Source organism: Amblyraja radiata, chromosome 4 (assembly GCF_010909765.2).
Source record: "Amblyraja radiata isolate CabotCenter1 chromosome 4, sAmbRad1.1.pri, whole genome shotgun sequence".
Lineage (NCBI taxonomy): Eukaryota > Metazoa > Chordata > Chondrichthyes > Rajiformes > Rajidae > Amblyraja > Amblyraja radiata.
The window spans coordinates 12,508,817-12,652,995 of record NC_045959.1 but is presented as its reverse complement, the minus strand read 5'-3'; the positions used below and the strand labels follow the sequence as shown (position 1 = coordinate 12,652,995).

Here is a 144,179-nt window from a genome sequence, read left to right as displayed (position 1 = left end):
GACTTTGACTCACCACCGCCTTCCTAAGGGCAATTCTAGACAGACGTTAAATGCTGTCCTTGCCAGAAACACCCACGTCTCCGAAGAGAATGAGAAAACAGTCTGCGTATCTGAAAGTAAGCTCTACTAGGCTGCCCCAGAGTTGGAAACCCTTTGGGAAGTGAATCTGACCTAAAAGGTGAGGAGAATGGCTGACGGAAGGGTGTTCTGGGCACCAAGGCTTTAAATACTTGTGTTTAAGAAGGAACTGCAGATGCTGGAAAATCGAAGGTACACAAAAATGCTGGAGAAACTCAGCGGGTGCAGCAGCATCTATGGAGCGAAGGAAATAGGCAAAGTTTCGGGACGAAACGTTGCCTATTTCCTTCGCTCCATAGATGCTCCTGCACCCACTGAGTTTCTCAAGGCTTTAAATACCAAGGTTTTAAATCATCAGTCATTGAAAATAGGAATGCAGGTGCAGCAAGCAGTGAAGAAAGCGAATGGTATGTTAGCATTCATAGCAAAAGGATTTGAGTATAGGAGCAGGGAGGCTCTACTGCAGTTGTACAGGGTCTTGGTGAGACCACACCTGGAGTATTGCGTGCAGTTTTGGTCTCCTAATCTGAGGAAAGACATTCTTGCCATAGAGGGAGTACAGAGAAGGTTCACCAGACTGATTCCTGGGATGTCAGGACTTTCATATGAAGAAAGACTGGATAGACTCGGCTTGTACTCGCTAGAATTTAGAAGATTGAGGGGGGATCTTATAGAAACTTACAAAATTCTTAAGGGGTTGGACAGGCTAGATGCAGGAAGATTGTTCCCGATGTTGGGGAAGTCCAGAACAAGGAGTCACAGTTTAAGGATAAGGGGGAAATCTTTTAGGACCGAGATGAGGAAAACATTTTTCACACAGAGAGTGGTGAATCTCTGGAATTCTCTGCCACAGAAGGTAGTTGAGGCCAGTTCATTGGCTATATTTAAGAGGGAGTTAGATGTGGCCCTTGTGGCTAAAGGGATCAGGGGGTGTGGAGAGAAGGCAGGTACGGGATACTGAGTTGGATGATCAGCTATGATCATATTGAATGGCGGTGCAGGCTCGAAGGGCCGAATGGCCTACTCCTGCACCTATTTTCTATGTTTCTATGTTTCTCTGAAAGATGAGACAGATTAGAGGTGAATCCTATATGCCCAAAAGATGAGGCCTGTCACATGCTTGGTGAAAGGGCAATGGGAGTGGGCACAAACAGAGATGTATTGCATTAGGAGGGCACCTCCAGAGACCTGAAGGCAGAGCAGTGTGAGTGGTCAGTGAATGTATCTTTGCAACTATATTTGGAACCAGCCTCAACCGCTACTAACCTTCTGCTTCAACCAGGACTTGCAAATAGCATGCAGATGTTTCACATCGCTCTCATACTTTTTACATGATTGCAAATCTTACAACCACAGCTCGCAGCTTGGACACACTGTTATATATTCAGCCAGGATTACCACATTGGCCAGTTAAACACATTTCCTTCCTGCCCTCTCTCTTGCAGCTGACAGTGTCACATCCCAAGGCAGCAGAAGCCACACAAAATTGGAGAATGAATGGTTTAACTGGGCCGGAGGAGATGGTGTTGGTTGTTAGCAGGAAGGCTGAAGAAGATGATGCTATCATCATATCCAACCCTCCTCCACACACCCTCTTCCACTCAATCTACAATTTACGGTGGCACAATGGTGCCTTGGTAGAGTTGCTGCCTTACAGCGCCAGAGACCCGAGTTCGATCCTGACTACGGGTGCTGTCTGTATGGAGTTTGTACGTTCTCTCTGTGACTGCATGGGTTTTCTCTGGGTGCTCTGATTTCCTCCCACATTCCAAGGACATGCAGGTTGTAGGCTAATTGGCTTCTGTAAATTGTCCCCAGATGAAGGATAACGATATAATATAACCATATAACAATTACAGCACGGAAACAGGCCATCTCGACCCTTCTAGTCCGTGCCGAACACATATTCTCCCTAGTCCCATATACCTGCGCTCAGACCATAACCCTCCATTCCTTTCCCGTCCATATAACTATCCAATTTATTTTTAAATGATAAAAACGAACCTGCCTCCACCACCTTCACTGGAAGCTCATTCCACACAGCCACCACTCTCTGAGTAAAGAAGTTCCCCCTCATGTTACCCCTAAACTTCTGTCCCTTAATTCTCAAGTCATGTCCCCTTGTTTGAATCTTCCCTACTCTGTGGGAAAAGCTTATCCACGTCAACTCTGTCTATCCCTCTCATCATTTTAAAGACCTCTATCAAGTCCCCCCTTAACCTTCTGCGCTTCAAAGAATAAAGCCTAACTTGTTCAACCTTTCTCTGTAACTTAGTTGCTGAAACCCAGGCAACATTCTAGTAAATCTCCTCTGTACTCTCTCTATTTTGTTGACATCCTTCCTATAATTAGGCGACCAAAATTGTACCCCATACTCCAGAATTGGCCTCACCAAATCCTCACCAAGGATAGAACGTAGATGGGTGTAGATGGGCAGCATGGTGGTGCAGAGGTAGAGTTGCTTCCTTACAGAGCCAGAGCCCCAAGTTTGACCCTGACCACGGGTGCTGTCTGTATGGAGTTTGTACACTCACCGCGTGACCTGTGTGCGTTTTCTCTGGGTTCTCTGGTTTCCTCCCACACTCCAAAGATGTATAGGTTTGTAGGCTAATTGGCTTTGGTAAAATTGTAAATTGTCCTTGGTGTGTGTGTAGGATAGTGTGAGTGTGCAAGGATCGCTGGTCGGCATTAACACTGTGGGCCAAAGGCCCTGTTTCTGCATTATATATATCTAAACTAAACTAAACTAATCTAGTGAACGGGTGGTCTCTGGTCAGCGTGGAATTGGTGGGACAAAGAGCCTCTTTCCACACTGTACCTCTAAACTGAACTAAAGTTATCTCTTCTAACTTCTAAACTGCAGATGATATTTGCATACACCTTTTACATTCCCAGTCCCACTCACCAAGAACATAGATGAGGCTTGAACCTGAACTATGTGCCCTCCAGTTGAGGCAATAAATGGCTTGACAACTTCGCACTGGGTTTTCACAAGGCATGCAAAGTGTTTTCACAAAACAGAAGAAGATTTTTGTGGAAGAGTCAAGTCAAGTCAAGTCACAATTATTTATATAGCACATTTAAAAAACAACTCTCGTTGGCCAAAGTGCTTTACATTTGTTATAAGAATAGTCTAAACAAACAAACTACATACATATATACATATTGCCCTCGCTCAGTGGACGTCAGGAAAGGCTTGGGAATATAGATACGTTTTTAGTCTTGACTTAAAGGAGTCGATGGAGGGGGCAGTTCTGATGGGAAGGGGGATGCTGTTCCACATTCTAGGAGCTGCAACCGCAAAGGCGCGGTCGCCCCTGAGCTTATGCCTAGACCGTGGGATATTCAGCCCCAAGTCGGCCGATCTGAGGGACCTGGAGGTGGAGTGGTGGGTGAGAAGACTTTTAATGTAGGAGGGGGCAAGCCCATTGAGGGCCTTGTAGACATGGAGGAGGGACTTGAAATGTATACGGAACCAGTGGAGAGGGGCCAGGATCGGGGTGATGTGGTCCCTTTTTCGGGAGCCTCGCTGCCCTGTGGCGTTCTGGACCAGGTGCAGGCGGGACAGGGAAGATTGGCCGATGCCAGTGTAGCTTGAGTTGCAGTAATCTAGGCGGGAGGAGATGAATGTGTGGATGATCTTTTCCAGGTCATCAGAGTGGAGGAATTGTTTTATTTTAGCTATCGGCCGCAGCTAGCTTTCACCACGGCATTGACCTGTTTGTCAAATTTCAGCGCTGGGTCAAATATCACGCCGGGGTTTTTGACCTGGGGTTTGAATAGTGGGGTAAGGCTTCCAAGGCTGCCTGCTATCATTTTGATTGAGTCGGAGGGGCCGAGAAGGATGACCTCAGACTTGCTCTCGTTCAGTTGGAGGAAGTTCTGGGCCGTCCAACACTTTATATCCTCCAGGCAGTGGATAAGGTTTAACGGATTTGATTGGTTTTTGGGCTTCAGGGGGAGATAGAGTTGTGTATCGTCTGCGTAGCAATGGAAGGAAATGCCGTGCCTTTCAATGACTTGGCCTAAAGGGAGCATATACAGGGAGAAGAGAATGGGGCCAAGGATGGAACCTTGTGGAACCCCACAGCAGAGATTAGCTGGGGAGGAGAATGAGTTGCCTATGTTAGTCGAGAAACTCCTACCTTTGAGGTAGGAGATGAACCATCTCAGGGCAGTGCCATCAATACCAACCCCGTACTGGAGACGGTCAATTAGGATGGTGTGGTCGACAGTGTCAAATGCTGCGCTGAGGTCAAGAAGGAGCGGGATTGCACAGTCGCCGGAGTCAACGGTGAGCAGTAGGTCATTATGTGCAAGAGAGGAGCTGAGGGAGATCCAGGTGGCAGATTTCAAAACATTTTATTTTTAAAATATAACATCTTTCCAACAACTTATTAATTTGAAAAGATCTTTTAAACATTTTCCCTCAGCATGTTACATTAAAAACATTCTTCAAAATCTCTCCAATGACTTGTTGCTTTAGATTTTTTGAATGTTGTAAAAAGTTTATCGACATACATGATAGTTTCAATGTTTTGACATGTTTAAACAGCAATCTTGTCCTTGTTTTTCAGTCATCATCTTCAGTCAGGGAATTATCTTCACCAACCTGCAGGCAGGCAATTTAAAATTATGTGGAAAAGTCAGAGTATTTTGCTCACGTTCTCAATAGGAGGTTCATTAAGGGCGAGTTTGCATCTTTTATTGAGGTCACCATCGGCCAATATGAGCTTGCTACTGACTGCAAACTCCAGGCAGATATATTTGATTTCCATAAAGATAGACACATGGCCAGGGATGGAACTATATAGAGTCAAGAGAAGTAGAAAAATGAGGAAGAGAGGATTGTCAAGTGAGACTGCATGGGTGGAGATGAGAAATTAAAAGGGGGTGATCAATATTGGGATTGAACTCTAGGCCTCCAAATGGGAATTAGAGGGACAAATATGCCGGGGGACTGCAGACAGCTGCAAGACTAAGGATGTCAGGGGTTATGGGGAGAAGGCAGGATAATGGGGTTAGGAGGGAGAGCTAGATCAGCCATGATTGAATGGCAGAGTAGACTTGATGGGCCGAGTGGTCTAACTGTCCTATCACTTATATTCTTATGGCCTTACTGATAGGGTTGTCATATTGTGGGATTTAAACATTCCCAATACAGACTGGGACTGCCACAATAACAAGGGCTTAGATGGGGTAAATTTGTCATGTGTATTCACCAAGATGCCTCATCTAAGCTGGTCCCATTTACCTGCATTTGGCCCATAGCCCTCTAAACCTTTCCTATCCATGACCCTGTCCAAATGTATTTTAAATGTTGTTATTATATATGTCTCAACCACCCCTAGCAGCTCATGCCATATGCCCACTACCCTCTCTGTCCAAAATGTTTCCCCTCAGCCTCCTCTTAAATCTTTCCATCTCACCTTAAACCTGTCCTCTGGTTCTTGATTGCCCTGTCCTTGGTAAAAGACCGTGCATTAACCCTCTCAATTCCCCAAATGATTTTATGAGGTAAATCAAGTATGGTGACGGTAGATGAGGCATCTTGGTCGGCACAAAGGAGTTAACATAGAAAATAGGTGCAGGAGTAGGCCATTCGCCCCTTCGAGCCCACACCGCCATTCAATATGATCATGGCTGATCATCCAACTCAGTATCCTGTACCTGCCTTCTCTCTATACCCCCTGATCCCTTTAGCCACAAGGGCCACATCTAACTCCTTTTTAAATATAGCCAATGAACTGGCCTCAACTACCTTCTGTGGCAGAGAATTCCAGAGATTCCAAAATGTTTTTCTCATCTCAGTCCGAAAAGATTTCCCCCTTATCCTTAAACTGTGACCCCTTGTTCTGGACTTCCCCACCATCGGGAACAATCTTCCTGCATCTAGCCTGTCCAACCCCTTAAGATTTTGTAAGTTTCTATAAGATCCCCCCTCAATCTTCTAAATTCTAGCGAGTACAAACCGAGTTGGGGGTTTCGGCCCGAAACGTCACCTATTTAGGAGATTGAGAGGGGATCTTATAGAAACTTATAAAATTCTTAAGGGGTTGGACAGGCTAGATGCAGGAAGATTGCTCTCGATGTTGGGGAAGTCCAGGACAAGGGGTCACAGCTTAAGGATAAGGGGGAAATCCTTTAAAACCGAGATGAGAAGAACTTTTTTCACACAGAGAGTGGTGAATCTCTGGAACTCTCTGCCACAGAGGGTAGTCGAGGCCAGTTCATTGGCTATATTTAAGAGGGAGTTAGATGTGGCCCTTGTGGCTAAGGGGATCAGAGGGTATGGAGAGAAGGCAGGTACGGGATACTGAGTTGGATGATCAGCCATGATCATATTGAATGGCGGTGCAGGCTCGAAGGGCCGAATGGCCTACTCCTGCACCTATTTTCTAAGTTTCTATGTTTCTATTCCCTTCGCTCCATAGATGCTGCTGCACCCGCTGAGTTTCTCCAGCATTTTTGTATACCTTGGGTCGAAGGGCTTGTTTCCATGATGTATGACTCTCTGATTCTATAACAACAGTTAAAGATTGTTGCTCTGGGCATTGACGTGTAATATTATGTTTCACACTATCAACAAAGAGACCACTGGTATTGTCAGATTCAATCCTCCTTCAAACACCTCACATCCTTCATATAATCAATTTGGTCCTGGGAATGGGAAGGATAAATTGAAATTTTGAGCATGACATCAAATTGCATAAAGAAGTCAATTCAGACGAGATTATGATCGAAAGCAAAAGCGCATTAACCTTACGGAACTGGATTGTAATCAGGAAATGAACACCAACACAGATATATGAGAAGTGCTGTAGTTGGAACAATAGGGAGCCAAACACTGCTTAGAAAACAAGGATGTAAATGGGGTTGAGGAATGAAGGAATTTAGGAGCACAGAAACACACATCAATATTAGTTGCAATCTAGGTTAATGAGGCCATTGAGAGAGCAAATGAAACACTGGGATTCTGTTCAGAAACACAGAACTGAAAAGCAAAGAGCTTATTTTAAACCTGTGGAACACTGGTCAGCAAATGCACAAATGCTTCAGGAATGGTGCATAGTATTGATCACCATCAGGTGAAAGAGATATAAGCGCCTTTGTGAAAGATCAGATAAGGTTTATTAGACTGCAAATGCAGGCCAAACTTCTCATCCCAGGCAAGGGGAAGGAAGGGTGGAGCTTACAATTGGCCTCATTCTTGTAATTTGCTGAACTTCAGCCAATTTGAGGGCCTGAGGGCCACAGATAGCAACGTTTGTTCAAAAAATGATTTACAGAGACCAATTAACTTACAAATCCGTATGCCCTTTGGATATGGGAGGAAGCCGGTATACCTGGAGGAAACCCACATGGTCACAGAGAGAATGTACAAACTCCACACAAACAGCACCCGAGGTCAGGATTGAACCAGGATCTCCCCTGGCATAAGCCAATAGCTCTATCAACTGCACCAGTTGCTGCCCAATATTTTGGTAAATGTTTTGGCAAAAGTCAGCTATTTGTATTGAATGACTTTATCTTGCTTTATCCTGCAAAATATATCGTCATATGGATTCAATGTGAATTGTTTTATTTATGCCTACATTTTATCAAAGCAGTTGAATCTGATTTTACATTTCCAGTACAATTTATAAATTTAACACCATGAATATTCACCATCAGTAAAAAATATGAAGCTTCCTTCACCAAAACGTTAGTACCAAGGGTGTGACCGTCTTTGAGGCAGCAAAGGAAATTAGTTTTTCAGATGTGTAAAAACAAACTTGGGCGTTTCAAGATATCACATCCTTTTATATTTAAGTGCTTCTGCTCAAATATAGCTTGAGTCAGCTAAAGTTATAATTGCTTCCTAGCTGTCAAGATCATTATACTGAACTATGAAAGAACATTTAATGTTCAGTGATGGCAGCTAATTAACAATTCAGCATGAAACCAAGGTCAATCTGACCTGTGCAATGTTGTAAGCCAAATGAGTGCCAGAATGCCTTACAAAAAAAGGATTAACAGTACAGCGCAGGAACAGGCCTTCACCTCACCAAGGCAGTGCCAAACATAATGCCAAATTAATCTAATCTCTTCTGCCTGCTAGGAATCTATATCCATCCATTTGCTGCATATTCATGTGCCTATCTAAAGGTTTCTTAAAGACCACTATTGTATTGGCTTCCTACACCACTGCAAGACACGTGTTCCAGGCACCTACTGGTCTCTGTGTAAAAACCGTGCCCCGCAGACCTCCTTTAAACCTTCCTCTCTCACTTTAAAGCTATGCACCCTAGTATTTGAAATTTCCACATTGGGAAAAAGGTTCTGACTTTCTCCCGATGTATGCTTCTTGTCTATCTTCTATCTGTACGTAACTAAATCTCTCATCTTGTGCTCTTCCGGTTTGTGCGGTTTTTCTATTTGCTCAAAAGCGTTACGCGATAGATCTATGATGTTTCACCAGCTCACTCACTGTTCTCTTGTGATGCGAGTACAACAAGTTTTGTTCCAATCGGTGGAATATTGTAAAAGTTAGTGAGGTTTAAAAATCTTTTAAAACGCGCGGGCGCGGATCGATCTTCTCTTCTGCCAGTCAGCGTCGTGCGGATTGGTCTCTTCATGATCACAATGAATGGCGGTGCAGGCTCGAAGGGCCGAATGGCCTCCTCATGCACCTATTTTCTATGTTTCTATGTTTCTTCTCCAGTCCGCCCCTTCCTGCGTCATCGCATCTTTACTGGATCTGAGGGATGCTGTTGGTGGCCGGCGGACGTCTTCACCCGGACACAATTTTCGGAGTGACTGGAAGCGGCGCGTTCAGAGATGTCGCCAAAACGAAAAGTGGGCAATCTGATCCCGGCGGAGGAGAGCATCCAGCGCGCGCTGTGAGTCACAAACCCACCACCATCACAACGCCCCACAGCTCCAGCCTCTCGCTGGCTCCAGCCCCTCATTGGTTTCAGCCCCCTCCCCATGATACCCCCCCCCCCTCTGCCCCATGGCTCTTCCCCCATCTTTTCTTTGAGCTCAATCTCAACCCCCCCCCCCCCCCCCCCCACACACACACAGCCCGCCTGCCCACACACCGGCGCGGCCATAGCTGCTGGTGCTTCTGGTCCAATCCGAGGCCTGGCTCTGAGGGCACCGATGGCTGATGCTCCTCCGGGGCACGCTAGAAGGGGGAGGAGCGGCAACCTCAAGATCCTGGGGAGAGAGAGTGGGGGAGCACAGGGGATGGAGGAGGGGAGGGGAGTAGGGAGGGGAGAGGAGTTATGGAGGGAGGGAGGGAGGGAGGGAGTGACTGAGGGTAGGGGAAAGGAGAGGTGAGGGAGGGATCGGGGGAGGGTAGGAGGAGAGGGAAAAGAAGAGGGAGGTGAGGAGGGAGAGTGGGGGAGGAGGGGTAGTGGGGAATAATGGGAGAGGAGGGCAGTGGGGGAGGTGAGGAGACATAGGGGAGGTGAGGAGTGGGGGAGGTGCGGGATAGAGGGATAGGAGGGGGGTAGGGAGGGGAGAGGAGTTATGGAGGGAGTGACTGAGGGTATGGGAAAGGAGAGGGAGAGAGAGGTGAGGGAGGGATTGGGTGAGGGGCGGAGAGGAGAGGGGAAAGAAGAGGGAGGGTGAAGAGGAGGGGAGAGAGTGCTAGGGATCTGGGGAAATGAGCCGTGCCTGTGCAGTTGGGGGCTATGGGTGAGTGGTGGAATATTGTGTTCAGGGACCAAGCTTCCTGTGTGACAAGAACCCAAAGGGTCCCACTTAGTCTAGTAATTTTATAAACTTAATTCTAAAATTAATCATTTATAAAATTAATTCTAGTTGCAAACTGTTATTTTTCCAATTTTTCGAATGAGGCCTCTGGTGAGTCTCAATTCCCTTTGCCATATCATCAGTGGCATGCATCTAGCCGCTACTCTAGGCTCTTGAGGAACCTTTCCATCTTCAAATCCCTCGTTAACATTATTCTATATCTCATTTCATTTTTTAATCTGCGATTCAAATGGGAAAAGAACACAAATTGGTAGAGTAACTCAGCAGGTCATAGGCTTGTTTTGGGTCAGGACCCTTATTCAGACCAAAAAAGGGTCTTAACCTGAACTGTCACCTCTTCATGTCCTCTAGAGATGTTGCCCGACCTGTTGCGTTAAGGGCCTGTCCCACCAGCATGCGACTGCATGCGTCTAGCGCGACCTAACGTGGTCGCTTGAGCCATATGGCCTTGCGGGGCTGGTCCCACTTCGATCGCCGGAGGCGTATGGAGTTGTGCGGGGCTGGTCCCGACATTGCGCGGGGCTCCAAAAAACTGACACTGTCCAAAAATTCCGCGCGGCAACGGCCTGTCGGCCCGCAGCCGCATTGAGGCCGTACGCAGCGTCTCGACGGGCATACGCAGCGTCTCGACGCCGTACGCAGCGTCTTGATGCCGTACGCAGCGTCTTGATGGCGTATGCCTAGCGTGTGGCGTTGCGCGATGACGTCACCGCCCGGCGTGCCATTGCGTGATGACGTAACCGCCCGACGCCGTGCGACGTCCAAATTCAGTCGGCCGCTTCCTGCCAAGCTGAATGGTGAGTATGATGTTGGGACCAGCCCCGCACAACTCCTGACGGCTTCGCGGTTGGAAGTGGGGCCGGCCCCGTGCGGCCGTACGCCTCAAGCCACCACGTGACGCATGCAATCGCATGCTGGTGGGACAGGCCCTTTACTTCAACACTTGACTGGCCTGCTTTGTAAATCAATTCTTGAATTTTCCCTCCCAACTCAAGCAGATTCAGTGGGCTGAAGGGCCTGTTTCCATACAGCACCTCTCACTAAGCTGTGAGCTTGGTTTGTACCAAGGAGCTTGGCTTAAAACATTATTACATCGCCCTTCTGGCTGACTTGGGTTTTGTATACAAGAAGAATACTGCCGTGAATCTTTATGTATTGGCCTATTTTACTTCGGAGTCACATGAGTGACTACGTGAAGACCCCGCCAGCACGCATGCGCGACATAGCGTCTCACGCAGTGCAACAGCGACGGGCAGGGGAACGAGCTCTCCCGCAATAGAGTTTAAAACGGGACCTCCAGGTAAGTAAAACTTATTCTGAGGTCGTTATTATCAAAACCCTTGTTGTGCTCTGTATTCTAGAGAACAAATGGACAAGGGGAGAAAACCAAAGAAGGTCGCACCCCATCCGACTGTGATGGCCCAGGAGGGTTCCCGCAGTGGGGGGCGACCGGCGGCATCTGGACCGCACTCGCTGCGGTCCACAGTCACCGACGCATTTTCTGCTGAGCCAAGCCCAACGCCGCAAGCTGCTCAGCTTGAACCACCGCAGCGGGTTGGAGGCAAGGACTCGGATGAGTCCGGTCAGGAAGACGCGCTGCCCGAGAGCAGCAAAGGTGACCGTTTGTCCCACATGGAGCGGTTGATGGAGCAGATGCTCCAGCGGGACTTGCCCCGGGAGATGGGGCAAGCCCGCCATGGGAGTGCACGCACACCCACAACAGCGCCATACACGGCACTGTCCATCGCATCTCCCTCGACAGAGGGGAACGTTGGGGGCCAGGGCTGGGCTGGGCTGGCCTAGAAGAGGGGTTCATGGCCGAAGACAACAGCAGTGTGCTGGGGGAGCAGGACCAGGAAGAGCTGCTGTGAGTGGTCAACCGCTACGCGGTAACACCACGAGCGGGACAGCCGTTGCAATCAAAACTGACGGCCAGTATTGACTACCTGTCCTTCAACCCACTACAAGAACAGGTAGTAAATGAGGCGTTGGATAGATACACGCCTCCAGAGAACTGCATCTCACTCAATGTACCGGCTGTTAACAGCCAAATCTGGGGGTACATTGGGTTGGGCATAAGAACCCAGGAGGTGAAGCTCCAGAAAATCTTGAAGCTCCTGACGTCAGCTATCACGTCTTATGCTCGTTCAGTGGATGGGGTCGAAATGACCGACAACCAGCAGGACACTCTGGCTCTACTGTGCAACACACAGTACGAGATAAACAGTCTGCGGAAGGATGCCATCAGACCTGCCCTCAATCCCAAATTTGCAGGGTTGTGCAAATCTGCGACCTCACAACCGCAAATCTTGCTGTTTGGGAAGGACCTGTCGAAACAGGTTATAGATCTGGATGAGGAGTCGAAAGCACTTGGACTCATGAGGGCGAGCCTAGGAACGAGCAAAGCCACACAACCCAGGCGGCAGCACCCCTATGCATCCACCAGCAGGCGTCAACACCAGGGTGCTGGTGAAAGCATGGGGCCCACATATCATCCCGGGGGGTCTTTTTTAGGCCAGGGCCCAGAGCGGACCCCATGGAAGATGGGCCAACCCCACACAGCAACACCTCGACCGATGAAGAAACAGAAACCCAGGAAATGAACACTCTACCGGTAACTATGGTGGTAGGTGGGTCTGGTTCCTTCCAGAACATAAAAGGTGCAGGGCCTGTACTAACAGGGGGAAGGTTACACCTATTTTTGGAAGCATGGAGGACTATCACTCTTGATAAATATATACTACAAAGTATTCAGGGATACAAAATTGAATTCACCCAAAAAAGTATGCCACCAGTTCAACGTGTACCCCACAGGGAGTTTACAGTCTCACAAAAAGAAAAATACGAGGGACAGGCAGAATTGGTGAGGTTACATACAAATGGAGTCATAGAGAAAACGGAACATGACTCTTTGGAATTTGTATCAAATATTTTTACAAAAACCAAGAAAGATGGTGGATGTCGCATCATCATTGACTTGACAACACTGAATACTTTTGTCAGGTATATACGTTTCAAAATGGAAACATTTGTTACTGCCAAACAATTGATTTCCAGAGGATACTTCATGGCATGCATCGATTTAAAAGGTGCATACTATTCAATGCATACAATGAGGAGGAGCCATCTTGGGGAACGGCTGCTAACCAGCAGCCGTCCGTTTAATTCATTTTTTTGGGAAGTTTTTAGTAAGTCTTGTGCTTCGTCTGTTGGAGAAATTGACTTTTTAATGTGGGAGGAAGGAGGTAACTATACTTCTAGGTCCCTACCTGGTCGGTGAGGCAGCTTTTTCTCCGGGCTGCCCCGTCGACCCGTCCTCGTGGCCTACCAGCGGGCGTGGAGCGCCGTTTCCTGGCGGGGACCGCCCAGCACCTCGGCTTCGTTGGCTGCACATCGCTGGAGCGCTATCGCGGAGCGGAGCGGGCGATGCCTTGCCTGGGTCGCCGCGCTGGATCGACATGCTGGAGCTCCGGTGAGCTGTGACCGCCGAGATCAACACCTCCGGGCTGCGGGTCTGCGGAGCGGAGCGGGCGGCGCCGACTCTAACATCAGGAGCCTGGGAGCTCCAACCCGGCGCGGCCTTGTCGGCTTAGGAAGCCGCGGTCCCCAGCTAGGAGGCGGCCGTTCCAGGTGGCCCAGCCGCTGTGAGGACTCTCCCGACGCCGGGGCAACACCACCCGGCCAGAACGGCCAGGAACATCGGGCCTCCATAGAGGCAACTGTGGAGGCCTCAATAGGCCTGACGTTGGGTGAACTGGGGATGGGGACTGGACATTGTGCCTTCCCCCACAGTGGTAACCATTGTGGGGGGATGATTTTTTATGTGTGTAAGTTAATATGTTAGTCTGTGTCCAAGATGGTTGTTGGAAGGGAGAGTGGACGCTGGCACGCTTTAGCTGCCGCTGCTCTCTCTTCACATTGTGTTTTTTTGATTTTTGTCTTTGGAGCGATTTCTGTCTTTAATTTGTGTATTGGTGATGTCCTTATTATTTATTTTACTCCGACTATATGTTTTTTTCTCTTCTGTTAATTTCTGTAAGGTGTTCTTGAGACTCTGAAAGGCGCCCGAAAATAAAATGTATTATTATTATTATTCAGCACCCATTCATAAGGATCATCGTAGATACCTAAAGTTTAACTGGATTGGGCAACTATGGCAGTATAAAGCGTTGCCTAATGGTCTAACATCAGCCCAAAGACTGTTTACCAAGATATTAAAACCGGCCTTGGCTATACTAAGAAAACAAATACATATTGTCATGGTGTATCTTGATGATATTTTGATAGTGTGCAAAACCCTGGAATTAGCTAAATCAGCAGTATTAGCTACCAAACATTTGTTTGAAACTGGGGTTTTTCATACATCCAGATAAATCTAAGTTGACACCATCCACAACTATGGACTATCTGGGATTCACAATTAACTCTGTCCACATGTCTGTAACGTTGCCAAAAGAAAAAGCAGCAGAATTGGTGCAAGCCTGCAACAAATTGATAATTACCAATCAACCAACTATTCGACAGGTGGCAAGAGTAATTGGGAAATTAGTAGCAGCATTTCCAGCTACTCAATTTGGACCTTTGCATTACCAAAATTTACAAAGAGCAAAGGTGCCAGCGCTAAAACAACATGCAGGTCATTTTGATCGACCCATGAAATTACCAGCTAAAGCAATTTCAGAGTTACAATGGTGGAAAGTAAACATTTGGCATAGTTCCAGCCCCATCATTATCAGTAACCCAGCAATCACGATACAAACGGGTGCCAGTGCTCAAGGCTGGGGAGCAACTAACACTATATCTAGTACTGGTGGTAGATGGAACATACCAGAATCATTACTACTACAGACACTGGGCATAAATTATTTAGAAATGTTGGGTGCGTTTTATGGGTTAAAAGCTTACTGTTCAGCTATGCACCATTTGCTTGTCCGTCTACAAATTGACAATACCACAGTGGTGGCTTATATTAACTATATGGGCGGAATAAAATCGATATCGTGTGACAATCTGGTCAACACAATCTGGCAATGGTGTGTCGACAGACATATTTGGCTCTCAGCAACTTACCTACCAGGTAAGCTCAATACAGTGGCAGACACCAGGTCACGAAAATTCAATGACAACACCGAATGGATGTTGAACCCTAACGTATTTGCTGAAATTACAAAGCGATATGGAGCACCTGATATTGATCTCTTTGCATCCCGACTGAATCACCAGTTATCAACATATGTCGCTTGGGAACCAGACCCTGAGGCAGCAGCGATGCACGCGTTCTCGCTGAATTGGGGAAATTTGCTTTTCTATGCCTTTCTGCCTCATCAGCCGGGTCCTACGCAAAATACAAATGGACTCTGTTTCAGGTATTTTGGTAGTACCCGACTGGCCTACACAGCCATGGTTCCCTGTGGTCCTCGACATGTCACTGAACCACTCATGACCATTCCCAAAAGACCAGATCTGTTGGTCCACCCTGTTACGGGCAAAAGTCATCCGTGCCATGACAGGATAAATCTGTTGGGTTGCAGAATTTTAAAAAGGCCATTATTGGATCTGGGACTATCAATCAGGACCATGGACATGATCACGGCAGCCTACTGACAATCGACCAAGAAGCAGTACCTCTCCAGCATCTGGAAGTGGGAAGCGTACTGCTCGAGGACTGGGGTAGCATACAGAACAGCTACAATAACGAACGTCCTGGAGTTCCTATCCAGCCTTCACTTCGATGAAGGGCTGAGTTACAGCACAATTAACAGTGCTAGGAGTGCTCTGTCAGCCTATCTATGACAGGCACCAGGACAGCAGTCCATAGGATCACACCCACTGGTGGCCAAACTAATGAAAGGTATTTTTAATACCAACCCCCCTAGACCAAGGTACACCCAGATCTGGGACGTCAGTGTCGTCCTGTCATTACTAAGGGGTTGGTCACCAGATCCCTGTCTCTGGAACAGCTCACTCTGAAAACTGTAATGCTGATGGCTTTGATCTCAGCCCAAAGGATCCAGTCCCTACATTATCTAAGACTGGACAATATGGTCACATCAGCTGACCAAATTACATTCACAATCTGGGAGCTGGTCAAGCAGAGCAGACCGGGAACTTCAGGACTGACGATGGAATTCCGGGCGTACCCACCTGACCCCCGTTTATGTGTCATGTCACATCTACTGCTATACCTTAGCACAACGAAAGCATTAAGAGGGAGCGAAATCACTATGGGTGAGCTTCAAAAAGCCACATGGTCGGGTGTCGGTACAGACCATCTCAAGATGGCTCAGACAGGTATTGGGAGCTGCTGGGGTGGATACTGACATTTTTAAATCTCACTCCACCAGGGCAGCAGCAACATCGGCGGCCAGGAATATGGAGGTACCACTGGACCATATCCTGGCAACAGCAGGATGGACCACGGAAAGGACTTTCCAAATATTTTATAACAAGCCGATTGCCAAACCTGCATTGTTTGCAGAAAGAATTTTAAGTTCTGCAAATATATAATTTAAGCCCGGGGAGCGTTATTTTCTTTGTTTAAAAATAAATATTGTTATTGTTTTTAAAAAATGGATTCATGTTTAATTACGATAACATACTTCCTCCCTTGGATGCCTTCGGCAGTGAGTGAAGCATGGACTGTTACACGGCTTGAAATCACAGAGCTTTAAAATCTTCACATAGTCACTCACGTGACTCCGAAGTAAAATAGTAAGATTAAACGAGAACTTACCAGTTTGAAGTTTGATCTTTATTTTATGAGGAGTTACGATGAGGGATTACGTGCCCTCCGCTCCCACCCTCAATTATAAAGGTCAACTGGTATCCTAGCTCTTCTTATCTTTACTATGTTTATTTCAATTACTATTTCTGTGATTCCACACCGCTGCTTTGAAGAATGTCGCGCACGCGTGCTGGCGGGGTCTTCACGTAATCCCTCATCGTAACTCCTCATAAAATAAAGATCAAACTTCAAACTGGTAAGTTCTCATTTAATCTTACTATTATATGGCACAGCTTGTGGAGCTACTGCTGCAGAGCACACGTTTTAGGTTTAATCCTGATCGCAGGTACTGTCCGGAGTTTGTATATCTCCTTGTGACTGGAGTTTCCTCCCGGTGCTCCAGTTTCCTCATATCCCGAAGATATGCGGATTATAGGTTCTTGGCCACTGCACATTGTGTAGGTAAGTGATAGAATCTGGGGCAGTTGGTGATGAAGTGGGGAGAAGAAAATAAGGGGTGAATTTAGGATTAGTGTAAATGGGTTGTTGTTGGCCAGTGCAGATTTGGTCGATGAAAGGGCCTGTTTTCATGCTATATGTCTGTATAACTGCATGATACTAAAAACATTGAAACTTTGGATATATTATACATATAATCTAAGCCAAAATTAGAAATGTGAGGAGAAGACTACAAAACGTAGTGAACACTGCCCAGTCCATCATCGGCTCTGGCCTCCCTTCCATTAAGGGGATTATTCGCAGTCGCTGCCTCAAAAAGGACATCAAGGACCAACACCATCCTGGCCACACACTCATCTCCCTACTACCTTCAGGTAGAAGGTACAGGAGCCTAAAGACTGTAACGACCAGGTTCAGGAATAGCTACTTCCCCACAGCCATCAGGCTATTAAACTTGGCTCGGACAAAACTCTGAACATTAATAGCCCATTATCTGTTATTTGCACTTTATCAGTTTATTTATTCATGTGTGTATATATTTATATAATGGTATATGGACACACTGATCTGTTTTGTAGTCAATGCCTACTATGTTCTGTTGTGCTGAAGCAAAGCAAATTTTTCATTGTCCTATCAGGGACACATGACAATAAACTATCTTGAATCTTGAATCTTGAGATCCAAGGCTGTGTATTAAATGGATAATTTATTCACTGGGATGAAGACAATTGAAATCATTGCATTGTTTGAAGAGCCCCATTCCCACAGTTTTGCTGCCAGCGTTATTTTAATCCCTCATCTTAGCTTTATTGTGATAGGCATAGGTCTCCTGACATACACAATCAGAATCATATGGGTGCAATTATCACCCCCATCGTGTCTTCACTTGAAATCACTGAAGCTTCATCCAGCACAACACCCAGCAGCACTGGTCTCACAGCTACTGAAGTAGTGGATACTGGGCACTCAGCTCCAGGTAATTGGATCACGTCTTGCAACATTGAGCTCTTTGAAAATGTTCTAACTTCCAGATTGTTTCTTTTCACACATGTCTGTGCCTTGTCTTCCACTGGTAAGTTCTACTTGCTCATTTTAATTGCTGCTGGTACCAGTTTTGTTCGGACAGGGGAACAAAGGAAGGAATAGTAGCAACCTTTAAAATTGCATGGAGTATAGAATTGGTACAGGCCTCTCAGTCCGACCTGTTGATGCTGGTACCTACAGTATACAACTCCTGAGTCTCCTTTCTTTCATTACTATCATTCCCTCTATTCTCCTTCATTCAGTTAGCCTGCTTCCTCTTCAATGTATCTCTACCACTTGGCTCAATGGCTCCCTAAAAGAGTGAGTTTCACATTCTTACCACTCACTAGGTAGATGTTTTTTTTTTTAAAGTTCCTCAATTGATTTATTGGCAAAGATCACGATTAATGCACATTCAGTTTTCTCTTCCTCTCAAATGCAAGCACAAGTGTTTACTGAAACCATTAAATCAAATTTAAGTGACCTCTCTTAGGTTCTTCGCTAATCTTTCTTCAACAAAGGAGACCCCAGCCTGTTCATCCTGTTGATGAGGGAAAATCTCAGTTCTGATGTCATTATTTCATGTTGTTTCTGCACCCTCGTGGGAGATAGTATCTCACTTTAAAAATATGTTAACCAGAACTGTACATTGTAACCCAAGTGCAGTCTAACCAAGGTTTCATGCACGTTTAACATTATTACTTAATTCTGTCCTTTGGTAATAATCCATACGGTTTGGTTTGCTTTAGTGATTGTCTTCTGTGGCAACCTTTAAGTACTTGTATTCTCAGATGTACTTACTCCTTACCACATCCAGTAAAACGTAATGGCACATCAATGTTGCATTATTCAATTATAAGCTCATTTTGAAAGTCTATATTGATTTAAGAAATGTGTTGCAACCCTCTTATTATTTTTCTCTGCTCCCAATTTAGTTTTTGCTACTGGGTTAGAATTCGTGCTTTGTTTCCAAGTTTTAGATTTTCAATATAAATAAGAGTGATCCCAGAATGTGTTCCACTGAGGGGATATTCTTTATAATTAGTCTTTTCTTCTGTTCAGGTATTAAGATTACTAAATTCAACACAGATAATATTGGAAGAAAAATGCTCTCACCATTGACATTCTAATTCAGCATCATAGCTTTAATTTTTTGTAGTTTTGGTTAAATCAGTTCCGTGACTAGCTCCTGCCAGCACATCATTTGCTGACTGAAATTTTGCAGAGTTAGGTCATTTCAGTAATTAGCAGCACACAGACTTATTTCATCATACAAACCAGTCTAATCACCACGCAAATAAATCTGGCTAGCAGCTGAAATTCAGAGAGGGCACATTTGTTTAAAAACATTCCACTGAATATTGTAGCAAACCTTGTTTCAATTTTCACCTAGGTTTCATGTAGATTTTCATTATTTGTTACCGTAATATGAGTCTTTTTTTTTCATTTGCAAGTTCTTGGCGTTGCTGAAAGATCCAGCATTCACTGCCACCTTTGTAGACCTGCGAAAATAATTGTGAGTTTCCTGAACCACGTAGTCTATCTGTTCATACTTGTTCACCTGCTATTGCATTCAGAACAGAAGGATCTTGATGCGTACGTCTAATGCCCCTGTCCCACTTAGGAAACCTGAACGGAATCGTCTGGAGACTTTGCGCCCCACGCAAGGTTTCCGTGCGGTTCCCGTAGGTTGCAGGTGGTTGCCGGAGGTTGCAGGTAGTGGAAGCAGTTAGGGAGACTGACAAAAACCTCCGGGAACCTCACGGAAACCTTGGGTGGGGCGAAAAGTCTCCAGAGGTTTCCGTTCAGGTTTCCTAAGTGGGACAGGGGCGTAAGGATCCCTAAAGTTGGCAGCATAGGGAGATGAAGTGGTGAGGAAGATAAACAGAATTATTGACACAGAGTGCTAGAGTAACTCAGTGGGTCAGGCAGAATCTTTGGAGAACATGGTTAGGTGATGTTTTGGGTTAGGACTCCTTCTCAGAATTAATCTGAAGAGGGTACCATCTGGAAACATCACCTATCCATGTTCTCTGGAGATGTTGCCTGACCCACTGAGGTAGTCCAGCACTTATATAAACCAACAGTTTCTTCTTTCTAAATAGGATTATTGCTATCATTAACCAGGGCATAGAAAATAAGAGTAGAAAGGTTATTGTATTACATTAGTAATGACACACTAGTCAACCTGAGGAGCACCTTCAGCAACAGACTGGTTCCACCAAGATGCAGTACAGAACGCCACAGGAGATCCCTTTTCCCTGTGGCTATTAAACTGTACAACTCCTCCCCCTTCTGTTGTGGGGTAGACTGACCCCTTCCCCCCTCCCCCCCCCCCCCCCCCCCCAATTATTTGCATATCCCCAATCCTTACCACTCGCTATTTTCATATTTCATGTATCTTGTGTCTTATGACTGTTGACAGATCAATTTCCCTCCTGGGTTAAAGTTCTATCCAATTGTATCGTATCACATCGTAAAGTAAGAGCACAGTTGGACTAATGTTGCAGTTCTAGCTGGCACACTATGGGAAGGACTGGACTTCACTGGAGAGGGTGCAGAGAAGATTCACCAGGGCAGAGATTCTCTCAACATTTGAGAAGTATCAAGACAGGCACACTATGGGCCTAGTGTTGGAAAATGGGCCTAACAGCCAGTTGCTGTACTGTATGACTTTATGGTTATATAAACTGAGCAATAAACTGATAGAACAATATGGGGTTGGAAAGCCTAGTGATGGGTCATTGACCTAAAATGTTAACCTTGTTTCTTTCTCTAGTGATGTTCTCTGACCACCTGGGTATCCCTGGAAGTGTCTTTTTCTTGATCATCAGAATGGTAGCGCAATGTTGATAAAGTAGACTCCTACCACAACAAATCATTAATGGTGCAAGGCCAACAGTTGTTCCAAGACTCTAATTGCTCTTGCAAAGATGTAGGTGAACTGCAATCTTGAAGCGCTGCAGTCCAATTGGTGAAAGTACGGCCACAGTGGCAATAGGCAGGGAGGTTCTGGACTTCGACCCAGTGGTTGATGAAGGAATGGTGATATATTTCTCCATTGGAATTGGGTATGGTCAAGGGAGGGAAATAAAGAGGTGATGTTCCTATGATCATACTGCCTTATTCTTCTAAGTAAAATAACCTTTATGTTTGTGTGGTAGAAACATGGAAACATAGAAAATAGGTGCCGGAGGAGGCCATTCAGCCCTTCGAGCCTACTATTCATTGTGATCATGGCTGATCATCCCCAATCAATAACTCGTGCCTGCCTTCTCCCCATGTTCCTTGATTCCACTAGCCCCTAGAGCTCCATCTAACTCTCTCTTAAATCCATCCAGTGATTTGGCCTCCACTGCCCTCTGCAGCAGGGAATTCCATAAATTCATAACTCTCTGGGTGAAAAAGTATTTTCTCACCTCAGTCTTAAATGACCTCCCCTTTATTCTAAGACTGTGGCCCCTGGTTCTGGACTCGCCCAACATTGGGAACATTTTTCCTGCATCTAGCTTGTCCAGTCCTTTTATAATTTTATATGTTTCTATAAGATTCCCCTCATCCTTCTAAACTCCAGTGAATACAAGCCTAGTCTTTTCAATCTTTCCTCATATGACAGTCCCGCCATCCCAGGGATCAATCTCATGAACCTACACTGCACTGCCTCAATCATAAGGACTTCCCCAAATTAGGAGACTAAAACTGTACACAATACTCCCGATGTGGTCTTACCAGAGCCCTATACAACTGCAGAAGAACCTCTTTACTCCTATACTGAAATCCTCTTATGAAGGCCAACATCCCATTAGCTTTCTTCACTGCCTGCTGTACCTGCACGCCAACTTTCAGTGACCGGTGTACAAGGACACCCAGGTCTCGCTGCACCTCCCCCTTACCTAACCTAACCCCATTGAGATAATAATCTGCCCCCATGTTTTTGCCGCCAAAGTGGATAACCTCACATTTATCTATATTATACTGCATCTGCCACGCATCTGCCCACTCACTCAACCTGTCCAGGTCACGCTGCAACCTCATAACATCCTCTTCACAGTTCACACTGCCACCCAGCTTTGTGTCATCCGCAAACTTGCTGATGTTGCTCCTAATTCCCTCTTCCAAATCATTAATATATGTGGTAAACAGTTGTGGTCCAAACACCGATCCTTGCGGCACTCCACTCGCCACTGCCCGCCATTCTGAAAAGGGCCCGTTCATTCCTACTCTTTGCTCCCGGTCTGGCAACCAATTTTCTATCCATGTCAACACCCTACCCACCAAAACCATGTGCTCTAATTTTAGTCTCCATTCTCCCGTGCGGGACCTTATCAAAGGCTTTCTGAAACTCTAGATACACTACATCCACTGGTACCTCTTCATCCATTTTACTTGTCACATCCTCAAAAAAATCCAGAAGATTAGTCAAGCATGATTTCCCTTTCATAAATCCATGCTGACTTGGACTAATCCTTTTACTGCTATCATTGTCGTTGTTGTCGCTGAAGCCTTAGGAAGGTACTCCAGTGCATCTTATAGTTGGTATATTGTGTTAATAGTGGAGGAAGTGCGTACAGTTTTGGTCTCCTAATCTGAGGAAAGACATTCTTGCTGTAGAGGGAGTACAGAGAAGGTTCACCAGACTGATTCCTGGGATGTCAGGACTTTCATATGAAGAAAGACTGGATAGACTCGGTTTGTACTCGCTAGAATTTAGAAGATTGAGGGGGGATCTTTTAGAAACTTACAAAATTCTTAAGGGGTTGGACAGGCTAAATGCAGGAAGATTACGTGCTTAATTAGCCACTGTTAAATCTGATACAATGGAGGCCGCTGTGAGCTGCTGCTGCTGAACAATAGTCGCTAATCACGGACAGTGGGCTATCTGCAATGTCAAGTTTGGTGATATATCAGATCACCACTGCTAAATCACTGCAGCATCACTGTTTTATGGATCTCACTGATTTTAAACAAAAGCATAAGGTCCAATACTTTTTATGTGAACCAGAATGAGGACAAAGGATTCATGTTTCACTTCTAATTATTTCCAGATTTAACTGGCTGGTATTTTTTTTTTGCTCCTTTATTTTCTTCCCCCTTTGCTCTTGAAGGTTTGGATACCTCTGTGGGAAATTATCAATCTCTACTACCTTGTCTAAGTGTCCATTCCTACATGAGGTGAAGTAGGGTACAGAGAGGAATTGATGAACAGAGTTGGCCAGATTCCAATATCCAGATATACACACTGTCCAAGCGGGAATAAACAAGGAATCAATCAATATTATCCTGTTCTAGCCTGAGATGAAGGTTTCCCCTTCCATTTCAGTGCCCTTCAGCCTTCCGGTAATGTGTTGAACAGAACCATACATAATACTGTACTACAATACGTTGTACAGTTATAACATGACATAGTAACATAGAAACATAGAAAATAGGTGCAGGAGTAGGCCATTCGGCCCTTCGAGCCTGCACCGCCATTCAATATGATCATGGCTGATCTTCTAACTCAGTATCCTGTACCTGCCTTCTCTCCATACCCCCTGATACCCTTAGCCACAAGGGCCACATCTAACTCCCTCTTAAATATAGCCATTGAACTGGCCTCAACTACCTTCTGTGACAGAGAATTCCAGAGATTCACCACTCTCTGTGTGAAAAATGTTTTTCTCATCTCGGTCCTAAAAGATTCCCCCCTTATCCTTAAACTGTGACCCCTTGTTCTGGACTTCCCCAACATTGGGAACAATCTTCCTGCATCTAGCCTGTCCAACCCCTTAAGAATTTTGTAAGTTTCTATAAGATCCTCCCTCAATCTTCTAAATTCTAGCGAGTACAAGCCGAGTCTATCCAGTCTTTCTTCATATGAAAGTCCTGCCATCCCAGGAATCAGTCTGGTGAACCTTCTCTGTACTCCCTCTATGGCAAGAATGTCTTTCCTCAGATTAGGAGACCAAAACTGTACGCAATACTCCAGGTGTGGTCTCACCAAGATATCCCTACTCTTATATTCAGTGCCTCAGGCTGTGAATTTAAGCATGCCAAATAAGTTCTTCACTGCCTAACCATCAGTGTTGCCATATTCAGGGATGTATGAGCTTGAATGAAAGTGTTTAGCAACTGGAACATCAGGTAGGTCAAGGCGGATTAAGCGAAGGTGTTCAGCGAAACGATCGCCCAGTCTTCGTTTGGTCTCGCCGATGTATAAGAGTCCACATCTTGAACGACGGAGACAGTAGATAAGGTTGGGGGAGGTGCAAGTGAACCACTGCCTAACCTGAAAGAACTGTCGAGGTCCCTGGACAGAGTAAAGGGAGAGTCAAGGACATAGGGTCTCTGTACAGGGTCTCCTCCATTGTCAGAGTGAGGCTAAATGCAAATTTGAGGAACAGCTTCTCATATTCCGCTTGGGCAGCTTACAGCACAGTGGTATATTGATTTTTCTAACATCAAGTTACCCCAGCATTCCCTCTCACACCATCCCTCCCCTACCCAGCTTCTTGATTTCACCCAACAAACAGCTAATAACGGCTGTTTATCATTTATCATCGTTACTATTTTGCATATCTTTCATTCATTGTTCTATATCTCTCTACATCATCGTCTATATCTCTCGTTTTCCTTTCCCGTGTCTTTCAGTCTGAACAGGGGTCTCGACCCGAAACATCATCCATTCCTTCAATTTTCGTTGCCAACCAACATTCTCCAATTTTACCAATTTTATTTAATGGGAAATGTGTGTACCCCAGTATCCCTGTCTCTCCCTTCGGGGGAATGCATCTCTTTCTGTCGTATCCCCCCTTCTCTGCCTCCGTCTGCGCTGAGGCCTAATGGCGGAGCTGAAGGCCTCCAACTGCGACCGACCTCGAGGCTCCGGAGGCAGAGCCAGCCAGGACTTACAACGCGAGGCTGGCCGACTTCGGGGCTGTGGCGGCCTTCTGGCGTTCCGGTGGCAGCGGCCCGACTCGGGGCTGAGACGGTGCTCCGGTGGCTGAGACAGCATTCCGGCGGCGGCGACCTGATTCCGGGGCTCAGCCGCGGGCCAGTGGACGACATCGTCGGGAGCTCGCAGGTCACAGGTTGGTGCCTGTCTTGCCGGAGCTCCTGCGGCAACAGCTGCGTCCGCTGGACTGGAGGGCGGCAGCTTCGGTAGCTTCGACCACCCCGTGCTGCGGAGCTCAGTTGAGCCGCGGGACTGACTTACCATCGCCTGGTTGGGTAACAACATCAGTGGCCTGGATCGCCTCAGCGCAGAGGGAGAATAAGGAGGGAAGAGACAGAGACTTTAAGACTTTTGCCTCCATCACAGTGAGGAGGTGCCTGGTGAACTCACTGTGGTGGATGTTAATTTGTGTTTATTGTGTGTTTTGTTGTTTATTATTATATGTACGACTGCAGGCAACGAAATTTCGTTCGGACCGAAAGGTCTGAATGACAAATAAAGGAATCGAATCTAATCTAATCTAATCTAATCTATTTAATGTCAGATTTCAGAACTCCAGGACAAGCGTGACAGGAATTAAGATTTGAGTAATTGTCTGACACCAACACATCAAGGTGCTATGGCAGTAAACCCAGAAAAGCAGTATCGGTTTATCTCAGACTTCATGTCACGCACTACCCTGACTTACAAACTTATGGCATTTCCTTCATCATCACAATGCCGAAGTCCTGGAACTCCCCACCCAACAACAAAGTGAGAGTATGTTCATCATTCAGACCACTGACATAAACATGACTCCTGAATGGCAATGAAGAAAAATAGTCAGTCATCCTCATCATCATCATCATCCTCATCATCATCATCATCCTCATCATCATCATCATCATCCTCATCCTCATCATCCTCATCATCCTCATCCTCATCCTCATCCTCATCATCATCATCATCCTCATCCTCATCCTCATCCTCATCCTCATCCTCATCCTCATCCTCATCATCATCATCATCATCGAAAACATCAACGGGCACGGTGCCTTACAATGCTACGTATGTACGACAGTGATCACAACTTCTACTGAAGTCTGGATGGCCGTTGGCTTGCTAGGAGCTCATCCGCCATTTGACAGGTCTTGTTTATGGTCCTGCTGGGGGTCCACAGCCCCCTCCTCACCTGACAAACCAGATGGGGGAGACAGTTTAGTCGCCGACTATCCGACCATGGAGCAGGTAGCACAGGATTACATGGTACCCGTGGCGGTGGGTACTCCCCTCGACCTGATCTAGTCAGTTATGTGTGAATAAAAATAATAATTCCTGATTTTTTCAGCAATGTGCATGTCCGATTTTACCCTATTTATGTATTCCAAATTCCCCAATGATGAATATACTATGCCTACGAAAATGATCTTTAATCTGCTGTTTGGTTTAAAGTAAACTGAGAAATTGTAGCCAATAAAACAACAACTGAATGCCAGTGGTTGCAAGGAATTGAATTATAATATATTCACAAGAACATTTTATATTTCCCCCTGCTTGCCCCTGCTTGCTTGAATGATGCATCCTATGACATATGTTTTGATGCTCTGTACATTTGTCATTCTGTATAATACTTAACTTTGTTATTTTGTTAATATTCCTAGGGATTTGATTTTCCTACAGTCTTTTTAAAACACACTGCTCTCAGAAGTTGCTATGGAAAGTAAAACATCCTCATCCACAAAATAGATGTTTGAGTCTCTGAGAATAAACAACTGGTCTCACTGATTCCCTAGTCTGGAAAACCTATATAGAAATCGCACATCACGTAAATGAATGCTAAACAGCTGTGGAAGGATACAAGAAATGAGAAACAAAGGGCATGACTAAAAAGATAGGATTAAAGGGAGCCATTCAAAAATTAAGAAATAGCAAGGCAGACAAACATGGGAAGGAATTCTAGAGAGCAAATGTAAAACAACTGAAAGATGCCACAAATCTTGAAGTATGGAGTAGGACAAGAGAAGGAGGTGCATAAAAGGGGAGATTTCAAGGACTAATGGACACTCACACATATAGGCGTGGGATGGCATAACAGAACAATGGAGGAGGTGGAAGGATTTGTAAGCGAGGATTCAAAAACAGTATTTAAGCAAATACAAATTAGACAGATATTCTTCATAAATAAACATGTTGAATATAGTAAAATGAGCTATTTGTAAAATGAATGTATTATATGTAGCATTCTTGGCAATAAAAAAAATTAACTTTGGGAAATGGGCATTGATAATACGTTTGATAGGGAGAAGAACAAAGTCTGCTGGGGAACATATTTTCATTCTGAAGAAGGGTCCTGACCCCAAAATGTCATGTATCCATCTCCCTCCACAGATGCTGCTTGACCCTGTACGTTACTCCAGCAAAGTGCCTTTGTTTTTGCTCAAGATTCCAGATTCTGCAGTCTCTGATAGATTGCGGATGACACGAAGCGGGGGGGGGGGCAGTGTTAGCTGTGAGGAGGATGCTAGGAGGCTGCAAGGTGACTTGGATAGGTTGGGTGAGTGGGCAAATGCATGGCAGATGCAGTATAATGTGGATAAATGGTGGCAAAAACAGGAAAGTAGACTATTATCTGAATGGTGGCCGATTAGGAAAAAGGGAGATGCAACGAGACCTGGGTGTCATGGTACACCAGTCATTGAAAGTAGGAATGCAGGTGCAGCAGGCAGTGAAGAAAGCAAATGGTATGTTAGCATTCATAGCAAAAGGATTTGAGTATAAGAGCAGGGAGGTTCTACTGCAGTTGTACAGGGTCTTGGTGAGACCACACCTGGAGTATTGCGTACAGTTTTGGTCTCCTAATCTGAGGAAAGACATTCTTTCCATAGAGGGAGTACAGAGAAGGTTCACCAGACTGATTCCTGGGATGGCAGGACTTTCATATGAAGACTCGGCTTGTACACGCTTTCATATAGATAGACTCGGCTTTCATATAGATAGACTCGGCTTGTACACGCTAGAATTTAGAAGATTGAGGGGGATCTTATAGAAACTTACAAAATTCTTAAGGGGTTGGACAGGCTAGATGCAGGAAGATTATTCCCGATGTTGGGGAAGTCCAGAACTAGGGGTCACAATTTAAGGATAAGAGGGAAGTCTTTTAGGATCGAGATGAGAAAATCATTTTTTACACAGAGAGTGGTGAATCTGTGGAATTCTCTGCCACAGAAGGTAGTTGAGGCCACTTCATTGGCTATATTTAAGGGAGTTAGATGTGGCCCTTGTGGCTAAAGGGATCAGGGGGTATGGAGAGAAAGCAGGGATGGGATACTGAGTTGGATGATCAGCCATGATCATATTGAATGGCGGTGCAGGCTCGAAGGGCCGAATGGCCTACTCCTGCACCTATTTTCTATGTTTCTATGTTTCTATCTCTGATCTGCAATCTCTTGTGTTTCCAAGCGGCCTGGTAAAGCATGGAAGGTTTTGAAATAATTGGAAAGTGAGTCTCATATAAAAAAATATAAGTGAAAGCGCAGCTGTGGGTAAGACTTGATTTGATTTGATTTGTTTATTTGTTCCGAACAAGTAAAGACATAAATAGGAATAAATAACAACAACAAAATCGAAATAGTCAAACAATTGGACATTCCAGGCAATATTTGCAAAGCAATGAAAAGCATAAAGCAAAATTTAAATGTCCAACACTTTTTCTTTACAAGCTCGAAAAGGAGTGAGAAGAAGAATAACTTATTTAATCTCACCCCTTCTCCCTAAACCCTTCTTCCATATTTAATAATTAATTAATTAATAATAATAATACCCCAGACAATTTTTAGAGATGCATACAGACATATATATACATACAACTGATATACACATACAAGTAATATGTATGAAGTAACCAAAATACATAAATAAATAATAAATAAAATAATAAATAAACATTAACCCCTGTTTGTCAACCATCCCCTTCATCCCTGTACCTTGTGAAAAAACGTTTTTTGTATGTCATTTTGAACTGGTTCGTGTTTGGACATTGCTTTAACTCCACATTCAAACTGTTCCACAATCCTACTCCACAGACCGAAATACAAAACATTTTTCTGGTCGTGCGGACTCTTTGTACCTTAAAATTAAATATTCTTCTTAAATTACAACCCCCCGCTCGCTCATTGAATAATTTTTGTATATTTCCAGGTAAGTTTTTATTTTTGGCCCTGAACATTATCTGTGCTGTTTTAAATGCAACCAAACCTTCTAATTTTAATAATTTTGACTGTAAGAATAATGGATTAGTGTGACCCAGATACCTGACATTGTGAATAATACGTATTGCTCTTTTTTGCAGAATAGTTAATGAATGTAGCGAACTTTTATAGTTATTGCCCCAGACTTCTGCACAGTAATTTAAATAGGGTAAGATTAGTGAACAGTAGAGAATGCAGAGTGATTTGTGATCCAGAACCTGCTTAACTTTGTGTAATACAGAAATGCTTTTTGACAGTTTGGATTGTACATGTTTAATGTGTGATTTCCAGCTGATTCTATCATCCATTATAACCCCAAGAAATTTATTTTCATGAACTCATTCAATTTCAACCCCATTTATCTTTATATTTGCTTGTGTATTTGTTCTGCAATTACCAAATAACATTATTTTGGTTTTGCTCAAGTTTAATGATATTTTGTTCCTGTCAAACCATGTTTTCAGTTTGCCCATTTCTTTTGTTATTTTGTCCAGTAGTTGTTTTAAATTCTCCCCAGAACAAAAAATATTTGTGTCGTCTGCAAACAAGACCAGCCTCAAGGCATTGGACACATTACAAATGTTGTTTATATACATGATGAATAGTTTTGGACCCAACACTGACCCCTGGGGGACACCACAAGCAATGTCCAAACATGTAGAACTGTAGCTGCCCAGCTTCACAAACTGTTGCCTGTTACTTAAATAGCTTTTTATCCAATCCAGTACTAGACCTCTGATGCCATACCTTTCTAATTGTTTTAATAAAATATCATGATTGATCGTATCAAATGCTTTCTTTATATCAATAAATATCCCAGCTGCATATAGTTTATTGTCAATAGCGTTTGTGATATCTTCAATTGATTCTATTATTTCAAGTGATGTTGATCTGTTTGAACTGAATCCATATTGACTTTCAGTGATTAGTTTATGCTTTTCTACAAATATGTCTAGTCTATTGTTGAACATTTTTTCTAGTATTTTGGTGGAGAATTGAGGGACAGAGAGACGACAGAGAGATTCTGGATGGACAAGTGACTGGGTTGGATAAAAGGGAGAAAATTCAGTAGCGGCACCAAATGTGGTAAATAAACAGTTGCTTTATTCAGGTGTTACATGCAAGTTTGGTCCACTAACATAATTGTCATTGCTGCTGTAGCTGATACGAGGGTGTTGTCTTGAGTTCAGCTATCTGTCGACTGGGTTGATCTCAAGGTGAGATATGCTTATGTAGCTGGACACTCCCCTTAACCCCATGACGGCATGTGACAGCCCTCGTAACCACTGACGAGGCTTCGACCATATGTGGTCTGTCTATCAGCTGATGCCACAGTATACAAATTCAATTACTTTGGAGGTTAAATGTGATCTCAGAAAAAGAGTAAAATAGTCTGTATGAAGTGAGGGAAGAAATATTTCAATGACCTTTGGTCACTACCCAGTGACCTTTCAGATTTGATGTTGCATGTTGTGATATTATCCTTGCTGGGCAGAGGGTGAATAAAAGTTCACATTGAGGATTACCTGACTGTGTCTGTAGGGTAAAACATGCCTTGTCTTTTGGAAATGACCACTGTATATTAAATAATATCCATGAGGTTTAAGTGTTGTGTATGTCACCTTCAACAATGTTGGCATGGTCAATCATGTGAGTGGTAAAGACCAGGCTGAAGCATTTACATCTACGATGGGTCAGAAATGCCCAGTGGATGATCTTTCTGGGCTTCCTACTATCACAAAGGCAGCCTTCAGCCAATTCAATAACCACCACATGATATAAACATAGAAACATAGAAAATAGGTACAGGAGGAGGATATTCGGCCCTTCATTGTGATCATGGCTGATCGTCCCCTATCAATAACCCGTGCCTGCCTTCTCCCCTTATCCTTTGACTCCACTAGCCCCTAGAGCTCTATCTAACTCTCTCTTAAATCCATCCAGTGACTTGGCCTCCACTGCCCTCTGTGGCAGGGAATTCCATAAATTCACAACTCTCTGGGTGAAAAAGTTTTTTCTCACCTCAGTCTTAAATGACCTCCCCTTTATTCTAAGACTGTGGCCCCTGGTTCTGGACTCGCCCAACATTGGGAACATTTTTCCTGCATCTAGCTTGTCCAGTCCTTTTATAATTTTATATGTTTCTATAAGAACCCCCTCATCCTTCTAAACTCCAGCGAATACAAGCCTAGTCTTTTCAATCTTTCCTCATATGACAGTCCCGCCATCCCAGGGATCAATCTCGTGAACCTACGCTGCACTGCCTCAATCACAAGGATGTCCTTCCTCAAATTAGGAGACCAAAACTGTACATAATACTCCAGATGTGGTCTCACCAGAGCCCTATACAACCGCAGATGTCAAGAAACAGCTGGGAATACTGACGACAGAAAAAGCTATGTGACCAGGGCAGCACGGTGGCGGAGCGGTAGCGTTTCAGCCTTACAGCGCTTGCAGCACCGGAGACCCAGGTTCAATCCCGACTACGGATGCTGTCTGTACGGAGTTTGTACGTTCTCCCCATAACCAGGTGGGTTTACTCCGAGATCTTCGGTTTCCTCCCACACTCCAAAGATGTACAAGTACAGTAATTGGATAAATGGCTTGATACAAGTGTAAATAAGTGTGTGTAGGCCAGCGTTAATGTGCGGGGATCGCTGGTCGGTGTGAACCTGGTGGGCCGAAGGGCCTGTTTCCGTACTATATCTCTAAACTAAACTAAGTTAAACTAAACTAAAAAATGTAGTTTAGTTGATTGAATAAATGTTGAAGACCAGCATTCCAGAAGCAGTCATGCCTCCATGTATGTTACAACGAAGGCTTTTGCTTGACAATGTCTAAAATTGCCAAGGTATACACTGTTCACTAAAAGCTGGAAAAATCCAATCCAGCTGCCCAAGCAGTCGTTCCCCAATCATCTGCATAGGGATAGGATGTATCAGTAAGAGCTCTCCCAAGTAACACTCACTCTCTCCAATAGCAAGCTCCTCTGCTCCCAGTTTGGTTTTCACCAGGACTGCATTGCTTGTTGTCTTGGTTGAACCATGTACCAAAGAGCTGAATTCCAGAAGTAAGGTGAGAATGATTGCCCTTGAAATCTGCCAAACATTCCACATCATAGAAACATAGAAAATAGGTGCAGGAGTAGGCCATTCGGCCCTTCGATCATTCAATATGATCATGGCTGATCATCCAACTCAGTATCCTGTACCTGCTTTCTCTCCATACTCCCTGATCCCTTTAGCCACAAGGGCCACATCTAACTCCCTCTTAAATATAGCCAATGAACTGGCCTCAACTACATTCTGTGGCAGAAAATTCCAGAGATTCACCACTCTCTCTGTAAAAAATGTTTTTCTCATCTCACTCCTAAAAGATTTCCCCTTTATCCTTAAACTGTGACCCCTTGTTCTGGACTTCCCCAACATCGGCAACAATCTTCCTGCATTTAGCCTGTCCAACCCCTTAAGAATTTTGTACGTTTCTATAAGATCCCCACTCAATCTTCTAAATTCTAGCGAGTACAAGCCGAGTCTATCCAGTCTTTCTTCATATGAAAGGCCTGACATCCCAGGAATCAGTCTGGTGAACCTTCTCTGTACTCCCTCTATGGCAAGAATGTCCTTCCTCAGATTAGGAGACCAAAACTGTACACAATACTCCAGGTGTGGTCTCACCAAGACCCTGTACAACAGCAGTAGAACCTCCCTGCTCCTATACTCAAATCCTTTAGCTATGAAGCCTGTGCAGCTCACCATTAACCAGAAACTCAAATGGACAAGAGGTAAGTTATCTGATAGTGAATGACCCATTTCATGCCATTTCAGTCTTTCCACCATTGGCTAGTTATGAATGTGACAGAATACTTTTCTCTTGCCTAGATTAGCGCAGTCCCATCAGAACTCAGAAATCGTGACACCATGCAGAATAAAGCAGCCCACTTGATTGGCACTTCGTCCACAATTCCCTACAATATTCGATCTCCATTGTTTTTATTCATTCATTATCTGGGATGTGGGTACCACTGACAAAGACATCATTTATTGCTCTTGAGAGGGAGTTACTTGCTTGAATCGTAGTAGTCCTGATATAGGCACTCCCACAGTGCTTCCAGAATTTTGAATCTTTCCACCATCCTAAATATATATTCCCTGCGCCACTGGCCCCCTGTAGCTGTATGGTATACCATGTACAAAATGCAGTGCTGTTATCAACTTGTCTATTCATTTTATCCACTTTGGTAGCAAAAGCAGGAAGGAAGATTATTATCTAAATGGTGTCAAGTTGGGAAAAGGGGAAGTACAACGGGGTCTGGGGGTTCCTTGTTCATCAGTCAAAGCATGCAGGTACAGCAGGCAGTGAAGAAAGCAAATGGCATGTTGGCCTTCATAACAAGAGGAGTTGAGTATAGGAGCAAAGATGTCCTTCTGCAGTTGTACAGGGCCCTAGTGAGTCAACCACACCTGGAATATTGTGTGCCGTTTTGCTATTCTTGCTACTCAGGGAGTTCTTGCTACTCAGGGAGTGCAGCATAGGTTTACAAGGTTAATTCCCAGGATGGCGGGACAGTCATATGCTGAGAGAATGGAGAGGTTGGGCTTGTACACTCTGGAATTTAGAAGGATGAGAGGGGTTCTTATTGAAACATATAAGATTATTAAGAGTTTAGAAGGATGAGAGGGGTTCTTATTGAAACATATAAGATTATTAAAAGTTTAGAAGGATGAGAGGGTTTCTTATTGAAACATATAAGATTATTAAGAGTTTAGAAGGATGAGAGGGTATCTTATTGAAACATATAAGATTATTAAGGGTTTGGACACGCTCGAGGCAGGAAACATGTTCCCGATGTTGGGGTAGTCCAGAACCAGGGGCCACAGTTTAAGAATAAGGGGTAAGCCATTTAGAGCTAGATAGGGCTCTTAAAGACAGCGGAGTCTGGGGATATGGGGAGAAGGCAGGAACGGGGTACTGATTGTGGATGATCACATTGAATGACGGTGCTGGCTCGAAGGGCCGAATGACCTATTCCTGCACCTATTGTCTATAACACCTCAAACACCAGGATCTATTACACCACAAAGGAGAAGGACGGCTGGTACATGGGAGTAACGCTGATTGCAGATTCCCCTCCACGTTGAACACTATCCTGATTTGGAAATGCATTGCTGTGCAGTTCTCAACTTGTCTATTCAAAAACACCTCTCAAACATCAGGATCTATTACACCAAGGGGGACAAGGACTGCTGGTAAATGGGGGTACCGATGATTGCAGATTCGCTTTGAAGTTGCACACCATCCTGATTTGGAAATGCATTGCTGTTCTTTCATGGTCCCTGGAATTTCCTCCCCAAGAGCATAGCGGGAGTGCTGATATCAGAAGGACTACTGCAATTCAAGGGCAGCTCCCTCTCAAGCACGATAAATGCTGTCTTTGCACCCACATCCCAGATAATGATGAATAAAAGCAAAGTGTATAGAATATTGCTTGAATGGTTGGCATGGTGTTAATATTTCATCTACTGTGTGCGCACACAAAAAACATCTATTTCATTTGTTTGCAGATACCAAAATAGTGGAGGTAGGTACATAAAAGATAGCATTATCATGGTGAAGAATGCAGATGCAAAAAGCATTGCTCGGGTTAAGCATCAGGCAAACGCAAGGAAAACACTTGATCATTAACATCCAGGTTTTACCAGCATATGGTAGACAAAAGTGCTGGAGAAACTCAGCGGGTGCAGCAGCATCTATGGAGCGAAGGAAATAGACAACGTTTCGGGCCGAAACCCAGCATATGTTTGAATGTGCCCAGCAATGATTATTTTGTTAAGATAGGTCAGGTGTACAGCAAGTTCCTGGCTCTCTGTAGTACACTGTACCTCTGTACATGTGACAATACACTAAACTAAACTAACAAATTAAGTAAGTAAGTAAGTAAGTAAGTTTTATTTATATAGCACGTTTTAAGTCAACTCGCATTGACACCAAAGTGCTTTACATAAATTAAATAATAAGTTTCCGTACAAACCAGAGAAAAAGGTTTAAAAAAATGAATAAATGGACACAACACATTATAGAGATTCAACACAAACGTCCCCCCACAGCAGAATCAAAAATGTCCACTGTGGGGAAAGGCACCAGAAAGTTAAGTCCTCTTCCTCTGAAACACCTGAGGTCGGGGCCCATTTGTGGCCTTGCAGCCAGTCCGATGGTTTTCAGGGCCCTCTTGCCGTGAAGATGGAACTCCGGCGTCGGGTGAAACATTCCTCAGTGGCTTGGAAAGTCTGGAACGGCTGCCTCCTCCCCGGAGACCGGGGCATTCGTAGCCCTCAGGCCGCGCCGGTTGGAGCTCCGACCCCGGCAAACTCGATCCCTGGCTCCGCGGCGCTCCAAATCCAGCGCTGCCCGCGGCCGGACGCCCGCAACCCCAGCTCCGCGATGTTGGGAGTCGGCGGCCACAGCGCTCCGGAGCTTACCGCACAGCGACCCAGTAAGGCATCGCCCGCTCCGTGTTGGTGTCCCAGCGCTGCGCCACCGCCGCCGAAGCTGTAGTCCCGGCCAGTCCCGACAGGAAACGCCGCTCCATTCTCGATGGTGGGCCGCGAGGACGGGGCGAAGAAGCAGCTTGGAGGGATGCTGCCTCTCCGACCAGGTAGGGGACTAAGAATCCCCCTTCCCCACTCCCACCCACCACATAAATGACCTCCAACTAACTAACTAACATTTTTTAACAGGACTTAAAATTAGGAAAAAGGTGAAGAGATGGACTGCGGGCAGGCTGCCATACACAGACGGAGCCCACTCCTGCACATCCGCCATCTTGGACATAAATATTAACTATTGGACATAAATCTTTGGATGTATGCAGATAACAGGAGCAAGAAGCAAACACACCAACCAGATCACACCAATTTCTACTTTGAGGAATATGAAAGAAACTGCCAGCCTAATATGCCAGCACACAATCACCAGTTGCCCCAAACACCAGCCGCCGAATGGTGAACGAGGATTGATTGACTTGGGCAATGACACGTTGGCCTGACTCACCTCAACGGAGCTGCAGATCTAAAAGACATACGACAGAAGAAGAAGAAAAAGAAGCCTAATATTTTTGACCAGGCTCTGTGTAGGCAAACTTATGATAAATTGAGCAGCTCAAACTTCTGCAGCAAGCATGCATATAAATCACTGCAAAGCAAGGCAAGCCCACACAAATGCATTCTTTCAGCCTTACTGAGATGCTTTGCAATGGAATCCTAATGTCGGGAACATGGATTGTTTGTCTACTGACACTCAGCAGATTTCACAATATAACCACTTTGTTATTTGCTAGACAGCTGATGATCACATTTAACGATACAGCACTTGCCTCTGTCTGCCCTTTTGTTTTACCTATTTCATTCTGCAACCTTTCATCAATGTCAGCAGCAAAAACAGTCTGGAACCTTCTTTGAAAACATAAAGAGATCCTTCTTGAATTCGATTCTAATGGTAAGACATTTGTCTGAAGTAAAAGACCTGGCTGTAAACGGGGTGAATTCATCAGTCTGAAGAATGGCTGTAAATTCATCAGCCTGAAGAAGGGTCTCGACCCGAAACGTCACCCATTCCTTCGCTCCATAGATGCTGCCTTACCCGCTGAGTTTCTCCGGCATTTTTGTCTACCTTTGGTTGTAAATGGATGTGAGGGCATGACAACAAGTAATTAAAACAACCCCTATGTATCTTCAGCCTCAATAGCATAATCTCAACGATCAGCCAGCATTCACTGGTCTTATTGCATAAGCATGTGCAAAATCTATAGCGCGTCCCAATTAAAGGCAGCCGACACCTACTGAAGGGGAGGGAGGTGTGTAGCAGCTGCAACTGATGGTGGAAACCATTTCACAGGAGGCGGCAACTTGCTGGGACAGATTCCAACACAAATGAGAGTAATTATCCAGGTGCTGCAGGCTTTGATGGACAGTTCAGGTTATTTTACCCTCAGCCCTCTGGGCACTCAATGGACACTATGAAAAAGCATAGAATTATTTTTTAAAAGGAGCAGGAGCAGGCTACTTGGCCTTTTGAGCGTGCTCCATTACTCAACACGATTCTGTATCTCAATACCATATTCCCACCTTCTCCCCACTCCCCAAAGCTCCTTGTGTTGAGACATGTTTCTATCTCCTTGTTAAATATATTCAGTGACAGGATCTCCTCTGCCTTTTATGATCCAGAATTCCACACATTCTACCCTCTCTGAGTGAAGATATTTCCTGTCTAAATTCTAAATTCTTACTCTGTATTTTGAGATTGTTCTGGACAGGGCAAACATCCTCCCTACATTTAGCTTGTCAGATCTCACAGATTTTTGTATAATTCAATGATATATCATTCTTCTAAATTCTGATATATGCAGGTTTAATCAACCCAAGCTCTCCCGATACAACTATTCTGCCATCCCTGAAATCAGTTTCTAAACCTTCATGGCATTCTCCCCATGGCAAGTATACTGTTTCTTAGCTAAGGAGTCCAAAATGCACACAATACTTGGTGGGGCCATACCAAGCTTCTGTCTATGTGTGGTCAGATAGCTTTGTTCCTGGACTCAAAACCTCATGAAATTATGGGCAGAAGCCCAAGTAAGAAAGGTCACTATGGGAAGGGGAGTTAACATGGTTAGCAATCCAGTGGAAACATATAAGATTATTAAGGGTTTGGACACGTTGGAGGCAGGAAACATGTTCCCGATGTTGGGGGAGTCCAGAACCAGGGGCCACAATTTAAGAATAAGGGGTAAACCATTTAGAACGGAGACGAGGAAACACTTTTTCTCACAGTGAGTTGTGAGTCTGTGGAATTCTCTGCCTCAGAGGGAGGTGGAGGCCGGTTCTCTGGATATTTTCAAGAGAGACCTGGATAGGGCTTTTAAAGATAGCGGAGTCAGGGAATATGGGGAGAAGTCAAGAACAGGAGACTGATTGGGAATGATCACATTGAATGGCGGTGCTACCTTGAAGGGCTGAATGGCCTACTCCTGCACCTATTGTCTATTGTCTATCTGCTTTTGCCACTTAGTTCTTTATTTTTGCATTTTGTGTATTCTATTGCTCTAATAGAAGCTATAATCGTGGAATTATGTTTAGGGGTAATGGTGTACAGATGCTTCACATATTTGTCTGTAATTCCTTCATCTATCATTTTATTGGAGATGTTAACACGTGTATTTTAGATAGATTACTACCTTCCCTGAAACCACAGAGAAGAATTAAACACAAATGTGGAAAGCATTTGGATGCAAATATTCCACTGAATAATTCCAAGCATTGTACTGATAAATGTTTGACTGATAAAAAGATGGTGGTGGTGGTGACGGATATGATAGCGGCATTTAAGAGACTCATTGATATGTAGGGAATGGAGAGATATGAATGACACATTGGCAGAGGAGATTATGTTTGGCACATACAATGTCCTGTTCCTGCAATGTGCTATGTGCTATTGGGCCCAATTGTACATTGGATTGTAAGTCCATTGAAGATGAAATAATGTGAGCCAAAAATGTTCTCAGAGTTCTTCTTGTTTCACTGCTCTGACTTTGTCACTCAAACTGAAGCATTCTCATCTACTTGTGTGAATTACAATGGTTGAGCTGGAGAAAATTGGAGGAAGTACGGACTTCTAGATTTCCTTTTGACATTGGAGGAAGCCATTTGACACACTGAGTGTCTGACAGGTCACAGAGTGCCCCATTCCACCTCAGAAGATTGAGGAGACTTGACACTGTCACTGAATACTCTAACAAACTTCCACAGGTGTACAGTTGATGCAAACTGATGGTTTGCATCTCAGGCCCGTTCCCCTAACTTGAACGCCCAAGAATGGAAGCTTCAGAAAATGGTGGACATTGCCATATTGGTGGACACCTCCATCAAAGAGATCTGCATGAAGCATTACCTCAAAAACACCACCCTGGCCAGGCTCTACCTTGCTGCTACCATTCAGAGGAAACAGAAACATAGAAAATAGGGGCAGGAGAAGGCCATTCGGCCCATCATGCCAGCACTGCCATTCAAAATGATCATGGCTGATCATCCAGAATCAGTACCTTGTTCTTACATTCTCTCCATATCCCTTGATTCCATTAGTCCTAAGAGCTATATCTAACTCTCTCTTGAATATATCAAGATCGGGAAGGTACAGGAGCCTGAGAACCATGACCTCCAGGTTCAAGAACAGCTGCTTCCCATCAGCCACCAATCTCTGGAACCACACTGCACAACGCTCAAAGCTTTCCGCTGTACCTCGGTAAATGTGACAATAAACTAAGTTAAACTAAACCATAAACTAGACTAAACCTATCTCAACAATGATCTCCTCTAGACTTTGTTTAGGTTTCATTACCCACTTTGTTTGGCACTACTATGTTTTGGTTACCTCGTAAACAAATCATTTATTGTAAGATTGATTATTCTATATTTAATTTAGTTTAGTTAGAGATACATCGTGGAAATAGGCCCTTCGGCCCACCGAGTCTGCGCAGACCAGCGATTAACACAATTCTACACACACTAGGGACAATTTACATTTATACCAAGTGAATTAACCTAAAAAACCTGTACGTCTTTGGAGTGTGGGAGGAAACCGAAGATCTTGGAGAAAACCCACGCAGGTCATGGGAAGAACTTACAAACTCTGTATGGATAGCACCCGTAGTCAGGATCGAACCCAGGTCTCCGGCGCTGCAAGCGCTGTAAGGCAGCAACTCCAGCCCTGCGCCACTGTGCCACCCTACAAAAGGTGTGTTGTGTTGTTGCCTTAATGGAACTGTAAAGATTCAGCAAGCAAGAAATTAATAATTCCTTTCCCGGTGCATATGACAATTAAACACTTTTGACTTTTAAGTCAAGATTGAATCTGAATCGCTGTATCTGAGAGGCAGCAGAACTACTAGCTGAGTCTGTGCTGCTTGTGATTCCTTAATAATGATGCCACTTCATGAATGGCTAACAGCTGTTGGTTTGTAACTCTAAATCTCTGTACACCCCTACCTCATCAAACGCTACATATGGAGATCGCTAACGTAAGTATTTATAAGATCTGACCACATAAGTGTCTTGTGCATGAGAAGTGCCAGCCACAGTATTTTACTGCACAACAGAGCCAACTCCATGACTTTATTGTCCCTTAGGGGAGATATTGAAATACTTCTTGTGAATAAAGTAGAAGATAAAATATCTTAAGCAAACCTGTTAAATGCCTTATATTTTAAATATGTGTTTTTTTTTTTAACTGGACAGCTTTAATTAAAGCCAGGAGCAATTTGAAATTCACTTGTTCTTCATTTATTTTGTGGAAATTGAATATAAGATCCATTCTCGTGTACCTCCGAGAACTTGGGTATTCCACCTAAGTGTATATATACTGAAGCTCGACTACTAAGATTGATGTGGCCTTGGGCCTGGTGTGTGGATGTGGAGCAGTAAGTTGAATGGTGTCCAATTACTCCAGCAGGCTAGCTCCACTCCAATGGGAAACTTGTGGAGGCGAGGTGCCAGGAATATAGTGAAGCAGACTGAATCACATTGCAGCTATAAAGGCCATCTACCAGCCTGGCCCTGCTTCATAACATAACCATCTGACAATAAAGGTCCATGATGGCACGATGGCGCAGCGGTAGAGTTGCTGTCTTACAGTGCTTGCAGCGCCGGAGACCCGAGTTTGATCCCGACTATCTGTCGGAGTTTGTACGTTCTCCCCGTGACCGCATGAGTTTTCTCCGTGATCTTCGGTTTCCTCCTATACTCCAAAAACATATAGGTTTGTTGGTTGGTACACAAAATTGCTGGGGAAACTCAGCGGGTGCAGCAGCATCTATGGAGCTAAGGAAATAGGCGACGTTTCGGGCCGAAACCCTTCTTCAGACTGATGGGGGGTGGGGGGGGGGAGAAGGAAGGAAAAGGGGAGGAGGAGGAGGAGCCCGATGGCGGGCGGATGGGAGGGTGGGAGGAGACAGCTAGAGGGTTAAGGAAGGGGAGGAGACAGCAAGGGCTAGCAAAATTGGGAGAATTCAATGTTAATGCCATCCGGACGCAAGGTCCCCAGACGGAATATGAGGTGCTGTTCCTCCAATTTCCGCTGTTGCTCACTCTGGCAATGGAGGAGACCCAGGACAGAGTGGTCGGATTGGGAATGGGAGGGGGAGTTGAAGTGCTGAGCCACCGGGAGTTCAGGTAGGTTATTGCGGACTGAGCGGAGGTGTTCGGCGAAACGATCGCCTAACCTACGCTTAGTCTCCCCGTTTGTTGGTTAATTGGCTTGGAATAAATGTAAATTGTCCCTAGTGTGTGTAGATAAAATAGTGTTAATGTGTGGGGATCACTGGTCGATGCGGACTTAGTGTGCTGAAGGCCCTATTTCCGCTCTGTATCTTGTCTAAACTAAACTAAAAGACAAGCCTTTGAAAGACGAGACCCACTTCCCATACTTTGGGAGTCACCTCATAACAAAGGCAAACACCAATGAAGAAATGTTCCATTACATTCAGTACACTAGCCCAACATTTATTTATCTGAGGAAAAGAAAGTTTGAAGATAAAGACCTCAATATTGATCTCGTGGGAAGCAGGGATCCCTACATTTATTGGCTTCTGATACTTGGACAATCTTTCACAGCCATCCCAAGGCACTTGAATGATATCACCAATGCCTCTATGCAAAATTCTCCAACTCCACTAACAAGAAAAACAAACCAATGGCAGTGTCTTCTCCCGGACCAATGTACCAAATTATATAGATTTAGCTCTCTTGGGCAATCCACATCATTCATGTGGCTGGCAGGGAAGCCCTGAGAAAAGGACTATTCCAAACTCTGTCATGGGAAGAGATTACAAAGTGGATTTTATTTTTTAATTCAATTTATTGTCATTATCTCATATTAGAGACAACGAAATGAATTTTCCTTACAGTCAAGTATCATAAAAATAAAAAATAATAATAAATAAATAAAACATATTAAAATACAAAAAAAGCACAAACACAGAAGTCCACGACACAACATAATCACACACAACACAGTGGCACCACAGTTGAGGAAGGTACCATAGTCCAGCCAGCCTCCCCTCCGATCTTCCCAGATGTTCACCCATGGTCGGGGCCTCCCGAGCAACCGCAGTCGTTGCCACGGGCGGCTCGATGCTCAGGCCCTCACGCCGGGATGATGGAACACTGACGCCGAACCCTGACAGAGAACATCCTCAGCGGCCCGGACCTCCAGATCAGCCGCCTCCCACCGGAGTCCGCGGCTCCCGAAGTCCACAGGCCAAGCCGGGCGGAGTCGCAGGACTCCGCGATGTTGATCAGCGCCGCCCGCGTTGGGAGCTCCGCGAACCACAGCTCCAGGATGTCGGTGCAGCAGGCCCAGCACCCGGGGCTCCAAACGGCGATCCCTGGTAAGGCATCGCCAGCCCCGCGATGTATCAGCGCTGTCCCGCCGCTGCTGCTTGTGCTCTGGTCGGTCCAGGCAGGAAAGGCCGCGCCAATCCAGTAGGTAGGCCGCTGGGGGGTGAGGATGCGACTCGAATAATAGTCGCATCCTCTCCAGGAAGCGGCTGAAGGACGGTATCCCCCTTACCGTACCCTCTTCCCCCACATAAAGATATTAAAAAAAACACAAAAAACGCACTTCAACATAACAAAAAAACAAAAAGACTGAAGGTGAAGGCAGCTAGCACCACCCCCAAAATCTCCTAGAAATTTGCATGCAGCATTCTGGGTGGCCCTGAGGACCTTGGATCCATGTGTGGGAACGCATATAAGCCCAGTATAAATGGTTGAAGAACTGCACCACTTTCTATAGACAATAGACAATAGGTGTAGGAGTAGGCCATTCGGCACTTCGAGCCAGCACCACCATTCAATGTGATAACGGCTGATCATCCACAATCAGTACCCCGTTCCTGCCTTCTCCCCATATCCCCTGACTCCGCTATCTTTAAGAGTTCCGTCCAACTCTCTCGGTCATTTTGACACCCTCAGAACTGGAGTGGGAGAAAGTAATCCTTGATCAGCAGGGACTGTCTGAGAGAAGAGTGCCTCTCATGTAATGATCCATAAGATGTTTAGAGTATTTTACAATATAGACAATAGACAATAGACAATAGGTGCAGGAGTAGGCCATTTGGCCCTTCGAGCCAGCACCACCATTCACCGTGATCATGGCTGATCATCCACAATTAGTACCCTGTTCCTGCCTTCTCCCCATATCTCTTGACTCCGTTATCTTTAAGAACTCTATCTAATTCTCTGTTGAAAACATCCAGAGAATTGGCCTCCACTGCCTTTTGAGGCAGAGAATTCCACAGATTCACAACTCTCTGGATGAAAAAGTTTTTCCTCATCTCCATTCTAAATGGCCTACCCCTTATTTGTTAACATTGAAACATGTTCCCCCAACATTGGGAACATGTTTCCTGCCTCTAGGGTGTCCAATCACTTAATCTATATTACTAAAAGTCTGATCTTGACCACTTCCTGTTGTTCTGTATATTGATTTTAGAAAAAAAGCTGCCACTTAAGGCTGTAATTTTTGGCCATCTTACTCAGAGTCCCCTTCCGCTGCGCAGGCCAAGAGGATTTTTCCCATCGATGAAAAATAAAAGAGTTATTAGTGTTTAAAAAATGTTGAGATTCTCTCTCCTGAAGGCCACACCCCTTCCGGAGGGACTATAAAACCCGAAAGTGTTGAGTGCCTCAGTCAGTCTCTGCAAGATGGGGGAGCAAGAGGATCACGTCTCTCAGTCTGAGTGGTGAATAACACTGAACACATGTCTACTAAACTGTGAGTGGTTTTACTGACCGGTCAGTGCCCTTAATGTGGTTTGAAAATATAGTTTGGAAATGCTAAAGCTGTGTTGCCTTGGTTTGGAAATGCTAAAGCTGTGTTGCCTTTGGTTTGGAAATGCTAAAGCTGTGTTGCCTAATTAAAGTCGCCTTGCCTAATTAAAGTTGCCTTGCCTAATTAAAGTTGCCTTGCCTAATTAAAGTTGCCTTGCCTAATTAAAGTTGCCTTGCTTAATTAAAGTTGCCTTGCCTTCTATATAATTAAAAGTCTTAATCTTGACCACTTCCTGTTTGCGCTTCACATTGATTTTAGAAAAACTGCTGCCACGTACGGCTGTGATTTTTGGCCATCTTACTCAGAGTCCCCCTCCGCTCATCAGCTGCTGAGGATTTTTCCCATCGATTAAAAATAAAAGAGTTATTAATGTTTTTTAAATGTTGAGTTTCCCTCTCCTGTCAATCATGCCATGAAGGCCACGCCCCTTCTGGTGGGAGGGGGAGGGACTATAAAACCCAGACGTGTGGGCGTGGCTCAGTCTCTGCAAGATGGAGGAGGGAGAGGTCACGACTCGCTGTCTTTAGTGGCCTTGCACCCTGCTTGAAATGAAACATAAAAAATAGGTGGAGGAGGAAGCCATTCAGCCCTTCAAGCCAGTGGTAAGAAACTGATACTTGAATTTGGTGGCCTTGCACCCTGCTTGAAATGGAATTTCAAGGAATAGCCGTGAGCCAACTGCCAGCCCACCGGCCGTGAGTGAGTGAGCTGCCAGCACAACAGGCTTGAGTGACTGACCCGCCAGCCCAAGAATCCATTCGGCCCACAATGTCCATACTAGCCCTCTGGAAACCAGTCCCTTCAGCCCACAACACCCATACTGGCGCTCCAGAAAGCCCCCCCCCCCACTCACTCCCCCCACCCCCACTCCCCCCACTGGCCACCAATATTGGAATTGGTGGAGAGGTAGAATATTGCGTTGGGGGGCCAGCCCTCCCGTGTGATGCTGGGACCCAACGGGTCCCACTTAGTCTAGTGATCATTATGTTTCAATGAGATACCCTCTCATCCTTCTAAATTCCAGTGTATACAAGCCCAGCCACTCCATTCTATCAACATATGACAGTCCCGCCACCCCAGGGAATTAACCATGTGGACCTACGCTGCACTTCCAAAATAGCTCATATTCAGTTTGCATGCAATGGAGAAGGCTGCAGAAAGCCCAGCCTGTTTGGTGGTGCTGAATCACCTGCAGCAAATGGGATTTTCAAATTAGAGCAGGCACACAAACAAGTCTCAAAATTACAATCATGCTCACTGTACAATGATTGCAAATGCCAATAGTTTTGGTGTCACAACTATTGCAAAATCCCAGTCATTAAATAAAGCAACAGGAAACTGCCCTAAACAATTACTTTCCAAACCTTAATATACAAGTGTATCACTAATTGTCAGCAATCACAGCTACCACTCCTGTATTCTGTAACTTTAAATGTATATAACTTGCAGGAACATGTCCATTTTCACATTAAATGCCCTTGTGAATACAGACATACTCTATCTTGGGGAATTAGCTCAATACTAAAATTATCTATAAAACATTTCCCCTGCAACAAATGTACCAGCTTTGCACTGGAATTTACAGGTTAAACTTGGACATAACGTTTCATCTGTGGCAAAGAAACCAACCAGTAACTAATGGGAGAATTTGACCAAGAGAGATCTGCAAACTTCCAACCTTACCTGACATTACCATCAATCATTTTACTATTAATGAGCCACTTAACTTGAGTGGGTTGTTCAAGCCTTTTCATTACTCAGTACACTTCTCAATGCTCTTTGGCTCTTCAATACTGTGGGTATTATTAATAGTGTTCATAGTTTCTCACAAATTTGAGTCTCCTGATCTTTGACAGGAACGGACAGCAGAGGGGTTCAGCTGGTAGAATCGCTGCCTCACAGTGCAAGAGACCTGAGTTCAATCCTGACCTCAGGTGCTGTCTGTGTGGACCCTGCACATTTTTTCTGTAACAATATGGATGTTCCTGTGTTCTCCCAAATCTGAAGGACATGTGGGTTGGTAGATTAATTGTCCACTCTAAACTGCCCCTAATGTGTGGGTAAGGGGCAGAATCTGGAGGGAGTTGATGTAAATGTGGGGAGAATAAAAAATAGTTAATACAGGATTAGTGTCAATGGGTGGTTGATGGTTGGCATGGAATTGGTCGGCCAAAGGGCCCATTTCCATGTTGAACTCTGTGACAACATGAAAATGTAACTATTTCCACATTTACTTATTCAATCTTGTTTGCCCAGGTGTTCTGAATTATGCTAAAATCAAGTCCAGTAAATGTTTCCTTTTGTTCTTTCAAAAATCATGCATGATGAATGATCATTCATGGACCCCTGGATTGTCCTTCACTAACCCTTCAATATTGGCCAGTGTTGTCAGATCTGGGACACATTGGGTAATTGAAATCACCCGCTGCACATAGAAACATAGAAACTAGGTGCAGGAGTAGGCCATTCGGCCCTTCAAGCATGCGCCGCCATTCAATATGATCATGGCTGATCATCCAACTCAGTATCCTGTACATACCTTCTCTCCATACCCCCTGATACCTTTAGCCACAAGGGCCACATCTAACTCCCTCTTAAATATAGCCAATGAACTGGCCTCAACTACCTTCTGTGGCAGAGAATTCCAGAGAAAATGTGTGGAAAATGTTTTTTTCATCTCGGTCCTAAAAGATTTCCCCCTTATCCTTAAAGTGTGACTCCTTGTTCTGGACTTCCCCAACATCGGAAACAATCTTCCTGCATCTAGCCTGTCCAACCCCTTAAGAATTTTGTGAGAAACAAGTACCACTTAATTATTCCAGCTGCACCTATATTGGTTTAGTTTAGCTTATTGCCCTGTGTACCGAGACACAGTGAAAAGCTTCTTTCTTGCATGCTATCCAGCTAGTGGAAAGACTATACATGATTACAATCAAGCCGTCCAGAGTGGAGAGATACAGGATAACAAGCTAATATCATTTTCTAATTTAGACCGGCTAGTGTCAGTTGTGACAGAGAAAGGGGATTAATCTGTAGGAAGGGACTGCAGATGCTGGTTTACACCAAAGATAGACACAAAATGCTGGAGTAACTCAGTGGGTCAGGCAGCGTCTCTGATGAGAAGCAATGCTTTTGAGAAATACTCCCTGTCGAGATTCTCAGGAAGGGTCTCGAACGTCACACATTTCTTCACTCCAGAGATGCTGGTTTTCCCGCTGAGTTACTCCAGCATTTTGCCTCTATCAAGAGAATTAATGCGTAAGAAAGAACTGCAGATGCTGGTTTAAATCGAAGGTAGACACAAAATGCTGGAGTAACTCAGTGGGTGAGGCAGCATCTCTGGAGAAAAGGAATCGGTGATGTTTTGGGTTGAGACCCTTCTGCAGACTGATGTCAGGGGAGGGGGCGGGACTAAGGTAGAATGTAGGCGGAATTAATATATTAGTTTAGGGTTATGCTTATTATTGTTACGTGTGCAGAGGTACAGTGAAAAGCTTTGTTCTGCATGCTCTGCAACAGATATATATTGTACATAAATACACTCAGGCTAAACTCAAGAACAATAGTTAAAGTGGAAAATAAAGGGTGCAGAATCTAGTTCTCAGCATTAGAAATAGATAATAGACAATAGACAATAGGTGCAGGAGTAGGCCATTCGGCCCTTCGAGCCAGCACTGCCATTCAATATGATCATGGCTGATCATCCCCAATCAGTACCCCGTTCCTGCCTTCTCTCCATATCCCCTGACTCCGCTATCTTTAAGAGCCCTATCTAGCTCTCTATTGAAAGTATCCAGAGAACCGGCCTCCACCGCCCTCTGAGGCAGAGAATTCCGCAGACTCACAACTCTCTGTGAGAAAAAGTATTTCCTTGTTTCCGTTCTAAATGGCTTACCGCTTATTCTTAAACTGTGGCCCCTGGTTCTGGACTCCCCCAACATCGGGAACATGTTTCCTGCTTCTAGCGTGTCCAAACTCTTAATAATCTTATATGTTTCAATAAGATACCCTCTCATCCTTCTAAATTCCAGAGTGTACAAGCCCAGCCGCTCCATTCTCTCAGCATATGACAGTCCCACCATCCTGGGAATTAACCATGTAAACCTACGCTGCACTCCCTCAATAGCAAGAATGTCCTTCCTCAAATTAGGGGATCAAAACTGCACACAATACTCCAGTTGTGGTAGGGCCCTATACAACTGCAGAAGGACCTCTTTGCTCCTATACTCAACTCCTCTTGTTGCGAAGGCCAACATGTCATTCGCTTTCTTCACTGCCTGCTGTACCTGCATGCTTACTTTCATAGACTGATGACCAAGGACCCCCAGATCCCGTTGTACTTCCCCTTTTCCCCCTTGACACAATACAATACAATACTATTTTTTTGTGTCATTTGAACCTTATTGAGTTTCAAACGAAATTTGGTTCCTGCAGTCATACAAACAAGAAAAAGAACCAAGACACAACACAATTTACACAAACATCCATCACAGTGAATCTCATCCTCACTGTGATGGAAGGCAAAGTCTTATCTCTCCCCTGCTCTCCCCATTCCCCTCCCGATGTCAGAGTCAAAGCCCCCGGCGGGCGATGGTAAGTGTCCCGCGGCGATTAAAGCCGCGCCGGGCAATGCAAGGCCGCGCTCCGGGTCTTGATGTTGGCGCCCCCGGCGGGCACTAGCAAGTCCCGCAGCCATTTAAAGCCGCGCCGGGCGATGTAAGGCCCCGCTCCCGGTAACTTTCAACCCCGCAACTCGTGCGGGAGAAGTCGCCGTTGCGGAAGCCCCGAAAAGCGGTCTCCCAGCAGGGACCCGCGGGCTCCCGGTTTCACCGTCCACCTGGGCCAGCGGCTGGAGCCCCCGAATCTCCTGGGTCGGGCTGCAGCAGCGCGCCACCACCGCTCCTCCCGCTCCGAACTCGGCCAGCTCCGCGTTAGTGGGTAAGTCCGCAGCTCCGCGACTGGAGCCTCAGATCGTTCCGGTTGGAGGTCGCTCCACGGTGCTAGGCCCCAACAGCAACGGAGACCCGACAGGGAAAAGGTCGGGTTCTCCGTGCAGGGGAAAGATTTTAAGTGTTTCCCCCACCCCCCGCCCCCCACACACATACCCAGTTTAAAAAAAAGCACTTTAAACTACATTCAAACATTCAAACGCGACAAAAATTAAAAAACGACAGACGGACTGCAGAGGCCGCTGCGACGTGAGTCGCGCCGCCCACCCAACCATTTAGATAATAATCTGCCTTCCTGTTTTTGCTACCTAAGTGGATAACCTCACATTTATCCACATTAAACTGCATCTGCTATGCATCTGTCCATTCAACGAACCTGTCCAAGTCACCCTGCATTCTCATAGCATCCTCCTCGCAGTTCACTCTGCCACCCAGCTTTGTGCCATCTGCAAATTTGCTAAAGTTACTTTGAATCCCTTCATCTAAATCATTGATGTATATTGTAAATAGCTGTGGTCCCAGCACCGAGCCTTGTGGTACCCCACTAATCACTGCCTACAATTCTGAAAGGGGCACGTTAATGCCTACTCTTAATTTCCTGTCTGCCAACCAATTTTCTATCAATGTCAGCACTCTACCCCCAATACCATGTGCTCTAATTCTGCCCATTAATCTCCTGTGGAACCTTATCAGATATTTTCTGAAAGTCCAGGTACACTACATCCACTGGCTCTCCCTTGTCCATTTTCCTAGTTACATCGTTAAAAAATTCCAGAAGATAGTCAAGCATGATTTCCCCTTCGTAAATCCATGCTGACTCGGACCGATCTTGTTACTGCTATCCAAATGTGCCGCAATTTCATATTTTATAATTGACTCCAGCATCTTCCCCACCACCGATGTCAGGCTAACTGGTCTATAATTCCCTGTTTTCTCTCTCCCGCCTTTCTTAAAAAGTGGGATAACATTAGCTACCCTCCAATCCACAGGAACTGATCCTGAATCTATAGAACATTGAAAATTATCACCAATGCGTCCACGATTTCTAGAACCACTTCCTTAAGTACCCTTAAGTACCATCAGGCCCTGGGGATTCATCAGCCTTCAGTCCCATCAGTCTACCCAGCACCATTTCCTGCCTAATGTGGATTTCGTTCAGTTCCACCGTCACCCCAGATCCTCTGGCTACCACTACATCAGGAAGATTGTTTATGTCCTCTCTAGTGAAGACGGATCCAAAGTGCCTGCCACCCGACAGTATGCATTCTATGGTGCATCTGTAGATGTTTGTAAGAGTCATTGGAGCCAGGCTGAATTTCCTCAGCTTCCTCAGGAAGTAGATTCATTTGTGTACCTTGAAGAAAGCGAATGGTATGTTATCATTCATAGCAAAAGGATTTGAGTATAGGAGCAGGAAGGTTCTACTGCAGGTACACAAAATTGCTGGGGAAACTCAGCGGGTGCAGCAGCATCTATGGAGCGAAGGAAATAGGCGACGTTTCGGGCACCCGCTGAGTTTCCCCAGCAATTTTGTGTACCTTCGATATTCCAGCATCTGCAGTTCCCTTTAGAACACCCAAGGTTCTACTGCAGTTGTACAGGGTCTTGGTGAGACCACACCTGGAGTATTGTGTACAGTTTTGGTCTCCTAATCTGAGAAAAGACATTCTTGCCATAGAGAGAGTACAAAGAAGGTTCACTAGACTGATTCCTGGGATGTCAGGACTTTCATAGGAAGAAAGACTGGATAGACTCGGCTTGTACTCGCTAGAATTTAGAAGATTGAGGGGAGATCTTATAGAAACGTACAAAATTCTTAAGGGGTTGGACAGGCTAGATGCAGGAAGATTGTTCCCGGTGTTGGGGAAGTCCAGAACAAGGGGTCACAGTTTAAGGATAAGGAGGAAATCTTTTAGGACCGAGATGAGAAAAACATTTTTCACACAGAGAGTGGTGAATCTCTGGAATTCTCTGCCACAGAAGGTAGTTGAGGCCAGTTCATTGGCTATATTTAAGAGGGAGTTAGATGTGGCCCTTGTGGCTAAAGGAATCAGGGGATATGGAGAGAAGGCAGGTACAGGATACTGAGTTGGATGATCAGCCATGATCATATTGAATGGCGGTGCAGGCTCGAAGGGCCGAATGGCCTACTCCTGCACCTGTTTTCTATGTTTCTATGTTTCTATTATTGCCTACCACATCAATGTGGTTGGTCAACGACAGCCTTTGATAATATTAACTTTAAGGATCTTGAAAACTCTTGATCATTTCCAGTTTGACGACATTGATCCCATTTGAGGTATGTACTCCATCATGATTCCTGAATGTGATAACTAGCTCCTTTATCTTGCCGACAGTGAGGGAGAGGTTATTGTCCTGACACCATGTTACTAAGTTCTCTTTCTGCTTCCTGTACTCTGTCTCCCCATTGCTCACGACCCAGCCGACAACAGTGGGGTCATCTGCAAACCTGGAGATGGTTGGAGTCAAATTTGGCTGCACAGTTATGAGTGTATAGGAAGCATGATAGGGGGCTGATAGGGAACCTTGTGGGGCACCAGTGGCTGGTAGGAGAGGGACCAGGGTATTGGCTCCAGCACCTTCATGGTCAGCTGCAGGAGGCGCCCCCAGGACACAAAGGCAGTCGGGCGAGGAGAGTAACATTGGTTCGCAGGCTAAGCCGGTCAAGGTTAATGGAAGAGGAGACCCTACAACAGCCAGGGCTTTACCTGAATTGGGAGCTGCTACAGTACATTGAGCACGTGGACCAGACTTTGGACTTTTTGTTAATGCCGCTCAAAGAGACTCGTGCATGTGATCTATGCAAAAAGAATGTCATTGTGCAATGCGACACATAACAATAAAGCAACATTGAACCATTGATTGAACACGGCTTGGGTGTAAAGGAGCATCTGTGGATCAATATTACAATTCCATTTTAGTTTCTACAATTGCAACAAGCATAAACAGAAGTTGACAAATAGGTTTACCCAAATGCCACTGGAGTTATCTAATTCCTGAAATGTTGTTCATTATCCCTCTTACAGAATTGATTTGTATGCATTCCACAGTAAGAATGGTTTAATTAGGTTAAAAGCAGAAAATGAGGGCCATACTCAGCAAGTTAGGCAGCATCAATGGAGAGAGGAACAGAGTTAATGTTTCAGGTCAATGGCCTATCATCCGAGCAATTTTTTAATTATTCAGATTTTCAGCATCTTTTGCTTTTTGATCTCAAAAAGATTGCTTTGTTGAGTTTTTGTTCACAAAATAACACTAATCTCCAGTGCACCAATTGAGTATGTTTAGTAATAAATTATATTGTTATAAAATAAGAATGGACCAGCAGCAACAGTCCTTGCCATAAAGGATCATTCCACGATCAGTACATTGCATTCAGTTCGATGTATTGCTGCTTCTGAAGCTAATCCCTTTAATTTAGCAGAAGAATATCACGCCATTATTCAAATGTTGGAAAGACACAGCATGGAAAAAACTGTTCAGCCTACTGAGTCCAAGCCGACCATTGACACTAATCCTAGATTAATCCTTTTAAAAAATTCTTAGCACGATCTGGCCAACTCCCCCCAGATTCCATCACTCACAAACACACTAGGAGCGATTTACTGTGGCCAATAATCTGACCAATTTGCACATCTTTCAGATGTAGGAGGAACTCAGAAGGCCTGGTGAAAAACCACGTGGTCACACAGATAATGTGCTAATTCCACAGGAAATATTGAGGTTAGGATTGATCCCAGGTCCCCAGTACTGTTAGGAAGCACCTCTACTAGCTGTGCCACGATGCAATCTTAAGAAAATTCCAAATAACTTTCTGTGTCACACATTCACTGTCTAATTATGGATAAATAAGGCCTATTGTTTTCTAAATTACTCCGGATTTTTATTTGATTATGTCAATATTATTTGATTATGTCACGGTTAATGCTCGTATTGGGGGAACATCTTAAAGTTTGTTTGTTCCTAAGCTCTAATATTGAAATTTAAAATGATCCTCCAATTTAGATATCTCTCTTACCTGCATTCCCAGCAATTTCAACACCAATCATGCTTTATATTCATTGTCTCATTTTTCTTTTGTGTGCGCATCCGCCCAGATTATATTTTATTTGTATTGTTTTGCACATTTACAAATCTAGTTTACCCCTGGAGCTGTCTGTATTGCATTGGTTCTTGTCTGAATGGGTACGTAATAACTTTCTATTTTGAGTCTATGTTTAAGAAATGAGGGCACCAATCTACTGCAAAACCATGTTTGCCACAGGAACAAAGTGCCATAAGTCATTGGTAGACAAAAGTGCTGGAGAAACTCAGTTCCAGTGAATATAAACCCAGTTGATCCATTCTTTCAGCATATGACAGTCCCGCCAGTCTGGGGATTAACCTCGTAAACCTACGCTGCACTCCCTCAATAGCAAGAATGTCCTTCCTCAAACTAGGAGACCAAAACTGCACACAATACTCCAGATGTGGTCTCACTAGGGCACTGAACAACTGCGGTAGGACCTCCTTGCTCCTGTACTCAAATCCTCTTGCTCTGAAGGCCAACATGCCATCAGTGCCTGCTATACCTGCATGCTTACTTTCAGAACACAGTGAAGGGGGCAATGATTTCAGCAATCCTAACAAAGTCACGGATAGGTACAGTATGCGCTGTCATTGTCAAGAAACATGCAGAAACAGAAGCAGAGAATAAAACTTGCTGCACCATAAATCTGCTACATTATTTCATCTGAGAACTTCTCTCTGCAAAATATAAGCACCTCAAGCTAATGTTAATGGTTGAACTTTGCACCTTGTCTCTCAAGGGGGCAGTGTAGGCATTCAAAGTCAAGGTACTACTGCATATTCATCAATCTGTATCCTCTGGCTCCACCTCCCAGCTTTACCTCAACTTTCCCCAGACCTTAACCAATTATTGAACTTCCACATGATTATAGGGATGAATTAAGGGCCTGTCCCACTTTCAAGACCTAATTCACAACCTTTTTTACTCATGGACATTTTTCATCAGGCTAGAAAAATGCCCCGACCTACTTGATACCACGAGTGCCTACGACTAGCATCACGACCTACCTATGACCTCCTACGACCTCCTACGACCTTGTGACTTCCATGCTGCGAGTGTGAGTATTAAGGATGAGGGGGAAATCTTTTAGGACCAAGATGAGAAAAACATGTTTTACACAGAGAGTGGTGAGTCTCTGGAACTCTCTGCCACAGAAGGTAGTTGAGGCCAGTTCATTGGCTATATTTAAGAGGGATTATATGTGGCCCTTGTGGCTAAAGGGATCAGGGGGTATGGAGAGAAGGCAGGTACAGGATACTGAGTTGGATGATCAGCCATGATCATATTGAATGGCGGTGCAGGCTCGAAGGGCCGAATGGCCTACTCCTGCACTGTTTTCTATGTTTCTATGTTTCTATGAGTCAAGGGCAAACATGCCAGAGGTTGTGAATTAGGTCGTGAAAGTGGGACAGGCCCTTTAGAACTATCAGGGCACCTACCTGTGTCATGTTCTAGAGGAGCTTGTCTACTAACCTGTGTGTCGTTCACTTTAGTTTTCTTGATATGCAGTCAATCGAAACACTGATATCTCTAAAAAACAAACTTTAAATGTTGGCATCACCTGCTAGCTCCTGCCTTAGATGGAATGGAAAATGGCCCTGTGGAATTACAAATAAACTGAGCAAGCATTTACCACACATAATTTCAAGAAGACTGTTTCATTTAAGTGAAGCCAGGCTTTGAAGACTAGAGATAGTTAGTGGAAGAAATGATCACAATAGCTTCCATATGCAGAATATACAAAGATGTGATCACTCTACACTAACTTCCCTGGTTCTTCTTGCTCCTCTCATGACCTTTTCCAATACTACGATCCTCTAACTCATTCTGATCTTCTGCCCAACCCCATCTCTGCCCTTCTCTCCAGCTCCACTCTTCAGATCAGACATGTCCTCCAATCCATCTTTTCCCCAGCCATCTTGTAGGCCCACATGGATTTTCTCCCTGATCAACTTCCATCACCTTTGCCAAGCCACCTCTCTGATCTCAACCACCCATCTCCATTCATCAACACCACGGGCAGCACAGTGGCGCAGCGGTAGAGTTGCTGCCTTACAGCGCTCACAGCGCCAGAGACCCAGGTTCGATCCTGACTATGGATGCTGTCTGTACGGAGTTCTCCCCGTGACCTTTCTCCCTGTGACTGCGTGGGTTTGTCTGAGATCTTCGGTTTCCACACACACTCCAAAGATGTACAGGTTGACAAAAATGCCTGTTTTTTTTGTCCACCTTCGATTTTCCCAGCATGTGCAGCAGTTCTTTCTCAAGTTCAAGTTCAAGTTCAAGTGAGTTTATTGTCATGTGTCCCTGTATAGGACAATGAAATTCTTGCTTTGCTTCAGCACACAGAACATAGTAGGCATTTACTACAAAAGATGTATAGGTTTGTAGGTTAATTGGCTTGAGTTTGTGTACTTTGTATAAGTGTGAATTGTCCCTAGTCGGTGCGGACTCAGTGGACTGAAGGGCCTGTTCGCATGCTGTATCTCTAAACTAAACTAAAGTCAAAAATAAAGATTAACTTAAGTCAAACTCAGAATTGTTGTCACAAAGTAAACTAAACCATGTCCTTACTACCAATTCCCTCCCTTTTCAGTGCAATCTACCCACCAGTACCAAAACTCTGGGATCAACACTCCCCTCCATAGTGGATGATCACAAAGAGATGTTGAACCATGGAGATGTTTTGAAGGATTTGGGCCAAACACAGGCAAATGGGACTAGCTTAGATGGGGCATCTTGGTCAGCATGAATGCAATGGGTCGAAGGGCCTGGTTCCATGCTATATGCCTCAATGACCTGATTGTATCAGACATTGCCTGCAGTAAGCCTGGGATTGCAGAGCTCACTGGTACAGATCTCCATGCAGAGCCTTTGCACATGTAGAAGAATTTCTAGCATGAAGTTGTCATTAATAATTGAAACAATCTTTTGTTATCAGGTCTTAAAGCAAATCATTTTTCTTCACAACAGCATGCGTCATTGAAATAAGAGTAAGTGTATTATCCCAATGCCCTGGCCAAAATGGATCTCACAATCAGCAGGAAGTGAACCTTGCCATGCACAAGTTCGTTGCCTGGTTTCCAAGATCACAACTATGACTATACTTCAAAACAAAATGATTCACTGGCGAAGGGTTGCAATGGAACAGCTGAGCTGTTTTATAAAAGTTCTGTCTTTATAAATGTCAGCCAGAGATCCTGCCTGTGTTGAGAGTGTGATGTCTGGAAGTCACCATTAGGTGGTGGTACAATACACAACATGAGAACAAGATACTATGGACGATACACAAAATTGCTGGGGAAACTCAGCGGGTGCAGCAGCATCTATGGAGCGAAGGAAATAGGCGACGTTTCGGGCCGAAACCCTTCTTCAAACCTGCCAGACCTTCAGACCAGTCTGAAGAAGGGTTTCGGCCCGAAACGTCGCCTATTTCCTTCGCTCCATAGATGCTGCTGCACCCGCTGAGTTTCCCCAGCAATTTTGTGTACCTTCGATATTCCAGCATCTGCAGTTCCCTTTTGAACAAGATACTATGGACATTGTGTAATCAGCAATGATCTAGACCCACCACATCAAAATATGGCTGAAGAAGGGTATCGACTCAAAACGTCACCTATTCCTTCTCTCCAGAGATGCTGTCAGACCCGCTGAGATACTCCAGCTTTTTGTGTCTATCTTCATATTAAAACATCAATCCCTTGCTGTGAGCAGGAACAGAAATTAGTTTAGGACTGTGATTTGCCAAGTCAGTTCCCACACAACTGAATGGAGAATGCCACAGAACTTTGTCAGCAGCAGAGAGGAAACACAAGTGTGATTTCGAAATCACACCCTCTGGGCTTTTCCTGGCTTTTCAGATATCTGGAATACAGACATTGAGGATGTGAGCCATTTTTCACAAACTGATTTTCTTTGGCAATCCAATGTTTTTTATGCTTGGGCAATGTTTAATATACATTCAGAGGGTGACTCTGACAGACTTCTCCTGTGCTATTCTGCCAAATAATTTGCAGCACCCACATTGGCCACCTCTGTCACCTCATAACCCATAAAACCTAAAGTGGGACAAGTCATACTTAATCGCAAGGGGCTACCTATGAAGAAGAAGATATATTCTCAGTTAAAAATGTATAAAGAACACTTATATGTTGGTTCACAGCAAAGCCATGTGGTTATTTTAATTTGGCTTCACCAGCGGGCATTGAGCATTGAGTGCTTTATATTTAATGTCAACTTTTCCATTTGCATTCTTTAAATGACAATGTGAAGGGCAACGTCAAGCACCATTTGCATGATTCCATCGAGTGGCGTTGACATGATTGCTGTTATTTTTTATTGAAATTTGATACATTAAATTGAAATTTGTTCTCTCTGAGTGGACAGCATTTACTGAGCTATGATTATTGCCGATTCCCCACTGCTCTGAGGAGGTGTTGGATGCCTAGATCTTGCAACATCATAGTCCTCATGATGAATGATGATCGCACCTTAAGAATGGTGGAAAGTGATGGTATAAGTTAAGCCTGGAAAGTGTATGGCTAAAGGGCCTGACCCACCGTGGCGATTCTTTTGGGGCGACTACAGGCGACTGCCGCAAAATTTTCAACATGTTTAAGATTTTTCGGCGACAGTGGCAACAATTTTTGCTGTCATAGATTGTCGTAGGTTGGCATAGGTGTTGTCGTAGGTTGCCGCCAGGTGCCGTAGGTGAATTCCATTAAAACTAGTCCCCTGGCAGTCACGTATAGTGTCACCTTAGCGGGACAGGCCCTTTAGTGTGACAGTGGCCCAGCGGTAGAGTTGCTGCCTTACAATGCCAGAGACCCAGATTCGATCCTGACTACGAATGCTGTCTGTGTGGAGTTTGTGCGTTCTCCCTGTGACCTGTGGATTTTCTCCGAGTGCTGAGTGGGAACGAGATTGATCCCTGGGATGGCGGGACTGTCATATGAGGAAAGACTAGGCTTGTATTCACTGGAGTTTAGAAGGATGAGGGGGTATCTTATACAAACATATAAAATTATAAAAGGACTGGACAAGCTAGATGCAGGAAAAATGTTCCCAATGTTGGGCGAGTCCAGAACCAGGGGCCACAGTCTTAGAATAAAGGGGAGGTCATTTACGACTGCGATGAGAAAAAAACTTTTTCACCCGGAGAGTTGTGAATTTATGGAATTCCCTGCCACAGAGGGCAGTGGAGGCCAAGTCACTGGATGGATTTAAGAGAGAGTTAGATAGAGCTCTAGGGGCTAGTGGAGTCAATGGATATGGGGAGAAGGCAGGCACGGGTTATTGATAGGGGACGATCAGCCATGATCACAATGAATGGCTGTGCTGGCTCGAAGGGCCGAATGGCCTCCTCCTGCACCTATTCTCTATGTTTCTATGCTCCAGTTTCCTCCCCTTTCTCCCCATTCCTCACATTCCAAAGGCACAAATATTTGTTGGTTAATTGACTTATGTAAATTGCCCCGAGGATAGATCTCTAGTGTATGGGTAATTGCTGGCCAGCGCAGACTAGGTAAGCTGAAGGACCTGTTTCCATGTTGTATCTTTAAAACTAAAACTAAAATATTCTCCGACAGAATTCCCATTCTCAGTGGTGGAGATTACAGTGACGGCAATTGCTGGCAAAGTGTTTTAAATGACTAGCTGCCGTACTTCCAGAAAATATTACAGCCAGAGCAGGTATGTCCTTAAATTGGAAAAGTTTTAATGAATATAGACTTTACTAGGGTGCATCCTTCTATACTTTATGTGTGAAGATGGTTAAATGGATGGGTTCCAGCCACCATAACCCTTGCATAAAACTGCCAGAATATTTGCTTCAGGCTAAGATTATCCATTATTGTTAAATGAAAGGATTGGCAACACTGACTGTTAAGAATCATACATATGAATTGTCCGCTCATTTCTTGGGGGGGATAGGCACAGTCTTGATGTTTAGTTGATATTTTGACAAACAAGATGATAAGACTATTGAATGGAGATGATGAGGAATTATCCCTGGTAAGAAGTCAGCATTCAGCCTGATTTACAGAGCCTTAAATAATTGGGGTGAGGTTTAGCAGCTGCAATCTGATGTAGTCTTTGTGCAACAACACATTTCCCATTGTAAAGGGCCGGTCCCACGAGCATGTGACTGCATGCGGCGAGCGCGACCAAACCGGAAGTGGGGCCGCGTGGAGGTCGAGTGAGTGACGTGAAGTTCGAGCGAAGTCCGTGGGAAGTTCACCTGACGTACGGCGTAGAGACGCTGCGTATGCCTGTCGAGGCGGTGCGTACGGCGGCGAGGCGGCTGCGGGCCGGTAGGCCGTTGCTGCGCGGAATTTTTGAACACTGTCAGTTTTTCGGAGCCCCGCGCGATGTCGGGACCAGCTTCGCACAACTCCATACGACTCCGGCGATCGAAGTGGGACCGGCCCCGCGAGGCCGTACGGCTCAAGCGACCACGTTAGGTCGTGCTCGCCACATGCTGTCGCATGCTCGTGGGACCGGCCCTTTAGGTCGCGCTTGCCACATGCTGTCGCAAGCTCGCGGGACAGGCCCTTTAGAGCAAGAGGTGCCAATTTTCATTGAAAAGTGCAACACCATCACATATGTCAACAGAAGCAAATTGTGGATCTCCCACTCAATGCTCTGCAATTAATTTCACAATATTTGACAGCATCTTAACAGCAGAAACAATGGCCTATTCAGAATATTGGAATCAGATGGGAAGGTTGGACTGGAGACAGGGCACAGAATGGACTGACATCAATTTGTGTTTCGACTTGTTTTCTTGAGTGTATGCCTCGTGGAGTGGGAGCTTCAGCTGGTTAGAGGTTGCAGTCGGTGCTCATCTTATCTTAGCAGAGAGGAAAACTAAATTACTTTAAAAAATATCCAGAGATTTTTAGTCAGAGAATCAGCATCACGTCATTGTTTGATCAGGTCTTTGCTGCAATCTTGTGTTAAATGAATGCAGGACAATTGACATTTACCCTAGATTTGGCCTTTACACTATTCAGTGCTAGCCTGTATAATCTCACAATCGGAGGTCTGTTGTGGATGGAGCAATGATGAATATCTTTGTAGAAATTACTCCAGACTGGAAACAATGTTATAATTAAACATCATGGGGGGGAGCAAAGTCCAAAGTTTTCCAAAGCTGCGCAGGGCTTGGTGGAGGAAGTGGAGGGGAAATGTGTTAGGCTCCATTCACATAATCGTTCCATGTGTTCTCATCTAAGGAATACTGTGAGAGGTCATGGCACATGGAAGATAGACATTAGGTACATATGCAAAGGCGATCGGTTGCCGTTTCTCCCAGTATGGGATTCTTTGCTCATCGGCCAAACCATTGAAAACAGTGCGAGCAGCTAATCATTGCCGTCAATGCCAGGAGGATGAGGAAACAGTGCGATGAAATGTTCAAGTACATCACACTTGTAGTTATGGTCTACATAGTTACGGCCTACTCCTGCACCTATTGTCTATTGTCTATAACGATATACCTTGCTTGCCTTTGCTATAGGCTTCACACCCACAAGCCACAGCCTACAAACCCTGTCCGGCTACAACTGCATCACCCCAAAAAAATAGCTGTCACTCAATGGTATACTTACCTCCTTCTTGGAGGTATACAATAGCTCAAAAGAAGGGTCTCGACCCGAAATATCACCTATTCCTTTTCTGCAGAGATGCTGTCTGACCCGCTGAGTTACTCCAGCTTTTTGTGTCTGTCTATAGCTCATGTGGAGGGCATATGAGCATAAATTAACCAACCCCATTTATAGCATAATTTCTAAACTCCTACACAGAGGGGGTAGAGAATGTATTTTCATCAACCTTAAGCCCCTGTCCCACTTAGGAGACCTAAACAACAACCTCTGGTGACCTTGCCCGCCACCCAAGGTCTCCATGAGGTCATTGGAGGTTTTGGTCACTCTCCCTAATGGTCGAAAGTGGTTTCCGCCTGGTCGAGGCTTCATCTAGGTTGCTGCTCTTTTATCATCATGATTCAAACCAGCCTCGACTAAATATAGGTTGCCGTTTAAAGAATCGATCATTTTTTAGTCACAGGTCTAGTCGAAGCCGGTTTTCTTCATAGTCGAGGAAGGGTTTCAACATATGCGTGGGAGGTGGTAGGAGGTTGCAGGTCACCTCGATCTTGATTTTTTTTGGTGGCAGGCAAGGTCACCAGAGGTTGCTGTTTAGGTCTCCTAAGTGGGACAGGGGAGCTATAATTTCTGCACTAATCAACCAAATAGTGCTGTCAATCTGTCTCCTAAGATGATTTGATTTCATCCTTAAGCTTTCTCAAGTGATGAAGATGATTGACAAATGTTATCCTCAAATATTGCCCACATTAAGTATAGCAGTTTAAGAAAGCAGATTAAAGTAATTATTCAAATTATTGTTCAGATATGCACATTTTTTTAATGTTCACACCAATTATATTCCTGATCTTGTGTGACTAAGCTCATTTTCCTTGTCAAATATGCATTGCATGAATTTGCATTTATCATGTTTCCTCAGCTACCACTGTGCATTTTCCTTTGACTCGCTTGACTGAAAGCCCTTGGATAATTGTAATACGGCATCTGCTTCAATCTGTGGTAGCTGATGGAAACTACGGGAAATGAGAATTGTGTGTGATTCTTCCTTCGCCAAGTAGGCAATATAAACAAACAGCTTGACCTTTCTGTGGCCCATTGTGGTGGGATGCGAATAACAAGCAAACGGTTTGGGTAATTAATGCAAAGAATTTCTTATTCATTGCTCCCTGCAGATTGGCCTCACCAAGCGCAGGATCAGCGGTCATTTCACTGAACACCTCCGCTCAGTCCTCCTAAACCTACCTGATCTCCCGGTTGCGAAACACTTTAACTCTCCCTCCCATTCCCACACTGACCTTTCTGTCCTCGGCCTCCTCCATTGTCAGAGTGAGGCCCAGCGCAAATTGGAGGAACAGCACCTCATATTTCACTTGGGCAGCTTACACCCCAGCAGTATGAACATTGACTGCTTTAACTTCAAGTAACCCTTCCTTTCCCTCTCTCTCCATCGCTCCCCCTTTCCAGTTCTCTGACCAGTCTGACTGTCTCTACATTTTATCTCTGTTTGCTTTGTTGTTACCTTCTCCCAGCTCACAAAGATCTATTCTACATTTTCCTTGATCTCCATCCCATTTGTCCTGGTTTCACACCTTACTCTTCCTTATCTATGAATCTCCCTCTCCCCTGACATCAGTCTGAAGAAGGGTCTCGACCCAAAACGTCACCCATTCCTTCTCTCCAGAAATGCTGACTGGCCGATTGAGAAAAAGGAAAAAAAACAGCAATTTTAAAAAGACAGTAAAGTTAGTCCCTGGAGAGATAGGAGTTTACAGTCCTAATGGCCTCCGGGAAGAAACTCCTTCTTCCCAGAGCCAACTCTAAGAGTAATCCCATTCCCCCACTTATTTTCCCGTAACATATTTTCTCTCCCTTGGTATTCCTAATACTCTACTGCACATTCGGGGCAAATGACAGGAATCAAATAGCCGTCCATCCAGCTCTAATTTGCATGTGGGAGGAGGCAGGAGCACAGGGTAAATGTACAAACACCAAGTAGATAGCAGTGGGCGTCAGGATTAAGCCCGGAATAACACAGCTGCTGAGCCACTGTTGCCAGTGATGTCCAGATCATGAAAGTGTATTTGGAAAACTCACAACGATAAGAGGCATCAAAATACAATGAATCATCATTAATTATACATACTTCACTTCCTGAACTCTGCATGTGTAGTTGTGAAATGTACAGCTTGGCCTTCCATATAATTACACTGGGCATTGATAGCCTCATAATTATTTAATCTGCAGAAGCAGCCTCGTGCATTTAACCATGAACCTGAACCATTTAAAAAAATATTCCATCAAACTGAATATTACAGATGTATCCTGGAAACGTTGGCATCTGCTACATGCATCGACAATCCTGATTCAGCTCACAGAATTGGCCAAAGTTATTGAGTCTATGACATTTGACCCACGCTTCCATTATAAAGTTCATAAAAACATCACACTTTTATTACAGATGGGACATTTTTTAGTTAGGGCTATTGATATACAGTTGTTTTAATATATACATATGTAAGAGGATGTATTAGTGAAGTATTACTAAAGTCTTATGCTTTACTCCTGCCGGTAGCCATGTGATTGTATAAAATTCAGTTGCACTGTTCTGCTTTCTAATAATAGGTTCTGCTGCAGCAGGGAGCATACAAAGCTGGGAGAGCGTGCAGGATTATTTACACTCTTCTTCCAGTTGCCTTGACTGAAAGCGTAGCTCGAGTGTAGAGAGTTGTTAGTGAATCATATGACTTTTCCTCAGCCTAATTGCTCATTTTTCACATTTAAGTTTTGTTCACAATGCATTTGTTGCTTGGTTACCACTCCAACAAACACATCATTTGATGCATTTTCCAACATCATATTTAAGCTAATATTCAGGGCCTTGATGTTCCTTCGGTCATAATTTCCCCAAGGATTCAATGCAGTTTAGTATTGGCCACTAATTGTTTCATTTTGATACTGGGGGGTGGGGGTGGGGTTAGTTAATGGGCACATGAGTGGGAAAATAGGATTAGTGTAGTGGGTTAAGAGAGAGGTGGATAGGTGGAGAGAGAGGGAGGAGATAGGAGACATGGAAAGAATGCGTAAAGAGAGTGGTCAAAGAGGATAATTAATTAATGAAAATTATTACATGTCATTTGAACTTCAGTGAGGCTCAAACGAAACTCAGTTTCCACAGCCATACAAACAAAGACAATTCCTACAAGACACACACACACAATTCAATTTACACAAACATCCATCACAGTGAATCTCCTCCTCACTGTGATGGAAGGGAAAGTCTTTTCTCTCCCCTGCACCATTTCTCTCCCGATGTTGAAGCCCCAGGTGGGCGATGGTAAGTCCCACGGCCATTTAAGGCCGTGCCGGGCGATGTACGGCCCCGCTCTGGGTCGTTCCAACCCCGCTACACGGGCGGGAGAAGTTACGTTGCGGGAGCTCCGAAAAGCAGTCTCCACCCGGACCCGTGAGCTCCCGATGTTCCAGTCCACCGGTCTGCAGCTGGAGCCTCCTGAGCTCCAAAGTGAGCAGTGAGCCACCACCGCTCCCCACGCTCCAAGGCCGGTCAGCCCCACAGGCTTCGTGACTGGAGCCCCCAGGTCGTTCCAGCTGGAGGCCGCTCCACGGTGCTAGGCCCCAACGACAACGGAGACCTGACTGGGTAAAGGTCGGAGACCCGTGCAGGGAAGAGATTTTAAAAAGGTTCTCCCCCCCCCCCCCCCCCCACATATACACAGTTAAAAACAGTATTAAAAAACACGAACAACTACATTTAACTAGATTAAAATAAAATAAAAAGACAGACAGGCTGTAGGGGCGAGTCATGCCGCCTCTCAAGGGGGAGGCAGTTGTGGAGGGGGAGAGTGGATGAGGGAGAAAGGGGAAACTGGGGGGAGAAAGTGCCTGATGCAACAGGTAGGTTGGTAGCTTGTGAGATCTGCTCCTTCCACCATTTATACTGAGCCACGGCATGCTCTTAATGAAAGGATACAAAGTTGGCAATGTGATCCTGCATCTCTCTTCTACACTTTCAGCTGCTCTGGGCCAGGAATTTCCAGTATTCAGTGGAGATGTTGTACTTTTTCAATTAGACTTTGAGAACATCCTTACATCTGTCCACATAGTGCTCTATTTCCCTGCTTTATAAATGTGAGTGAAAGCGATCAGATCCTCCAACGGAATCCAATTCTGTGTCTTGAGTGAAGGTTGGGTCAGGTACCAAAAATAAAGTCCTCAATCTCAGGTTGAGTTTGGATTGAGTTTTAATTTATTTGAACAGATCTTTAAATTATAGGTATTATGCAAACAGATGATTAAAAGAGTCGAACTTTCAGCTGCATCAAATCTCAATAGACAATAGGTGCAGGAGTAGGCCATTCGGCCCTTCGAGCCAGCACTGCCATTCAATGTGATCATGGCTGATCATCCCCAATCAGTACCCCGTTCCTGCCTTCTCCCCATATCCCCTGACTCCGCTATTTATAAGAGCCCTATCTAGCTCTCTCTCCACATATATGAAGGAGAAAAATCTTGTCAGCAATAGATAACATAAAATAATTTGTAAAAATGATAAGCAGATGCAATGATGGGACAGCTACACACTCAGAACAATTGCTGCTCTGATTACAGAGCTGTCCATCATTAGATTTATTCAAGGTCCCCATGTTATCCCTATTCTTCGTCCCCCTCCCACATGTCCGGAGTACTGTGATATCACTCACAAAAATATGACGTTTTCACTTGGAAAGACGGGTCGCAGTTCCAAAGTTCTGCTAAAAATCTTTGGAACTGTTCAAAAGAATTATGATGTTATTGTTCCCAGATGTGACAAATCATGCCAAGGAAACTAGTGGCTGGAAATCAATTTAGAAGCGGTTTTTGACTTGGGAAAGAGTTCTGAATCTATTATAAACATGTCAAATCACCAAGGAGGTATCTATGAGGTCAGTGGTTTGTATTTCTCCTCTATGATTTGGAGACACAATTTTTATGTTGAGGCAAAATAATGTATCACCTCTCTTATAGGCAAGATTATATTGCAACTACGCACTTTAGAACTCCAGAAAGTGATTATTACTTGCCTCTTTTAACTGTGAAGTCACTTACAGAATTTGAAGGCACAAATCTTGTAGTTCAGTGCATCTGGAATGCTTTAAGTTGACTATTTTAATATTTTCCTGTGCACATTGAAACAAATGTCTTGAATTCTGCTTGTGTTGCAAATTCAGAACTATGGCAGCAGTCTACTTCGACTGTGGAGTTTCTTCCAGTGACTTGTACATGGCAGTCACAATTAACTAATGATAGGTAACCAAATCTGCTTCATGACTAATCACTGAATCTCAGAGGGCCTGAACCTTGATGATTTAAGAGAATTATATTAAACATACCCAAGAAATGTATATCCTTTCTGATATGAGCCAAATTTATTTTTCCATTTTTTATGAAAAGTTGGAATAGTTCACAAAGACGACTCTATCTTTACTAGTTACCACTCTGAATACCTTTCCCACTAAGCCAGTCGGAAATGTTCATGAGGCAAGGGCTGAAATGCATTGAAATAAAAAGTCACCTTTAACTGTTGCAGATAGGCAGATCAAAGTCAAAGTATATTTTATTGTCATTCAGACCTTTCAGTCTGAACGAAATTCCGTGCCTACGAATACAAATAGACACCATTAAGCAGTTCCAGAGACCCCCATGCTGGTCAATGAAGAAGTAACAATACTGCAGTTGAGGTATATCAGGTTATGACACTTATCCATCACCTTTGTAGTTGCTTTTATTTGTTGATTCAAGGTTTTGGTAAATTTAACTGCAGGAAACTAAACGTGCATTTAATACAGCCTATCAAAACAAAGCACTTTGAACTAATGAAAAGTTTTTGGCAATGTGCTGCTTGCTATCACGATATTGAGAAGTTGGCAGCAAATTTGCTCCCTATTAACAACGAGGTAAAGACCAGATAAATTATATTACTGAAGTCATAAGAATATAATTTAAAATAAAGCACAAACTAAACATGATTGTGTCAAAATGTCAAGACAAGCTGCAGCTGAAGCAGCCAATTTCCCTCCGGGGATGAATAAAGTTCTATTGCATCGTATTGTAAGCAGTATACTGGCCACGGAAATACACACAAAAAACAGTTTTTACTGTGATCCATTAATCCAGATCAAGCACATTTGTTTTATAATTATGTTTTGCCTATGGCCATTTTAATGTTATTGTCATGTAGAATACACGTGTAATTTATGTATAATTTATGCTTTATAACTGTGCTGTCTGAATCTACATACCTGTGGTATTGCTGCAAGCAATAGTTTCTCTGTATCTGTACCTCACACCATATGACAAAACAACTTGGCTTGAAGTAACAAATCTTTGGAGATTTGTATGGTGAAGGCTGTTAGGCTCAGTCATTGATTGCATCAAAGACTTCTAAATGTTTCCAGATATCAAGGAATTGGGGCCAGTGCAGGAAAATCATGCTGAGTTGGAAGATCAAACATGATTTTGTTGAGCAGCAGAAGGGGATGCTAAGTGACTCAAAAGACTAATTGACTCGCTGCTGCTCCTTTTTCTTAAGTTTCTTATATTAATTTATGTTCTTATATAAATAACATTTCCTCAATTTTAAGACTTAGAAACAAAGAGCTGCAGATGCTGGTTTATACCAAACATAGACACAAAGTGCTAGAGTAACTCAGCAAGTTAAGCAATATCTCTGGAGAAAAAGGATAGGTGACGTTGTGGGTCAGATCCCTCCTTTAGACTGAAGGTGGGGGGGGGGGGGGGGGGGGGGGGGGGGGGGGGGGGGGGGTGTAGGAGACGAGAAAAGAGCTGGAGGCGGGAAAATACCTGGACCAGTCAGGGCCAGCTCTAAGTGACCACAGGCAGGGTGGTGTTCTGGTGAGCAAAGATCCTATAGGTCAATTAATAAGTAACAATACTGCAGTTGAGGTATATCAGGTTATGACACATATCCTTCACCTTTGTGGTTGCTTTTATTGCTTGATTCAAGATATGGGATCTTTGCTGGTGAGCACATTTTTGGCTAGGTGAAGGTGTGAACTCAAGATAGATACAATACATTGTTTTTAAGAAGGAACTGCAGATGCTGGAAAATCGAAGGTAGACAAAAGTGCTGGCGAAACTCAGCGGGTGCAGCAGCATCTATGGAGCAAAGGAAATAGGCAACGTTTCGGGCCGAAACCCTTCTTCAGACAATTACAATTAATACAATACATTACATACCATACAATTTGGAGAGCTGAGGAACTGGTTAAACGACTAAGGGAGAGAGAAAGGGACCAAGGGGGGAGGGGAGGGGAGTGTAGGTGGAAGTTACTTAAAATTAGAGAATTCAACGTACATACCGTTAGATTATCAGCTACACGAGCGAAATATGAGATGCTGTTCCTCCAATTTGCGTGTGGCCTCAATCTGGCAATGGAGGAGGCTCAGGACAGAAAGGGAATGGAAGGGGAGTGAAATGGTTGGCAACCGGGAGATCCCGTAGTGTTCAGCAAAACAGTTCCTGAGCCTACATTTAGTTTCGCCGATGTACAGGAGTCCACATTGGGAACAGGGGATGCAGTAGATGAGATTAGAAGAGGTATATGTGAACTCTATCCCACCTGAAAGAACTATTGCAGCCCTTGGGTGGATTCCTGCTCCATTGCTGTGATGTGAGTTCACACGACCTCACAATTGAACTGGAAGTCCCAAGACTCCTTCAACAGCTCTTCCGAAACCCATTACCAACATTTACAAATCACCTTCCAGGCTCAAACCACGTTGACTTGAGAGTATATCTACGTTTTCCTATCCTCCCCATCCAATGCAGGACTGCCAACATTGGGTGAGAGTTGGGAGTGAGAAATTGTGAGAGACCAAGCCGAGGGAGCACAGCAGGGACTTTTTCAAATTTGATGGTTTAAAATCATGTTTTAGTGCATTGTAGAAGTGTGATTTCAATGTTTTTTGTTTAAAGTATTTTTAAGAGGTAACTTTTTAAGGGGTAACTTTTTTCACGTAAAGGGTGGTGGGTGTATGGAACAAGCTGCCAGAGGAGGTAGTTGAGGCGGGGACTATCCCAACATTTAAGAAAAAGTTAGACTGATACATGGATAGGACAGGTTTGGAGGATATGGACCAAAAGCAGGTAGTGTAGCGCGGACATGTTGGCGGGTGTGGGCGAGTTGGGCCGAAGGGCCCATTTTCACACTGTATCACTCTATGACTAAATTATACCTCCACCATGCGTGAATGCTTCAAAATCAAGTGGTCGAGTTTTATTGCCATATACTCAAGCATAGAAACATAGAAAATAGGTGCAGGAATAGGCCATTCGGCCGTTCGAGCCAGCACTGCCATTCAATATGATCATGGCTGTTCATCTAAAATCAGTACCTCTTTCCTGTTTTTTCCCCATATCCCTTGATTTCACTAGCCCCAAGAACTAAATGTAACTCTCTCTTAAAAACATCCATGAATTGGCCTCCACTGCCTTCTGTGGCAAAGAATTCCACAGATTCACAACTCTCTGGATAAAGAAAGTTATCCTCATCTCAGTCCTGAATGGCCTACCCCTTATTCTTAAGCTGTGACCCCTGGTTGTGAACTCCCCCGACATCGGGCACATTTTTCCTGTCGTTACGGTAAGTGAAAATCAAGCATGTTTTCTCCAACCACCCCCATTTGAAAGCCACTATCTTCCACCGCTCTACCCAGTGCTTGGTACCTACTTCCAGCAGCCATTGGTTGTCCTCCAGGATGCACCAAGCCGCAGCCTGATCCATGCCGGTCACCAGGGCGAATTCGGCACAGAGACTCTCACAGCCGCGGCACAACGCTTCCAACACCTCCGACGGCCCGGGACTCTTGCACTGAGGCTGCTCCATGGCCAGAGCTGCAGCGAGCGACTCGCCAGCCCGGCAGACACTCGCCAGCCCCAGCACCCCGTCCGCATCTGCCCCCGCCGCTGCTTCTGCTTCCATTCCTCCTTCCGCCCCGGCTCTCCAATACCCACGACCAGGTTGCTCAGAGCACAGCAGCGCCTTGTCCAAAGCCGGAGACATCGAAACCAAAAAAGTGGGTGGGGGGCTGCAGCCCCCCTGGTTCTGCGGCCCATGTACCCCTCTCCTGCCGCTCGCCGGCCTCGCTCATGTCAGCAGCTTCCCGCAATCCCTTAAATTCTGACTTCCACCGGGAGCAGGACATGGCCTTACTTGCTGCGCTGGGTGACACTCATTCACTGCCGTGTCTTTCAATGTTAATTTGCATGAGGACATGCTTTGGAGGTGTGTGACAGTTTGGTCAAGTGAGAATAACAGAGAATAAGAATGCTACTGTCTTGTCAACAGACGCGTAAGCAAGCAGTTGATATTAGTTTTGAAATTCTTGTTGATCACAGACTTTCTCACGACAGAGCGTGAGAAATTTGTGATCAGCGTGAGAGCGTGAGAATTGGGCAAAATGCGTGAGTCTCACACTCAATGCGTGAGAGTTGGCAGCTCTGCAATGTCGATGAGAATCCGCAATAAAAAAAGAAACGAGCTAGATAGGACTCTTAAAGTTAACGGAATCAAGGGATATGGGGAGAAGGTAGGAACGGGGTACTGATTGGGGATGATCAGCCATGATCACATTGAATGGCGGTGCTGGCTCGAAGGGCCGACTCCTGCACCTATTGTCTATTGTCTGAACTACAAGTCTCTTATTTTGAAAGATCCCAACATAAAATGTTAGCTATGCTCTTTCTCAATAGATGTCATCGAAACTAATATGATTGTCCTCTCATGGAGGACGCCTGTTCATGACTTTGTTTAATGTGGGGAGACTGGTGCATAGATAGCCACCACATGTTCCTTGACAGATCTGGGTCAATCTGTTAAAGTTCAATTTGCTTCAAACACATAACAACACAAAAATTAGTAATACAGTAACATCTTTATTTCGCCAGGCGGGTGTGGGAGGACAGCTCTCACAGTATGTAAACACAGGCTACAGAGTCCCTCTTTCTCCACACGCAGAGGTAATGTTCAATCAGATATATTTATACCCTAATAATCAGCAATTCAGCATTGTACAGCCTCTTGCCTTGTTCATATATGGTTAAAATCAGAGGATTGACAGGTTCTTCCGATAGAGGAAAGGTTAGCCCATATGTAGTTATGCTGAAGGAGCTATTGATTGCAGATTCAAGCACTCTTGTTTTTTGATCTTGTTGATTAATTGTTTGTACATTACAATCTGTAGAGCAGAGGGTGTGAACCAAGTTTTCTGAACATCTTTCTGATTGTTTATATCATGGAGCAAAAATATTGAGTGTTATTGTGCTGAAATCTCACTTGTGTAAGAGAGGAAAGGCAAAACATTCATGTTATTGTGCTGTAATCTCGCTAGTATTTATATTATAGGACAAGACACTTGGTGTTTTGCAGAACTCTCGCTAGTGTAGTAGGAGAAAGGTTAGGCATTCATTTTCTAACTTCTAAATCTACAGCAGAATCCATTTTGTTTGTAACTTCTAAATCTTTAAACTTTTTCAAATCCAGTGGCATGGAATCCAAGATGACCGGTGACCCTTTTCTCCTGCAGCTTTAATCCACTTTCCCAGCCGTTGTGACGCTCCACTAAAGTCAGCCATCATCCTCCACTTGTTCCATCATTGAGGTCTTGGCTGGATTGCTCATTGTCAGAGACCTCTCCCTCGACCTTACCGTCATTGGTGGCTCTACCAGGCGCATAGCTCCAGACGGCATCGCTCTCAGGATCTCAGGACCACACAAGCTTCTCCACCACGACAAGGTGACAATCCACGGAGAAGTCAATAGATGTATCCTGACCTATTGAGTAGAAACATAAAAACACAGAAAATAGGTGCAGGAGGATGCCATTTAGCCCTTCCAGACAGCACCACCATTCATTACTAAGGACAAACTGCACCCCCTCCACATACACCTGGATCTCCTGCCATCAGGCAAGAGATATCGCAGCATCAAAGCCCGGACTACAAGACTGCTAAACAGCTTCCTGCCACAGGCTGTGAGGCTGCTAAACAGTCACTCTGTACTCACAGTCACCTGATTCTGAGGCTTGGCATGGACACTTTAATAACTGGCACTGGCCACTTTAATAACTGGCACTGGCCACTCAAATCAGCTGCCCCGGACATTTTTATGATTGGTTTTACTATATTTTAACGTTGTTGTTTTACCTGCTTTTAACTATTTATACTGTTCCATCGGGGACTGGATTGTTTTTAGTGTTATTATGTGTGAAATGTTTTAAATTTCATGTGCGATGCTCCGGTATTCCCTGGGGAACGTCTTTTCATTTTGCACTGTACAACTGTTGCTTGCAAGATGACAATAAAGGTTGATTGATTGATTGTTATTATGGCTTATCATCCACAATCAGTAACCCGTGCCTGCCCTCTCCCCGTAGCCCTTGATTTTGCTAGCCCCTAGAGCTGCATCTAACTCTTTTAAATTCATCCAGTGAATTGGCCTCTACTACCTTCTGTGGCAGAGCATTCCACAAATTCACAAGCCTATGGTTGAACATTTTTTTTCTCATCTCAGGTTTAAATGGCCTCCCCTTTATTCTTAGACTGTGTCTGTGACTCTGTGGAGAGTAGTTTTACTCTCTTGAACCAGGGACCATAGTTTAAGAATAAGGGGTAGGCCATTTAGAACTGAGATGAGGAAAAACTTTTTCACACAGTTGTGAATTTGTGGAATTCTCTGCCTCAGAAGGCAGTGGATGCCGATTCACTGGATGCATTCAAAAGAGAGTTAGATAGAGCTCTTAGGGCTAGCGGAATCAAGGGGCATGGGGGAGAAGGCAGGAACTGATTGTGTATGATAGTGTATGACACTGATTGTGTATGCTTCCCAGAGCTATAGCGGCTCTGAACCGGCCCTGCTGAGTGCCCCCCACCCCCATGGACTGTCTCCCTCGGATGGTCACGTCGCACAGACACATCTGCACTTTAGTCTGTTTGAACTGTCTTGACTATTTTACTGTTGTAATGTTCTTTTTACAAACCATGTTCTCGAGGTATCTAAATCTAAATTGTATTAGTTATTTAAGTTATGCCATCGGATGGAAGCTGCAAACCCAAATCTCGTTGCACTTATGTGCAATGACAATAAAATATATTATTATTATCAGCCATGATCTCATTGATTGGTGGTGCTGGCTCGAAGGGCCAAATGGCCTACTCTTGCACCTCTTGTCGATAGAACAAGTCTGCCAAAGGCTGACTTGTTCTATTCCCCCAACTCAGTAAACCCAGGGTGCAATGTGCGCAGAAAAATCACCGTGGAAGAACTAAAGTGGAATAAAACATTTAAATAAAACTGTCCCGCATTTTTGCGCACAATTAAAGATCACATTTTTGGGGGATTTGTCAGTGAGTTGGGCGTCTACCTCAAGGACAGGCGTTAATAACGTCATAATCTGAACGACACGCCCAGTAAATACTAACTATGAAACTAAGCCAAACGCAAAGTGCTGGAGGAACCCAGTGGGTCGGGCATTTGTGCAGGTGATGGACAGATTACATTTGGGGTCGGGGTCTTCTTCAAACTGATGAAGTAGGGTGGAACCATCTGGGGAGAAAGGAAGTGGGATCAGGACAAAGCAAAGCCAGGCTGATGCAAAGATCATGGAGCGGCTGATGTCTGACACACAGTTTCCACGCCGCTCCTCAAGTATGCATGTTTGGCCGCGCAGAGTATGCCGGGAGCCGTAGTCCCCGGTCCCATCGAGGCGCTTTGATATTCGACCAGGGGAAATACAATGACCACAGTGCTTCGCGCGGGGGGCGGGGTTTAATCGTGAGCTGTCATCTGCAGCCGCTGGGAGTAACCCCGGGCTCGCGTGTCAGCTGACTTGGAATATTCAGACATTGGATTCGAATTTAGAATTAGAACGCGGTGCTGTCCGGCCCCTACAATGTTACATTTGGCCGGTGCTGGCTCTTGACCGAGTGCAAGGACTCTCTTCCCCCCCACTGCTGCCTTTCTCCCTTGTTTCCAATCACCGGACAATAAGCAAGACTTTGAGCTTTTATTTTTGCAATCGCTTTCTTTCAGCCTTCGCAATGCTGCTGAGGAGAGTTCTTCGCCCGTCCCAGACTCTCTTGTGCAGCGTCGGCTTTGGGAGTAAAACTGAAAGGAGTGGATTCCTCCCTCGTGTTTCACCGCTCGCTCGCCCGACCACCGCGGAACCGGCTCTTTGCCGACAGGGATATGGCACACACTCGTCTAAGGAACCACTGGAGCCGCTGTCCACGGCGCATGGAGCCCGCGACTTTGTGTACAGCCTGCACTCCAAGGAGAGGAAAAGTCTGCTTGAGGAGCTCCAGAAATTCGAGTCCATTTCTGCGGAACAAGGTGAGAGGGCAGATGTGACGGAGAGGACGTGGCTAGAGATGGGAGGGCGAGCGGAAGTACACACGAATAACTCTTGTAAATGGATCGTTACAAATCTCTTGGGTAAATCGGTGAGGGGTAGGTAACGCTGGAGACGGGCTAAGCCGCATATCGGCCGGAGAAGGGGACGTTGTGTTTGGGTAGTACGCTAGTTGGTAACGTGCACACGTGGCTGGGACGAGGGAGCAGTTCGGACACAACGAGTAGAGTAAATGGACAAATGCCCAGGCGCGAAGAAGTCAGTACTTGGTCATTCTGATGGAAAATATGAACATTCGGGGAAATACATTGGGGGGGATATTTGTAAGTTCGTTTACCTGTGGTAGGAGATCAAAAATAGATGGGTATAGATTAATGTGAGAACAATGAATTTTAAAGAGGATTTGATTTGATAGATTTTTTTGAACAGTGTTTGGTTGATATGTGGAACTCGCAGCCAGACGAGGTGGTGAAGGAAATCACTGCATTTCAAAGACGTTTAGGGAAGTGCTTCAACTGTCAAGACATAGAAGGATACGGACTTAATGCGGGGCAAATGGGATTCGTAAAATGGGCAATAGCCATTTCGAAATTACCCCCAAAAAACTTCATTCGAGGTTTTGGGGTTACGCGGACTGATCTCTTTTTCTTGGCAATGTCAACACACGGGGGTGTATAACAAGTCTAACACGAAATGCTGGAGTAACTCAGCAGGACAGGCAGCATCTCTGGAGAGAAGGAATGGGCGACTTTTCGGGTCGATACCCTTCTTCAGACAAGGCTGCCGGAGCGATTAAGATTTGCTCTTTTAAAGTTGCCAAATCCAGCAGCTGTTCATTTCCACCAATTTATTTCTAAGTTTCTTATTTTCCGAAGTATCTTTTTTATTCTTCCCAGTTTGTTCGTTCATAGTCTGTGACAGAAAAATATTTCCATCACAGACTGTGTTCATATGTGTTTTACAATATTTAAATCTGGAGCTGGCGTTAGGGCACTTCAGGAAGATTCAGATCTTATTTTTGATAAGATTATACATTCGGGCGTTGTAATTATAATTGGTAAGAATTTGAGTTGAGCTGCTCGGATCATCGTTGAAGTAACGTTAGAGTGAAAACAATTCAGGGAACGGGCAAGCCAAATGCTGCCCGATGTCCCCACAAGTTGTGTATCAGAACACGAATGGGAAATGGACCATTGGTATCGGTAATGACGTTAGTTCGCACTGTGTTGCCCATTCCTAGGGCTAAGGTCGGTGGGACTGGTCGATGAAGTGCAGACAAAGAATTATTAGAAAAGGGGTAAAAATGTGGCAAGGATGACGGAATGAGTCGCCATCCTGGTTTAATTTATAGAATGTAGCCATGTTCTACACAGTGGCACTCGTTGACGGGCAGATTGTCTTATTCCGGTACTATCAACTTCGACCCGTCCCTCGGTTTATTGAGTCTGTGGAGGGCGATGTCCGGCGCCCGGCGAAGGAGGCAGAACACATTTGTTAGATAAAATGATGGATATACTCAGCACTTTGAGTGTGAACCGTCATCACCCTCAACCAGAGAGTTTCCTTCTCCAGACGCTGTCTGACTGCCGAGTATCTCCAGCAGTCTGTCTTTATATTCCCGATTTCTACCCACTATTGGGACATTGATTACTTGATCGGCTTGTTTGGTCGATTTTACCTTTTTGCTCGGAGGAAGCGTGAAACTGCAGGGAACCAGTGTAGATTTACTGGCGCCGCATATCAGAGACAGATTATCAGTTGGTTTCAACCTCGCATTGGGCATCCCGGCGGTAACACCCACTGTCCACTTTAAGTGCTGAGTTACTCTAGCACTTTTTTTTTGTAAACCAGCATCCGAAGTTCCTTGTGTCTCCTCCCTAGTCACACTGCACCTTTCACCTCCATCCTACACTCTTCTCCCATCCCCAATTTCCCCTTTACCCTTTTATCTCACCTCTTTCCTCACTTCGCTTCCCCCCTCCTCACCCATATCCTTCTCTCAGCATTACATTTCACTCGCATCTTTTCATCCTTTTCACATCTAGCCTTTGCCAGTGCAGGAACAGGCCCTTCAGCTCACCGGGTCCGTGCCGACCAGCAATCCCCGCATATTAACACTATCCTACACACACCAGGGACAATTAAAAAAAAAAAAAAAAATTACCAAGCCAATTTACCTACAACATAGAAACATAGAAAATAGGTGCAGGAGTAGGCCATTCGGCCCTTCGAGCCTGCACCGCCATTCAATATGATCATGGCTGATCATCCAACTCAGTATCCTGTACCTGCCTTCTCTCCATACCCCCTGATCCCTTTAGCCACAAGGGCCACATCTAACTCCCTCTTAAATATAGCCAATACGTCTTTGGAGTGTGGGAGGAAACCGAAGGTCTCGGAGAAAACCCACGCAGGTCACGGGGAGAACGTAAAACACCATACAGACAGCACCCGTAGTCGGCATCGAACCTGGGTCTCCGGCGTTGCATTCGCTGTGAGGCAGCAACTCTACTGCAGCGACGTGCCGCCCACAAGCCAACCAACTGCCAATCACCCCCTCCATTTTGCCTGTATGCATCTATCACTTCCTGGCTTTGTCCTGCACCCATCTCCCCTTTCCAGCTTCCTCCCTCTACTCGATCAGCCTGAAGAAGGGTCCCAACCTAAAACATCACCTGTCCATGCCCTTCAGAGATGTTGCTTGACCCACTGTGTTACTCCAGCACTTTGTATTTTTATTTGAAAATCCATATTAGAGAGGATGCTTCAGAAGAGGGTTAGCTCCCATTTTGAAGAGGATGGGTAACGCAAATGAGTTTTTTGAGGAGGTGACGAAGGTGATCAATGGAGAAAGTGCGGTGGATGTTGGCAACATGGATTTTAGTAAGAAATTTGACAAGGTCCTCCATGGTGGGATAATAATAATAATAATAAATTTTATATTTAATGGGCGCCTTTCATACAAAATCTCAAGGACACCTTACATAGTAATCGGAATAAAAACATATAATCGGAGTAAAACAAGTAATTAAAGACATCACAATGACACAAATTAAAAACAGAATTCAATCCAAAAACAGAAAATCAAAAACACAGTGTGAAGAGAGAGCAGCGGCAACCAATTCGTGCCAGCGTCCACTCTCCCTTCACGGCAGCCATCTTGGACACAGACCTACAAGACTACAGTTAGACAAAAAAAAATCATCCCCCCACAGTGGATAGCACTGTGAAGGAAGGCACAATGTCCAGTCCCCACCCCTTGTTCACCCCAAAGTCAGGCCTATTGGGGCCACCGCAATTGCCTCTACGGAGGCCCGATGTCCCTGGCCGTTCTCACCGGGTGGTCTTGCCCCGGCGTCGGGAGAGTCCTTTCGGCGGCTGGGCCACTTGGAACGGCCGCTTCTTGGTTGGAGCCCGCGGCTGCCGAAGCCGACAAGGCCGCGCCGGTTTGGCGCTCCTAGGCTCCAGATGAAAAAGTCGGCGACCGCTCTCCTCACTGCCGCCTTGCCGCCTCTACGCACGCCGCCTCTCCGCTCCGCTAACCCGCAGCCCGGAGATGTTGCTCACGGCGGTCCAGCTCGCCAGAGCTCCAGCGCGGCGACCCAGGCAAGGCATCGCCCGCTCCGCTCCGCTCCGCTCCAGCGCTCCAATGCAGTGCCGCCACCCAGGCCGAGGTGCTGGGTGGTTCCCGCCAAGAAACGGCGCTCCAAGCCCGCTGGTAGGCCACGACGACGGGTCGACGGGCAGCCCGGAAAAAAGGCTGCCACACCGACCAGGTAGGGACCTATAAATAAAGTAACACCTACCCCCCCACATTAAAAGACCATATCCCCTACAAACAAAAAAACAGGACTCACTAAAAACTAAAAAAAAAAACGAATTTAAGACGGACGGCTGCTGCTAGCAGCCGTTCACCAAGATGGCTCCTCCTCCTCTGGGATGGTCCAGAATATTAAGATGCACGTAATTAATAGTGGCTTAGTCGTATAGATTCAGAACTGGATTGCTGCTAGAAGACAGATGGTTGTGGTGGAAGGACAATATTCATTCTGGAGGTCAGTGACCAGTGGAAGGTTTGCAGATGACACCAAGATTGCTGAGGTTGCAGATTGTGAGGAAGGCTGTATGTCAAGGCATACAGCAGGATGCAGATCAGCGACAAAAAATGGATGGAGAAGTGATAGATGGAGTTTAATCTAAGCAAGTGTGCAGTGTTGCACTTTGCGAGGTGAAATGTATGCTGAAAATATACAATTATTGGCATGACACTTTACCATCATTGATTTACAGAGAGATCTTGGAGTCAAAGTCCATAAATGCCTGAAAGTGACAACACAAGTAGATGGAGTTGTAAAGAAGCCATATGGTTTGCTTGTTTCCATAAGTCGAGGCATGGAGTATACGAGTCAGGAAGTCATGATGCTGCATTATAGGACACTGGTTTTGACCATATGCCTTTGGAGTGTTGCATGCAGTTCTGGTTGCCTCATTACAGGAAGGATGTAGAGGTTGTGTTCCATGTTCTAAATGCTTAAAATGTTATTTACAATGACAGAACATATCTGCATCAACTTTATTCCTCGTCGAAGTGACTTTGTTTTCTTTTTCACGTCTGATAGTAAAGATCTTAGCCTGGTTGTTATTTCTTTATATGTGGTCCAGTCCACTTCTTTGCTGTGCATGTCTTATGCACAGTCTTCTTCACACCGCATCAAATCCATTCATATTGTAAGATCAATGAATGGGAACAGAACACATCTTGTGGGGCCTGGTGATATTTATCAATGATTTAGCATCATAAAGGCTGGCAGTATCTTCAAAGACCCACACCATCCTGGCCACACAGTCATCTCCCTGCTACCTTCAGGTAGAAGGTACAGGAGCCTGAAGACTGCAACGACCAGGTTCAGGAATAGCTACTTCCCCACAGCCATCAGGCTATTAAACCTGGCTCGGACAAAACTCTGATCATTAATAATCCATTATCTGTTATTTGCACTCTATCAGTTTATTTATTCATGTGTGTATATATTTATTTTATAGTATATGGGCACACTGATCTCTTTTGTAGTAAATGCCTACTATGTTCTATGTGCTGAAGCAAAGCAAGAATGTCATTGTCCTGTCAGGGACACATGACAATAAACTAACTTGAACTTGAAGTGGCAAATGAGCTTATTCAAAAATGACAAGTGTATTCATTGCTCATTGGGTCAGGTGAGATCTCCAATGGATGCTCAATGAGCTCTGAGTAATAAAAGCAGAAATATTGTAACCTTTCAGAAGGTTTGGAAGCAGAAACATTTTAGATTTAAAGTTTAGATTTGGTTAACATTTTAGATTAAAAGTTATTCGTCAGAACTCTCAATGGTCCTTGAAATGCTGAGCAGGGTAAATGGATTGTTTCAAACAGCTAATTCTATCACAATAGGTTGTGAACATTGATCCTGATAGATCTGCTCTGTGGTCTCTCTACGAAGAGCTTTGCAATGCAGCATATGAGCTGGCCAATGTCACAACCCTTTTGAAAGAAGTGAATGTGTATTTGATCTTTGGCCAGGCTTACAAATGTGCAGGTTGCATGCATTAATATATGGAGCGCTATTGCGGAGCGGAGCGGGCGATGCCTTGCCTGGGTCGACGCGCTGGAGCTCCGGTGAGCTGTGACCGCCGTGTTCAACACCTCCGGGCTGCGGGTCTGCGGAGCGGAGCGGGCGGCACCGACTCTAACATCGGGAGCCTGGGAGCTCCAAACCGGCAACGCCTTGCCGGCTTCGGATGCCGCGGTCCCCAGTTACGAAGCGGCCGTTCCAGGTGGCCCAGCCACTGTGAGGACTCTCCCGGCGCCGGGGCAACACCACCCGGCCAGAACGGCCAGGAACATCGGGCCTCCGTAGAGGCAATAGCGGTGGCCTCAATAGGCCTGACTTTGGGAGAACTGGGGATGGGGACTGGACATTGTGCCTTTCCCCACAGTGGCAATCATTGTGGGGGGATGATTTTTTTTTTGTGTGTAAGTTAATATGTTAGTCTGTGTCCAAGATGGCTGTCGGAAAGGAGAGTGGACGCTGGCGCGCTTTAGCTGCCGCTGCTCTCTCTTCACATTGTGTTTTTGATTTTTTGTCTTTGGAGCGATTTCTGTCTTTAATTTGTGTATTGGTGATGTCCTTATTATTTATTTTACTCCGACTATATGTTTTTTCTCTCTTGTTAATCACTGTAAGGTGTCCTTGAGACTTTGAAAGGCGCCCGCAAATAAAATTTATTATTATTATTATTATTAATTAATGAAGTGTTTATTTTCTGAATTTGTACAACTGTGTCTATCACCACTCCAGATATCTTGTCAAATTCAATTTCAAGCATTTGATGATAGCTTGAGGCAGTGTTGAACAACATGTAACATTAAGAATAATACTGTCTAAAATTAATGGGTGCAACTTTTCCAAGTCTCACATTTGGGATAAAGTTAACAATATTCATTACAGCATCATGTTCATTATCTGTGACTTATGAAACGTCACCCATAAAGGGCCATTTTCCCACTTGTTTTATTCCTCCTTTTCTATGTCTTTCAAGTATGCTGGATAAATAATTCTAACCAAGTTTGTTTGGGCAAGTAAGCACACTTATATCTTGTCTCTTAATGAATTGTTCGGTTTCTTGCGTGATATTTTGCAATTGAGAATGCTTTGTCAAATTCAAGATGTGCCACTTATTGAGACGTGATTCTGTGCTGTGTTGAGGGATATAGTGGTTGGTTGTTTTGCTTTGGATATCAGATTGGAGTCTGTCTTCAATTTAATATTTTGATGGTGATATAATTTGCAACACAGCTCTCAAAGTGTATAGAAAACCCTTGGTGATGTAATTAAGTTCTTCAAGTCATGCAAGTGGAGTTTTTTTTATTAATTGCCAGCCTCTTCCCCCCTCAAAGTGGAATACACATCAATCACAATCACGACATACTTTATTAGCCAAGTATGCTTTGTAACATACGAGGAATTTCATTTGCCAAGTCAGTCGTACAAATAATGCTTTGTAACATACGAGGAATTTCATTTGCCAAGTCAGTCGTACAAATAATAACAACAGCACACAAAATACATTTTAACATAAACATCCACAACATCCTCCACATTCCTCACTGTGATGGAAGGCGAAAAAAAAGTTCAGATCTCTTCCCTTCTATGCTCTCCCATAATCGGGGGGCCTTGAGCCCTCCGTTCACAGGATGATCTTGACTCCTGTAGCCAGCTGGCGGCGTTTGAGCCCTCCGCATCGGGGCAATCAGCTCCTGCATCGGGGGGAAGTCAGCTCCCCCGCGCCGGCGATCAGACCCCACGTCGGGACTGGTCGAGCCTCTGCGGAGTTGGAGCTCCCGACTGGTCTCTCCCGAGACTGCGAGCTCGTGATGGTAAAGTCCGCAGGCAGCGGTTGGAGCGATCCCAGGCAAAGGATTGACTCGACCCGCGGTGGGGCTCAAAGTCAGTCTGAGGAGGCCTCCAGCTCCATCGATGGTAAGGCAAGGCAAGTTTATTTGTATAGCACCTTTCAACAACAAGGTAATTCAAAGTGCTTTACATAAAACATTAAAAGCATTGGAACGAAACGCATATGAAATGACATTTAGATGTAAAACGATTATTAGATTATTCAGATAAAATAATTACAAAATTAAAAGCAATCAAATAAAATATTTAAAATAGAATAAAACCAGGAATAGAAGTTACAGTGCAGTATAGGTAATTAATAAATTGTATTGTTTACTGAAAGGCAGCGGCAAACAGAAAAGTCTTCAGTCTAGATTTAAAAGAGCTGAGAGTTGCAGTAGACCTGCAGTTTTCTGGGAGTTTGTTCCAGATATGTGGTGCATAAAAACTAAATGCTGCCTCTCCATGTTTAGTTCTGACTCTGGGGACACAGAGCAGACCTGTCCCAGACGATCTGAGAGGTCTGGGTGGTTCGTAGCTAAGCAGAAGATCAGAAATGTATTTTGGCCCTAAACCATTCAGTGCTTTGATGGTAGGCTGCAGAGCTACAGGGATGCATTCCGGGAAGGTAAGAAACTGAAAAAAACCTTTCCCAGATGCCCTCCCCCTCCTCCACGTAAAACAAACCGGAGAACATTTACACATACTTTTAAAATGCACAAAAAATAGACAGACTGTTGGCGGGGCTGCCAATCATGCGACGTCCCTGGTGGTCAGTTTTTTAAATATTGTTGCAAATATAGTGCTCCAATATTTAGCAACAAGACTGAGTTGAGGTTGTGAAATCTGCTGCAGGATTAGATGAATCTGGGTCAGAGAGATGGATTGCAAACCTCTGGGATTATTTAGAGGAGGCAAGAGTCCCAAGACGGAGACTGGCAACTCCACCAAATGCTAAAATAGAAGTTGCGGACTCTGGAAGTAGGAATGCTGGTGACATCTCGACTCGCGTGGTTGGCGGATTGAATAATTTTGCCTGTTGTGTTAGAGGCTGGAAATGTGTTATCTATAATTAAACTGCAGAAAGTTAAAATACATTGACAGCTTTAGTCATTTGCCAGCATGGTGGCCGAGTTAATAGTGATGGGGATTAAGGTTTCTTTTTAGGCATGCCTGCAGGTGCTGTTCCCATGTAGCTGCAGCATGTAGAATATGACCAAGGTGGAACGTCAGTGAATTGCAGAGGTGAATTATGTTGCTGTTGGTTATTTAGGAATTGGTTGACATTGAACAGAATGCCAGGCACACAAGTAATGGATGAATAGAGGGCTCCCCAGGGGTTACAAATGAGCTGACTTGCAGAAATTTGACCTTGCACAAATCCTCTCGTAGATACTTAAAGCATTTCGCGATCAGGTAATAATAAAATGTTTTTTAGTATTTATCAATGACTGGAAACTATATGTTCCATTAGATTAATTGTGGGGAGGGTTTGGATAATTATTCAATAAAATGGAAGAATTATAGTACGTGTGTGCAGAGTGATTATGATATGGATTACTATAGAAAACAGGTATTTCTGGAGAAATTGTGCTATGAACATCTCTCAGGAACAAAACCCATGTGTAACCCAGTGCCTGTACAAACATTGCATGATGCAGGTTCAAGTGTAATTTAGACTAGGACTTAGGAGAGGTGCTTGTGGGTGAGGGGATTTCTTTGAGCATTGATTAAATTTGAAGACCTGTAATGCACATTGTGTTCATGCATTTAAAGCATGTTAAGATAATAAATCACTGCTTTGGAGTACAAGAATAACAATGAAATATGTTTTATTGATCCTTGTGCTTCAGTGAGGGCTATGGTAAGAGCACGAAAATATACTCGCGATGGGTGGTCTCTTGGTACATATTAGTCCTAAATATTTTCGGTGCACTCAAAACCTCCCCTCTTACAATCATCAAAATGTTTTGAGTTAATCTTCGAGGTGGACAGATTGCCGCAAGTTGTAATACTCCTGGGAGGTACGTTACCCAGACATTGCATCAGCATGTGCTCTGGCCTATTTTAAAAAAAAAACTCCTTAGTTACTTGTCGGTTCCAAGGTGTAATTATATGGTTTTATTCCTAGCCATTGCAACCATTTGCTCAAATATTTTTTCCTGTACATAAACTCTACCAAATTCTGTATTTCTCAATCGTTTTCTTTTATCAGTTGGTGTTTTATCTGATGTAAAATAGTGAGTTATAAAATAAAGCACAAAATGTAGGTATGTTACAATACTTACCTTCAGCGGCGCTGCAATTCTGCCACTGACCGTGTGCGCGATTTTGGCGCGTTTGAGGGGGGCAGGGTTAAAACGGGGTTTTTTCCCGACCTGGTCCTGAATTATATTTTGTTGGAGTGCAAGATGTTGCTAAAGAATCGTTCCGACGGCCGTTCTGTGTGGTTTTTAAAAAAAATTCACCCGACAAGTTAATCGCTGGAGTGATTTTAAAATCAGCTTCTGAAGCCGTCAATGCCGACAACAGGGACGGATTTTATGGAGGACCAGGTAAAAGAAAGTCGTTTATTTTTATGTATAAAAGTGTTTCTTAAGATGTATTTAATTCGCATTTTAAGTTGCGAAATGGTAATTTTTTCCCCCGAAGAACCGGCAGTGTATTTGCTGCCGATATGGGGGAATAAATTCACCGCATCCTGAACGTTCCAAATGATCCCGTTCCAGAAAATCCCACTCGCAAGCTGATTTAAATGGCCATTAATTTACAGATATTAAACATTAAATTCCTTCCATTTGGCCTATAAACCCATGACAATGAGATTTAAAAATTATGTTATATTCTGAATTCTTGTGTGAATGTTATTTGGACACTTAGGCTATTTAAAAATGTTAATCTATTCTTAAGAAATGGATAGATGTTTAGATCTAGTAATTGAATTTTGTAATTAGCTACAATTGGGTAACTAACTAATTATATGCTTTAATTTCAAGTCATCTAAGTAAGATTGTTTCATATTTGTTTCAGAATGCTTCAATCTATAATAACTGAAAATTTCTTTCAGTTCTCTTAAATTTTAAGAAAGTTATCGGCTTTTAAATGTTCTCGATCACAGCTTTTGTGTAAAGTCAATGAAAAAGCAATAGGGAACAAGATGCCAATTTCCGAGTATGAAAATGGACATAACTTTTTTAATACTGAAGATATGAAAGTGAATTAGGTGTCAAATTAAACTTCTTTTTATGCTTTATCTGATGGGATAAATTAAAGACTTGATTTTTTAAATCTCAAAATTTTGTAACATTGCTAAAATGCTACAAAACTTCAGCAGGCAATACACAATAGATAATAGAGAATAGGTGCAGGAGTAGGCCATTCGGCCTTCGAGCCAGCACCGCCTTTCAATGTGATCATGGCTGATCATCCACAATCAGTACCCCGTTCCTGCCTTCTCCCCATATTAGGCAGGTTAGGCAATGGAAGAAAGTTCATTGTTAACTGCACTACTTTCTCCACTGATGGATGGTGCTGGGCTGCTGAATATGGTAATGATTTACCATGTTCACTCCCCAGGCAGGCATTGATTGGTGTTTGTTCTTAGTACTTTTCAAGTAGGAAGAGATTATTGGCCAATCTTTGCAAACAATGGTCCAATATATTCCCTTACCTCCAGTCTTCTCCCCGTAGCACTACAAATCAATCTCTTTAATTCTGAATTGAAATTGGCTTTTGAAATTGCTTAATTGCTTAATTGCTTAACAGTTGATCTTTGAACCTAATTGTGTTCTGCAACTATTTTTGAATGTGCCAATTTCCACTGGCTACATTAAATTGTTGAGATTGGATAAGATCAAACATAAAAGATGATTTGCATGTAATGTACTGCACTATGATGTCTATGTTATTACATTGTAGTAATAAACTGGGCTTATTTGTTAGTAGCCAGTTTATTTCTCGTATAATTATTTGGCAAATATTTTTGAATTATTGTAACATGCTGTTCTAGAGCCCCCCCCCCCATGTACAAATTTACAATATTAAAGGATCTGAAGATACATTGAGAAATCAATTAAAATGGGACATAAATTGTGTTTTTTGATAAATAGCAGTTTATACAATGTGTTATATACAAATGCATTCATGATGGAAATGCATGACGAAATGAATCTGTTTCACTGCAATTAAACCATTTTTCGCATCTGTGGTTTTCTTGACTTGGCATTGGTAGCACTGTCCCGATACCCATTCTGTCAAAGTCCAGTTGTCTTTCAATTACCTATACGTTTTAATAGAATATATCTGAACCTGAATTGCCATAAATAGTTGGACTCAAGTAAAGCATTTAAATCCCATCACCTTTCCTTCCTTGTGTGAACCTTTAGCTTCCCACCATTACTCAAGCAGGTCATGTTTAAGAAGTCAGTCAGGGTCGCTGTATTTTCAACATGTCTCCTGTAACAATGGATTAAATGATGCAATGGCCTTGCAGGGCTCTCACTAAACTTTTTTCCCCTGTTGCCAGCCGGGCAACCTAGGCAGCTTTTTAGGTTGCATGACGCGTGCAATAATGTGCTCGGACGAAGTGCGTAGTTACCAGTGAATGAAGCATTCACATATTGTTTCTGCTTCAAATAAAGTCACAAACTAAACATATTCACCAATCAAGACATGATATATACCACAATGACATGCAGCAAAATTATAATACAATATCTCAACTCTTTTTACACATTGCAATTAATGCAATTTCTATTATTTCTTTCCACTTCCGAACAAAAATGTGGTTGGATTATTCAGCATATGATCAACCTGTGTCAATAAATCCTGGACCATGGTAACATATATGCTTAACCATGCACACTACAGATTGATGCAAGCATGTTTTCTGTGAAGGACCAAAAATTACCATGACGTGGCCATAGCATGGGTCGTTATTGCTATTGGCACAGAAACACTCTCGCTTCCCACATAATTTATCCACAACAAAATATACAGGTTGCAAGGAAACTTTTACAGCATTTTATGATAATAGCTGTTAAAACCGACCATACCCATCTGACAGGTTAAACATTACACTAACTGACAAGAGATGGTCAAAGGACATAACTGTAGCAAATGTTCTTTTGCTAATATGTTTAAAGGTGTTAAAACACCACATTACCGGACATTGTGATGTGAACAGCAATGAAGATACCCAGTTTGTACGCACCAGATTTTAAAAAAATTGTTGATAAACGCTTTTTCCATCATTCCCACTTCAGAATTAACATTCAAATTTCAACTGAAATAACTCCTGACCAAATTTGTGATGTATATGACTGACTGTAGAAGTAAAACCTGGATAAATCCAATGTATAATTGTGAATGTTGCTGATTAAATAACTACTGTACTGATACTCCATATTAAGAGCATTGAGTTGCCATTAAAATGAATTCTGTAATAACATGTCAACGGTAGCAGAGACAATCGAACACTGCAGTTTTAATGTTTCACGTGTTCACAATTTAATCCATCTTTATGGATTAAAACAAATAATAACATTGGGAATTAAAACACATTTGATTGCATTCCGTTATCAAACATAGTTAATGTTCGCTCTGAAGACATTTCCAGCACAATAGGGTCGGGGGGATGAGAAAGCAATCGGTGCAGAATGGATGAATTGAGGCAACACCGGCATCATCGCCCCGCTGCCTTAGCCGACCCTGTCTACCGCCAAGTGCCGCCGCCTAAGGGGGAGGCAGTTGGGATCTCCTCGCCACCGCCTCCCCTCCTCCGCCAGCCAACAGGAAGGTGCGGGGCCGATTGGTGCAGGTGCTTCAGGGGGCGAAGGGGACCTTCCTTCCTCCCTCCCGGCCTCGGCGTGCGGGAGGGTTTGTTTTGAAAGAAGTTATTATTGTGGGCGACAAAGATCCTACAGCGAGCTCGGGATCTTTGCTGGCAAGCAGCGGCTGCTATCATGGTGGGCGGGGTGCGGGTGTTGGAGGAGGTGGAGCCGCTGTCACTGTGCGGAGCCCGTGATTCGCTCCGACCCTCCGTCAACCCGCACCTAGTATCTTTGCCCCGCACTACAGCCGCTGCCGACACGAAACGTCACGTTCCTTGTCTCCAGAGATGCTGCCTGACCCGCTGAGTGACTCCAGTTTTTTGTATCTATCTTCGGTATAAACCAGTATCTGCGGTGCCAAGCCAGGCAAATTGACTCGGCATTTAGGTTGCCCGGTGTCATTTTAGGTGGCCATTGGCAACCGCTAATTTTGAGCCCGGACTTGGAGAGCTGGAGTGGAAAATAGCAAATATATAGTCTGGAAATTCCAATAAACATTATAAAAGGGCTTATTTCCTTCTGCCTCTGAAAAACTGGCTGTAATTTTAAGAGATGCTTTGAACAAGTGCAGTGGTGGATTTTATGGCCATCCATAATTATTGAATTGACTCTCGTCAGGATACGTAGTTGAATAGGCAGCAGAGTTATGAGCTATGGTCTTGTATGTGTTTGTAGTCATCATGTGCAGTGTTTAATGAATATATATTCCAGGAAAAGATACGCATTGATCAGAATTGCTGTCTTTAATTTCCTAGTAATTGCCAAGAGTTGTATTAATTTTTGGAAAGTTAATCTTCTTTGTGCTCTTTAATCACTCAAACTTTGACCACTTCAGTCCTGTTTGCATTGCAATAACTAACTGTTATTAAATAAGAAGAGTCTTGACCCAAAACGTCATCCATTCCCCCCCCCCCCCCCCCCCCCCCGAGATGCTGTCTGTCCCGCTGAGTTACTCCAGCATTTTGTGTCTACCTTCAAGTAAAATTAATATTTAGCATGGCTGTCACTTTTATCAGACGGTGCACATTTAAATTCTTCGCAATTTTCACCCCGTCATTAGTCTGTGATGCAGTTATTTTATATTGATCACAGTGAGATTTTCAGCCATTCTGCAAAATACCTATGAGTGTGTTTTCGAGGTCAGTACTGATTGATGGGATAGGTGCATGGTGCCTAATCATTACTGATGGAGAATGTAGTGGAGAGAAAATTTTCTTCACTAAAAGGGTTGTCATTTGAAGTTGCCTTTATTAAGAATTTGTAACTCGGTCAAAACTGCTTTGGAAATGCCCCATCTACACAATGTTGGTGTTATTAGTGGAGTAGACAATTCTTGGATCTCTGCAATTTTAAATAGTGATGTCAAATCCATAATTTTCCAAGGAAACTAACAGTAACAGCTACAATATAAAAATCCATGCAATCCATGGATATTTTATGAAAGTTTTTTTTAAATTCCACTGCTTTCAGCCAAGGGCCCCTTGAAAGTAAGGCTCCAAGTCGGTGATTTCTGCATCTGAATAGAGATACAAAAAATATTCCCACCCCATCATTGCGACAGCTTGTTCTGCTGAATTTCTGCTTCTGATTATCAGCTGACAGTTCATTATAAACAGTCTCAATCCGAGGTTAACTGAAGACTGTATAAAACTGGTGATAGGTCTTCAAGTTCCAAAGTTGTTTTTGTTTAAATTCTTAGATTTTTGCAAATGAGAGATATTAATTTTAAGTTGTTTTATCTTTCCACAGTGAGTCAAAATTAAAACTTTTTTTTTGGAAGCAATGGGCATAGCTGAAAATGTATGAGTGATCTTGAATAAAATATAATTAGATTTCCGCATCGTATTATCCTATCTTTCCTTTTTCAGCTATCCAATCTAATCTGTCTCAACCACTGGCCCAGGAAATGAATTTTGCAACTCATTACTTTCTGTGGGAAGAACTACTTGTGCGTTCTGTTCTAAATCTCTTCTGTTTGATCTATTTATATTACGTTGAGCTAGACAGCCTTAAGATTCTTTCGATCTGTCTTCTTGCTTCATCATTTGTGTTGCATACTTATTTTATAACTTTATTAAGCTCTCCACTTGACAAATACAGTGACTAATAAATATACAAAATGCCACAGAATATGTTCTCATTGCATATCCATTTGGGTTATTGAAGTACATGAAATTGCACTAGGGCTCGCTGATAGAAAAGCAACTTCTCATTGTGTTCAGGTGATTGCATTAGCAGTTGCCTGAAGGAGAGCAATAAAAGTAGACTGCACCTGTTTCGCCTGATTACAATGAATGGAAAGTCAAAGTTCAAAAATGCACGAATAATCATTGTAATTTAAACTTTCAGATATGTTAACAGCTTCCCATTCAAGACTTCAGATAGAATCAGGCCATAAAGCCATCACATCAAGTTGTATTTTAACTATAACAGCATCACACAGCAAGAAATAATCTGCAAAAGTCTATTTTGGGAGGCCAGATGGTGCAACGGATTTTGCTGCGAAAGCTTCAATGCTTTGATTAGACATCCTTTACAGTTTTAATTTTTTTTTAATGTAATGTTTTGGTTCCAAGCCAGGCTTCAACCATTTGATGGTCAGAATGCGGTATTCTCCTGTGAAACATTTTAGGATGATTTATTGATGGCATTGAGGCAGAAACTCCAGTAATCTGGTGGCCTTTTTTCTTTGGTCCAGAACTTGCAGATTTGCTGTAATTCTGACTAACTCCAATTAATACTCGAATGCTTGCATTTTGCTATTTTAATGCATTCACGTTATAGGAGTAGAATTAGGCCATTCGGCTCATCGAGTCTACTACGCCATTCAATCATGACTAATCTCTGCCTCCAAATCCCATTTTCCTGCCTTCTCCCCATAACCCTTGACACCTGTTCTAATCAAGATTTTGTCTGTTGCTCTCTTAAAAATCCACTGACTTGGCATCCACAACCCTCTGTGGCAATGAGTTCCACAGATTCACCACCCTCTGATTAAACAAGTTCCTCCTCATCTCCTTTCTAAAGGAGCGCCCTTTAATTCTGGGGCAATAACCTCTGGTCCCAGACTCACCCACCAGCAGAAACATCCTTTCCACATCTATCCCTTTCATTATTCTGTAAGTTTCAATGAGGTCCACCCTTAACCTAAACTCCAGCGAGTAGAAGCCCAGTGCTGTCAAGCGCTCATCAGCTGGGCTCAATTTCAAGAGAGCGTTAGATTTAGCTCTCAGGGCTAAGGGAATCAAGGGATATGGGGGGAAAAAGCCGGAATGGGGTACTGATTTTGGATGATCAGCAATGATCATATTGAATGGTGGTGCTCAAAGGGCCGAATGGCCTACTCCTGCACCTATTTTCTATGTGTCTAATTAGTTTTCTATTACATAGCAGTATAACAAATTTTCTAGTGAGTCGACGAGCAGGATATATCAAAGCACTCCAAACGCTGTCTCTGGCCACAACCCACCTGTGTTTCGAGTCCATAACCAAGGCCCTTCCTCTACCCTGGACCTCTGGATCATACCTCGAACCCTGGATCACACTCACTAGAGGCAAGTCTGCCATCTTCTGCATTCCAAATTTCCCTCGCTGTCGCCTACACATAATACAATTTTTTATTATCTCTCTTGCGGCGGAATTAGCCTTGATAACCCAATATTTTTTACGAAGTTGGGATAACATATAATTTTTTCCTCCATGTCCAATCTGTTCATGAATATGTCGTAATAATAGTGTCGTTATGTAAAAGTCCTTTGAGAGAATGATAGGACATTTAGCTTCTTCGGGCATTGCCAATTTATTTAGGCGACTGTCCATCCTCAGACCTCCCTCCAATACTGGGTCAAGCTTGTACAATTGACTGTTTCTTTTCACCCCATGGACCCCAGCTTCCAATGTTAATATTTCTTCTTTGTATTTCTGTCTTTGACAGAAAGAGATGATCGCATTTTCCACCTTGAGGAGATCATCAAGACGTAAACTTTGTACGCCACATGATGCTTCAAAATCTTGCATCTGCCTTTCAACATTTTCTTTTCGTATATCAGGATTCTCTTCTAGAATACTTTCTGTAATTTGTCTCCTTTGCCAAGCTGACAGCTATAACCTTGTTTTCTATTTAAGAAACCAGGCTACTGCAGTTATCAAATTATTCCATGATGAAAAGTGGGCAATTAAATTGTTCATGGTGTCATATGAATCTTCAGCAATCACATTCACCGTAATGTTTTGTTTAATTTCCCAATCATTAGCAGAGATTTCAAATCCGAGTTCAAGCTTTGGCCATTCTCTGCTTGGCTTACAAAGAAACCCTGGTCCATTGATCCATCTCTTGTTGCTTAGAAAGCAATCCTCTAGAGGCTTCGTCCGCAGGATTTTCTTTTGTGTTAATATATTTCCATTGTGAAACATTAGTAACTCCTAATACAAAAGAGACTCTGTTTGCTACAAATGTCATAAAGCATTTGTTTTCATTGTTGAAGCATTTAAGAACCGTAGTGCTATCGGTCCAGAAGATAGATTCTTCCAGTTGAAATTGTAGTTTCTTTTGCAGCATAATGTCAACTTTAACAGCTAATACTGCCGCAGTAAGTTCCATTCTGGGAATCGCCATTTGTTTTCAGTGGTGCCACTCGGGATTTTCCCATTAAGAATACAACATGTACTTCTTTGTTATAATTTTCCAGTCTTAGATGTGAAACAGTACCGTAACCACTTTCACTGGCATCCGAGAAATGATGCAATTGTGCACTTCTGATTTTACCAAAGTTTTTAGGCTTTATGCACCGATCCACCTTATGACCATATAACCATATAACAATTACAGCACGGAAACAGGCCATCTCGACCCTTCTAGTCCGTGCCGAACACGCATTCTCCCCTAGTCCCATATACCTGCGCTCAGACCATAACCCTCCATTCCTTTCCCGTCCATATAACTATCCAATTTATTTTTAAATGATAAAAACGAACCTGCCTCCACCACCTTCACTGGAAGCTCATTCCGCACAGCCACCACTCTCTGAGTAAAGAAGTTCCCCCTCATGTTACCCCTAAACTTCTGTCCCTTAATTCTCAAGTCATGTCCCCTTGTTTGAATCTTCCCTACTCTCAGTGGGAAAAGCTTATCCACGTCAACTCTGTCTATCCCTCTCATCATTTTAAAGACCTCTATCAAGTCCCCCTGTTACGACTCCCGAATGCAAGTACTTCAGAGCCACGTAACACAAGTCAAAAACCAGGTTCAGGTTCAAAAAACAGTTTTAATTATTCATTGGAACACAAAACTCAAACCTGATTTAAACAACCCAGTCAGGGATATGGATAAACCGACAAACAATTTAACAATGCTCCAGCCAGCCACGCCATGGGCCGTCGAACCGGAGATTCCAAAACCTGCCCAAAGAGATACAACCCTGAAACCAAAATACACGAAAACTCTAAGGTCAGCCCTTATCCGTCCCAATTCAATATCTGTTAACAAGGAATGGTGAAAATACACAAAGTTCTATGCCATGTGGGCAGGCTTCCTCGGCCCCCACCAACAGTCTGCTCATCAGTCAGAGTCTACGACGAAGAGAGGAGAATCCTGGGAAGCTCTGGTATTTATACTTCAGATGAGTCACCCGTCACCTGACGCAGCTTGGCCAATCGGGTACAGGAGCCTTTAACCCCTCGATTCCAGACTCACAGCCACGAGGCCTGTGCTTGGGAGAGAAACAGAGAGGTAAGTACATAGCATTCACCAGGGGGGGGGAGCGCCTAACACCCCCCCTTAACCTTCTGCGCTCCAAAGAATAAAGCCCTAACTTGTTCAACCTTTCTCTGTAACTTAGTTGCTGAAACCCAGGCAACATTCTAGTAAATCTCCTCTGTACTCTCTCTATTTTGTTGACATCCTTATTATAATTAGGCGACCAAAATTGTACACCATACTCCAGAATTGGCCTCACCAATGCCTTGTACAATTTTAACATTACATCCCAACTTCTATACTCAATGCTCTGATTTATAAAGGACAGCACACCAAAAGCTTTCTTTACCACCCTATCTACATGAGATTCCACTTTCAGGGAACTGTGCACAGTTATTCCCAGATCCCTCTGTTCACCTGCATTCTTTAATTCCCTACCATTTACCATGTATGTCCTATTTTGATTTGTCCTGCCAAGATGTAGCACCTCACACTTATCAGCATTAAACTCCATCTGCCATCTTTCAGCCCACTCTTCCAACTGGCATAAATCTCTCTGTAGACTTTGAAAATCTACTTCATTATCCACAACCCCACCTATCTTAGTATAATCTGCATACTTACTAATCCAATTTACCACACCATCATCTAGATCATTATTGTACATGACAAACAACAGTGGACCCAACACAGATCCATGTGGCACCCCACTAGTCACTGGCCTCCAACCTGACAAACAACCATCCACCATTACTCTCTGGCATCTCTCATTCAGCCACTGTTGAATCCATCTTGCTACTCCACCATTAATACCCAACCATTCAACCTTCTTAACCAACCTTCCGCGAGGAACCTTGTCAAAGGCCTTACTGAAGTCCATATATACAACATCCACTGCTTTACCCTCATCAATTTCCCGAGTAACGTCTTCAAAAAATTCAAGAAGATTAGTCAAACATGACCTTCCAGGCACAAATCCATGTTGACTGTTCCTAATCAGACCCTGTTTATCCAGATGCTTATATATTATCTCTAAGTATCCTTTCCATTAATTTGCCCACCACTGACGTCAAACTAACAGGTCTATAATTGCTAGGTTTACTCTTAGACCCCATTTTAAACAATGAAACAACATGCGCAGTACGCCAATCCTCCGGTACTATTCCCGTTTCTAATGACATTTGAAATATTTCTGTCATAGCCCATGCTATTTCTACACTAACTTCCCTCAATGTCCTAGGAAATATCCTGTCCGGATCTGGAGACTTATCCACTTTTATATTTCTCAAAAGTGTCAGTACTTCCTCTTCTTTGAATCTCATAGTTTCCATAGCTACTCTACTTGTTTCCCTTACCTCACATAATTCAATATCCTTCTCCTTGGTGAATACCGAAGAAAAGAAATTGTTCAATATCTCCCCCATCTCTTTTGGCTCTGCAGATAGCTGTCCACTCTGACTCTCTAATGGACCAATTTTATCCCTCGTTATCCTTTTGCTATTAATATAGCTGTAGAAACCCTTTGGATTTACTTTCACCTTACTTGCCAAAGCAACCTCATCTTCTTTTAGCTTTTCTAATTTCTTTCTTAAGATTCTTTTTACATTCTTTATACTCCTCAAGCACCTCATTTACTCCATGCTGCCTATAATTATTGTAGATCTCTCTCTTTTTCCGAACCGTGTCCAATTTCCCTTGAAAACCATGGCTCTTTCCAATTTTTACTATTTCCTTTCAACCGAACAGGGACATAAAGATTCTGTACTCTTAAAATTTCACCTTTAAATGTCTTCCATTTCTCTTCCACATCCTTCCCATAAAACAAAATGTCCCAATTCACTCCTTTTAAATCCTTCCGCATCTCCTCAAAGTTAGCCTTTCTCCAATCAAAAATCTCAACCCTAGGTCCAGTTCTGACCCTCTCCATAATTATATTGAAACTAATGGTATTGTGATCACTGGTCCCGAACTGTTCCCCAACGCATACCTCTGCCACCTGACCCATCTCATTTCCTAACAGGAGGTCCAGCACCGCCCCTTCTCTAGTAGGTACTTCTATGTATTGCTGCAAAAAACTATCCTGCACACATTTTACAAACTCCAACCCATCCAGCCCATTTACAGAATGTGTTTCCACAGTCTATGTGTGGAAAATTGAAATCTCCCACAATCACTACCTTGTGCTTACTACTAATATCTGCTATCTCCTTACATATTTGCTCTTCCAATTCTCGCTCCCCATTTGGCGGTCTATAATACACCCCTATAAGTGTTGCTACACCTTTCCCATTTCTCAGTTCCACCCAAATAGCCTCCCTAGACGAGCCCTCTAATCTATCCTGCCAAAGCACTGCTGTAATATCTTCCCTGATAAGCAATGCAACACCTCCACCTCTTGCCCCTCCAATTCTATCACACCTGAAGCAACGAAATCCTGGAATATTTAGTTTCCAATCACAGCCCTCCTGCAACCATGTTTCACTGATCGCCACAACATCATACTTCCAGGTGTCAATCCAGGCTCTGAGTTCATCCACCTTTCTTACAATGCTCCTAGCATTAAAATATACACATTTAAGAAACCCACCCTCTCTTATTCTCTGTTTATTGTCTTTTTCTTCTCTCTCCCCTACATTTTGGGTCAGAGTGCTACCATTCTCTGCCTCCTGCCTCACACACTGACTGCTAGCTTTCCCAATTTGAGTCCCTCCCCCCAACCATACTAGTTGAACTTTGAACTTTGAAATCTTATGGAGGTCTGTTAACCATTCTGTCCAACGGTGTGAGGAAGTTTAAGTTATACTCTCTTCCCATCCAAGTTTTTCCTTACAAAGATTCTGTAAAATTAACTTGGTTGGCAGTGTAAATGGTGCAAGAAATCCCAAAGGGTTGTATACTGAGCCAATCACAGATAAGATGCCCCTAGTACATGGTTGCTCTTGAATCGACATTCTGAACTTGAACACATCCGTTTCAACGCACCAGTGCAGTCCCAATGCTCTTTCCATTGGCAAATTATCTTTGTACAATCCAACTCTTTGGTTTCTTTGGCTTTATCATCTGGTGGAATACTTTCCAATACAACACAATTGCTGCTGATCCACTTGCAAAGCGTAAATCCTCCCTTATTGCAGAGAAAGGTCAGATGTTTTACCATTTGGATTGCCTCCTGTTCAGTAGATATGGATTTTAAGCAATCATCCACATGGAAATTATTTTTCCAAGTGGATATTACCTCCTCTGGAAAATAATCTTATTGTCCTCTGCGCTCTTCCTTAAAGCAAAGTTAGCACAACTTGGAGATGACACTGCTCCAAAGAGATGTACCTTCATCCAGTATTCAACAAGATCTTGCTGCACATCCCCTTCAGGCCACCATAAGAATCGCAGTTAATCAATATGCTTACCAGCTACTTTCACTTGATGAAACATCAATCTGATATCAGCCATTAAAGCGATCGGTTCCTGTCTAAATGTAATGAGAACTCCAATGAGTGAGTTGGTAAGGTCTGGACCTTGCAGTTGTTCTACATCTTGGCAGGACAAATCAAAATAGGACGTACATGGTAAATGGCAGCGAATTGTGGAATGCAGTTGAACAGAGGGATCTAGGAATAACTGTGCGCATGCGAGCTCACCGTCAGAGATCTTCAGAGCTTCTTCAAAGATAAGTCTTCAAAACACAGTCTTTTGATTAATAAATTCTTTAGTGTTGATGAAAAACAATAAGGTACATCCAAACTTCTTCCGACTCGTTACTATAATCTTCATCGAACACCAGCTTATAGGTATGTTGCAAAGCCTACCTGAAGCGTCGTTGAACATCTGTCGCTGCGGGTGTGCGCGATTTTGGCGCCGTTTAGAGGGGGCGGGTTTAAAACGCGATTTTCTCTAGGCTGTTCAAATCGAAGATGTTCAGCCTAGTTAATTATTAACGAAAAATCGCTGGAAGACCCCGTCGCAAAAGCTATTATTAGTTTTAAAGGCCTCGTATAATAGTTATAGTAGTTTAAAAATCAATCTCTAAACCCGCGACCGCCAGCAACCGCAGGGTCCCATAGAGCAAACCACAGAATGTAGCTTATTTTTATGTTAAAAAGGGCTTCTAAAGATCCCTTTATACAAAGTTTAATATTGCGAGTAGCTCATTTTGGGCCCATTATATCCCGCAGTATTTTTCTGGGCATTTGGGGCACAAATCTACCGCAATGTGAACGTTCTAAACCAGCGCGTTCCACGGGGACCCACTAGAAAGCTGATTTAAAATGGGCATTTATTTACAGCAATTGAACACTAAATTCCTTCCATTTGGTCTATAAATTAATGTAAATGAGATTTAAAAATCATGTTTTATTGTGAATTATTTGTGAATATTATTTGGACATTTAGGCTATTTAAAAATGTTAATCATTTATTAAGAAATGGATAGATGTTTAGATCTAGTAATTGAAGTCTGAAATTAGCTACAATTAGGTAACTAACTAATTATATGCTTTAATTTCAGGTCATCCAAGTAAGATTATTTTATATTTGTTTCAGAATGCTTCACTCTATGATAACTGAAAATTTCATTCAGTTCTCTTAATTTTTAAGAAAGTTATGGGCTTTTGACTGTTCACGATCACAGCTTTTTTGTTATGTCCATAGAAAATCAATAGGGAACAAGATGCTCATTTCCCAGTATGAAAATGGCCATAACTTTTTAAATACTTGAGATATGAAAGTGAATTAGGTGTCAAATTAAACTTATTTTTATGCTTTATCTGATGGGATAAATTACAGACTTGATTTTTAAAATCTCAAAATTTTGTAACATTGCTACAGCTTATCGCTTTGAACGTTAGAAAACTCCTCGTATCTCCGTTACACTTCGCAAGGTCAAAGGGTAAACCTTCTCCATGCTCGTTCCAAACTAAACTAAAAACGAAGCTTCTGCGCAGGCCTTAGCCCCAAACACGCCCTAAAATACGTCATAAATCACACCACAATATAATGGGCAGTCTAAAATTTAAAGACACATGCCATCATTAATGACACACAAAACAAGCCAAATGGCCACTACAGGCTGGTGTGCCAAACAAGTGAATGAGCCAGATGCTGAACTATGAGGATTTCTCAACAAGTGAACACCAGATTATTGGCATTTCCCTAAAAATTATGATTGTTGGGCAACTTGATGGAATCAATTAGTTTTCCATTACATTTTCTATCTTATTTTGGTATTTGTTCGTTTCAAATGCTTGCAGGTGTCTGAATTTATTAGAAGAATTACACATAATGTGAGGGGCGTAGACAGAGTGAAAGCACACAGTCAGAGAGTGAATACACTCTTTTTCTTCAGGCGGATGGATTCAAGAACTAGACGGCATAGGTTTAAGACAAGAGGGGAAATTTGTAATGGCTACCAGAAGGGCAACTATCACCCAGAGGATGGTATATGGAATAAGCTACCAGAGGAAGTGGCTGAGGCAGCTACAATAACATTTAAAACACATTTAGAGAGGTACATAGATAAGGAAAGGGATATAGGATATGGGCCGAACATGGACAAATGGGACTAGGGTGGCTGGACATCTTGATTGGCCTGGATTTGTTGGGCCGAAGGGCTGATTTTTATGCTATAATAACTCATTGACTTTAAGCCTATACCAAGAAGCTGTTAGCTTATTTAGTTTAGGGAACTGCAAATCATGGTTTATACCAAAGAAAGACACAAAGTGCTGGAGTGACTTGGTGGTTTAGGCGGCATCTCTGGAGAACATGGACAGGTGATGTTTCAGATCCGACATTTCCCAGACTGAAGAAGTGGCCCGACCTGAAACATCGCCTATACATGTTCTCCAGAGATGCTGCGTGATCCACTGAGTTACTTGTACAAGTCTGACTTGTTTTGAATGTTGATGGAAAAAATGGCTTTATTGATCAGATAGTGTTCATGGATTTTTTTTTTTTTTAACTCAACATGAATTGGGACAGTTTAATAATATAGATACTTCCAGGAATCAACTGCCACGATCCAGATCTAGGCAGAGGTATATCTGTACATCCTTCATTTATCAGCTTTCCTCAGTTGTCAGCAGTCTGCCAGCAGGATAGGGGGAGTGCTGGCTTGTGTTTTCTACTCTCAAGTGACAGGTCCACACGTTTTGAGATAAATGCTTTGTGGGAGCTGCTGTCCTTCACGTAAATCATTGGATCAAATACACATTGAAATATGACACGAAAAACACACAGAGAGTTCCCTGTGTATTGTCTAGGTTTTCTTCGGAATCAAGTATTAAAATAAAGACACAAAGTGCTGGAGTGACTCAGTCGTTTAGGCAGCATCTCTGGAGAACATGGTCAAATAAATGATCCCTGGGATGGCGGGACTGTCATACGAGGAAAGATTGAAAAGACTAGGCTTGTATTCACTGGAGTTTAGAAGGATGAGGGGATATCTTATAGAAACATATAAAATTATAAAAGGACTGGACGAGCTAGATGCAGGAAAAATGTTGCCAATGTTGGGTGAGTCCAGAACCAGGGGCCACAGTCTTAGAATAAAGGGGAGGTCATTTAAGACTGAGGTGAGAAAAAACTTTTTCACCCAGAGAGTTGTGAATTTATGGAATTCCCTGCCACAGAGGGCAGTGGAGGCCAAGTCACTGGATGGATTTAAGAGAGAGTTAGACAGAGCTCTAGGGGCTAGTGGAGTCAAGGGATATGGGGAGAAGGCAGGCACGGGTTATTGATAGGGGATGATCAACCATGATCACAATGAATGGCGGTGCAGGCTCGAAGGGCCGAATGGCCTCCTCCTGCACCTATTTTCTATGTTTCTAAAGTGGAATTACATGTCTTTAATGACTGGTGTGAAGTTCCACACTACACAGATGTCGAGCTTGCCTACATAACAACCCATGTTTGATATTGCGTGAAATATTTCAAGATATTTAAGGTCCAGTAAAGTGCAGAATAAATCAAATTCTGCTGAAATAATTAATTTCTGCCCTGCCTCATTTTGTAATTTAACATATTTATTATACAATAGGTTTGTTTATTTTTCATGAAAGACACAAGCCTAATTTTAAACGCACATTCCCATTGTTGTTTGAATATAATAAGAATTGGAATGGTATTGTTTTGATCCTTGTACAATCTAGTAATTTCATTGAAGTGAATAATAACATAACATGGCTATGGTGTGTGGAGTTACTGAGCGGAACAGCTGCTACCATTAAAAATCAGATGAATGAAGATTGATAGCATAAAGCCTCTATCAGTGCCATTTGCAAGAATTTCCCTCATGTTAGCATTGTCTGATGGCTTGCAATTGGAACTATCATCATTTTCTTCAGTAAAGAACATTTGACCCAATTCTGCACCTTAGTGTAATTCCTCATTCCTGAACTTACCTGGCCATATGGAAGAATCATAGGATAGTTTCCAAAAGTAAAAGGGCTATGTTGGTGCAAGTCAGTGATATCCTTAAAGTTTGCATCTCTAAAGGCAGCATCTTAACAGATAATACATGCTTGATTCAGTTCCCTCTTTTTCATTTTCAAATTGGCATTGCATCAACTCCAGGAAAAATGCTGTGAACAAAGGCAGCCTTTGTACATGGCCTTCATAGACCTGACAAAGGTTTTTGACTCGGTAGACCGCCAGGCTCTTTGGAGCATACTATCAAGGTACAGTTGTCACGACAAGTACATCAGAATATTGAGGCTTCTGCAAGATGGCATAAGGTGCAGTGAAATGTAATTTACCATGAAGCGTTACAATTAAAAAAGGACACGATACACAACATAATTCAACACAGACATCCACCACAGTATTCTTCACTGTGGTGGAAGGCAATACATTGCAGACAGTCCTCCTCCTCCTCTTCCTCCGCCCTTGTTCACCCGTGGTCGGGGCCCTGACCCACCATAGTCGCCCCTACGGACGGCCCGATGTTCAAGCTCTCTGGTCGGGCTGGTTGGAAAACCGATGTCGGGACAAGTCGAGCACATCCTGCGGCCCGGAGCTCCCAAATCAGCCACCTCTTTACCGGACACCACGGCTTCCAGATGTTGTAGGCTGCAGGCCGGCGATCGAAGCTCTTCTCCGGCGACCCCCAGCGAGGATCGCCCGCTCCACGATGAGAGGTCCGCTCCACGTCTGCTGCCAGAAGCTCCACAGACCGAGGCTCCAAGATGTTGTAGGCCGCAGGCCAACCGGCGGAGCGCTCCTCCGGTGACCCCTGGCAAGGACTGCCGCTGAAGCTCTGGGCCCAACTCTGGGCAAGGCCGCACCAAACCAGCTGTAAGGCCGTGGGGAGGGGGGGGCGAAGAAGCAACAATGAAGAAAGTCTCATCTCCGTCGAGGTAAATACCAATTAGAAAGTATGGCTTAAATAATAATACCATGACAAAGGGGTTATGATCTTAGAGTGAATTTTAAAAGCAATTACACAAAGTTCTTACCAGCATTAGACATGTGGTTGATCATTAATGAATCATTTGATGTCCTTGGTCTATCACTCAAGAAAAATTGTAGATTGTAGCACTGGAGAAATAGAACCTATTCCGTTTGAAGATGGCTATTGACTGATTCTAATATTCGCACTGTTGCGTTTCTTAGGTAGAAGACAATAGAACAATGAGAGTACACAAAATTGCTGGGGAAACTCAGCGGGTGCAGCAGCATCTATGGAGCGAAGGAAATAGGCGACGTTTCGGGCCGAAACCCTTCTTCAGACCTATTTGCCTCGCTCCATAGATGCTGCTGCACCCGCTGAGTTTCCCCAGCAATTTTGTGTACCTTCGATATTCCAGCATCTGCAGTTCCCTTTTGAACAGAACAATGAGAGTGTTGGATATTAGGATGGTTTTTCTTGAAGGAGATGTATCATACCCCGGGTTGGAGTGATGAAAGATAGGGGTTGCCTGTGACAAGGTTATATTTTAACTTGTGAGAAATGCATTAGTTATCGTCGTCAGAAGAAATGGTTAACAAATGTGGTGCTTGTATTTAAATTTATAGCAGTCCCCAGACATCGCTATCCCGGAGCCCAGATTGCCATAAGCAGGAAGTGGCGGGAGCAGGCAACTGCAGGTGATGCTGGTTGTTTTGCTGTGTATCGGTGCCCCTGTCCAAACCCCAACCATTGGCAGATTGCTGTTGTGCTTTGGCATGCTGTTCCTGGCTAACGTCTGGTCTTCATGTTTAATTATCTGACAAAAGTACTGGTGGTGTTTGTGCAGTTTTAGCTTTTCTGTTGCTTTTATCGTGTTGTGCTTCTCTGGATACCAGCTGATATCCAGAACAGCTGTTCAGAAATGTAGCTTGCATAGTTTTCTTTCCAACATTATCAGTACATTATCTGTTGTCTTCAAACTGCAGCATTATATCATGCCTTTCATTATATTAATCTGTTAACATTGCATGTTGTGAAATGTCCTGTTTTTTGTGATTGACATGTATCGATTATTTTAAACTAAATGTTTTGGGTTTGGAAGTTATGTTGAATGTTAAGATTTTATGGCTTATCAGACATATTGCACCATAACAATTACATAGCCTTTGAACTTCAACAAGATGTGTCATTTTGATGCACCAATCCTGCAGAGGCTTGGCCTTAACCTTGCTGCCACATACAAGTACAAACCTTTGACTTGTTTGTTTGATATACCATCGTATAACAGTGGATATGTCATGAGGGGTGAGATGCCAATTTGTAGATACCCACCACCTTTAGAATGCAAAGTATCTCTGAGATGCTGCCAAGTTGTCACACTATCAAGAGTGTTTTATTGTCATATGTCCCAGAACAATGAAATTCTTACTTGCTGCAGCACAACCGAATATGTAAACATACTACACTGTAAACAATATGTCTGAAAAAGGGTTTTGGCCCGAAACGTTGCCTATTTCCTTCGCTCCATAGATGCTGCTGCACCTGCTGAGTTTCTCCAGCACTTTTGTCTACCTTCGATTTTCCAGCATCTGCAGTTCCTTCTTAAATAATATGATCACATGTCTTGATCGCAAATGCTACAATGTTCAAAGACTTATATGCCTCTTTTATATTTACACCACTTGATGTACATAAAGAGCTTACTACCCTTGCCAGCTAACAACTAAAATCATTCTTGAAGTACAGATGCTTCACAATTATCAGTAAACATACCAACCCATTGAATAAAGCATGGAGCACAATTGCCGATTGATGTTGAGCTATACAATGGCTTGTTTCTGAAATTTTTGTAGCAGATTTTTTTTCTTTTTCTTTAGGCACTGGAGCTACTTCAGATGAGACATGCCTTGTGTTTAATTATTCACTTTTGATCTGTGTTGGTTGCAACCATAGCAATCTCCAATCTAGTTATGTAACGTAGCAAATCGCAAATTAAGTGTGGTGCAAAATCTGAGCAAAGACTGCTTTTAAAGAAATACACAGTGATTGTGCTGCACAGTTTCAAGTTCTTAAAGAATGATGCCAGTTTGCCCCATTGTGCTGTGGTTGGCTTTGTTAATCAAGTTTAGCAATTCCTTTACCCACATCAGCCTCTCAACAATATCATCCATCAAATGGCCAATTGTTTGGCAGTGGGTATAACCTTTCACTGCATCTCTTAAATATTTTATAGTTTTTCTAAATCTCTCCTTTTTAAGATGCTTTTCTCCAATAAATGGAATACTTTTGCACATTTAGAAATGTAGAAAAATGGGTGGAGTAGGCCATTCGGCCCTTCGAGCTAGCACCGCCATTCAATATGATCATGACAGATCATCTAAAATCAGTACTCTATTCCTGCTTTTTTCCCCATATCCCTTGAGATTGAAGATATTTCATGTACTAAGTTTCTGGATGAACCAATCCCCTTTGTGTAATGGCACAATATACAAGGCACAAGGGCCTATGCAAGCTTTCCACGGAGATAATATTTTCCGTGGTTTAGACCCAGAGTTTAAGCTGTAGCATAATTGAAAGTTTGTGCAGTTGGGAACTGGTATAGTACGCAACCTGCAACTTCCCAACAAAGTCCAATCACAACAGCAATGGTAGTTCTATATAAAAATATTCTTACCCCCATTTATCTTGGAGAAATCTGAGTGGTGTAGGGGGAAGACTGTGTTGTGAGATTATAATGGGAGGTAAATTTGCTCTCTCTCCCCGCTGCTCCAAGACACTTTGGAAACTGCTAGTCCAGCTGTTTTATTTTGCATTCATTTTTGGGATCTGGGCATAGCCAGCATTTACTATCCATTTCTAATCACCTGTGATGAGACTGTGAGGATAACCAGATACTGCTGCAGGCCCTGTGGTGCTCTTTCATCTTTATGCCCCTGTCCCACTTAGGAAACCTGAACGGAAACCTCTGGAGACTTTGTGCCGCACCCAAGGTTTCCGTGCGGTTCCCTGAGGTTTTTGTCAGTCTCCCTACCTGCTTCCACTACCTGCAACCACCTACAACCTCAGGGAACTGCACGGAAACCTTGGGTGGGGCTCAAGGTCTCCAGAGGTTTCCGTTCAGGTTTTCTAAGTGGGACAGGGGCATTCCCCTGTCCCACTTAGGAAACCTGAACGGAAACCTCTGGAGACCTTGCGCCCCACCCAAGGTTTCCGTGTGGTTCCCGGAGGTTTTTGTCAGTCTCCCTACCTGCTTCCACTACCTGCAACCTCCGGCAACCACCTACAACCTCCGGGAACTGCACGGAAACCTTGGGTGGGGCGCAAAGTCTCCAGAGGTTTCCGTTCAGGTTTCCTAAGTGGGACGGGCATTATTAGCGAATGATTCCTGGGATTTGGATAAGATAGTAGGCTGCTTTGAAGGGACTGGTATTAATTTTTCAGTGTTGGAATGAGACTCATTCAGGGACATGGAGGATATTGCTTGATATTCGGGTCTTCTGTCATATAGATAGTTGGCGGGCTTTGGGGAGTTATAGTTGGCAGGCTTTAGAATACTCAGCCATTAATCTGCTCCTGCAGCCACATTATTTACATGGCTGGTTCATTAACATTGTTAATTGTTTTGATAATGTAATGCTGTTAAATGTTATGGCCAAGTGATTAGACTGTCTGATTGGGGATGACTCTCTGATGATTACTGCCGTGCAAATGTTGAAGAGGATAATATTTTACAAAGAATCATTCCGAGCTGAATGTTGTCCAGATCTCTGCTTGTGAGCAGGGCTGCTTCATTATGCGAGGACTTGCAAGTGGAATTGTACACTCTTTGCACAAAGGAAGATGGTGTTGCTTGTTGGAACTCATCATCCTAGTCCCAGGACATCAGTGCGGGAGTTCCTCGCACGGGAGTGGTGTACTAGGCCAAACCATCTTTACCAGCTTCATCAATAACCTCTGATCATAAGATCAGACCTGGGACATTTGCTGATGCTGACAACATGTTCAATTCCAGTTGCTTCCTTTTCTGAGTGAATGCAGTGCACACCTACCTACCTGCAGCAAAATCTAGTCAGCATTCAAGCATGGCTCATAAATGGCATATAATATTCATGCCACACAAGTACTGGTTAAAGACCATCTAAAACAAGAGGGAGTCTAACTACCCACCCTAGGCAGTCATTTGCAGCACCCCCTACCATTGCATCTTTTGGGAGTTCATTGACCAGGCATGTAGTTGGGCCTAGTCAGAAGTTGAGTATGCTGTAGTAGGTGACCTGTCTCCTAGCAACAGTTTTCCATCATCTGCAGGGCACAAATGATGGAATACCCCACATTTGCTCGGATGAGTACAGCTCCAGTGCCCTTTAAGAAGCTCCATGCCATCCAGGACAAAGGCGACCTGTTTGACTGACACCTCATCCAATTGCTGCTTGGGTGTGAACCCAATCAAAAAGGCTGCCCTTGCTCTGGATGGTACTCCCTCCACAGTTGGTTCACTTTGGCTGTGGAATGTCCATCTACACACTTGTATGTTAACTCATCCTGGCTATTCCAGCAGCATCTCCCTTACCTAGGTTCAGCTGGTGCATGAAAACGCTCCCCTCCAAGGCATACGCCATCCTGATTTGGAAACCTATCATTGTTCCGTCACCTGTTTACTTCCAACAGCACCATGGGGTGACCTTCACTGGTTCATTGAAAGACTTGCCATGACCTCTCTGAGAGTAATTGAGAGCATGTCCAGGAGTTGAACAAGAAATCTAATTAAAGCAAATGTTCCCATTCTTATCTGTGACGCGTGACTGTTTGGTATCAATTGCATCCATCACTGAGCTTTCGGAGTTTAGACGTGTTAGAAAAACACTTTGCAGTCCAGTAGTTTAAACACCAAAGATGCTGCAGGCTTTGGTTTAGCATGGGCAGTTGGTGCTCTTCACAGAGAGTGAAGTGGTGAAGAAAGCAATATTTAATCTCCCCCCAAAAAAAATGTTTATATTTTAACGCTCTCAAAAGGGCAAAGACATAATTGGCCTATTGACAATAAACCAATCTTGATTCCAAGTTGGTAGCAGTAAGTGCCCCTTCATGTCATTTTATAGCATTGAATTCTACCCCTCGCAGTTCATTCCATTGCAGTCAATGGGTTGAATTCCAGAGTTCAAGCTCCACACTGGTGCAACAACACCGCATGTCTTAAAAAAAAATAAAAATTGAGTTGATGGGTAAGTAAGTAAGTTTATTGGCCAAGTATTCACATACAAGGAATTTGTCTTGGTCCTCCACCCACAAGTAACAACATATGACATACAGTGACAGTTACAAATGATTCAGAAAACACTAAACATTAATAATAATTAAATATTAATAATAATTAAACATTAATAATAATAATAAAACATTAATGATAAAATACCATTGATCAAGCATGTGAACCAACAAAATACCAGATCAAGGGAGGCTACAATTTTTGGCTGTTGAGTAGAGCAACTACTCGTGGATAAAAACTTTTTATGTCTGGCTGTGGCAGCTTTGACAGTCCGGAGTCACCTTCCAGAGGGAAGTGATTCAAAGAGTTTGTGGCCAGGGTGAGAGGGGTCAGAGATCTTGCCCCATCGCTTCCTGGCCCTTGCAGTGTACAGTTCATCGATGGAGGGAAGGTTGCAGCCAATAACCTCCTCTGCTGATCGGACGATTCGCTGCAGCCTCCAGGTGTCGTGCTTGGTGGCTGAGCCAAACCAGACCATGATGGAGAAGGTGAGGACAGACTCTACAATGGCCGTGTAGAATTGGACCATCGTTCCCTGTGGCAGATTGTGATTCCTCAGCTGCCGCAAGAAGTACATCCTCTGTTGTGCCTTTTTGACTGTGGAGTCGATGGTAGCCCCCCTCTTAAGGTCCTTGGAGATGATGGTTCCCAGGAACTTAAAAGACTCCACAGATGTGACTGTGGTGTTGTTGATGGTGAGTGGGGTGAGGGGAGGGGTAATTTATGGGCTCATATGTTGCAAGAGTTGTTCCATGAAGAGGAATCTGCAAGGATCATACCTGAGCCACGAAATGTGTTTTGAACTATTGGTGTGTAAATTTGAATGCAGCTTTGGAATGCTTTGAATTGCTTCTTCAGTGGCTGGGTTGGCCTTTGTGACCCATCATTGGGCAAGGATCTTTCTTCTGGAGGGGCAAATACGGAATTTCTTATTGTGTGTGCAAAAAAAACCAAAAAAACCACAGGACAGGGAAGGGAAGGGTATGTGATTGACTTGAAATTGTAGTGGAATACAGTATAATATCATTTTAATTGCATTGTAGTTATTCTGTTTCTGACGAGATAGAGCAGAGGGAAGGATCCTAAATATAATTGGCACAACATGGATTTAAATTATTCTTCCTCTGTTGAGATTTGCTGCAAGTTTGTGTCTGCTGCAGGTGATCCACAGAATCTGACACTCATCTGCGATGGGTGAATTTATGCGCAAGTACACAATGGAGCATCATTGTTTTTAGTGCAACCTGGCATTGACAGCATATTATTTAAAAAAACTTAGACTTCTGTTAAATTAAAATAACAGAATCTCATCTCGAATCTCATATTTATGATGGTTGTTATTGGAAATTAATGAGTAACCATTACTATTTCACCCACCACAACAAATTTATTAACACCTCATGGGAGCCTCTATAAGCCGTATATCATTTTATGATCTTTCATAAAATGCCTTCTAAATTAAAAATGTACAGTTGTGAATTTTCGCTAAGTCTCGGACTTAGTCTTTCCATTGTCATGATTTAAATTATTTTTGCCCATGTTTAGATTCGTTTTAGAATAGATTCTAGATATTTTCCTGCGTTGCTGGCAAAATAGCAGGACTGTCTTACCGTTTGTTAATGAATAATATGACATACACTGGCACAGTAATTAAGAGTATGAAATGGGAGCAGAAAGTCCCTTAAGCCTACTGATGGCGTAAGACCGCTGATGACGATAAAATGGCTGATGATGGTAATTTATCAACATTGCATCAAACGAGTTGTTAATTCACTAGAGGCAGGAAACATGTTCCCGATGTTGGGGGAGTCCAGAACCAGGGGCCACAGTTTAAGAATAAGGAGTAAGCCATTTAGAACGGAGACGAGGAAATACTTTTTCTCACAGAGCGTGGTGAGTCTGTGGAATTCTCTGCCTCAGAGGGCGGTGGAGGAAGGCTCTCTGGATGCTTTCAAGAGAGAGCTAGATAGTGCTCTTAAAAATAGCGGAGTCAGGGGATATGGGGAGAAGGCAGGAACGGGGTACTGATTGTGGATGATCAGCCATGATCACATTGAATGGCGGTGCTGGCTCGAAGGGCCGAATGGCCTACTCCTGCACCTATTGTCTATTTCTAATTGCAACTAGCATGACTTTAGATGTTTTTTACTAGTTTCTTTCCTGCCCATTTAAATTATACTTGAGGTATTCTGTCCCCTCTAATGACAAATTAGAAAATCCTCCACCACTACACTTGTTCTACATTTTATTATTTACCTTAATTTATTTTGTAATTGTTCACATTAAACTCTAAAATGTTTTTTTTATTTGTAACCTGAATTTGAATGCATTTCGTCCTTGCAGCAAACTTAATTCTTTGTCTGATCTTTGTGATCGACCTGTGAATTAAATCCCTTTCCACAAGTGTCTCCTATTTCGAACATTTTCTTTAATTATACCAGTTTTCTGTTCTTGCTATTTTTGCTATTTCAGACATTTTTTAAAATAGTGTCTTCACATAATGATCTTTTGCAGCATTTTTCTCTGTGCCATCAATAATCCATTCTTACAGCTGCTGTATTTCTCCTGAGGATTGCATTTTTTTTTTCAACACTTTTTCGGTTTCTCTACATTGAACCATGACTTTCAATGTGCCTTTCTTAACACTTTGTAATTCGACAAGTTTATTTATTTTGCAATTCGTACTGCTTTGATTTTTTTTTAAATGGGCTAAATGTAATAGTCTTATGGGTGTCTTTCTTCAAATGTTCCTCAGTCTGTAACTTTCCATTGTCTCATTCACCTTGGAAGGTTATTTGGCCCATAATATCAAGTTCAAGTTCAAGTGAGTTTATTGTCATGTGTCCCTGATAGGACAATGAAATTCTTGCTTTGCTTCAGCACAACAGAACATAGTAGGCATTTACTACAAAACAGATCAGTGTGTCCATATACCATAATATCTATGCCAGCTCATTGAGCAATCCCTTTCCCTACCACTCTCCCATGCTCATCACCTGCCCTCCGAATCTTCTACCGCCCACCCACCCTTGGAGTAATTACAATAACTAATTAATCTACTAATCAGTGAATCTCAGCTGCATCGTCACCTTTAGTGGCTTGTTTTCATTATAATATATGTCAACAAAATCTACATTGGATCTAGAACTGAGACAATCCCTAACTTAATTTCATTGTTCATTTTCCTTCTGGCATCCAATTCTTGTCAAGTGTAAGCTTTCACTATACAATCCTGCTAATTTCAAACCTTTATCCCTGTTGCGAAAATTAATGGTCATCGAATAGAACAACGTTTGAAATTGATCATTTAGTTGAATGCCCAGTGGCATTTTTCTCCAAAGCTGTTCTGATAGCAATCAGTTTAAAACAAATTTTTCCCCTGAAGTTGTTAATTTCCTTATTTATTGCCCCTTCATATAAAAAAACTGTACCAGAAATCCCTGGTACTGTGAATAGGCCATTCTCTTGAGTATAGCATTTGGTTACTGCATTCCTCTCCCTGTGTTAGTCAATACTTGGTTTTGAGGAAACTTGAGTCTTAAGAATTTGGTTTGAATTCCCACTCCAAAGACTTGACAGTAAAATATGCACAGTGCATTACAGAAGAGGTGCTACCTTGTCAGCCATGCCAGCCACAGGATGAAGTCTTCAACTAGACTCTTCCACCTTTCTGTGCTGGGTGTAAAAGATGTTATATCGCTGCTCCTCTGTCAACATTCCTAAAGCAGCTAATCTGGATGTCACATTTGAGGTCAAATTAGCAGTGGTGATTCCTATGTTGCAATATTGCACTTCAAAAATATATTACAGGTGCACAACCTTTTATCCGAAGATCCAAATAACGAAAACCTCCGAATAGCGGCCATTTTTGGGGTCCTTGAAGAAAGGTCCTTGAAAACGTTCACCGAGGGCGGCTCGCAGAGGTGACAGCGGAACCTCCGGTCGGTCCTCGAAGAAAGGGGAACTAAATCCCCATTCATAAAAGAGAAGGTGAGGGTATATTGCGCGGGAAGGTTAATAATTGACAATATGCTGCGGCCTGCCCGCTGAGTTAAAAAGTTCCCACGGTAGACTCACGATACACAGTGTATCGTGAGTCTTGCGTGGGAACTTTTTAACTCAGCGGGCAGGCCGCAGCATATTGTCAATTATTAACCTTCCCGCGCAATATACCCTCACCTTCTCTTTTATGAATGGGGATTTAGTTCCCGTTTCTTCGAGGACCGACCGGAGGTTCCGCTGTCACCTCTGCGGGCCGCCCTCGGTGAACGTTTTCAAGCGCAAGCACGGAGATCCCAGAGACCCACAGCCAACAGCAGCCCAGCCCAGCCCAGCCCCGCTCCAACTACAGAGGAAAACTGCAAACTGGCCGGAGACGTCAGGACCACCAGAAGCCGTTCCCCGAGCTGCGCCCCCTCATCGGGACACCGACCCCCAGGCCCACTGCAAGCACGGAGATCCCACAGACCCACAGTCAGCAGCAGTCCAGCCCCGTTCCAACCAAAGATCTTTGGTTCCTACTACAGAGGAACCTGGGTTGCGGATGACGGGGCGCAGCTCGGGGCGTCGTAGGGGTCCATCGGGGAGCGGGTTCCTGTTGGTCCTGACGTCTCCGGCCACCTGCCATCCTCCGGGAACTGTACCGCCCTTGCAGGAGAGTGGGGTTGTTTGCAGTTACAGAGGGAGGGGGCAAGGGCGGTACAGTTCCCAGTCTCAGCTCCAGTCCAGGGGGGTGGCCGGAGACGTCAGGACCAACGGGACACCGACCCCCAGGCCCACTGCAAGCACGGAGATCCCAGAGACCCACAGCCAGCAGCAACTCCAGCCCAGCCCCGCTCCAACTCCAGAGGAACACGTAGGGGAAGAAGCTGATGGTGTGCAAGGTACGTCTTGTTCTTGGGGTGGCGGATGAGGGGGCGCAGCTCGGGCTGTGGGCAAACCGCCACTTGTCGCCGTAGCGGCCCATGGGGGAGCGGATTCCTCTGGAGTTGGAGGGGGAGGGGGGTATTGTGCTGTTTGATCGCCCCCTGCTATCCCAGGGACAGGGAGACACATCGGCTTTTTAGACTGGTGGGCAATCACTTCCAAAGTTCTGCCCACACAGTCAGTGCACCTCTCCTACACTGCATTTCATACAAACATTTATTCTGCAAGAAAAAACTACATAGAAGACACAAACTCGCGACCGAGTAACTGCCAGGATCGAGGCGCAAACTCGCGACCTAGCTCGGGGATTCAAGAATCCCCGAGCTAGGCCGCCTAAGGGCATGTAGCCCCGCTAGGGTGACATGAGTGCGAGAGTTGATTCAATGCTGCGGGCACATTTACAAATTCAGGAATTCATTCAACACACTGCATTACATACAGACATTTATTCTGCAAGAAAAAACGACATTGAAGACTCAAACTCGCGACTGAGTAACTGCCGGGATCAAGGCGCAAACTCGCGACCTTGCGGATATGAGCCGAGCACTCTACCACTGAGCCAGCCATTAAAATCTACGCTAAAAAATTTCCATTACGAAGACCGACAAATTCTGAATTACGAAAAGTGTCTGGTCCCAAGACTTTCGGATAAAAGGTTGTGCACCTGTACTTTGTATATTCTGGAAAGAAGATATACAGTGCCCTCCATAATGTTTGGGACAAAGACCCGTCATTTATTTATTTGCCTCTGTACTCCACAATATGAGATTTGTAATAGAAAAAAATCACACGTGGTTAAAGTGCACATTGTCAGATTTTAATAAAGGCCATTTTTATACATTTGTAGAAATTACAGCAGTGTTTCTTCATAATCCCCCCATTTCAGAGCACCATAATGTTTGGGGGACAGCAGTGTCATGTAAATGAAAGTAGTCAATGTTTAATATTTTGTTGCATATTTTGCATGCAATGACTGCTTGAAGTCTGCGATTCATGGACATCACCAGTTGCTTAGTCTCTACCCTGGTGATGCTCTGCCAGGCCTGTATTGTAGCTTGTGTTTGTTTTGGGGGCTAGACCCCTTCAGTTTTCTCTTCAGCATATAAAAGGTATGCTCAATTGGGTTTAGATCGGGTGATTGACTTGGCCACTCAAGAATTGACTATTTTTTAGCTTTGAAAAACTCCTTTGTTGGTTTAGCAGTATGTTTGGGATCATTGTCTTGCTGTAGAATGAACCGCCGGCCAATGAGTTTTGAGGCATTTGTTTGAACTTGAGCAGATAGGATGTGTCTATGCACTTCAGAATTCATTATGCTACTACCATCAGCAGTTGTATCATCAATGAAGATAAGTGAGCCAGTTCCTTCAGCAGCTATACATGCCCAGGCCATAACGCCCCCACCACCGTGTTTCACAGATGAGATGGGATGCTTTGGACCTTGGGCAATTCCTTCTCTCCTCCATACTTTGCTCTTGCCATCACTCTGATATAAGTTAATCTTTATCTCATCTGTCCACAAGACCTTTTTCCAGAACTGTGGTTGCTCTTTTAAGTACTTCTTGGCAAACTGTAACCTGGCCATCCTATTTTTGCGGCTAACCAGTGGTTTGCATCTTGCAGTGTAGCCTCTGTATTTCTGTTCATGAAGTCTTCTGCAGACAGTGGTCATTGACAAATACACACCTGACTCCTGAAGGGTGTTTCTGATGTCGGACAGGCGTTTGGGGATTTTTCTTTATCATAGAGAGAATTCTTCTGTCATCAGTGGAGGTCTTCCTTGGCCTGACAGTCCCTTTGCGATTAGTAAGCTCACCAGTGCTCTCTTTCTTCTTAATGATGTTCCAAACAGTTGATTTTGGTAAGCCTAAGGTTTGTCTGATGTCTCTAACAGTTTTATTCTTGTTTCTCAGTCTCATAATGGCTTCTTTGACTTTGGCACAACTTTGGGCCTCATGTTGTTAAACAGCAATAAAAGTTTCCAAAGGTGATGGAAAGACTGGAGAAAATACTAGGTGCTGAGAGCTCTCTTATACCTGCATTAAGAAGGCATTTAAACACACCTGAGCAATTACAAACACCTGTGAAGCCATGTGTCCCAAACATTATGGTGCCCTGAAATGGTGGGACTATGTACAAACACAGCTGTCATTTCTGCATGGTGAAACCAAAATGTATAAAAATACCCTTTTATAAAATCTGACAATGTGCACTTTAACCACGTGTGATTTTTTTTTTTTTCTCTATTACAAATCTCAAATTGTGGAGTACAGAGCCAAATAAATAAATGATGGGTCTTTGTCCCAAACATTATGGAGGGCACTGTATGTGGAAATGCAACAGACATTGGCTTCAGTCAGAGAAAAGGGTTGACAAAAGAACCCCCTCCTGATATTTGCCACTGTGCAAGTGTGCATCTGTGAGACTAGCCCTGGTTTTAAATTTTCTTTGGCAATACATTCATTTTCAATAGTGTGTACTGTGCACACCATCAACATTTGGCTAAATGGTATTTCCAATTGGACAATAAATACACTGAAGACTTTAAATTTCATTTTAAGACATCAACTGCCTGCCTACCGAAGAGAAAATAATGACAGATCCATTTATATTGTGACCAGACTGGGTACATTTATTTTACTTCAGTAAATGAAAGTTCTGGAGGAATTCAGTGGGTCAAGCAGCATCTGTGGAGATCATGGAGAGGCGATGTTTTAGATTAGGACCTTTATCAGTCTGAAGAAGGGTAGTGACCCGGTAAGTCACTTATCCATTCCCTCCACCGAAGTTGCCTAACCCGCTGAGTTTGGCTCAAAATTCCAGCAACTGCAATTCAATATAATTTAAGGCAGGATAATGGGTTTGAGTCTGAAGGATAGATCAGCCATGATTGAATGGCAGAATAGACTTGATGGGCTGAATGACCATATTCTGTAGCTATGACTTGTGAACATTTTTTTTTGCAAATTAAATGTTTGTCTATTACTTGGAACTAGGTTTAATGAAACAACACTTCTGCAAATGCACGTAACATTTTAAAAGTGCAAAACACAATTAATTAATTTTAGAAAATAAAATAATGTGGATGATTCAGCCGTTGTCAGCAACTCTGTTCCAACTGCTTGATCAGGTCAATGATAACTAATTTTGTGACAACTAAATGTTCTTTGCTGAACTAGAATCTGTCCAGTTTTGTGTCTGTGCTTAGTATCCTTCACACCCAGAACTAACAGTGTGAATCTAACTGATTTTTCTTTGCACTTGGCAACAAGAATGAATCTTTCTAATTTTGTATGCATTCTCCCTTGCTTCAATTCCTTCAATACAGAAATAGAACAATGATGTTACTGCTTTAATACTTTTCATTATAATGCCAAAGGGCATTCTTTTTGAATCAATTTCTTGTTTCATCCACGACACTGAGGTTTGGCTCATCTTGAATGCTAATATCACTGACTTGTAACCTTTTACTGAGAATGTTGTTTGGATTATTGATCTAAGCTGAGGTTGTGTTAAATTGCACTAAATTTCGTATTTATTTTTTAAATATATTGTCCTTTCAACTCTCATGACCTAGCAAGGAAATACCTTCATATACGTTCTAAAGTGCAATTGAACAGAGATTGATTCCACTAGGCCTGTTGCTTGCTGTATAGATCATAAGTATAACTTTGAAAGATCACTTAATGTTGAGAGAAACAAATATTTCTTATTTTCGATGATCAGCCATGATCATATTGAATGGCGGTGCAGGCTCGAAGAGCCAATGACCTACTCCTGCACCTGTTTTCTATGTTTCTATGTTTCTCTCAGTACTAACAAATATTGGATTGTGTACTCGTTACATGCTGAACAAATTCAATTAAATCTAAGTAGCAGTGGTTTTAATATGAAAAGCATTCATTTGTTAAACATTTAGAGACTTGCTTGAACAAGCAGCATTATTTGTGACTTTCTTTCTGTTCACATAGCATGAAAAACACTATCTAAATTGTAGAATGACCTTTGGGGTGAGTTGTGAACAAGGCAGGCAAATTTGCAATAATTTGCAAAGCCAGCAGAGAGAGGGCATGGTTTGACTCCAGGAATCAGAGAGAGGGAAGCAGGGGAAGACTTGACGAGTATGAGGAGGGCTGGAGACCCTTGGAATATAGGCCAGGCAACTCTAAGTGTGAGTGAAACCAGATGTCTCTTTAAAAATAAAAAGACAAGGAACTCAAAGGTCACCTTCCAAAACCAAGTACCAGTGGATTGGGCAATGCAGCTGAGACCTGGTATGGGATCCATAATTTTCACTCTAACTTGGACATGGTATTTTGACGAGGCCCATTGCTGTTTGTCATCAATATCAGCTATTTACAAGAGAATTCATAAGATTATAGGATCTAGCCTATAATCCATTTATTTAACCATTGTAATTTTATAAATTTAAAAGTTGAGAAATTGCATTAAATCTCAATCATACTTCCTCATCAAATACTCTTGTTACAAACTTATTTTATTTTCTCTCATGCATGCTGTTTCAACTGAAAATTTTGGAATAAATTATCACCTATCTATCTTTGGCTTTATTTTTATATAAGAACGAGCATTTATGCTCAGTTATTTTAACAAATATTTTTGTTTGGGGCTGTCCTAATTAATGGTAATTATTTCACTTCACTTGGTTGTAAATCACAACTCTTTCATTCTCAGTAATGTCCTGCTGTTCCCATATTTTCTGCCCCACATAGCAATATGAAGTGTCCTATATGTGTTGTCAGGCAGTACAAGCAGCATCCTATCGATTTAGTTTTTGACTGAGCTGGAGCAATAATTCAAATCTATTCCTCCCCTATTCTCCCCTGCTCAGTTTTGCAGCTGTTTCTAGCTTGGTCAACAATTCCATCTGCTCATCTGGATTCATTAAAGCACCGTGTCGATGGATGTATTCTGCTTGATCCTGAAATGAATATCTTTACCCACAAACTGGCTCATCGCCAAGATTGAAACTCGCCATTTCCTGAACCCTTCCCTTGTTCTCATTGCTAATGTGAATGTCCTAATCCATATTTTTGTTCTCTGAAGTTTTAATTTATGGTACCTACACCATGTTAGCCAGAGTTCTGTAATCTGCTCTTTTACGCAGATCTGCTCGCCCTTCCCTGCATTCCTAGCGCACCATAGCAAAACTTGCCACAGGGCTAACAAGAATCTCTCACAACTCCAACCAGAAATAATTTAGCCTCGAGTTTTTCAGCTCGTATGTGTGAAGTTATTAGAACTGTAGCTTCAATTGAAGCTTCTGGCACAGTCACAATTAGGAAGCATCCCTCTGCACTCTTGCCAGCATTTGTATGCAATTTGAAAAAAGGCATGAAGTATGCCATCAAAAGTGGAAATGTAACTTAATTTGGGCACCAATTATAATTGGAGGATTAAAATAGGTCATAGACCGTGTAATGCCTGAAGTGAAAGAGAGATGATGCAGTGGGTCTATTCAATTATTTAATAAAGCAATGGGAAGTCTCTGTGTAGGTTCAATTGAGTGTTCAAATTTTATTCTTGCTGCTGGCCTTGTGCATCAGTTTATCTTAATGTTGCACCATTTTTACCTTCCGTTCTAAAGATGCTTTCAGTGCTGCACATTATATGGTGGTCGGATCCTGAACGGGTCCTCTCCAGGTTTTGATGGGGAGATTGAGTATCCATAATATCTTAAAAATATGTTCTAACATATTCAAGCAGCCTTGGATAATGCAAAATGTGCAACTTTGCTCTGTAAATATGATTCATCGATCATTAAGCCATGTTAATATATTATCTTGAAATGGCATTTTATTTTAAGTGTAATGAAGCAAACAAGGACCATTAATACTACGTATTTTTACCTTCTTCAGTTTACTTAAGACCACTAAGTATACATGTGTTAGAATGGGACCATTAGACTTCATGGCAATGTTTTAAAGGGAGAGGGCTGGGATGAACAACATGCAAAAATAAGCTATTCGGCCCACCAAGTCCATGCCAACTAGCACTATACACTATACCCCATACACTAGCACTACACACTAGAGACAATTGACATTTTTTTTTAACGGAAGCCACTTAACCTACAAACCGATACGTCTTTGGAGTGTGGGAAGAAACCGGAGCACACGGAAAAAAAAAACATGTGGTCACGGAGAACGTGAAAACTCTGTACAAGCAGCACCCCCAGCACCCAAAGACAGGATCGAATCCGGGTTTCTGGCGCTGTAAGGAAGCGGCTCTCCCTCTGTGCCACTGTGCCGCCAAAATTGATGGATGATATTATCAATCTCTAAAATTTCGGCATTGTCAGAAATTTTGTGATGGAACGTATTATTTGTTGACCTTGGTAAGGTTGTAGAGATTTCGGTACATTTCTACTTTCATTTTTAATGACGTTTTAGGTGCTGCACACCATATTCCTCTCCAGGTTTGGACGGGGTTCTGTTCCTGGGAATAAGGCATAATCCATCAGTTGACAAGACAGAAATGCGGCTGTCCTGCAATATATTTAAATTTAAAAAGAAAGTAGGGCTTTTAACTCGACCTTTCAGATGCTGCTGTCAACTGGTTTCCCAGCAGCAGAATATGTCTGCAGTTCCAGAACAACCAGCAAATTATTTTTGCTGGTCGTCGATAGACTTGTTTGCATGCACACGTCCACCACCAATGTTCCAGCAGCTGGTGGTCCGGCGTTCCTTTAAACCGGACGAAATTACAAGAGCGCCCTTGACACCCCCCCCCCCCCCCCCCCCGGACGGTGTGGCGCCTAGGCCGGGAGAAGCAACCAACCTCGACCTCATTTGGACTTCTATGCTGATAAGTATCTTTCAGAATATCGATACAGTTTTATGAATTTTCTCTTTCTCTTTGCAGGGGAAATGCAAATCAGCCCTCCATCGTCGGCACAACAAAGATACGGTAATGGACTTTTATTTTTATGAGTTCTTCAGCGTCCAATCCAATAGTTAACATACAAGTTATTATTTTTAATTATGTTCAGTAGAGCAAGTGGTTCAAATTTTGAGTCAAGAGTTTTTCTATCTTGGGTTCTCTGGCAAGCCCATCTCAGACCCCAGAGCTGGTATATTTTTACCCAAGATTCGGTCATAAGGTTGCACTTCATTTCTGGGTGTAGGAGGAGATGGAGTGTCATGGCAATGAAATTCATTCTTCTATAAACGTGGGCACTAATCATGCACATTAAGACTGTGTCTGGTTCTCCCATCAAATAGAATACCAACATGCAAATGACATTTGACCCAGTTAGACATTAGTGAGGATTAGTGAGGATTTGAAACCCACGTGTCAGTGAGACCCCATTAAAGTATCGAAAATTATGAGGCATAGATAAAGTAGACAGTCTGAACCTTTTTCCCCAGAGTGGAAATATCAAAGACTAGAGGCTATAGGTTTAAGGAGATGCGTTGACTTTTTTTTACACAGACGGTGGTGGGTGCCTGCGGTGATGTTGGCGGCAGATCCGGTCGTGTTGTTTTGGAGGCTTTTGGATAGGCATATAGATATGCAGACAATTGAGGGGTATTGAGCATGTGCAGGGTTAGATTATCTTGGCATCATGTTCGGTATAGACTTAGTGGGCTAAAGGGCCTGTTCTTTGCTGTACTTTTCTATGTTCTCGACACTTTCACTAAATGTAGTGGGCCACATGGACCTAAATAGTAAATCATTGATTCTCAAAAGAGATTACTCCTATACTGATGTCTTTACCAAATATTTGTAAATGTTGCTTCAGACTTTCAACCTGGGTTGACAGCCAAAGATATGACATTTTACCCTTTCCAGATCTTTATTTGGGGATAGGCGAGGTGAGCTGCCAATCAAGCCAGTAGCTGTCTTTCCCTAATATTTTCTTGCAACAACTGCCTGTGTTGTGGGTCTTCCAACTGTGAAATGTTCCAAAATAAACAGTAAATGCTGGCGATACACCACAGGGTGGCGGTATCTGTGGAGATAATGATACGGTTTTAGGTCGATTATCTTGCATCAGTACTGGGCATAGTTAGATAAAGCAGGTTTTTAAGTTGCAGAGAAACTGTGGATGGTGGTGAGAAGGAAGGGAACGCTCTTTGATAGCGGAAAGACCAGGGCAGGGGAGAGGGGTGGTTGGTTTGGGGGGGAGGGGATTTCAATTCTATGAACAATTTAAATAGCATGAAGCAAATATAAATTCATCAAATGTCCCCCATCTTGGGCATAATTGTTAAACCATGTCACTTTTTTTTTCAATAAGATAGAATTTGAGAGGATACAAACTATAGAATAGAATACGTTTATTGTCATTGCACAAACATCTGTGCAACGAAATTCCATTGCAACTCCTTCGGTGTGTACATAAAAGACAGAGGATAAAAAATTTAAAAAGAACAAAACACAACAGCTATTGACACACATACACAAGATCAGTAAAGAAAATAATAAATAGATATTAAAAACATTTAAAAAGAATATTGCGCATTATCTTGCACCCCGAATTATATTGTGCTTCCCCCAGTGTTCTCTGTTAGAGTTAAGTTATTTTATCGCACATGGGTAGAAACTAATTTTTAGTCTTATGTGGAGCAAAGGCATATTCCTCTTTCTCCCAAATTAGAATGAAACAAATACCATCTCTCTATTTTAGTGATGTGATTGATTAATCATTGACTTTGGCCCAGATCGTGACCTACCATTATTGTTACGAGATTACGGAAGTGGAAATGAAAAGCAGGGAAAGATGAAGAAAATACGGAATTGTAAAACATTGAAGCAAATATGTTTTACATATACATTTAGAATATCAGAATGTAAATTGTATTCGTATTAGATAATCCAGATGCTAGATTAAATGTGTAACATCAATGTTAATAACTTTAAAAAGACACAAAACACTGGGGTAACTCAGTGGGTCGGACAGTGTCCCTGCAGAACAGGGACAGGCGATGTTTCGGGTTGAGAACCTTCTTCGGATTGATTGCAGTTGTGGGGGAGAAAGCTGGAAGAGGAATATGTCCCCCTCTAGTACAATCAATCAGAAGAAGAGTCCCAGCCTGAAACATGTTGTCCTTGTTGGTATCTAATGGTAAATTTGTAGGTATCATGTTCCTAAGCACGGGTTATTGATTGGGGATGATCAGACATGATCACAATGAATGGCAGTGCTGGCTTGAAGGGCCGAATGGCCTCCTCCTGCACCTATTTTCTATGTTTCTAATGGTATCTACAATTTCTTGTGTCTTGATAACTTCAAATCTTTTAGATTTTGATACATTTTTGTTATTAAATTTCCAGTCATGTCAGATAGTTTGAAGTTCCTCTGTTGTTGCCCACTTTTTTTTAAATGTGTAAGCATGTGGTTCTAATCGATGTTATGGATTAGCTATAACATTCTGTGATTGATGTATTATTTAGGGAAAAAACCTTTTATACAATTTTGTTTTAATCTTGCAGTGTTTCTTCACAGTGCAATTCCTTTTATTGGATTTGGCTTCCTGGACAATGCCATAATGATTGTCGCTGTAAGTATTTCCCTTTGTTTCTCTTGTATCTCGTGCCAGTGAGTAATTAAAAATAAATCTGGAAGGATGCCCTACATACCAAAGGAAAGGAATGGAATGCTACTGTGTTGAAATCAAGTGGGGTGCAAAGAAACCCCTGGAAAATGGTAACACCAGTACAGAAATTTCAGCCCAAATGATCTGTACCATCTTGTAAATTCTTTGTAACATGTTATGTGGCGGAGCAATATATTGTATAATGCTGTGTCGCAGAGCAGAAGGCCATTCTATTTCAACTGAATGTGCCCTTTTAGATTTTTTCAGTGATTGCACAAGAAAGTGCAGTGCAAAGATCAGGGCTTTGGGCGATTGGAGTGGGAATTATTTCTTGTCTGAGCTATCAGCTGTTGGTCTTTGGTCACTGATAACGTTCATGCCTAACCTATAACATTCACCAAACCTCTACTTTAATGCAGATTTTGCTAAGTGCTACTAAATTTCATAATTTGTGTTGAGTGAGCCATTTAAAATTCACCTTTTTTTAACCAAGCTTTATAGAAAAGTACAAAATTCTTAAGGGGTTGGACAGGCTAGATGCAGGTAGATTGTTCCCGATGTTGGAGAAGTCCAGAACAAGGGGTCACAGTTTAAGGATAAGGGGGAAGTCTTTTAGGACCGAGATGAGAAAAAAAAATTCACACAGAGAGTGGTGAATCTCTGGAATTCTCTGCCACAGAGGGTAGTCGAGGCCAGTTCATTGGCTATATTTAAGAGGGAGTTAGATGTGGCCCTTGTGGCTAAAGGGATCAGGGGGTATGGAGAGAAGGCAGGTACAGGATACTGAGTTGGATGATCAGCCATGATCATATTGAATGGCGGTGCAGGCTCGAAGGGCCGAATGGCCTACTCCTGCACCTATTTTCTATGTTTCTATGTCATCTGCTCTTACAATTTCTCAGGTTATCTGGTGTTTTTGTTTGAAGTTTTACTGCTTTAGAATAGAATAGAATAGAATAGAATAGAATAGAATAGAATAGAATAGAATAGAATAGAATAGAATACCTTTATTTGTCTATGTTTAGAAGTGCTGCACATCAGGAAGTTGTTGATTTTATAGAAAAAAGTAAATTGCCTTGTGAGGGAACATTGGTCAAGGTTTCAAGGTCAGTTTATTGTCAATTGTACCCATTAAGCTACAGTGAAATTTGAGTTGCCATACAGCCATACTAATTAAATAGCAACAAGACACACAGCCACATCAAATAAAAGTTAACATAAACATCCACCACAGTGGCTCCCCACATTCCTCACTGTGATGGAAGATAATAAAATTCAATCTTCTCCCTGTGGAGCATCCTGAGCTCAGGCTACACCTTGCTTAAATAAAATGTATAGTGTGCAATTCTTTAATTTTGCACCGCATTAGTTTAAAGGGCTTTCAGATATTGCTTTGCCTGTCACATCCAAACACAGTGAGGTGATGAAAGTGGATTTCATCTAAACAAACGATGAAAACAGAGAATATTCTGCCAGTATCAGCAGCATCTGTGGGAAGAGAAACAGGCTTGACATTTCAGGTCAAATGTCCTTCCTGAGAATTGGGAAAGATGTTTATCAGTGGGGCGAAGGGCCTGTTTCCACACTGTAGCTGCAAACGAAACTAAACTCTTTGAGAGCTTGGATTCAATGATTGGTCTCATTGCCCACAAAGTCCAGCAATCTCTGGAGCAAGGGGTTCATCTCCTCTGACAGTATTTATGGTCAGCTGATGTTCTCAGGCTGTGAAATTATGAAACTGGATGGCCGCTAAATAAACACAAATATTCAGGCATTCGCCAACTTAAGAGGAGAAAATGGTATGAAATAAAGATGGGAACATCGAACTAGAACTAATGTAAAACACAATGATAAACTGTCTTTGAAAATAAAGAAAGTTTTACTTCAAAATATATTAAACGTTTGTAATTCCCCCCGGTTAAACATTTCATGGTTTGTGCACAGAATTAGTTTGTTTTTTAGCTAAGCAGTAATCATGGAGATTTCAGAATTTACTCGCATGCAACATTTTTCAATTAGCTGTGCAAGAAGAGTTTGTGCGACTTGAGTTTTTTGTCGATTCACTAATTTTTAGTGATACACTCCCTGTGCTTGAGCCTTCTGAGCAACTAGGATTTCCAAGTGTAAAGGGCCTGTCCCACTTGCATGCGATTGCATGCGTCTGGCGCGACCTAACGTGGTCGCTTGAGGCGTAATGTCCGCCGCGCGGGGCCGGTCCCACTTCGAAGTGTGGAGGCGTATGGAGTTGTGCGGGGCTGGACCCGACATCGCGCGGGGCTCCAAAAATCCCACACTGTCTGAAAAATTCGCGCTCCAACGGTCTGTCGGCCCGCAGGTGCATTGAGGGCGTACGCAGCATCTTGACTGCGTACACCTAGCACGCAGCGTTGAGCGATGACGTCACCACCCGGCGTGGCGTTGCGTGATGACATCACCGCCCGATGCCGTGCAACACCCAAATTCAGTCGGCCCGCCTCCTGCCCAGCTGATTGGTAAGTATGACGCAGATTACGTCACCTGCGAATTTAGCGCGTACTCCGCTTCCGTTTTGGTCACGCCAAACGCATGCAATCGCATGCAAGTGGGACAGGCCCTTAATTGTGTTACACCCGCCTCAAGATGTCTCAATTTCCCAATGCAATTATGGTAAGTTTTGCATTGTTGCAAGGGTAAAATTGGCCCATCGTGCTAAAGAAAGTTAGTTTGCTTAGTAAGTCCTGTTACTGGGTTAAATTGGAGAAGCTCATTACAGTTCACCCAAAAAAGTGAAAGTGTGGTTTCAGGCAAGAAATTTCAATTATGCAAAAGGAATAATAATAATAATAATAATAATAACTTTATTTATAAAGCACTTTAAACAACCGCAGTTGCCACAAAGTGCTGTACATGAGAACTCATGGACAAAAAGTTATTACAAACCATTAAAAACCGTAAAACGAAGGACTAAAAAACAGTAAAAATTAAAAGACATTAAAAGCACTAAGAACAGGAGCAATGCCTCAGCCAGTGTCGAAAGCCAGAGAATAAAAATGAGTTTTTAGGGAGGATTTGAAGATGGACAGTGAGGGGGCCTGTCTGATGTGCAACGGCAAGGTGTTCCAGAGTGCCGGAGCAGCAACAGAAAAGGCTCTATCCCCTCTGAGCTTCCGCTTAGACCTTGGTACCTCAAGGAGCAGCTGATCAGCTGACCTGAGGCACCGGGCAGGAGCATATAGGTGGAGCAGCTCAGAGAGGTAAGGCGGGGCGAGCCCATTCAACGATTTGAAAACAAATAACAGAATTTTAAAATGAACTCGAAAGTGCACTGGGAGCCAGTGAAGGGAGGCCAAAATTGGCGTAATGTGCTCCCTCTTTCGAGTTCCGGTTAAAAGGCGAGCGGCAGCATTTTGAACCAGCTGGAGACGAGCCAATGAAGCTCGTGCGACTCCAGAGTAGCGTGCGTTACAGTAATCCAGCCTAGATGTAATAAAGGCATGGATTACTTTCAAAATGCTGCCGCTCGAGGATGGGCTTCACCTTTGCCAGCTTCCTTAGGTGAAAGAAGCTGGACTTAACCACCGCGCCTATTTGTTTATCTAGTTTAAAATCACCGTCCATCCTAAAACCCAGGTTTAAAACTGTGGGTTTTACGGACAATGCCAGTGGACCCAAGTCAACAAAGGGAGTTTCACGGCAGCCATTGGGGCCAAACAAAATCACCTCTGTCTTTTTTTCCATTAAGTCCCAGAAAGTTTAAGGCCATCCAGGACTTAATGTCCTCAAGACAAGACAGAAGTGATTTTAGAGAATAGTCGTCTTCTTTCCTGAGTGGCATATATAACTGGCTATCATCTGCGTAAAAGTGAAAGGAGATGCCATGCCTTCGTAAAATTGAGCCCAGAGGAAGTAGGTATAGAGAGAAGAGCAGGGGCCCTAAAATTGAGCCCTGTGGAACCTCATGGAATGATATTTTTGGTTTGGTCATTGAATGCCAGTTACAGTGGCTTGCAAAAGTATTCATACCCCTTGAACTTTTCCACATTTTGTCACATTACAACCACAAACGTAAATGTATTTTATTGGGATTTTATATGATAGACCAACACAAAGTGGCGCATAATTGTGAAGTGGAAGGAAAATAATACATGGTTTTCAAATTATTTTCAAATAAAAAACTGAAAAGTGTGGCGTGCAAAAGTATTCAGCCCCCTTTACTATGATACCCCTAAATAAAATCCAGTGCAACCAATTGCTTTCAGAAGTCACCTAATTAGTAAATAGAGTCCACTTGTGTGTAATCTAATCTCAGTATAAATACAGCTGTTCTGTGAAGGCCTCAGAGGTTTGTTAGACAACATTAGTGAACAAACAGCATCATGAAGCCCAAGGAACACACCAGACAGGTCAGGGATAAAGTTATGGAGAAGTTTAAAGCAGGGTTAGGTTATAAAAAAATATCCCAAGCTTTGAACATCTCACGGAGCACTGTTCAATCCATCATCCGAAAATGGAAAGAGTATGGCACAACTGCAAACCTACCAAGACATGGCCGTCCACCTAAACTGACAGGCTGGGCAAGGAGAGCATTGATCAGAAAAGCAGCCAAGAGGCCCATGGTAACTCTGGAGGAGATGCAGAGATCCACAGCTCAGGTGGGAGAATCTGTCCACAGGACAACTATTAGTCGTGCACTCCACAAATCGGGCCTTTATGGAAGAGTGGCAAGAAGAAAGCCATTGTTGAAAAAAAGCCATAAGAAGTTTGCAGTTTGCCACAAGCCATGTGGGGGACACAGCAAACGTGTGGAGGAAGGTGCTCTGGTCAGATGAGACCAAAATGGAAGTTTTTGGCCTGAATGCAAAACGCTATGTGTGGCGGAAAACTAACACTGCACATCACCCTGAACACACCATCCCCACTGTGAAACATGGTGGTGGCAGCACCATGCTGTGGGGATGCTTTTCTTCAGCAGGGACAGGGAAGCTGGTCAGAGTTGATGGGAAGATGGATGGAGCCAAATACAGGGCAACCTTGGAAGAAAACCTGTTAGAGTCTGCAAAAGACTTGAGAATGGGGCGGAGGTTCACCTTCCAGCAGGACAACAACCCTAAACATACAGCCAGAGCTACAATGGAATGGTTTAGATCAAAGCATATTCGTGTGTTAGAATGGCCCAGTCAAAGTCCAGACCTAAATCCAATTGAGAATCTCTGGCAAGACTTGAAAATTGCTGTTCACAGACGCTCTCCATCCAATCTGACTGAGCTTGAGCTATTTTGCAAAGAAGAATGGGCAAAAATTTCAGTCTCTAGATGTGCAAAGCTGGTAAAGACATACCCCAAAAGACTTGCAGCTGTAATTGCAGCGAAAGGTGGTTCTACAAAGTATTGACTCAGGGGGGCTGAATACTTTTGCACGCCACACTTTTCAGTTTTTTATTTGTAAAAAAATTTGAAAACCATGTATCATTTTCCTTCCACTTCACAATTATGCACCACTTTGTGTTGGTCTATCACATAAAATCCCAATAAAATACATTTACGTTTGTGGTTGTAACGTGACAAAATGTGGAAAAGTTCAAGGGGTGTGAATACTTTTGCAAGCCACTGCATGTGTCTACCCAACAATTCAGAGCCTGCAACATGGGTAAATAATCCAATTGCATACATTTAACTAGGGTGCAATGCATTTTTAACAATCTTAACAAAGCAGCTTTGGGAGCTCACAATTGTGCTTTGTCAAATGGTTTATTTGGTCTGTAAAATATTAATTATAATTTTGTTTTTCAGGGGACACAAATAGAATTGTCCATTGGAGTAATTTTCGGAATTTCTACTATGGGAGGTGAGCATTCCTGAAATAGCATCAATCCAACCAAATTGTTTGTTTGGGATCTGGATCTATTTTTCCAAATCTCCTTCTGACATAGACAAACATAGAAAATAGGTGCAGGAGTAGGCCATTCGGCCCTTCGAGCCTGCACCGCCATTCAATATGATCATGGCTGATCATCCAACTCAGTATCCTGTACCTGCCTTCTCTCCATACCCCCTGATACCTTTAGCCACAAGGGCCACATCTAACTCCCTCTTAAATATAGCCAATGAACTGGCCTCAACCACCTTCTGTGGCAGAGAATTCCAGAGATTCACCACTCTCTGTGTGAAAAATGTTTTTCTCATCTCAGTCCTAAAGGATTTCCCCCTTATCCTTAAACTGTGACCCCTTGTTCTGGACTTCCCCAATATCGGGAACAATCTTCCTGCATCTAGCCTGTCCAACCCCTGAAGAATTTTGTAAGTTTCTATAAGATCCCCCCTCAATCTTCTAAATTCTAGCGAGTACAAGCCGAGTCTATCCAGTCTTTCTTCACATAAAAGTCCTGACATCCCAGGAATCAGTCTGGTGAACCTTCTCTGTACTCCCTCCAAACGCCATTAGGTCTTTCCTGCCTCACAGGAAACCCATTATCCCACTCATTTTCCATTTGATTTAGACTCCCTGCGTTCTTATTAATTCTACCACCCACTGAGAGACTAATTGAAATGGCCATAAGGAGAATATACACGCTCCACAGAATTAGGACTGAACCTGTGTCACTGCAGGTGTGAAGCAGCAGCTCGACACTTTGTGCCTATCAGTAGTATGTATTTCAGAGCCTTATTTACATGACAGTTTATCAATGCCAAATAAATACACAAATTCCTTTACCTCAGCAAAAAATTGATACCTGGAACTGTTGCAAATATAAGATCTAATTTGTGCTGGAAGTTGCAGGTCTTTTTATGACTGGAACAGAAACGCTTGACTGCATTATATGTGTTGTTCTTTCCGATTTTGTTTTGGATACAATTATATCTGTGTTACATTGTCACACAACTATGTAGATACCTCTTTAGGAATTGAAGTTCACTCTCTTGTGTTGAGCTAAACAGCTAAAGTTGTGCACAATACAAGGTGTATAAACACCACCACCTGAAGAATTCTCAAAAGTGGCCAAAAGCATGTTGAAGGCAGCCCTATAGGAGTTGATACATGAATTCATACATTAAGACAGGACCTCAGTAGTTCGTGCCTGAGCTCTAACGCAGAGTCTGTAGCTGCTGTATAATTTCCCTGATGCCTGTAGCCAGGATCCTCCTCTTGCATAAACACAATGAACTGCAGATGCTGGTTTATAGAAAAAGAAACAAAGTGCTGGAGTAACACAGAGGGTCAGGCAACATCTCTGGAATACATGGATAGGCGATGTTTCGGGTTGGGACCCTGGGACCCTTCTTCAGACCGATTGTAGAGGGAGGGAGAGAGAAAGCTGGTAAAGGGTGGTGTCCAGCCAAAGCAAGGCAAGTGATAGGTGGATACAGCTGTTGTAGATGTGTGTACAAAGGCCAGAAATGAAAAGGATACAAAAGGGGTGACAAAGGGGAACTATAGGAGACAAAACAGGATCAGGAAAGGAGAGAAGAGTGAAATGTAAAGCCAGCTGGAGGGATGCAGGTGGAAGTGGATGGGGAGAGGGGCGAAGGGGGGGTATCTTGGAAGAAATGGGTGCGCACTGGGATAGGAGGGTGTGGCCATGGGAAAGCAAAGGGGGAGGTTCAGAAGTGGGGGGAAAAGGGCAACAAACATGTGGGTGTGTGCTACCTGAAATTGGAGAAGTCAATGTTCTTACTGTAAGTTGTAAGCTATCCAAACGAATATGAGGTGCGGTGCTTCCAGTTTGCCTGTTGCCTTGTTCTAGTATTGGAGACCCACGACAGAAAGGTCAGAATGGGACAGGTAGGTAAAATGGTTAGCAACTGGGAAAGAATGCAAGGGTTTGGAGATACAGATGCTAGGTCTCACTGATGTAAAGGAAGCCATATCGATAGCACAGGATGCAATGGATGCATTTAGAGGAGGTGCATTTGGAAGGTCCCTGAATGGATGCAATGGAGGAGGCAAAGGGACTGATGGTGCATCACCTGCATTTACAAGGGAAAGTACCCGGGGAGGGGGTGATTTGGGTGGGAAGATGAGAAAACCAAGGAATTGGGGAGGGAAAGATCTCTATAGAAAACAGAAAACAATGGAGATTTGACTAGTGGTGGGATCACGTTGTCGGTAATGGATATGTCGGAGAATGATGTGTTGGATGCGGAGGCTGGTGGTGGAAAATAAGGACCAGTAGAATTCTTGCGGGAACACTTTCTATTCTATGCACGCAGGAGATGCAACACTAGCCCCCACAGCTCCTTCCTCATTTCCATCCAGGACTCCAGAAATTCTTCCAGGTCAGACAGAGGTTCACGTGCACCACCTCTTAACTTCATTTATTGCATTTGGTGCTCTTGATGTGGCTTCCTTTACTTCGGCGAGACCAGATGTGGACCAGGCGACCTTTTCATCGAACAATCGCACTCTTGTTTACGTAAGCCTGCTGAATCCGCCATTTACTAATCTTTTTGACAACTCCTCCCTTTCCGATCTTGCCATTTCTGTTCTGGGCCTCCTCCAATGCCAGAGTGAGGCCACACACTAACTGGAGAAACGGCACCTCATATTTCCTTCCGGCAGCCAGGCCCATTCAAACACGTCTGCGCAATGGCGTGGTGCTGGCCAGAAGCTCTCATGTCCTCCAGTGATGCTGACTGAGGCGGGGAGCCTACGGGACTTTAACAACACAGAGCCCACGATCCCTTTGCCAGGGATCAACCTTTGAGCTCTACTGCGGGTGCCTGCGGACTTAACATAGAAACATAGAAAATAGGTGCAGGAGGAGGCCATTCGGCCCTTCGAGGCAGCACCGCCATTCATTGTGATCATGGCTGATCGCCCCCGATCATCCCCTATCAATAACCCCTGCCTGCCTTCTCCCCATATCCCTTGACTCCACTAGCCCCTAGAGCTTTATCTAACTGTCTCTTAAATCCATCCAGTGACTTGGCCTCCACTGCCCTCTGTGGCAGGGAATTCCATAAATTCACAACTCTCTGGGTGAAAAAGTTTTTTCTCACCTCAGTCTTAAATGACCTCCCCTTTATTCTAAGACTGTGGCCCCTGGTTCTGGACTCGCCCAACATTGGGAACATTTTTTCTGCATCTAGCTTGTCCAGTCCTTTTATAATTTGATATGTTTCTATAAGATCCCCGTCATCCTTCTAAACTCCAGTGAATACAAGCCTAGTCTTTTCAATCTTTCCTCATATGACAGTCCCGCCATCCCAGGGATCAATCTCGTGAATCTACGCTGCACTGCCCAATCACAAGGATGTCCTTCCTCAAATTAGGAGACCAAAACTGTACACAATACTCCAGATGTGGTCTCACCAGAGCCCTATACAACTGCAGAAGAACATCACGGAGCTAGCGGTCTCTGGTCAGAGACCGACTCCGACTACATTCTATATTTGTCCCGCCCACTTCCCTAACATCGGTCTGAAGAAGGGTCTCAACCCGAAACGTCACCCATTCCTTCTCTACAGAGATACTGCCTCTCCCACTGAGTTACTCCAGCATTTTGTGTTTACCTTTGGGAACTCCAAGCTGCAGGAGCTTCAACTGCCCCGATACGGGGGCTTCGACCGCCGGCTGTGGGAGCTTCGATCGCCCCGACGGATTGTTCGACTGCCCCAACCGCGGGAGTATAAAGAGGAAGAAGATTGGACTTTGTTGTCTTCCATCACAGTGGGGAATCCGCTGTGGTGGATGTTTATGTTAACTTTTATGCAGTTGTGTGTCTTGTTGGGTTTTTTTTTTGTATGGCTGAATGGTAATTCGCATATCACTGTACCTTAATTGGTACATGTGACAATAAACGACCTTTGAGTTACTCCAGTATTTTATGGTCCACAGAAGTTTCCAGCATTTGCAGTTCCTTGTGTCTTCTTGCTGAATTTTCCCTTGTCAGAATCCACTGCTCAAGTAAACAGTCTGAAAAAGGGTCTCGACCCAAAACGTCACCCATTCCTTCTCTCCAGAGATGCTGCCTGTACCGATGAGTTGAGTCCAGCATTTTGAGTCTACCTTTGATTTAAGCCAGTTCTTTCCTACACAGATTAATTAACGATCTCATTCCTGTTTATGGGGCTTGGTGGCGTGGGTGTTAGCTGGTGTTTGCGGAAATTGATAGTGAATAGCTTTGGGGTTCTGAGAATCATGCGTTTCCGAGTAGGTGTGTTGCTATCTCTGCTGCTCATGTGCTCACTTTTCTTATGTCTGTTTCTAATTTGCTCTCCTGTTCTTGCCTTTTGGCTTTTTCTTGTTTCCAAACTTCTCCCCCTCATTATTCTCACTCTTTCCCAATTTCATTGGGTAACTAAATTGCTACTTGCTACAATTGTCGTACATCTTTCTGTTTTCATGAACGATACAATGTCTGGTTTGTAACATGACATAGAACTTATGTAGCCTTATGAAAAGGGAAGAGAATAATATTATTTTAACCATATGGTACCATTAACAGCATAAAACATCACAAGACACTGTTACCACTGGCACAACAATAGGCCTCAGTCCAAACCTTGTTTATATTATCACTCTCAACATCTGTGGTTCCCATGATTTGTTTCGGCATCTTTGGATTATCAAGGTCCGGAGGTGGTAGATTGTAATTGAAAGCCCCAGAGCTCCTGATGTAAAGAGTATGTAAAAAGCTCGGAAAAATGCTGAAAAGCAGGACCTCCAGGGTTGTTATCTCCGGTTTGCTTCCAGTTCCTCGTGCTGGCGAGAGCAGGAACAGGGAGATACGGGACCTGAACGTGTGGCTGAGGAACTGGTGCACGGGGCAGGGATTTAGATTCTTAGATCACTGGGATCTGTTTTGGGGTAAGGGGGAACTGTACAAAAGGGACGGATTGCATCTTAACAGGTGTGGGACCAGCATTCTGGCAGGCAGGTTTGCCACTGCTACACGGGTGGTTTTAAACTGAATAAGGGGGGTGGGGTGTCGAATGGGCTAGTGGAGGATGGAGTTAAAGGGAAAGGGTTTCTTAAATGTGTGAGCGTAAAGACAGAGGGGTGTAAAATGAGGGTAGAAGCAATAGGTAGCAAGGTGAAAAGTAAAAGTGGCAGGCCGGAAAATCCAGGGCAAAAATCAAAAAGGGCCACTTTTCAACAAAATTGTATAAGGGGTAAGAGTGTTGTAAAAACAAGCCTGAAGGCTTTGTGTCTCAATGCAAGGAGCATTCGTAATAAGGTGGATGAGTTGAATGTGCAGATAGCTATTAATGACTATGATATAGTTGGGATCACGGAGACATGGCTCCAGGGTGACCAAGGCTGGGAGCTGAACATCCAGGGATATTCAATATTCAGGAGGGATAGAGAGAAAGGAAAAGGAGGTGGGGTAGCGTTGCTGATTAGAGAGGAGATTTACGCAATGGAAAGGAAGGACATTAGTTTGCAGGATGTGGAATCGGTATGGGTAGAGCTGCGAAACACTAAGGGGCAGAAAACGCTGGTGGGTGTTGTGTACAGGCCACCTAACAGTAGTAGTGAAGTTGGAGATGGTATCAAACAGGAAATTAGAAATGCGTGCGACAAAGGCAAAACCGTTATAATGGATGACTTCAATCTACATATAGATTGGGTGAATCAAATTGGCAGGGGTGCTGAGGAAGAGGATTTTTTGGAATGTATGCGGGATAGTTATCTAAATCAACATGTAGAGGAACCAACGAGAGAGCAGGCTATTTTAGACTGGGTATTGAGTAATGAGGAAGGGTTAGTTAGCAGTCTTGTTGTACGTGCCCCCTTGGGCAAGAGTGACCATAATATGGTTGAGTTCTTCATTAGGATGGAGAGTGACATTGTTAATTCAGAAACAATGGTTCTGAACTTAAAGAAAGGTAACTTTGAGGGTATGAGACGTGAATTGGCCAAGATTGACTGGCAATTAATTCTAAAAGGGTTGACGGTGGATATGCAATGGAAGACATTTAAAGACTGCATGGATGAACTACAAAAATTGTTCATCCCAGTTTGGCAAAAGAATAAATCAGGGAAGGTAGTGCATCCGTGGATAACAAGGGAAATCAGGGATAGTATCAAAGCGAAGGATGATGCGTACAAATTAGCCAGAAAAAGCAGCATACCGGAGGACTGGGAGAAATTCAGAGACCAGCAGAGGAGGACAAAGGGCTTAATTAGGAAAGGAAAAATAGATTATGAAAGAAAACTGGCAGGGAACATAAAAACTGACTGCAAAAGTTTTTATACATATGTGAAAAGAAAGAGATTAGTTAAAACAAATGTAGGTCCCTTGCAGTCAGAAACGGGTGAGTTGATCATGGGGAACAAGGATATGGCGGACCAATTGAATAACTACTTTGGTTCCGTCTTCACTAAGGAAGACATAAATAATCTGCCGGAAATAGCAGGGGACCGCGGGTCAAAGGAGTTGGAGGAATTGATTGAAATCCAGGTTAGCCGGGAAGTGGTGTTGGGTAAATTGAATGGATTAAAGGCCGATAAATCCCCAGGGCCAGATAGGCTGCATCCCAGAGTACTTAAGGAAGTAGCTCCAGAAATAGTGGATGCATTAGTAATAATCTTTCAAAACTCTTTAGATTCTGGAGTAGTTCCTGAGGATTGGCGGGTAGCAAACGTAACCCCACTTTTTAAGAAGGGAGGGAGAGAGAAAACGGGGAATTACAGACCAGTTAGTCTAACATCGGTAGTGGGGAAACTGCTAGAGTCAGTTATTAAAGATGGGATAGCAGCACATTTGGAAAGTGGTGAAATCATTGGACAAAGTCAGCATGGATTTACAAAAGGTAAATCATGTCTGACGAATCTTATAGAATTTTTTGAGGATGTAACTAGTAGCGTGGATAGGGGAGAACCAGTGGATGTGGTGTATCTGGACTTCCAGAAGGCTTTCGACAAGGTCCCACATAAGAGATTAGTTTACAAACTTAAAGCACACGGCATTGGGGGTTCAGTATTGATGTGGATAGAGAACTGGCTGGCAAACAGGAAGCAAAGAGTAGGAGTAAACGGGTCCTTTTCACAATGGCAGGCAGTGACTAGTGGGGTACCGCAAGGCTCAGTGCTGGGACCCCAGCTATTTACAATATATATTAATGATCTGGATGAGGGAATTGAAGGCAATATCTCCAAGTTTACGGATGACACTAAGCTGGGGGGCAGTGTTAGCTGTGAGGAGGATGCTAGGAGACTGCAAGGTGACTTGGATAGGCTGGGTGAGTGGGCAAATGTTTGGCAGATGCAGTATAATGTGGATAAATGTGAGGTTATCCATTTTGGTGGCAAAAACAGGAAAGCAGACTATTATCTAAATGGTGGCCGACTAGGAAAAGGGGAGATGCAGCGAGACCTGGGTGTCATGGTACACCAGTCATTGAAAGTGGGCATGCAGGTGCAGCAGGCAGTGAAGAAAGCGAATGGTATGTTAGCTTTCATAGCAAAAGGATTTGAGTATAGGGGCAGGGAGGTTCTACTGCAGTTGTACAGGGTCTTGGTGAGACCACACCTGGAGTATTGCGTACAGTTTTGGTCTCCAAATCTGAGGAAGGACATTATTGCCATAGAGGGAGTGCAGAGAAGGTTCACCAGACTGATTCCTGGGATGTCAGGACTGTCTTATGAAGAAAGACTGGATAGACTTGGTTTATACTCTCTAGAATTTAGGAGATTGAGAGGGGATCTTATAGAAACTTACAAAATTCTTAAGGGGTTGGACAGGCTAGATGCAGGAAGATTGCTCCCGATGTTGGGGAAGTCCAGGACAAGGGGTCACAGCTTAAGGATAAGGGGGAAATCCTTTAAAACCGAGATGAGAAGAACTTTTTTCACACAGAGAGTGGTGAATCTCTGGAACTCCCTGCCACTCCTGCACCTAATTTCTATGTTTCTATGTTTCTATGTTTCTATGCTTGAGCTTGGATGCCAAGAAGCAGGCAGAGCTTGTACTGATGATGCTGGTCTGTTTCTCCATGAGGAATTGCTTATTGATACTTCAGAGGGTTGATCCAATCCAAAGACTTGAGCACAAAAATCTAGTCTGACATTCTCATGGAAAATAAGTGAGTTTGGTATTCTGACTACGAGCGCCCAGGTCATAGGTCACTCATGGAAACATAGAAAATAGGTGCAGGAGTAGGCCATTCAGCCCTTCGAGCCTGCACCGCCATTCAATATGATCATGGCTGATCATCCAACTCGGTATCCTGTACCTGCCTTCTCTCCATACCCCCTGATCCCTTTAGCCACAAGGGCCACATCTAACTCCCTCTTAAATATAGCCAATGAACTGGCCTCAACTACATTCTGTGGCAGAGAATTCCAAAGATTCACCACTCTCTGTGTGAAAAATGTTTTCCTCATCTTGGTCCTAAAAGATTTCCCCCTTATCCTTAAACTGTGACCCCTCGCTATAAACATTCTCGGCAACTGCGTTGTGTGCAGGCCTGCGTTTTGGCCGTGGTTGGGATCGGGCCCGGGTCTCCGGCGTTGTGGGCGCTGCGGGCGCTGTTGAGTTGCTGATGAGCGATTTCCGCAAAGGAGCGGCGGTCAAAAGGATAAATGGCAGGAGAGAGGAGGCAGGGACTGAGGAACGGGAGAGGGGCTTTTATTGGGCGGGTGTTTACAGGAGAGTTCCGCTGTCCTTTCTGTCCAGGGCTGTCGGCTGGCCCGGTGGGGCAGGCGGAGTTGAGCTGGAGTTGGCATTTCTTCTCCGCGCTGGCTGTGGGTTGCCGCTGTTCTGGGCCGCTGTCTCGTTGGTCTGGGGTTGCCCCGGATGTCTCCAGCCCACTCTGGTGGGGAGGGGGGGAGAGATGGTCCAGTGGTGGTTTGGCAATGGTTCTGCAGCACTTGTGGCGCCAGGGACCCGGGTTTGATCCTGGCTGCGGATGAGGCTCGAGTTTGTGTGTGTGCAGCAGCAGCACAACAGCGCAGCAGCTCCAGTCTCTCCTGTCTCCCACTCGCATCCCCCCCCCCCCCCCCCCCTCTCTCCCGATACCTGGCACCCCCGTTCCTCAGGTTAAATATATTTTTGCACATAAATCGTGAATAAAGGTAAGAATATAAACACAGTTTCTTCAGCCAGCGCTTCATTCGCTTTTTCTTTATAGCGAGTGACCTTTGACGAATCCCATGATTCCTTGCGTTTTTCAGAATACCGAACTCACTTATTCAAAGGATGCAACTTTGACAGACATATTGGAGGAAATATTGTCTGAAGCTGCCTTTGCACTTGGGTAGTCGTTTGAGAAGATAGGGGGAAGTCAACGTACAATGTCCTGGCTAATATCTATCCCTCAATTAGTGATAATGAAATGAATGATATGATAGCTATTTTCTGAGAACGATTTGTGTGCGAGTTGACTCTTGAATTTCCAGTTTTGCAAATGCAACTAGACTGCAGGAATAGTTCCAAAGTAATTTGAAGTGACCCCAGTATAAATGGATATCTCGAACGCCATATGGGATTGGTGAGTACTGATGAACCTGTACCCCAGGATATCGCCTTCTGCAAGTCCAGATGAAAATAAATCCAGACAGCATGATTATTTTAAGGAGCAGGGCATGTCTATTAAACCTTCCACTAAACTGGTGTTATTTTAACTGGTTTGTTTTGTTTTGTTCAATACAGCTGCTGCACTGGGTAATCTTGTGTCAGATGTAGCTGGCCTGGGGTGAGTATACCTCGTGTACTTGAGTCATCTTAAAGCTGAGAACTGTCTAATGGAAAAATATCCAAGGATTCAGTTAATAAAAACATTTCCCATCAATGTCAAATGTTTCATCGGCACCTAACGTGAAGAAAGAAATGCAGCTTGGAGTACAGTGCTTTCTATGTTTAAAATAATGAATAAACCCTACTGACTTAGACTTAGACTTTTTTTTTTTTTTTTTACTGCTTGCTGTGGTCAACATTGTAGCTGGATCGTTATCTAGGAGAACATCACGGCTTAGAAACATAGAAACTATGTGCAGGAGGAGGCCATTCGGCCCTTTGAGCCAGCACCGCCATTCATTGTGATCATGGCTGATCTTCCCCTATCAATAACCCGTGCCTGCCTTCTCCCCTTATCCCTTGACTCCACTAGCCCCTAGAGCTCTATCTAACTCTCACTTAAATCCATCCAGTGACTTGGCCTCCACTGCCCACTGTGGCAGGGAATTCCATAAATTCACAACTGGGTGAAAAAGCTTTTTCTCACCTCAGTCTTAAATGACCTCCCCTTTATTCTAAGACTGTGGGCCCTGGTTCTTGACTCACCCAACATTGGGAAAAAAAATTCTGCATCTAGCTTGTCCAGTCCTTTTATAATTTTATATGTTTCTATAAGATATCCCCTCATCCTTCTAAACTCCAGTGAATACAAGCCTAGTCTTTTCAATCTTTCCTCATATGACAGTCCCGCCATCCCAGGGATCAATCTCGTGAACCTACGCTGCACTGCCTCAATCACAAGGATGTCCTTCCTCAAATTAGGAGACCAAAACTGTACACAATACTCCAGATGTGGTCTCACCAGAGCCCTATACAACTGCAGAAGAATACAGCTTAAGGCTTAAGGCCGTAAGTGCTGTATTTACAAACTTGAAAATAGTTTTTTAAATTAAATTTGTATATTTGTTCCTGGTGATGATTCTTATACCAAATACCAATTCTTTTGCAATCAGTAAAAGGAAGCATGACTAATTGGGACGACAGATGGCACAATGGGCTAAGTGTTCGGCTGGCAACCGGAAGGTAGCTGGTTCGAATCCCGCTTGGAGTGCATACTGTCGTTGTGTCCTTGGGCAAGACACTTCACCCACCTTTGCCTGTGTGTGTCCTTGGGCAAGACACTTCACCCACCTTTGCCAGTGTGTGTGGATGTAATTATGTGAAGCACTTTGGGGTCAATGCAAGTTGACTAAAAATGTGCTATATAAATAAAGAAATTTAAATTTAATGCTAAAATATAAATTGTTTCAGAAAAGTTATCACTGACTAGATATTTTCAACTATTTATGGACTGTTAACTGTACAGTTTTCTAAAAATATACAATTCCATGCCTTTTGGAACTGGATTTGATTTGGGTTTTGTAAATATCTGGATAGAGAAGCAATAATTGTTCAGTATTTTAAGCCTCCAAACTGTTCTACGAGTTGGAATGGTTAATTTCTAATACGAGGTTTATAATAGTGTTGCCTGCAAATATAAACAGTCCCTTCATCCAGCTTGGTCCGCGCCGACCAACGATCCCCGCACATTAACACTATCCTACACCCACTAGGCACAATTTTTATATTTACCCAGCCATTTAACCTACAAACCTGTACATCTTTGGAGTGTGGGAGGAAACCGAAGATCTCTGAGAAAACCCATGCAGGTCACGGGGAGAACGTACAAACTCCGTACAGACAGCACCCGTAGTCGGGATCAAAACCGGGTCTCTGGCGCTGCATTCGCTGTAAGGCAGCAACTCTACCGCTGCGCCACCGTTGTTTCTGAGCCTCTTTAAACAACATTACCCTGAATCCCCTGAGGAGTCGTCTATCCGGGAATGTTGTACCGCAACATAGTCTGCTCATTCAAACACTTGCTTCAGATGTGCCCACCACCTTGTTAACCATGTGCATGCTGAACAGTACGAGCCATTCAGCCTCCTACGCCACGTGATAAGATCTTGGCTGAACTGAATTTAACCTGGCCTCTGCATTCCAATTCACCTATTGTAACCTCTCGCCTCCCTGCTTATCAAGAATATTTCTGCCCCAGCCCTAACAATAATCAAAGCCATTACTTCCACTTCCTGTGTAGAAAGGGAGTTCCAAATACAGTAGATTCTAGAGATAGAGATAAAAAATTATCATGTATATGGGTGAAGCTTCATTTTCAATATAGCGACACTTGGTTCTGCACCTTCCCACAAAATAAAACATATCCTCCACATCTACCCTGTCAAAACCCCTCAGGATCTTGTGTATTTCAAATCAATTGCCTCTTGCTTTTCTAAATTCCAAAGCTTAACCTGGCCAACCTTTTCGAATTAAAAAAAACCCCCCACTCATTCTAGAAACACCGTTACTCCTGTGAAAATCCGTGAAACTAATTTACAATGCGACAGCAACGGCTAAAGTTCTGGTTTACAAAATGAGGAGGAGGGGGGAATGTTGGAGACTGGAGATGGGGTTTTCTGGGAGAGTGAGGACTGGAACTGCGGGAGAGTCGGAGACAGAGAGAGAGATGGGTCTGCTGGCGCATGGCGGAGAGTGTAGAACACCGAGCACGGAAGGAGAACTATTGCTGAGGCTGACACGTGGCTGAGGTAGTGAATCCAGGTCAGAACCCCATCCAAGAGAGCAGCTGGAATCGGGGGAAGCAGCGAGAGAGGGTCTCACAGAACTCCCATCAGAGAGAGAACTTTTTCAAAGTAGGCATACCTTGCAGTGGAGCTGTAAAATGTAGAAAGAAGCATTTTTTTTTTAAATGAGGGGGAGGAATGTAGGAGAAGGGGTTGTCTGGGTGAGTGAGGCCCATTTTATGTGGATTGTTTCTGCCAAATTGCTGGTTGTCTGGTGCATTCTTTTTCCAGGCAAAAGAGGGGAACATGAAGTCATATTTGCAAAATGTAAGAAAAACTGATGTCACTTTTATTTTTTCCAGACTTGCTGCATATGTGGAGGCTCTTGCATCAAGGCTAGGACTACCAAGTCCTAATCTAAACCCCAAACAGGCCGACATGTGGCAGACTCGACTGAGCTCGCAGCTGGTAAGGATTTCTGGTGCTACCCTGCCTGATTCAGTCTTTTTTCCCTTCAATTTTTCTGATCTGTTTGTAGACTTGACTGGCTCCCCAATACATGAACTTCAGTTCTAAATACGTCAAACAGATATGGCACCATGAATTTAGATAAATAGGAATTCATCAAGGGGTTTTCAGCTGAAAAAAATAGAATATGAATGAAGAATGCTGAAGATGAGACACAAAAAGCTGGAGTAGCTCAGCGGGACAGGCAGTATCTCTGGAGAGAAGGAATGGGTGACGTTTCGGGTGGAGACCCTTCCTCAGACTGGTTAGGGATAAGGGAAACGAGAGATATAGACGGTGATGTGGAGAGATAAAGAACAATGAATTAAAGATATGCAAAAAAGTAACGATGAGAAAGGAAACAGGCTGTTTGTAGGGTGAGAACGAGAAGCTGCTCATTGTCACTGTTCACTTAACAGAGAACAATTGTTTGTTTATACATTACTACCCACATTACCTTGTAAATAGCGATGATGCCTTTTGAGGAAATAAAATAATTATATGCTTTGATTGTCATATTTTAAAGTCATACAGCATGGAAACAGGCCCTTCAGCCTATTGTGTCTGTGCCAAAATGTATACTAAACCAATTTACCAGCACTTGGACTATAGATGTGTAATCCTTGGATATCTAAGTGAATGTCAAGAGTCCTCTTCAATATTGTGTGGATCTCTGCCTCCACCTCCCCCTCAGGCAGTGCGTTCCAGATTCCAATAGTCTCGCTGAAAAATAAATGTGCCCCTTACCATAAGCCTGCACCCTCTAATTATATGCGCCTATATCATTGGGGAAAACCTATTTACTGACTTCCATTTTTATGCCTTTGTGAATTTGTACACCTCTATCAGGTATGCCTTCAACCTCTTCTGCTCCAAGGAAAATAAATTCAGCCAATCCAATCTTGTAACTAAAACACCCCATTGCAGGTAAATCTTTTCTGCGCCCTCTTACTGGATTCTGTTTTGACTCAGCTGGTCAAATCTCATTGTTTTAACCCTCAGGGTTATAACTCTCAAGACTTCCCATATCTAAATGTATTTTATATTTGCAAGCATTTTCAAAGTGTGAGCAAAGGTAAGGGGGGGGGGGGGGGGGTCCTGTAAGTGTGAGCAGTGAGGGGTTCCTTGTGAGTGAGCAAAGGTGAGAGGTTTCCTGTGAGAAGTGAGGGGGTCCCTGTGAATGTGAGCAAAGGTAAACGGGGGAGGGGTCACTGAGTGTGATCAGTGAGGGGTTCCCTGTGAGTGGGGAAGACCCTGTGAGAAATCAAGGGTAAACGGGTAAGTAAACTGTCATTTCAAGGTACAATTATCAAATAAAATCTGCATAAAGGGGGCGCTGCCCCCCTTTACCCCCGCCAGGAGTGTTGCCCCTTGGAAACCTACTGCACCCCCATCTCTCTTCATCTTATTTCAGTTTTTTCCTGTCTCATGCCTGTTATTAGACGATAATTTGTCAATCTCCCTGGGACCTGTCACTATTGCAAACAATGTAGTTGCTGAACATGCATCAATCTGGTGCAAGGTTAACAAACAGATTTTTTGCTTCAGACAAATGTGTCACATTTGGCTGTTAAATAAATCTGATTATATACTTTAAAAAAATACTCTACAACTGCTTTTTCCCTTGTGGATCTGAGATATATTGTTGAAGAAAGTACTGTTTAGTTTGGTATGACCAGTCTGCGCAATTCAATATATTATGGTTTAAACAAACAGTCCCCTCTAACTTTGCTGTATGCTTACTTAATCTCTGAATTTATACATTCTGCCGCTTCATAGCCACAACCAGTACTTGCAACCTCACAAGTTGTAGGAGTACAATTAGGCCATTCGGCTCATCGAGTCTACTCCCCCATTCAATCATGACTGATCTCTGCCACCTAATCCCAGTTTCCTGCCTTCTCCCCATAACCCTTGACACTTGTTCTAATCAAGAACTTGTATATCCACTGACTTGGCCTGCACAGTCCTCTGTAGCAATGAGTTCCACAGATTAACTACGCTCTGACTAAAGAAGTTCCTCCTCACCTCCTTTTTAAAAGAGCGCCCTTTCATTCTGAGGCTATGACCTCTGGTCCTTGACTCTCCCACCAGCGGAAACATCCCTTCCACATCCACTCTATGGCTGTCATTATTTTTGCAATTTTCAATGAGGTCCCCCCCCCTTAACCTTCTACACTACAGCAAGGAGAGGCCTAGTGCTGTCAAACGCTCATCATATGCCAAGCCACTCATTCCTGGAATCATTCTTGTGAACCACCGCTGGACCCTCGCCAGAGCCAGCACATCCTTCCTCAGATATGGGACCTCAATTTGCTCACAGTACTACAAATGCGGCCTGACCAGTGTCTTATAGAACCTCAACATTATATCCCAGTTTTGTAATCCAGTCATCTTGATGTAAATGCTAGCATTGAATTTGCCTTCGTTACTACCGATTCGATTTGCAAATTAACCTTTTGGGAGTCCTGCACCAGCACTCCCAAGTCCCTTTGCACCTCTGATTTCTAGATTCTCACTCCATTTAGAAAATAATCTAAGCTTTTATTCGTATTACCAAAATGCATGACTCTGCACTTTGCTATACTGAAATTCATCTGCCACTCCTCTGCCCACTCTCCTAACCTGACCAAGTCCTTCTGCAGAGTCCTTGCTCCCTCTACACTGCCTGCCCCTCCACCTATCTTCGCATCATCTGCAAACTGGTCCACAAAGCACTCCACACCCTTATCCAAATCATTAATCTACAAAGTGAAGAGAAGTGGCTCCAACACTGACCCTTGCGGAACTCCACTAGTCACTGGCAGCCAACCTGAAAAAGTGCCTTTTATTGCAACTCTTTGCCTTCTGCCATCCAGCCAATTTGCTGTATATGCCAGTATCTTCCCTTCAATACCATGGGCTCTCATCCTCCCTCGCAGTCTGACAAGCGGCACCTTATCGAAGGCCTTCTGAAAATCTAGGTAAGCAACAGTTGAAGAATTTAACACATGATTTCCCTTTTTAACACAGGAGGAAAATGCTCATTCTAAACCAGCTAATAAAAAATATTTGAAGCCCAGAAGGTTAAGTTTAAATCTTGAATTTATTGATATCTGACTTAGGAACTAACATAAGTGGGTTAAATTTATAGTTTGGGCTAAGATGCAGAAAACATTTCTGACAACGACTCCTTGCCAGGATAAAGGAGCTGTGATCTTTAACTTTGAAGATTGATTTCATTTGTGTGATTAAATTTATTTGGAATATGAATTAAATCATTTCCTGATCTGTTACATAAAATATCTTAATGTCATTTTCTTTCAGGGAAAAGTTATAGGTGTAACCATTGGTTGCATCCTCGGAATGTTTCCACTACTGTTCTTCAAAACTGAGGAAGAGGAAATGCAACAAGAACCCAAGAACTGAACCAGTTTACTGATCATTGAATCTATTGCTTGCATCCAGAAGTAATTCTGGAAAAAGAACAATCTTTCATTGAACACCATGTCATTCCAGACTAGGAATGCGGTGGAATATTAACTTTAACATTAACAAAACAAGTTTCACTACTACAATCATAAACTATATCCATTAATTCATTATCTGCATTCTTTTTAAAAGCAAGTGGAGTCACTAAATGTACAGTCATGTGGTCTTTAAAATCAGATTCACTGCATGTCAGACTGCGGTGTTTAATTATCTGCAATACTTTGAAACAATGTTGTCAAGTAGTTAATGTTAAACGTTTTTATCGAAGAATCTAAATGTATTGTTAAATTATGTAAATGTCATAACTGATGTATTCATTTAAAAAAAGATTATTTACATTTGATATGCTGCAATATTTAAGTCTTATGTATCGGTCTGCCTTCCGCAAAGACCGCTCCCTCCGCAACTCCCTTGTCAATTCTTCCCTTCCCTCCCGTACCACCCCCTCCCCGGGCACTTTCCGTTACAACCGCAAGAAATGCAACACCTGTCCCTTCACCTCCCCCCTCGACTCCATTCAAGGACCCAAGCAGTCGTTCCAGGTGCGACAAAGGTTCACCTGTATCTCCTCCAACCTCATCTACTGCATCCGCTGTTCTAGATGCCAGCTGATTTACATCGGGGAGACTAAGCGGAGGTTGGGCGATCGTTTCGCCGAACACCTCCGCTCAGTCCGCAATAACCTACCTGAACTCCCGGTGGCTCAGCACTTCAACTCCCCCTCCCAT

At 43.6% G+C, this 144,179-nt stretch overlaps 1 protein-coding gene and 1 long non-coding RNA gene across 2 annotated transcripts; one reads left to right on the top strand and one right to left on the bottom strand.

Moving 5' to 3' along the window:
• Nucleotides 1-53,778: 53,778 nt before the first annotated feature.
• LOC116971692 lies at nucleotides 53,779-61,256 on the bottom strand. Its single transcript, XR_004411559.1, has 3 exons — nucleotides 61,137-61,256; nucleotides 54,030-54,041; nucleotides 53,779-53,788 (listed from the first exon to the last, which is right to left on the bottom strand). It is a non-coding gene; the product is annotated as an uncharacterized LOC116971692 (long non-coding RNA).
• A 12,330-nt stretch (nucleotides 61,257-73,586) lies between these two features.
• On the top strand, nucleotides 73,587-143,967 carry tmem65 (transmembrane protein 65). Its single transcript, XM_033018985.1, has 9 exons — nucleotides 73,587-73,736; nucleotides 73,836-74,135; nucleotides 102,123-102,194; nucleotides 118,574-118,618; nucleotides 121,148-121,215; nucleotides 127,020-127,074; nucleotides 136,826-136,868; nucleotides 139,836-139,941; nucleotides 143,287-143,967. The coding sequence occupies exons 2-9, from the start codon at nucleotides 73,844-73,846 to the stop codon at nucleotides 143,386-143,388; spliced, it is 783 nt and encodes a 260-aa protein (XP_032874876.1). The 5' UTR covers nucleotides 73,587-73,736; nucleotides 73,836-73,843; the 3' UTR covers nucleotides 143,389-143,967.
• The last annotated feature ends 212 nt before the right edge of the window (nucleotides 143,968-144,179 follow it).

What these genes read in the sequence shown, in the direction of transcription:
- tmem65 (XM_033018985.1), top strand. Translation starts at nt 73,844, where the DNA reads ATGCTGCTGAGGAGAGTTCTTCGCCCGTCCCAGACTCTCTTGTGCAGC. An exon ending in GTCCATTTCTGCGGAACAAG is followed by an intron (nt 74,136 to 102,122) that starts GTGAGAGGGCAG and finishes TTAAATTTATAG; the next exon opens with CAGTCCCCAGACATCGCTAT. An exon ending in CGGAATTTCTACTATGGGAG is followed by an intron (nt 127,075 to 136,825) that starts GTGAGCATTCCT and finishes TGTTCAATACAG; the next exon opens with CTGCTGCACTGGGTAATCTT.